This window comes from Zingiber officinale, chromosome 1A, assembly GCF_018446385.1.
Source record: "Zingiber officinale cultivar Zhangliang chromosome 1A, Zo_v1.1, whole genome shotgun sequence".
In the NCBI taxonomy this organism is placed as follows: Eukaryota; Viridiplantae; Streptophyta; class Magnoliopsida; order Zingiberales; family Zingiberaceae; genus Zingiber; species Zingiber officinale.
The window spans coordinates 2,769,646-2,913,824 of NC_055987.1; the positions used below are offsets into that span (position 1 = coordinate 2,769,646).

The 144,179-nt window shown below is 41.5% G+C and overlaps 5 protein-coding genes, 2 long non-coding RNA genes and 1 pseudogene across 9 annotated transcripts; 6 read left to right on the plus strand and 2 right to left on the minus strand.

Annotated features, from left to right (window-relative positions):
- Window positions 1–29,750: 29,750 nt before the first annotated feature.
- Window positions 29,751–30,506, plus strand: LOC122039063 (agamous-like MADS-box protein AGL80). The gene has a single exon (XM_042599076.1). It carries the CDS (start codon window positions 29,751–29,753, stop codon window positions 30,504–30,506), a length of 756 nt encoding a protein of 251 aa, XP_042455010.1.
- A 2,333-nt stretch (window positions 30,507–32,839) lies between these two features.
- LOC122015524 (mediator of RNA polymerase II transcription subunit 28-like) lies at window positions 32,840–34,824 on the plus strand. Its single transcript, XM_042572474.1, has 3 exons — window positions 32,840–33,205; window positions 34,316–34,428; window positions 34,525–34,824. The coding sequence occupies exons 1-3, from the start codon at window positions 32,941–32,943 to the stop codon at window positions 34,657–34,659; spliced, it is 513 nt and encodes a 170-aa protein (XP_042428408.1). The 5' UTR covers window positions 32,840–32,940; the 3' UTR covers window positions 34,660–34,824.
- A 3,597-nt stretch (window positions 34,825–38,421) lies between these two features.
- Window positions 38,422–41,584, plus strand: LOC122015534 (auxin transporter-like protein 1). Its single transcript, XM_042572485.1, has 7 exons — window positions 38,422–38,871; window positions 38,960–39,145; window positions 39,287–39,399; window positions 39,519–39,702; window positions 39,789–39,886; window positions 40,459–40,924; window positions 41,007–41,584. Exons 1-7 carry the CDS (start codon window positions 38,680–38,682, stop codon window positions 41,232–41,234), a joined length of 1,467 nt encoding a protein of 488 aa, XP_042428419.1. The 5' UTR covers window positions 38,422–38,679; the 3' UTR covers window positions 41,235–41,584.
- Window positions 39,426–39,701, minus strand: LOC122015539. The gene is made up of 2 exons (XR_006120916.1): window positions 39,568–39,701; window positions 39,426–39,470 (listed from the first exon to the last, which is right to left on the minus strand). It is a non-coding gene; the product is annotated as an uncharacterized LOC122015539 (long non-coding RNA).
- Window positions 41,585–67,054: 25,470 nt separating the features above from the next.
- Window positions 67,055–68,638, plus strand: LOC122015546 (pleckstrin homology domain-containing protein 1-like). Of its 2 annotated transcripts, none has more exons than XM_042572506.1 (2): window positions 67,055–67,685; window positions 68,327–68,638. In XM_042572506.1, exon 1 carries the CDS (start codon window positions 67,147–67,149, stop codon window positions 67,642–67,644), a length of 498 nt encoding a protein of 165 aa, XP_042428440.1. In that variant the 5' UTR covers window positions 67,055–67,146; the 3' UTR covers window positions 67,645–67,685; window positions 68,327–68,638. The 2 variants fall into 2 exon arrangements, with proteins under 2 accessions (XP_042428440.1, XP_042428448.1); XM_042572514.1 differs by having other exon boundaries at window positions 67,055–67,656.
- Window positions 68,639–69,064: 426 nt separating this feature from the next.
- Window positions 69,065–72,286, plus strand: LOC122015557. 2 transcript variants are annotated; one of them, XR_006120924.1, is made up of 5 exons: window positions 69,065–69,406; window positions 69,837–69,875; window positions 71,706–71,855; window positions 72,003–72,146; window positions 72,232–72,286. It is a non-coding gene; the product is annotated as an uncharacterized LOC122015557 (long non-coding RNA). The 2 variants fall into 2 exon arrangements; XR_006120919.1 differs by having other exon boundaries at window positions 69,067–69,406; window positions 72,003–72,286.
- Window positions 72,287–72,402: 116 nt separating this feature from the next.
- Window positions 72,403–91,349, plus strand: LOC122039064 (annotated as a pseudogene).
- Window positions 91,350–91,460: 111 nt separating this feature from the next.
- LOC122039065 (putative receptor-like protein kinase At3g47110) lies at window positions 91,461–102,524 on the minus strand. The gene is made up of 7 exons (XM_042599077.1): window positions 102,394–102,524; window positions 99,095–99,116; window positions 98,257–99,024; window positions 97,710–98,143; window positions 96,790–97,086; window positions 91,686–91,909; window positions 91,461–91,591 (listed from the first exon to the last, which is right to left on the minus strand). The coding sequence occupies exons 1-7, from the start codon at window positions 102,522–102,524 to the stop codon at window positions 91,461–91,463; spliced, it is 2,007 nt and encodes a 668-aa protein (XP_042455011.1).
- Window positions 102,525–144,179: the final 41,655 nt, after the last annotated feature.

Consider the following 144,179-nt stretch of genomic DNA (forward strand, 5'->3'; position numbering starts at 1 on the left):
TAGGATATTTTCCATCCTTTTTAGGGTCTTCTCTATTTTATCAAGTCTTGACCTCAAGACTTGATTTTCTTCCCATAAATCCCTAGATTTTGGTTTTCTATTTAATCCTTGAGCGTTTTTATTTTTAGGCGTATAGTTATTGATCTTAGTGTTCTTGCCTAGATTTTTATCTACATTCCTAGCCCTAGGTTGAGAGGTTTTAGCATGAAAAGCTACATGATTTTCCTTAACTTTATCATGCTTTCTATTTTCATGGTAAATAACATTAAAATGATATAAGTTAGAACTAGCATGTTTTTTACCATAATTTAAAGGGGTAGGCTCAATAAAAGTTACCTTTCTTTTTACCTTGGAGGCTCCCCCTTGAATTGAGTTTCCTCCTTGAGCCTTGACCACCTTCTTCCCCTTAGGGCATTGACTTCGGTAATGCCCTCTTTGTTGGCACAAGAAGCACACAATGTGCTCCTTGCTCTTCTTTGTTGTGGAGATGGTCTCCTTGGGCTTCTCCTTGCTCTTGGGTGCCACTTGGCCCTTCTTCTTGGCCAAGTTAGGACACTTGCTCTTGTAGTGCCCGTTCTCCCTACACTCAAAACATATAATATGATTTTTATTATTAATTTAAATGTTTATACCTTCATGTGTAGGGATGACATCTTCTCTTTTTGATCCGGAGGTAGAAACTTCCTCTTGATCCGAACTTGATACTCCTCTAATAGATTTGTCTTGACTTGTGGAGGTGGAAGCTTCTCCATCCTCTTCTCTTCTTGACCCGGATGTGGAAACTTCTCTTTTTTCTTGATCAGGTGTCTCCAAAAATTGTTCCCCCTCAATCCTGGAGGTGGAGGCTTCATCATCTTGTACATGGAACAAGGAGTATGCTCCCTCCTTGTTCCCTTCATTGCATTCCCTCGAAGATAAAGCTTCTTCTTGGACTTCTTCTTCGGAAGTTCAGCATCTCTCAACTTCGGAGTCCTCCTCTTGGTCTTGCTCCAATGAGTCGCCCTCTTTGGATTCCTCTTGATTCGGTACAGTGGAGGGTTCTTCATGGAGCTTAGCCAACTTGCTCCAAAACTCTTTGGCATCTTCATATTGTCCAACTTTGCATAGAATTGTGCTAGGCAATAAATTAACCAATAATTTGGTTACCTTATCATTTGCTTCGCACCTTTGGACTTGCTCCAGGCTCCATTTGCTCCTCTTGAGAACTTTGCCCTTTGAATTCGTTGGAGCTTTGAAGCCTTCCATAAGAGCAAACCATTGCTCTATCTCCACCATTAAGAAGTTTTCGATCCTTGATTTCCAAATATCGAAGCTTGTAGGTGTGTACGGTGGAGCCACCCTTGTGTCAAATCCAAGTCCATCTTGGAATTGCATCTTGAAGTTGAGCTTCTTGAATTCTTTGACTTTGGTAATTTTGCTCCAACTTCTTCACCCTCTAGCTCTTCTTGTTATGTTTGTCCCTTCCGGCGATGATTCCGGTGAAGAGAGACCTCGCTCTGATACCACTTGTTGGGACCGAAATGCAGCTAGAGGGGAGGGGGTGAATAGCTCGTCGCGTGCTCGTGGTCGGCGTTGCTTGTTTCTTCAAAGATATGCAGCGGAAATATACAAAAAACAACACACACAACGCTAACAAGTAGATTTACTTAGTATCCACCTCCAAAGGAGGTGACTAGTCCAAGGATCCACACACTCACACACACCTCCACTAATAAACACTCCTTTTTGGTAACTACTGAAGGCGGAGAAGCCTTACAAGTTCACACTACAAGAAGAAAGGGAAAGGATACACAAATACAAGCAAAAGCTTACAATGAGTATAGAAAACCCTAACCCTAACTTTCTTCCTCTTTCTGTAGATCCACCTCTTGACTTGGAAAAACCTCTAAGAGCTTCAAGAACTGGCGGTGAGAACCCTGTGGAGAAGCTCTGTGATTGCTGGTGAAGATCGAGAGAAGTGGCCGAGAGTTCTACCGAAGGAATCGCACGCCTGCAGCCTTTATCTGCGCCAACGGTCGGATCCCGGTCGATTGGATTGCTCCCAATAGATCAGGGAGGCTTTGGATCGATCAGTCGATCGATCCAGAGCGCCTCTGTGCTCTGCGGGAAATGCCTGGATCGATCGGCCGATCGATCCAGCCTTTATCGCGTAAAAACGCGCCACCCCAATCGATCCACTGATCGATTGGGGTCTCTGGATCGATCGGTCGATCGATCCAGAGACATTCTGTGCGTTCTGCGACTTGCCCACTCGAGGCTTGTCGCGGGGACCTTCCCAATCGATTGGGCATCAGTCAATCGATCAGCTGATCGATCCAGACATTGGTTTTTTCCCAAAACCAAGTCCCAAGCCCCCAAACCAACATCCGGTCAATCCATGACCTGTTGGTTCATCATGTCTAGCATCCGGTCACCCTTGACCTGCTAGGACTCCCTCGCCAAGTGTCCGGTCAATCCCTTTGATCCACTTGGACTTTTCCTCATCATGCCAAGTATCCGGTCACTCCCTTGACCTACTTGGATTTTTCTCCTCGTGCCAAGTATCCGGTCAATCCCTTGACCTACTTGGATTTTCACCAGATGTCTGGTCAACCTTGACCCATCTGGATTTTCCCCGTGCCTGGCTTCACTCACCAGGACTTCTCATCTGCCTAGCTTCACTCACTAGGACTTTCACCTGGCTTCACGCACCAGGATTTTCTCACTGCCTAACTTCACTCACTAGGACTTCCACCTGGCTTCACTCACCAGGATTTTCTCACTGCCTAGCTTCACTAACTAGGACTTTTCATCTGCCTGGCTTCACTCACCAGGACTTCCAACTGCCTAGCTTCACTCACTAGGACTTTCACCTGGCTTCACTCACCAAGATTTTTTCTCTGCCTAGCTTCACTCACTAGGTCTTTCACCTGGCTTCACTCACCAGGATTTCCTTCTGCCTAGCTTCACTCACTAGGACTTTCCATCTGCCTAACTTCACTCACTAGGTCTTTCACCTGGCTTCACTCACCAGGATTTCCTTCTGCCTAGCTTCACTCACTAGGACTTTCCTTTCTGCCTAACATCCCAGTTAGGGCTTCCCAGTCAAGTATCCGGTCAACCTTGACCTACTTGACTCTTCTTCAACCAACCTGATCAGACCCTGATCAGAGGAAAATTGCACCAAACAATCTCCCCAAATGAACAACTGCGCCTGCACTTGTCCACATCATCGAAGTCTTGTATTGTCAAACATTGAAACCCAAACCAAGACTCAAGGTTGGTCAACCAGGTCAACCTTGACATGAGGGATATTGCACCAACAATACTCACCCTATTGGGCATCTGGGTATGGCTGTCGACGAGTGTCCCCGGAGGCATGACCGCCACACAAGCCCTAGCGTCAGCTCATATCTAGGTGAGCGTGTTGGAATGTATACTGAAAGCCTAAGCTTTGTAAACATTTATTATGAATAAAGAATCACATTTGGTCTAATTGTCTACATTTTTTTGTAGTTGTTCATTTAATTTATATTGTAGATAACATAGTATGTGGTGTCACATACAGAAGATGATATTATCAGTACCTTATAAATTATAAACAGTAGCTCACGACCAAAATGGAAAAGGAACAAACCATTAGAAGGTCGTAGTGTAATTAGATGATAGTTTATCTTGACTATATAATTACACTAGTACACTCAGAGTGTATTGAGTAGGACCATTTGAGGTCGTTTCTTTTATACTGACTTTATAAAGGAACAAAGACCTCAGTTATTATGGAAGTGTGTGCTCTTAATCCTAATATAATAACAAGCACATATATTTGATATTTATTTCTTTAATTTATCAATGGGTGAGATTTAGTTCGTTGAATCAATAAACCCGATAAGTTGGGAAATGGTATTACTTATAGTGTGTGTTGTTGATTATAGAAGGAAACTGTGTCCTAGAGATACTAGGTTGATAATGTCCTCGAGATACTAGGTTGATAATGTCCTCAAGAGGAGCTCATAAAGATTTTCATGTTAAACCCTGCAGGTGGACTTAGTCCGACATGACAATAAGGTTGAGTGGTACTACTCTTGGACTTAGATATTAATTAAATGAGTTGTCAGTAACTCACTTAATTAGTGGACATTCGATATCTTAAACACAGGGAGACTAACACACTCATAATAAGAAGGAGCCCAAAAATGTAATTTGGGATTGGTGCGGTAGTTCAATGATAGTTCTCTAGTTGAATGAATTATCATTGATAAAATTAAGATAAAATTAAGTTGTGTGTTCGGGGCGAACACGGGATGCTTAATTTTATCGGGAGACCAAAACCAATTCCTCCTCTCGGTCCCTATCGTAGCCTCTTATTTATAGAGTTCTATACCCACCTATACCCACCTTCTATACCCACCAATAAGGGGCCGGCCAAGCTAGCTTGGGAACCAAGCTAGGGCCGGCCTAGGTATATTATTGGGTGGCCGGCCCTAGCTTGAACCCAAGCTAGTAGGGCCGGCCAAATAAAATTAAAAAGAAATTTAATTTTAATTTTTATTATTATGTGGAAGATATATTTTAAAGAGAATTAAAATTAAAATATCTCTCTTGTAAAAGATCTACAAAAGATTAAAGAAAGAGATTAGATCTCTTTCCTTATTTGTAGATTGGAGAGATGTTTTATTTTTTCTTTAAAAATTATTCACATGTTGATAAAATTAAAATTATAGAAATTTTTTATCAACCATGAAGAGATTTTAAAGAGAAATTTTATTTTTTTAAAATTTCCGGAAACAAATTAGGAAGTTTTAATTGTTGATTAAAACTTGTCCTCTTTTGTTTCCAATGATGTGGCCGGCCATCTCAAGTTAATTGGGAAATTTTGTTTTATTTTTCTCAATTAATTCATGTCAAGAAAAATTAAGGAAATTTTATTGTAATTAAATTTCCTAATTTGCCTAGGCCAAGGAATATAAAAGAAGGGGTAGGGGTGCCTTCAAGAGACACAACCTCTATTGTTTTCTCTCCCTTTTTCCTTGGTGTTGTGGCCGGCCATTACCCTCTCCCTCTCTTCCTCTTGTGGTGGCCGAATACTCCATCTCTTTTGGAGTTCTTGTGGTGGCCGGATACTACTTGGAGAAGAAGAAGAAGAAGGAGAGAAAGCTAGCATCTCTTGGAGCTTGGTTAGTATTTTGATTTTCTTCTTTGGTGAAGTTCTTCCTTTGTGGCCGAACCTTGCTTGGAGGAGAAGAAGGTGGTTGGTGGTTTCTCATCTCGGTAGATCGTTGCCCACACAACGTCCGAGGTTAGAAGAGGAATACGGTAGAAGATCAAGAGGTTTTTCTACAAGGTATAACTAGTAATTTTTATTTCCGCATCATGCTAGTTATTTATGGAAATAATACCAAATACAAGAGGCTTACGTTCTAGAATTTCGAATATGTTTTTCGAAGTTGTGTTCTTTTATTTTTCTTTTCCTTGTGATTTGATTGTTCTCTTTGGTTAACCTAAAGTTATTTTAGGAAATTAAATATTAGCTTTCTATTAAAGGTTTTGTCTAGTCGGTGGTGGTTGCTCCCATATCCAAGAAGGCCATGTGCCTCGCCACGTCAGTACTGGGAACCTTTTATGGAAATTAATATTTAATGAAATTAATAACTTAAGGAGACTTGGGTTGAACGTGTTAAGTTCCGCAGGAGATCCAAGTCAAAACCTAAAAGAACAAATAGATTAAGTTTTGGATCAAACGTGTTAAGTTCCGCAGGCGATCCAAAATTTAATTTAAAAGAACACATGGTAGCTAGGAAAAGGTTCAGACCTTTGTACAAAATTTTTGTACAGTGGAACCTATAGGTTTTCCGAGTAGCAACCAACAATTGGTATCAGAGCTAGGGTTTTGCCTCTGCGTATTTGGTATTTAGTTTAATTATGCACATGTCATACATAATTTAGGCAGGATAATAGTAGGATGTGCTAACTTTGTGGATGCAGGATCCAACTATTATGGCTTTTAGTTATTATGTGTGTGATTGGACCCTTGGACATGTCAAGGGCATTTAATGTGTGTGCATGATTGTATTAAAATACAGCAGGAGCTGTATTTAGTTTTATTAGGATTTTATTTTTGATCTAGATACATGTACATTCCTTTTATGGAATATAGGATCAAAAATGTAAAATTCTATTTATGTCGCGGATCGAATCTTGCAAAGCGTGGAACCTTCTAAGGACCAGAGGCGCAGCGGAACTAGGAGCAAGATGGATGCGACAGCTAGACCCGGTGGCGGTGGCCAAATATGGCAGCAGCTTGGGATTACAACATACGGAGGACAATTAGAGATAAAAGCCATAATAGTTGAAAATTAAATTTTCTATTTATTGCTTTTATATTGTGATGTGTGTGCATGTTAGTTTACAAGTTTAAGTAGGCTAGCATAGTTAAAATTCCTCATTTATAAATAACTAAGTGGGAGAGAGATTTTTAAATAAATCCCATGGTCTCCATTACTGGTTTGTAAGTGATGCAAACAAGCTTGCGCGTTGGCTCTGAGTGTCTTCCTCCATAACGGATGAGCTTGTTTGCGAATCACTAGAACAGACTTCTATTTTTGGATGACTATAGGAAGTTAATTAAGAGCGTGTGATCTTCCCCAACGGAAGGGGCATAATCTTATTAATGGACTTAGTGTCAAGTAATGGTATACACTTAGACACATCTAATAGTATCCTCCCCAACGGAGTCACTGCTATTATTTGTGTGACCAAATGATACCAACTATTATTTTTATTTGTCAAAAAGTTAGGTTGACAAGATAATAAAATTAATGGGTTAAAACCCTCCTTTTACAAATGTTGAATTTGTATACGTCCACACTAACGTGGCATACAAAATTCACGGTGTTATGAGGTGTTGGTTAATTTAAAATAGTATTGTTTGAGGAATCAATATTATTCTAAATTTAGAGTTCTGACCAAAAGTTATTTGTGATTCTTAGGATGTCTTTCAACCCACTGTCCATCATACTTCAACAGAATAGACTTACTGGACCAAACTACATAGATTGGAAAAGAAACCTAGACATTGTTCTTACTGCTGAAAGCTATAAATATGTACTGACTGAGCAGTGCTGCACCCATGGTGAATCTACCCAAGAGGAGATTGAATATCATAGGAAATGGGTAAAAGCGGATGAGATGGCGCGGTGTTACATTTGGCTTCAATGTCAAATGTATTGCAACATCAGATATACCAACAGCCTATGATATTATGAACAATCTCAAGGAACTCTTTGGTCATCGGGATAGGGCTTCTAGGCAAGAAGCCATGAGAAAGATAATGACCACCATGCAAGAGGGTACTCTGTAAGGGATCATATCCTAAAGATGATGGCTTATCCGAACGAGATACGGATCCTTGGAGGAGAAATTGATGGGAAACCCAGATCGATATGATCCTCCAAACGCTACCTTGAGCAGTTCCTTTGAACTATAATATGAATAAGAGGGTTTATTCATTAGCGGAACTACTTCAAGCAGCAGAAGGATTATTTCGTCACAATGCTCAAATTCACTATGAAAATGATTCTACTTCTAAACCGAAAGGAAGAAGAAGAAGAAACAGTTCAACAAAGAAAGTGAATAAATCTCGAATACGGATTTAAAGTCGGAATGAAGAAGTCAAGGGCAAGTGCTTCATCCTGGCGGGACATTGGAAGGCGGACTGTCCTCGTAGGAACCAAAACAAAGGTATATCTCATACTCTAGTTGTTGAAACATGTTTAGCGGTGTTATCCACCAGCACCTGGTGTGTAGATACGGGAGCCACTGATCATGTCTGCAATTCCTTGCAGGGGTTCCAGGAAACCCGACGACTATCTGAAGGAGAAATTACCGTCTACATGGGCAATGCTACTAAGGTGGCAGCTGTTGCAGTGGGAGACGTATCTTTTAGTAGAAATAGGAATTTGGTTTTAAGAAATTGTCTTTATGTACCCAGTTTTAGAAAAAATTTAATTTCAGTTTCTAAACTGTTTTTAGATGGATATTCAGTTTCCTTTAGTAACGATAGTTATTAAAAGAAATAAAGTGATTATCTGTTCTGGTGCATTAGTTGGCAATTTGTATACTTTAAATCCAATTTCTTCCACAAAGCAAAACATGGAAATTTATAACTCATCTTCTAATTCTAATAAGAGAAAAGAACCTTTAGAAATGAACCAAGCATATCTTTGGCATCTAAGACTTGGTCATATTAATTTAAGTAGGATTCAGAGGCTTATAGCCGATGGACTTTTGAGTTCATTAGAGTTGGAAAATTTTCCAACTTGTGAATCTTGCTTAGAAGGTAAAATGACCAAGAGGCCGTTCAAGGCCAAGGGGTATAGAGCCAAAGAAGTGTTAGAGTTGGTTCACTCTGATTTGTGTGGTCCTATGTCTGTCCAGGCAAGAGGAGGTTTTGAATATTTTGTCTCTTTCATAGACGATTATTCAAGATATGGATACATTTACCTAATGCGCCGCAAGTCCGAGTGCTTTGACAAGTTCAAAGAATACAAGGCGATGTGGAGAAACGATTAGGTAAAGTATCAAGACACTACGATCTGATCGTGGTGGCGAATACCTCTTAGGAGAGTTTAGGAATTACTTATCGAGGTCGGATTCAATCCCAATTGTCTGCACCGAACACCCCAACAGAATGGTGTAGCAGAACGAAGGAATAGGACTCTTATGGAGATGGTTAGATCGATGATGAGTTATTCAGAATTACCAAATTCGTTTTGGGGATATGCTCTGGAACAGCAGTATACGTTCTGAACTTAGTACCTTCTAAATCAGTTTCTTCTACTCCCATAGAATTGTGGAATGGGCGAAAACCCAGTCTAAGACATATTCGGTTTTGGGGTAACTAGATGCTGATAAGTTAGAATCTCGTCAGAAGTTCGCGTGTTTGTAGGATATCCCAAAGGAACGAAAGGTGGTTTATTTTATAGTCCTAAAGACGGTAAGGTCATTGTTAGCACCAATGCCCGCTTTTAGAAGAAGACTATATAATGGATCACAAGCCGAGTAAAGTTGTTTTAGAAGAACTTAGAGGACATGTCTACTTCAGCAACAATGCAAGATGAAGTACCACAAGAGACGCAACACGTGTCACACATGATACACAACCACGGACAGTCTCGTCGAGTGGGAGGGTTGTGAGGACCTGAAGATTCATGTTTTGGGAGAGTCTTGGACTTGATCCCTGTAAACATGATCCCCGGACATATGATGAAGCACTCCAAGATATAGATGCAGTATCTTGGCAAAAGGCAATGAATTCTGAAATAGAGTCTATGTACTCTAATAAGGTCTGGGAGCTTGTAAAACCACCTGATGGTGTAAAAGCCATTGGATGCAAGTGGATCTACAAAAGGAAAAGAGGGACAGACGGAAAGGTAGAAACCTTCAAAGTAAGGCTTGTTGCGAAAGGGTACACTTAGAATGAGGGAATCGATTATGAGGAGACTTTTCGTCGGTAGCTATGCTTAAGTCTATCTGGATACTCTTATCCGTTACCGCTCATATGGATTATGAGATTTGGCAAATGGATGTCAAGACAGCTTTCCTTAACGGAAGTCTTGAAGAAAACATCCATATGAAGCAACCAGAAGAGTTCATTGAAAAAGGCAAAGAGCATCTAGTGTGTAAGCTCAATCGGTCCATTTATGGACTGAAGCAAGCTTCAAGGTCTTGGAACATCTAGTTTAACGAAGTAATCCAGTCATATGGATTTATTCAGTGTCCAGATGAGTCTTGTGTATACAAGAAGTGTAACGGAAGCGTGGTGGTATTTCTTGTACTATACGTAGATGATATTTTGTTAATTGGCAACAATGTCAAGGTATTATCAGACGTAAGAGTATGGTTGTCCAAACAATTTGATATGAAGGACTTAGGAGAATGTGCACACATTCTTGGGATCAAAGTTATAAGGGATCGTAAGAAAAGAATGTTGTGTCTATCCCAAGCTTCATATATAGATACAATCCTTGCTCGTTTTAGCATGCAGGATTCCAAGAAAGGTTTCTTACCTTTTAGACATGGAGTAGCTCTATCTAAAGAGATGTCTCCAAAGACATCAAAAGAGATAGAGGACATGAAAGCAGTTCCTTATGCTTCGACGGAGGAAGCCTAATGTATGCAATGCTATGTACGAGACACGATATCTTTTGCTGTGGCATGGTCACAGATATCGAGTAACTCGACAAGGACATTGGATCATGCGGTAAAGCATATATTGAAGTACCGAGAATGACTAGAGATTATATGCTAGTTTACCAAGCACACCTCCCTGTGGGTTACACAGATTCTGATTTCCAATCAGATAGGGATAACAGTAAGTCTACATCAGGCTATGTGTTTACTTTAGGAGGTGGAGTCATTTCATGGAGGAGTGTTAAGCAGAAATGCGTTTCGGACTCAACCGTGGAAGCTGAATATGTAGCAGCCTCTGAGGCAGCTAAAGAAGCAGTATGGCTCAGGAGCTTTCTAATGGACTTAGATGTGATTCCTGGTTTGCCCAAAATCATCACAATTTATTGTGATAATAGTGGTGCAGTTGCAAACTCGAAGGAACCACGAGCTCATAAGGCAAGTAAACATATAGAGCGCAAGTACCACCTGATACGAGATATTGTGAAGCGAGGAGAAGTTGTCATCGCCAAGATTGCATAAGCGGATAACCTGGCAGATCCTTTCACTAAGGCCCTTTCGGCGAAAGCTTTCGATCGGCATGTGGAGGGAATGGGAATCAGATGTATGGTAGAAGATATGACAGCTTAGTCATTAGTATAAGTGGGAGATTGTTGAATGTATTGAAAGCCTAAGCTTTGTAAACATTTATTATGAATAAAGAATCACATTTGGTCTAATTGTCTACATTTGTTTCAGAAGTTGTTCATTTAATTTATATTGTAGATAACATAGTATGTGGTGTCACATATGTTAGATCGTTCCTTATAAATTATAAATGTAGCTCACCACCAAAATGGAAAAGGAACAAACCATTAGAAGGTCGAGTGTAATTAGATGATAGTTTATCTTGACTATAATTACACTAGTACACCTGAGTGTATTGAGTAGGGTCATTTGAGGTCGCTTTTATACCGACTTTATAAAGGAACAAAGACCTCATTATTATGGAAGTGTGTGCTCTTAATCCTAATATAATAACAAGCACATATATTTGATATTTATTTCTTTAATTTATCAATGGGTGAGATTTAGTTCGTTGAATCAATAAACCCGATAAGTTGGGAAATGATATTACTTATAGTGTGTGTTGTTGATTATAGAAGGAAACTGTGTCCTAGAGATACTAGGTTGATAATGTCCTCAAGAGGAGCTCATAAAGATTGTCATGTTAAACCCTGCAGGTGGACTTAGTCCGACATGACAATAAGGTTGAGTGGTACTACTCTTGGACTTAGATATTAATTAAATGAGTTGTCAGTAACTCACTTAATTAGTGGACATTCGATATCTTAAACACAGGGAGACTAACACACTCATAATAAGAAGGAGCCCAAAATGTAATTTGGGATTGGTGCGGTAGTTCAATGATAGTTCTCTAGTGGAATGAATTATCATTGATAAAATTAAGTTGTGTGTTCGGGGCGAACACGGGATGCTTAATTTTATCGGGAGACCAAAACCAATTCCTCCTCTCGGTCCCTATCGTAGCCTCTTATTTATAGAGTTCTATACCCACCTATACCCACCTTCTATACCCACCAATAGGGGTCGGCCAAGCTAGCTTGGGAACCAAGCTAGGGCCGCCTAGGTATATTATTGGGTGGCCGACCCTAGCTTGAACCCAAATAAAATTAAAAGAAATTTAATTTTAATTTTTATTATTATGTGGAAGATATATTTTAAAGAGAATTAAAATTAAAATATCTCTCTTGTAAAAGATCTATAAAAGATTAAAGAAAGAGATTAGATCTCTTTCCTTATTTGTAGATTGGAGAGATGTTTTATTTTTTCTTTAAAAATTATTCACATGTTGATAAAATTAAAATTATAGAAATTTCCTTTTATCAACCATGAAGAGATTTTAAAGAGAAATTTTATTTTTTAAAATTTCCGGAAACAAATTAGGAAGTTTTAATTGTTGATTAAAACTTGTCCTCTTTTGTTTCCAATGATGTGGCCGGCCATCTCAAGTTAATTGGGAAATTTTGTTTTATTTTTCTCAATTAATTCATGTCAAGAAAAATTAAGGAAATTTTATTGTAATTAAATTTCCTAATTTGCCTAGGCCAAGGAATATAAAAGAAGGGGTAGGGGTGCCTTCAAGAGACACAACCTCTATTGTTTTCTCTCCCTTTTTCCTTGGTGTTGTGGCCGGCCATTACCCTCTCCCTCTCTTCCTCTTGTGGTGGCCAAATACTCCATCTCTTTTGGAGTTCTTGTGGTGGCCGGATACTACTTGGAGAAGAAGAAGAAGAAGGAGAGAAATCTAGCATCTCTTGGAGCTTGGTTAGTATTTTGATTTTCTTCTTTGGTGAAGTTCTTCCTTTGTGGCCGAACCTTGCTTGGAGGAGAAGAAGGTGGTTGGTGGTTTCTCATCTCGGTAGATCGTTGCCCACACAACGTCCGAGGTTAGAAGAGGAATACGGTAGAAGATCAAGAGGTTTTTCTACAAGGTATAACTAGTAATTTCTATTTCCGCATCATGCTAGTTATTTATGGAAATAATATCAAATACAAGAGGCTTACGTTCTAGAATTTCGAATATGTTTTTTCGAAGTTGTGTTCTTTTGTTTTTTCTTTTCCTTGTGATTTGATTGTTCTCTTTGGTTAACCTAAAGTTATTTTAGGAAATTAAATATTAGCTTTCTATTAAAGGTTTTGTCTAGTCGGTGGTGGTTGCTCCCATATCCAAGAAGGTCATGTGCCTCGCCACGTCAGTACTGGGAACCTTTTATGGAAATTAATATTTAATGAAATTAATAACTTAAGGAGACTTGGGTTGTACGTGTTAAGTTCCGCAGGAGATCCAAGTCAAAACCTAAAAGAACAAATAGATTAAGTTTTGGATCAAACGTGTTAAGTTCCGCAGGCGATCCAAAATTTAATTTAAAAGAACACATGGTAGCTAGGAAAAGGTTCAGACCTTTGTACAAAATTTTTGTACAGTGGAACCTATAGGTTTTCCGAGTAGCAACCAACAGAGCGGCCCCTAGATAATTATCTGGTTCTCAGGGGCTCGAGATACGACGTTGTTCGAGGCACGCCACTTATCTGTAGGCAGATGAATGACTATCGTGATGTGGCATCGGCCGCTCAGAGCGGATGGGGCTGACGTTGCTTTTCTAACCGAATGAGGCGATGACGTCGTTCAAACAAGGGTCACTTGTACCACCGGCAAAGGGGGTGGCATGAAGGCGACCGACGGTGCATCTATTAATCCCTCAAGCAGACCGGATAGCGACGGTGTCCGATTGGAAGATATATAACCTGGGAGCATAGTGACTCCCTGATCGAGAGCAGGCACGGAGGTTTCGCTTACCTCGGAAGGGGGACAAGAGACGATCGGTGCTGGAGTCTACAAAGCGAAAGTCACAGATCGAGAGAAACCCCCTTCTGCTCGGCGCCTCTTGCGGTGTTGCAGGGGCTCGTCGGAAGGCGTCGACTCCGAAGTGATCGCTATCAGGACCATAGATGACTGTTCTGTTGGTTAGTCCTAGGAAAATCGTACCGGTTCCACTGTACAAAAATTTTGTACAAGTGTCGAACCTTTCCTTAAATAACTTATTGTGTTCTTTAGAAGTTAAATTAGGAATCACAAACGGAACTTAACATTGTTGATTCCAAATTTAATTTATCTGTTCTTAATGGTTTAGACTTGGATCGCAAGCGGAACTTAACACTATTGATCCAAACCCACTTACGTTATAAATTCAATTAAATATTAATTTCTAAAATTGACTTCCAGGACTGCATGGCGAGGCACATGGCCTTCTTGGGTATGGGAGCATCCACCACTGCTTAGACAAAACCTTTTAAGGAAAGCTAATATTTAATTTCCTTATATAACTCTAGGTTTAACCAAAAAGAACAATCGAATCACAAATTCAAAAAATAAAGAAAAACACAAACATGAATTACTAATTCGAAAACTAGATCTAATGCCTCTTATGTTTGGAATTCTTACAAAGAAAAATAACTAGTATGATGTGGAAGAAAAATACTAGTTATACCTTCTCTTTGTATGCTAATGACCTCGAGATCTTCTACCGTATTTCTCGCATCACCTTGGACGTCATGCGAGCGACTATCCTCCAAGATGAACACCACCCAAAGCCTTCTTCTCCTTCTTCTAATTTTCGGCCACCACCACCACAAAAGAAAAGAGAGCAAAGAGAAAGGGAGAAACGAGAGGGCCGACCACACCAAGAGAGTCTCCACCAAGAGAATAAGAATTGATGTCTCATGAGGCCTCCTCACCCCTTCTTTTATATTACTTGCTCAACGTAAATAAGGGAAGAATTTTTACAAAAATTAAAATCTTCCTCTAGTTTTCCCTTTTCCCTTTTATTTTTCCTTTTCTTTCCTCTTGATTGAATCAATCACCAAATCATTGGATGATGATTTTATTTTTATTTTTTATTTGGCTGGACACCTTGCTTGGGCACCAAGCAAGGGTGGCCAGCCCCCTTAAAGAGGAAGAAAATATTTTTTATAAAATTTTATAAAAGAAGAAAACCTCTTATAAAATTTTACAAGCTCTCTTGCTAAAAGTGGATGTTAAAAAAGGAAAGTTTTAAAAATTAAAACCATGTTTTAAAATTTAAAACTTCTCTTCAAAATTTTCTTTTTTAACATGAATAGAAAATTTTAATTTTTAAAACTTCTCTTCCTTTTTTCTAAAACCATGAGGATGGTTAAAAAAGGAAAGTTTTAAAACTTTTAAAACTCTCTATTAAACCATGTGACCTAATTCAAATAAAGAAAGTTTTTAAAATTAAAATCTCTCTTTTAAAACTTATAGTTTTCTACAAAGAGAAGATTTTAAAAATTCAAAACACCCCTCCTATTTGAATTTATTATGGTCGACCCCTACTTGCTTGATCATCAAGCAAGTGGGTCGACCCTCTTAAGGAGATGGTGGTCGGCCATTGCTTGGTCACCAAGTAATGGTCCGGCCTCCTTTCTTGGACACTAAGAAGGGCTTTTAATGAGTGATTTATAAGGCACTAATGAGGCTACGATAGGGACCTAGAGAAGAAATTGGTTTTGGCCTTCCGATGAGCTTGAGTATCCCGTGTTCACCCCGAACACACAACTCAAGTTCATCAACAATAACTCATTCCACTAGAGAGTTATTGTTGCACTACTGCACCAATCCCAAATTACATTTATGGGCTCCTTCTTATCATGAGTGTGTTAGTCTCCCTGTGTTTAAGATAACGAATGTCCACTAATTAAGTAAGTTACTGACAACTCACTTAATTAATATCTAGTTCCAAGAGTAGTACCACTCAACTTCATTATCATGTCGGACTAAGTCCACCTGCAGGGTTTAATATGACAATCCTTATGAGCTCCTCTTGGGGTCATTCTCAACCTAGATTACTAGGACACAGGTTCCTTCTATAATCAACAACACACACTATAAGTAATATCATTTCCCAACTTATCGGGTCTATTGATTTATCAAGCTAAATCTCACCCTTTGATAAGTTAAAGAAATAGATACTAAATATAAATGCTTGTTATTATATTAGGATTAAGAGTACACACTTTCATAATAACTAAGGTCTAGTTCTTTTATTAAGTCAGTATAAAAAGAACTTACCTAAAATGGTCCTACTCAATACACTTAGAGTGTACTAGTGTAATTTATTAGTCAAAATAAACTAATACCTAATTACACTACGACTATGCCAATGGTTTGTTCCTTTCCATCTTAGTCGTGAGCAACTGTTAATAATTTATAAAGAGCTGATAACATGATCTTCTGTGTGCGACACCACACACCATGTTATCTACTTTATAAATTAATTGAACAATTATATTCAACAAATAAATATAGACATTTGACCAATGTGATTCTTTTATTTCAAAAATAAATGTTTACAAAAGCTAGACTTTTAATATACACTCTAACACGTTCAAACAATAGATCCGCTGTTGCAGCCGTCGTATCGCTCACGACTTGCCGACTTCCTCCAACACCGCTCCCTAATGTTGGAACCCCATAGTAGTTTTGATATGATCAACCAACTTAAAGTTAGGTCATGTTGTGTTTGAACGTTGTGTCTAAGTGTGCAGGAGTTTAGAAACACAAGAAGACAAGCGGAAGACACATCTAGCGAGAAGGGTGGAATGGGAAAGGTGTTGTTATTCTTTTTCAGGGAATTAACCTCCTCTTGCCAGCTCCCCTATGCTAACAAGTGGTATCAGAGCTAGGATGTCCCAGAAGGACTAACCGCCGACTAAAGAACGAGACGATGGCTAGTGTAAGCATTCACCCACCAAAATTCGAGGGAGACTTCGCGCAATGGAAATATCAGATAGAGGAATTATTTAAAATTGACTTTGAAATTCTGTTAGTTATGAAATATGGGTTTGTAGCTCCAAAAAACAAAGAAGAATATTAGTGGATAAAAAAGGAGCAAGATGACTTTGTGGTGAATGGTAAAGCGGTGTTTCATCTGTTGAGCGTTCTTCCGCCCTAGGAAGTCAATCAAATCGGCAGCTACGACTCCGTCAAAGAGATCTGGGAGAAGTTCCTAGAACTCCATGAAGGCACTTCAGAAATGAAGTTAGCAAGGCGAGACATCATCTGGGCCCAGCTAACAAACTTGTAGATAAACAATGGAGAAAAGGTAGCGCAACTCCAAGCATGGATCAAAGAACTTATCACTCAACTCAACAATCTCGGAGAATCGATAACGAACCGAGATGCAATCCGGTATGCGCGTAACGCCTTCCCGAGAACTCTAGAATGGTCATCTTAGTAGATGTATATTATATCTTTTAAGGATTTCAAGGTAACTACACTAGAGAATTTATTTTCTACTTTTGAACTTCACGAAACTCGATGTGCAGATTCTAAAGAAATAAAAAAGTCGAACAATAATTTTGCCTTGAAAGCCAAGAATGAAGATTCTGACCTCGAAACATCCATCAACGAAAATGAAGCAGCACTATGGGTAAGGAAGTTTAATAAGTTTATTCAATCTAATAAATTTAAGTCGCAGACAAAAAGGGATTATCGAAACAAAAGGAAGATCCAATGCTACAACTGCAACGATGAAGTGCACATTAAGGATGAATGCCCTAAACTAAAGAAAAAGGAGAAGGACAAGGGGAAAACACCAACAAGATCCAAGCACAAGAATTTAAAGGCCACATGTAGGGGTGTCAATTCGGGTGGGTCGAGTCAGGTTGGGTTGGGTCGAGTTGAGTTTTTTTTTTTAACCCAACCCGAACCCGAACCCGAACCCGAACCCGACCAACCCGATCAACCCAAACCCGACCCATATAACCCGAAAATCTCATTCAAAACAACTTTTTTGGGCTATTTTCCCTATAATTCTTCACTTTTATCTCAATACTCCATCATTATCATACAAACATGATATTAATATACATAAAAACATCTAAATTTTTAAAATAAAATTTGATTTAACCCCAAAAAAACCCACAAAACCCTATATTTAAGTTAACCCGGGTCAACCCAGGTCAACCCGAACCCGACCCAACCCAACCCAAAACATTTTTACTCTCCAACCCTCCAACCTGAACCTGAAAATGCCCAACCTGAACCTGATTTTTTTCAGGTCGACTCGGGTTGGGTCGTCAGGTCGGGTTCATTTTTGACACCCCTAGCCACATGAGATGAATCATCGTTCTCTAAGTCTGAGATCGAAGAATACGCTGGACTAGCCTTACTGGCTGGTCACCGAGAAAAAGATGAAAGCAACTCAGTAATGAGAATCGATGAAGGAGGAGGATCATCAGAGGAAAGCTGCAATGAAGGAGGAGCATCAGATCACGAGATAAGTGAGTTACGTGCATTATCTCCCGAGCAGTCTTTTAATTTTATCAAAATACTTTCTAAAAATTTGTACAATTTATAAAAAGAAAGCATTATTTTAAAAAAGCAATTAGCTAAATCATGTCCCTTAGAAATGTATGATAATTTAAAATTAGAAAATGATAAATTAAAAATAAAAATTGAAAAGTTGAAAAATAACCATGTATGTTTGAGTTTGAGCAAATAAAAAAAATTAGAAAGTATGATAGACTAAACTGGTACATTAGAAAACACCAAGGACAACTTAGAAAATCCCCAGAAGTTATGTACCCTCCAAATTTTTAGTTAACCCAGTAGAAAAGAACTTATATTAGGTTCCAAAAATATATTTGAATTGAATTATTTTTTTGGGCATTCAGAAAGGAAATTAAATGTTTAATTTCTTTAAGAAACTTTGTCTAGAAAGTGGTTGTTGCTCTAATAACAAAAAAAGTCTAGTGCCTCACCACAACCTAGAAGTCAATTATTAAAATAAATATTTAGTTGACTAATTGATAATTGTTATAAACTTTTAACAAGTTAAAGTTTTTTTAATTAGTTAAAGTATGTCTTTATGGAATTTTTTTTATGTTTGATTTTTTTTTAACTACCCCCAAAAAATTAATTTCAAAATTTTCTATTACTTTTCCCTATTTTTTGGTGTGATCAAAAGGGGAGGAATAGGTATAAGTTTAGGGGGAATAAGGGACACTTTTTTAAAATTGCATTTTATTGCCTAAATTAGTTTTGCAACTTAATGCATGTTAATGCTTAACTTAATCTTGCAATTTCTTTATGGAATTTGTTTATTTTTTTCCCTAACTTGAACTTGGGTTGATGCACATCGAAAAAGGAGAGATTGTTGAAACTCCTTGGTAGTTTTGATGTGATCAACCAAGTTTAAGTTAGGTCATGTTGTGTTTGAACCTTGTGTCTAAGTGTGCAGAGCTTAGGAACACAAGAAGACGAGCAGAAGACACAGCTAGCAAGAAGGGTGGAACGGGAAAGGTGTTGTTATTCTTTTTCAGGGAATTCACCTCCTCTTGCCGGCCCCGTTGTACCAACACCTAGCACTTGAGTTCCCTCCTCGCCGAGTGGATCCTCGTTGGGACCGATCTGCTGCAGACCGTGGCTCTCTAGTTCGGCCATGGGCGCAGCGTGATGTCTTTGTTTGCAAGCTTACACTTGTTGGTCAGACGCGCTCGCAACATGATTCGAGCTGCATAAAAGGGAGAAAAATCGGTTAGATTCAAAGGTTGGGGAAAAGAAAGAGCATACCTAGGCTGGATGGAAGACTTGTGCGAATCAGGCTTAGGCCGAACACGTAGAGGACACCCTCTAACAGTAACTTGTGGATATAGTATTTCTGACCGGCCAAGCTGGAAGCTGCATAGAGGTAGTCCGAGCGGCTCTTGTATTTCTTGAGCTCAGGAGGATTCAACACCTCTAATTGCCACCTAGTCAGAAAGTTCGGCCGCTCTAGAAAGTGAACAAAGAAGTAGTAGTCCTTCCAGTGCTTGTTGTAGGATGACATATTATCGAATAAAACTAGGCTCACTCGGGCCTGGAAGAGAAAAGTGTCCGGTTCGGGCAATTTAGGATAATAAAAATAGTAGAAGAGCCGAGGAGTAAGAGAAATGTCGTGCATGTGGAATAGAACGACAACTTCACACAACAGCCGAAAGGAGTTCGGCAATAGTTGATGGAGAGAAATATGAAAATATTTACAAACGGCAAAGAAGAAAGGGTGGATCAGGAACCGCAGACCGACGGTAAATTGGTCCCTAAAGAAGCATACAAAGCTCGGAGGCTGCTTGTTTGGGTGGTCAAAAGCCAAAGGGAGATCAATTTGATAATCGGAGGGAATTTCAAAGACAGTTCTCAAACTCTCAGCATCGCGTCCGTTGAACCTGGACTCGATGGACGTGTACCAGAGCCCAGGGATGGAGGCAGGAGGTTGAGAGGAGCTTGCCATTGGAAATAAACATTAACAAGAAACAACAAAGACGCTCGATTGAAAGAAAGGACGCTAAGAACAACGAACAGATTCGGTTGAAGGGTAAAGAAAGCTTACTAAAGAGATTGCTACAATCGTCGGAAAGGAAGAAGAACGCAGTGTCGTTGGAAGCTTCGAAGACGAAGACGTAGAGTGAGGAAGATGACGACACACGTGAGGATTATGAACCTTGCGACCGATCAACCTCATTCATCTGATCCAAGGCTACGGAAACCTAGAAGCAGATCCATCATTGGTTTTGAAAAGGTACATGCCTCGTTGCAAGAGGATATCCTCTTGTCACATCGAGCGTGTGGCAGCAATGAGGAGCACGTGTCCTTCGGTCACAGGATAACATTAATGAGCTTAATTAAAAATGTATGGTCGTGTGCTCGGCCATAATTATCAGGCATTTACATGGTCTTCAAGAAATTTCAATGATGGCAGCCAAGACCAAGCTCGCCCAAGGACGCCTAAAGAAAAGAAAAAATATGTGTCAATTGTCGTTGCTCATCATCCTGGTCAGTGAAAAGAATGGGTCACAGGGCTAAACCCGGCAACAACAAAATGAAGCTAAGTCGTGTTGGCTTATAGGCTGATTAGCGATTAAAGACCAAGTACAGTCCGATCGACCACTGAAACATATGGGTCAAACGGACCTTAAAGTCATCAAAGACACATCTGCTTGTCTAGTCAGTCGGACTTGTAGCTTCCTTCGACTAGACTTGAAAGGGAGGTTTGTGATGCAGCAGTAAGGAGGAGCCCACCTGGTAGGGGTTAATAACCACGGTGGAGGTAAAAGTCAAAACGGTCAATGTCAGAGCTTAGATGCTCGACCGCGTCACCCGAGCGAGAGGGGGCTACATAGGTCGATCAGAGGAACCAACGTCCGATCGGTCGTCTGAATGAAACAACGTCTGGTCAGCCCAATCAGCAAGAGAACGGGTCGAGCGGGCCACCCATCCAGCTCAGAGTATGTCATTGATAGTGTAATGAACCGATATAATAAAAGAGGAAAAGATTGACACTTAATAAGGGGAAGAGAAAACAAAATAAAACACTCTATCTATCCTTGAATGCGGAAGAAGCCAAGACAAAGATATCTTCTGTCTACAATTAATATCATTAAACGGGGGCATATGAAGGGTCACTAAAACAGATAGAAAAGAGTATGGTAAGTATGAAGAAAGGGGAAGGATTATCTCAGTTCCTAGTACTTTCACTTTCTCTTCTTTTGTTTCTAGCTTGAGCATCGGAGAGCCAATGTTAGGGATCCTCTCCCTTGTTTGGTTTTATTTTGCAGAGAGGAACGAGGTCTTCATCCGGTCAACAGAATGACCACCTCCTCAGATTTCCAACTTCACGCTTTCAGACAAGAACAATCTCCTTCTCAATCTCCATGAATTTCACTCATCTCTCACTTCATATCCATTGAGCATCAGTATTTACTTATAATGGAAATTGAATAACTTGAAGATAGAGTGATGAATGACAGTTGTTTATGTGAGTTAATTACTCCTCCAACTTAGGAGCAAAGAATGAGCTCAACCAACTATACTACGGATTGTAAGAGGAAGAATAGGGAGAGAGGAAGGAATAAGATGAGAATAATAAAATCTATTGTTCATTGATATTTGTCCTAAGGACAATACAACATATAATGTTCAAAAGTACTTGGTCAAATAACTAATTAATAAATAACAGAATTATTCTAAGAATAATTCTGAGAATAATTATAACAGAATTATTAGAATAATCCAAATACTAATATGATTTGATTTGGTAATTTGATCCGGTTAATTTGGATAATTCTGTTATATCTCTTTTACCCCCCGACAAACTCAGCGGGAGATCTCTGACGTTGAGTTTGTTTGCTAACTTGTTGAAACGTTGTCTGGATAGTGGCTTAGTAAAGATGTCAGCGATTTGATCTTCAGCAGAAATATAAGAGACGGATAACTGCTGAGTTGTCACACGTTCACGAACAAAATGAAAATCAATTTTCACATGTTTTGTACGAGCATGAAAGATTGGATTTGCTGTAAGATATGTTGCTCCAATATTGTCGCACCAAATTTTTGGTGCAATATTTGATGCAAGATGAAGTTCAGAGAGAAGTGATTGAAGCCAAATAATTTCTGATGTTGTATTTGCTATAGCTTTATATTCTGCCTCAGTGCTTGAACGAGATACCGTAGGTTGCTTTTTCGAATTCCATGAGATAAGATTTCGTCCAAGAAATATTGCATATCCACTAGTAGAGCGTCTATCTTCAGGAGAACTTGCCCAATCCGCATCACTATATGCATGTAAATCTCGAGATGATTGGCGATATAAAAGAAGACCATGTAGAATAGTGCCTTTGAGATAGCGAAGTATTCTTTTTACATTATCCCAATTTTGTTCGGTTGGAGCATGCATGAATTGGCAAGCACGATTTATCGCAAAAGTAATATCAGGACGCGTGATAGTGACATATTGTAAGGCCCCAACAATACTTCGATAAATTTGTGGATCAGATAGAGCAGGAGAGGATGAAGTTGGAGAGTTGTTTATAGTAATTGGCGTAGAGACCGGACGTGCTCCATCCATTTTGACTTTTTGAAGAAGTCCAGTAATGTATTTGCTCTGAGAGAGAAGATAGCCATCCTCATGTGGAATAAGCTCAATACCAAGAAAAAAACGAGCAATACCCAAATCTCTAGTAGGAAATTCTTGATTGAGAAGACTTAATAAAGTTGTGATACCCTTGTGATCATTGCCTGTTATCAGAATGTCATCCACATAAATAAGAAAAAATATCATATTTTCATCATTATATTTGTGAAATAGAGACGAGTCAATCCTTGAGCTTGTAACCAATTAGATAGTCGATGAAACCATGCACGAGGAGCTTGTCGAAGACCATATAAGGATTTCTTGAGTTGGCAAATATGAGATGGAAATTGTGGATGAATGAAACCAGGTGGTTGCTCCATAAATATAGTTTCCTCAAGATGACCATGGAGAAATGCATTTGAAATATCCAATTGTCGTACAAGCCAATTAGAACTAACAACTATTGATAATAATAGTCTGACAGATGTAATTTTGATGACAGGCCTGAAAGCGTCATTAAAGTCAATACCTGGCTGTTGACTAAATCCTTTAGCTACAAGTCGAGCTTTGTATCTTTCAAGAGAACCATCAGCTCGATGCTTAAGACGGAATACCCATTTAGAGCCCACAACATTCATTGAGGGAGTGCGCGGAACTAGAGTCCATGTTCCATTGCGAAGAAGTGCATCAAATTCTGTAGCCATTGCACTACGCCAGTTTGGATCCTTGTTTGCTTGTGTAAAACAGGTTGGTTCAATAGATTTAGAAGAAACCACTAGAGCTCGTGGAAGGGGATATCGAGTTGCATTTGGTGGGCAACGCTCATAAATATCACTAATGGGAAGCATGCGACGAGGAGCATTATCATCTGAATCACTTGATGATGACGACGAGGAAGTAGGCTGACATGGTGATGTAGATGACGAACTTGCATTATCCGAGGAACCAGAGAGCATATTATCTTCGATCGGCGAGATTTCTAAGATTGGAGCAGCAACCGGAGGTGATTCTGATGGTATAGGAGAGTTATTAGAGAGCTCCGAAGCAGGACCTAGAATTCCATCACTTCTGATAATATTATGTGGCATTAAGAAGGTGTCACTTGTATCTGGAGGAGAGATTGAAGAAGCTACCGAAAAAGGGAATAAAGACTCATCAAAAGTAACATGTCGTGAAATATAAATTCGTCCTGTTGGTATATGCAAGCAACGATAACCATGGTACAAATTGCTATAACCAAGAAAAACACATTGTAGTGAACGAGAGTCAAGTTTGTGTTTAGAATAGGGGCGTAACCATGGATAACATGCGCAACCAAAAATTCGAAGGAAAGTGTAATCAGGGGTTTGATTATAAAGTGTTTCAAGAGGACATTTATGATTGAGCAATGGTGTAGGAAGTCGATTTATGAGATATATTGCAGTGCTAACAGCTTCATCCCAAAATTTGCGCGGAACTGATGCATGATGAAGAAGAGCTAAGGCAGTTTCAATTATATGTCTATGTTTTCTCTCAGCAGAGCCATTTTGTTCTGGAGTGTGAGGACAAGAAACTCGATGAACAATTCCACAAGAGACAAAATGACGATGGAGAGCTTGATATTCGCCTCCCCAATCAGAATGAAAAGAGAGTATTTTACGATTAAAAGATCGTTCAACTTGAATTTGAAAATTACAAAATATATCAAATAAATCAGATTTCCTTCTCATAGGATAAAGTCAAGTATAATTACTAAAATGATCAATGAATGTAACATAATATTGGAAACCTTGATTAGACAAAATAGGTGCAGGGCCCCAAACATCAGAATGGATTATTTCAAGTGGAAAATTAGAAACATGATCAGATAAAGAGAAAGGTAGCTTATGACTTTTAGATTCCATGCAGGCCCTACATGAATAAGATGGAGAGGAGGTAATAAAAGTAGGTAAACCATACCTATTGATGATTGACTGAACAATACGAAGGGAAGGATGACCAAGTCGAGCATGCCAAGCTGGTTTATTTGTGCGTTCACCAACAAAAGCTTTGATTGAAGAACTCTGAAGACAATAGAGGCCATTTTTTATTCTCCCATAAAACACAATAGCATTTGTTCCTCTATCCTTTATAAGATAATGATTATGATGAAATTCAAAAATGACATTGTTATCAAGACAAAACTGGCGTGTAGAAAGTAAATTTTTAGTGATAGATGGAACATGAAAGACATTGCGCATGTGAAAAGTTCGATTAGATAAATGAACATATGTGTTTCCAAGATTAGCAATTTGCAAACCTGAACCATCGCCTACTTGCACCGTATCTGAGCCATAATATGGCATTACGTCTGTAAGGATATTACAATCTGATGTGACATAATGAGTTGCTCCAATGTCAATATACCAATCAGTAGATGAGAACTCTGGGTTTTTACCACAAGTAGGCACAGACGAAAGAACTTTAGGATATACTTGTGAAATAGATGGTTGTCTTGAGGTTGTAGGACCACCAATGAAATTTGAATCAAATGGACTAGGACATTGAATACCAAAATGTCCAATTCCAAGACAAATTTGACATTTTACCCTAGACCAATCAAGTCTTTTAGGGCATATATTTCCAGTATGACCAACGATGTGACAAATTTGACATCGGTCTGGACTTTGTTTTTGTCCTCTTTGATGTCGTCGAGTATTTGACATCTAAAGTAAAAAATAACTTGTCCAGTGGTAGTGGAAAAAAAAATAGAGATTAAGGAAGAGGAAAGAGAAGCAAAGGGGTTGGCAGCGGAAGAAAATAAGTATTTTTCATTTGTTCTGAAAAATAGAGAAGAATAAGAAAATTAAAACACGTAGGAGAAAATAAGAGGCTTGAGGGAAAAATTTAAAATTCGCCGTTTATATGATCTCCGCCTCATGAAATTGAGGGAAGATAAAAAAGAGAGAGAGAGAGAGATGACTCTGATACCATGTAAGAGGAAGAATAGGGAGAGAGGAAGGAATAAGATGAGAATAATAAAATCTATTGTTCATTGATATTTGTCCTAAGGACAATACAATATATAATGTTCAAAAGTACTTGGTCAAATAACTAATTAATAAATAACAGAATTATTCTAAGAATAATTCTGAGAATAATTATAACAGAATTATTAGAATAATCCAAATACTAATATGATTTGATTTGGTAATTTGATCCGGTTAATTTGGATAATTCTGTTATATCTCTTTTACGGATGATATGGTATGTTATGAGCGGATCCAGAAATTATATAGCAAGTGATGTAGTAGTCAAAGTTAAAGTGAGGTTGTGGTCAAAGTTAGAGTTAGATGACAGTCAAAGTCATAATATATGTAGTTGAATGAGTCATTCTCACCAGGACTCAGTTCCTTATTCATTGGCGTCATGGACTCTAGTATAAAGTCAGTCGGCCAAGAGTTGGTCAGGCTTAAGGTATTTAATGCTCCACTTCAGTATCAAGGTACCCAATATATAGCTGGTCGACCTTAGAGTCGGTCAGATTTAAAGGACCCAGCTTCCCATTCTTTGAGCACAAGTTTTTGAGCTTACGGTCGGTCGACCGCAGAGCCGGTCAAACCTAGGAGATCTATCGCTCCATTCAGTGCCAAGATATACAGAATAACTCAATCAACCCTAGTGTCGGGCAGGCATATAGGGCTTAACTTCCCATCCTTCAGAGGTATTCTCTCAACACACAGCAAAGGCAATCTCCCAACACATATCAAAGGTCGTCTCCCAATATCCAGCCGGACAGACTAAGATTCGGTCGGACTTATAAGGCTAAGTCACGCATCATATGGTCAACCGGACATGGTGTCGGTTGGACCTTCGGGACTTAGTTCCCTACTTCTTATATGCTAGTCTCTCATCATACACCTGGTCGGATATAAGTCCGGTCGGACTGCCTCCAAGGGCAGTATTGTTAGTGAATCACTATAACCTGTCAGAGAATAACAACTACTTGTTAGAGAATATTCTGCTACCATAATATAGGCATGTAATGGAACCTTCCGATGAGCGTGACTATACATCTGCTAGTATCTGACATCAGACATTCCCAACCACTTCAATTATTGTGGAAGTTATAAAAGACTGTTTATATGCATGTAACAAAAGATTCCTCGGAGGATGACTGTGCATCTTCTAGACTATACATCTTCTATTACCTGATATATTCAGACACCAGATATTCCTTGTTACCTCATTATTATTGAGGTTATGAGAGATGACATAAAAAAGGAGTCCTCTTTGTTGGCGAGGTACGCTTTTGCATACGCACACACTTTTTATTATGCTTTACATCGTACGCACGCATCCGACTGTTCATCTTCTCTACTTTCGCTCGACCACCGTACTAACTTGAGCGTCAGAGTGCTTGTGTCAGGTACTCCTCCCTGGTTCTTGTTCTAACATTTTGTTTGCTCTCTTTGGTGTGCGCAGAAAGGAGTGTCAGGTTTTCATCCCTTTCTCTAGCTTGAAGTTTTCTCCCAATCAACGACAAAGCCACCTGTCCAGCGCATCATCTCTACCGCCTCCGGATAGGACCAACAGATTTGCTACATCATTAATAAGAAACAACCAAAACATAAAAGATTATAATTTAATAAGACTCATAATATGTCATTTTACATTTAAATACTGATAAGAAAACACCCCTATTAGATGACAAATTAAGTCATAGTAAATTGCTACATCTAGCTTGATTCAAAGTGACTTCTCCTAGACAAAAGAAAACTAGATTATATGCTCTGATTACATAAAAGTGCAATCAGAGCAGATCTGGTCTATATAATTAAGATGCATAAAATCCCCAACTATGAAGTGCATTTTGTTAATTTCTTTGCTTTTTTGGTTAAGTATTTGGCTATCTTAGTTTAGTAAATGATCTCTTGTTATAAGATGACTACCTTGTGGGAACCTCTAGCCATTATCTTCTCCGCCATGCTGAAGAAAAAGTCAGTTAGCTCATCGTTGTAGATGACAATATCAACCAAGAGGACCGTAGCACTTTCAATCTCGCCGATCTCCTCAGAGCTCCGAAGGTATCTTTGATTCGGGGACCTAGAGTAGTCAACAGAATGTCTAATTGCGGCAAGGTATTGAAGAATAGCAACTAAAACTTTTGATGAATAATCTTAATTTCAGCAAGACAGAGAGAATGAACTCACTCCTTAATTTTTAGCCATAGTTGTTTTATCATTTTTTTATTATAACAAGGAGTAAGTACTAGAAAAAAATAATTATTGTATATGATGTTTCCGTCTTGTTTCTTAGAGTAACGAGTTATAGAACAACCTTTCAGATAATTACCATCCTCAAATAAGGTGCTTAGGCAATTATGATTTTTTACATCTTACTATTATTTATCCTCCAAACAAATTAGGTGAAACATATTAAATTCATCACGTTTACTTGCTTGTATATGTTCAAAATTCACCGGGCAATTATCACACTACATATTGCTTCAAGATGATAACTTTAGACAAAGAATGATAATTCTTCTAGTCAAATATTGTAGATGGCCAAGCCATCAATTAACAAACTTGTTGGCGTGTACTCACTCTTAGGATCATTGGTGAAGGGGATGAGGAGACCTGAGATGCATTCAAAGAGAGGGTTAATTTGACTGGCCGTGGGATGAATCCTGGGGTCACTCCAATGCTCATGTTAAGGTTGTTTGAGGTGATATGCAGAATAGAAATGGTGATGGAGAAGAAGAGTAGAACCTCGTGGAGTTGAAGAGAATTCAGAATCCCCTCTTATTATCTTCGTGAGTGTCTATATAGTTGTCCGGAAAACATCTCCACATCAACTAAAATATCATCATCGCGGGAACCGATGAGGGGACCAGATATGGCAACCATTGGTTGTCTCTCCATCCATCCAACACCATGTGTCAGTAGGGATATGAGACCAGATCTGATAACCTTATAACCGTTCATCCATTCTCAGGATGCCACATGTCCTAGAATATTCGCAGTAATGATTAGTAAGCCTGTATAGGGCGTAGATCTATCTTAAAGATGAAAAATGTGGCATTGATGTGGAATGACCTTAGGAATATACGAAGTCAGGATCTGAGACGGCGACAATGTTAGGATCTACCTTTGAGGAAGAGTGCCAGCGACTAAAGCCAAGACAGAGATGAAGCGAGTGATCATAGCAGGGACCGAGAGGGAGTTTATTGCTGAGACTGATCGGGACTAAGAAAAAGTTTAAGACTGAGACTGAGAGGGAGTCTGAGATAGAGGAAGTCTATTGCTGAGACTGTGAATGAGAAGAAGTTTGAGAGGGATCTAAGACTGAGAGTGAGTTTGAGACTGAGATGTACTAGAGTCAGGAGTTGAGACTGAGATATGATTGATGATTTGTCATTTAATCAGACATGCATGGCGGGGATGAGCGCCCTGAGTTGGTTAAATCAGGTCTAAGTCACATCTAAGCGGAATTAACCTTCTCTTCGATCACGTTTGATCCATCTTAATTTTGATTGATAGATCAACATGACTCTTGACCCACGGGACATGTAGAAACTGAAGGAGACCATTGTGGGCGGCATCAATAATAATACAACAAAATTTTTTTATTTTGTCTAAATTATATGGCCAATGATATTGTCGATCGATTGATTTGGTAAAGTAAAATTCTGATAAAAACGATCATGTCGGTTTGAACACTACCTATTGATTGATAAAATAATTTTTTTATCTAATTATGCGAATTATTTTTTTTATCCCAATAGTGTTTTACATCGTTATATTATTTCCTATTATCGTTGCACTGGCTTATTTAATTAATTAATTAATATCTTTGTCCTAATCCAAAACCAATTTTGTGTTGATTTTTTTTAAAAAAAAAAAAGATTTGAAATTTAAAATTATGATCTCTTATTCAGGAAGGAAATAGTTAACATATATATAAGATGGGAAGAAATAATACAATTTGAAATTATGAAAGGAAACATGTTGGTCTTCCATTAATTGACGGGATTCGTTGTGATTCATTTCCAAATTCAACAATAATTTCGACTCCGAATGAAAATCTACCAGTAATTTGTATAAATTGATGGAGAGCGATTAATAAAGATAAGCAGTTGATTAAAAGATCGCCATGGCGAGGAAGAAGGTGAAGCTCGCATGGATCCCCAACGACGCCACGAGACGCGCCACCTTCAAGAAGCGGAAGAAGGGCTTGATGAAGAAGGTGAGCGAGCTCGCCACGCTCTGCGGCGTCGAGGCGTGCCTGGTCGTCTACGGGCCTCATGATGCGGCGGATGCGGAGCCGGAGGTGTGGCCGTCGCCGGAGGAGGCGGCCCGCGTGGCCACGCGCTTAAGGAGCATGCCGGACATGGACCAGTGGCGCAAGATGATCAACCAGGAGGGCTTCCTCCGTTTGCGCGCCGCCAAGCTGCAGGACCAGCTCCGCCGCCAGGAGCGCGAGAACAGGGAGCTCGAAGTGAACCTCTTCGCCCACGAGATTATGGCCGGCGGCCGGAGCCTGGACGACATCGGCCTAAACGACGCGGTGGTACTGGCGCAGATGATAGACATGAAGCTGAAGCTGGTGCAGAACAGGCTAGGAAAGGAGACGGTGAGGATGCTGCCGTTTCCGGCGGCCGAGCCCGTGCCGTTGGAGATTCTGCCGAGGAAAAACTGGTTCGTTGAGGAAGATATCAAACCGCTGACTTCTGGTGGGAGCAGCATCAATCCATGGATGGTCGGGGAAGAGGTGATGCCATTGTCCTACGTGGAGACGATCAAACAGCCATGGCTGGAACTGGAACCAGAAGGGATCGCGCCATTGTCGTACGTTGAGCCCAACTTCAATCCATGGATGATGGATCCTAATGGTCTTTTCATGAACTGAAGACGATGACTCACTTTGCTGAATTATTCTGCTCTAGTTTTCCAGGAAGAACTTTAAATTTATCTTAAAACTTTCTTTAATCTTCTCTAAAGTTGAATTCTAAGCTTTTGTTGGTTTAGCCTTTTCATTTCCCCTCTTTATGTTCTTGGACTACTGTCGACATAATAGAATAGTTTGTTTCCATGATAATTGTTTTTGGCGTTTAATTAGTATTGCTCCTTTAATGAATTATATAATATATGACGATGATTATAGCATTAATATAATGTGCTATAGATTAATCTCTGAGATTTGCCCAACATAATGGGTCAGATTAAACAGCTAATTGACAAGCTTAAACTTGTTTGCTTTGTAGATTCTTAAATTATTAGTCATCGCACACATGTATTTCTTTGTTTAAGAGAATTAAGATCGAGAAAAAGATAAATTTATGATAATATCTCACCTAAACAATTAGTAATCATCTTTCGAAATATAATTTACCACTTTAGAGAGAGAAATGAGAAAGAGAACCCGATGGAAAGACAAGGTAAATAAGCTAATTAAATATGCATTAATGGGATAAATCAAAAAAAAAATTCTCTCTCTTCTCTCTTACCCTTGGGGCAAAAAGAGAAAATGACCTTTTAGAAAAAAATTTTACTAACAATATATTTCATTTAAAGTATGGTAAATTTCATACAAAATTTATTTCTCAAGATTCTTAAAAAAATACAACATCATACAAAATATGTTTCCTAAGTTTCTACAAAAAAAAAAAAAATATAATACCTACAAATGAAAAAAAAATAAATATGAAATAATCATTGAAAAAAATATATATTTTCTAGATTTTGAGAAGCAAAATCATCAACAAGGTTTTCAAAATCAAATTTTTCTAACACCTCATTTCGATATTCTTCCTGCTTTACATGATTATGATCATCATTTTCTCTTAATTCTTTCTCCTCGTTGATTACATGATTATTTAATTTTTCTTGATTACTCGATTGCTGCTTATTTGTTACATGATCATTTAGTTCTTCTTGACTTTCTTCTTGCAATTTATCAACTAAATTTTCATTAAAGAGCTACCTTTAAAAAACTTACGAAGAACACCTTTGTGAGTTTTAATAATATGTTCCACTCTTTTTCTTTTGTTTCTTTTCTAACTCTAAGATTGATATTTTTTTAGAAATACAAATTTCAAATGTAAAAAAAAAACACACAAAACCAGCAACAAAGCTAACAATGTAATAAATACAAACCGTGAAAATAATAGTCAAAGAATAATAAAGCTTAATTTGTGCTTGAAGTAATCGATATAACTTATTCTATGATGATTAAAATTGGGATGATTTATTTAAACTCTTCCAAATCTATAAGAAAAATTATAAAATATTAACTTCAATACAATATTAAAAATCAATATTGAATATTGATAATAAGAAAAAAATATAGATAAGTAGGTAACTTATGTTGTAAGTTTATATATTGATGAATGATGATGTTGATGAAATTAAAATTAATAAACTTTTCTAATTTAATTAGAAGAGATTTAAAGGAGAAAAAGGAGGAAATTAGCATTCAAGATTCATTTTTTACTTTTTTGGGTCTTATGACCTTTGTAAATAAAATAATGAAGAAAAAATTGTAAAAGATATAAAATCTTGGAAAGAGAGAAAAAAAGATCATTTACCTTTTTTTTTCCTTTTTTTTTCTTTCTTTTCTTTTTTAGATTTTTTCTTAAATTTTAATAGGAAATATATTCTTTTAGACCTTTATTAAAACAATTCAATAATATATATATATATATATATATATATATATATATATATATATATATATATATGGACTTTTATTAAAATAATCCAATCAAATATATTTTTTAGGTTTTTATTAAAACAATATAAGTATATATAATATATATTATATATGCATGTCAAATTTGGGGTCCCTAAAAATCGAGGGCCCTTGACCATCATCTCCGATGACATATCTCAGAGCCGGCCCTGCAACTAAGGGAGCTATCCGTGATTTATATTTGGATTTATATGTGTCGTTCATACTTGATGTTTATGTGTCTTGGAAATTCTTTAGTTTATAATTTAAATATATGATAATTTTAGAATATATGATTCGGTAAATTGGCAAAAAAATTTGAAGTTGTAGGTTTACAAATTTCAAAAAAAAAATAAATTAATTAAATGTCATTAAAAAAATTTAATAAATGTCAAAGAAGAGTTACAATAAAATTTTTTATTTTATTTTTACAAATGCCATCAAATGTTTATAAGAGGGGATTCGATACGAGTTGTTGATTAATATCAATGGTTTAAATGGATCCAAGCTCTTATCGGACGGATAGAAGGAGGTTTCACGAAATCGAGTTTCCAACTTTGTGAGCCCTAAAACTTGCCTTTCGTTCGACGAGAACGATCGGACGGTGACTGTAATGGCGGACCAGCCGCAGCAGCAGCAATCCACTTCGTCGGAGCCTGAGAAAGGTGAGCTCCCAGGTATCCGTTCTAGGGTTTCGTCTAGGTCTCCCATGTCCGTGGAGGCGCTACCCGCTCAAATGGAATCTCCCTCCGCCTCGTCGCCGTCTCAGAGGGACGAAATGATGGCCTGCGTGGTGGCTCTGGAGGCGGCGCTACTTCCTTGCCTCCCTGCTCGTGAGCTCCAGGCTGTTGATCGTTCCGTCCACTCCTCTCACCAAAGTCGGTCCCTTTCTCTTCTTCCTTTGCTAATTTCCGTTATTTCATCGTAGTATTAGTAGCCCTAGATCAAATTGGGATCTTACAAATATGTTAACCTTTAGATTAGATACTCAGCTGTTTCTCGTGTGGCAGTTAACAGCGTAATATGACACATTTGGATTAGCACTTCCGCTATCTCTTTGAATGTTTCTAGTCCACAGGGACAAGTGTACAGATAGAACGATGTTCTTTATTTTCTTAGATAAAGATCTAAATTCCGTCCTTTAATTGCCTTTAATTGTGTTTCGCACAGTTATTTTGCTCGAAGACAATTTTCTTAGCCATTTCATCTCGTTGCTAGCTTCTGGATATGACAAATTGGAATTAGAGGTTGATTGCTTTGTTCTAAAGATTGAATCCTCTAACAACTTTCTCAGTTTTAATTTGTTCATCGATAGATTGCTGCAATTGATCCTTATTTTTTAAATTAAGTGCCTAAATTTGTTAGGGAAAATGTATTTTCATGTTTCTGAACTAAAATTCTTAAATAAAAACACATTGCACTAGTTCGTTATAACTTTATCAGACTTAAATGATAGTTTGGATGTTAACATTTTGTAGGTTTGGTATTATTCTTAGGTTTTTAAAGAATATAACTTCCAGTAGGTTTGTTATAGTAATTCAGAGAACTGACTTGTTGTTGCACCAAACAGCATTAGAGCTCCAAATGCTTTGGTTAGTATGATTCTTTCTCATTCTTAATTGCTGTGATATTCATTGTAGTATCTTTCTGATTGCCTTCTTTACCCGCATCAATGGGTATTATTTCTGCCTGAGTCTGGACATGCAATGTGTTTTTCCTAGATTTTGCTATTTTACAATGACTAACAATGGTGATTGTATTACCCGAGGCAGTACATAGCAAGAATGTATGTCGAACTGTGCCTTAATTTTTGTTCCTTTGGACGCTGAGGAAACTACAGTCTGTTGTTATCTTACGAAAAATAGTTACCAAATTTAGTGCACAATTTCATGGCTTCTGAACAGATGTATAAATGAACTAAGAATCATCAATTGCATTGTGAATCTCTGATTATGACACATTAGTGACCTTTGATTGATTGTTTATAGTTGATGTTGAGCGACACGCAAGAGAATTCATGGAGGCAGCTAAAAAGCTCCAGTTGTACTTTATTAGCCTACAGCGTGAAGATCAACCTACAAGGGAGAAAATGCTTCGCAAGGTAAATCTTTAGCCTTGTGAATGGTTTCACATGTTAGTAAATGCTATTTTCCAGAATGGAGCTGTCTGTTTTGCATTCATCGAATCATTGTTGCAGGAGATTTCCGCAATGGAGGAAGAGTTGAAATCAAAGTCTGATTTGATCAAGCAGCAGGAGAAATTGGTTGAGGAGTGGAGAAAAGAATTGAAAGAACAACTTCAAAGGCATATAACGGAGTTAGAGAGGGTGTAGAATGGTTTAAATTAAGAATTGTAGTTAACAATGGCATCCAAGAAATGCTATTGTTTGGGTGATTTGGTTAGTTTCTTAATCCATTGGATTGTTTGGATTGAACATTGTGATTCTGTTAAGTTTTTTATTCTGCTTGCTTAATGAGATTAGAAATATATTTTTGCATATAGTTCATCCACAAGAATTCATGTGGATAATGTCAAATAGTTATGACTAACACTGTATTAATTTAAGACAACAAATACTGTATTTTGTTAGTCTCATCTGTGAGGATGAAAGCATTTTTCTTATGGGATTTTTGGTTTCCATAAACAAGTTCATGTGACCGGCTCAAGGTATAGCCGTATAGGCCATTAAAATCTATGCCTAGGGTCCTTATTATATTGGGATCCATAAATTTTACGTATATATATCTATATAAATTAAATATGAATTAATATATATGAATATTAATTTAAAAACATATGAATTTGGATATTAAATATTTAAAATTATGGTTAAAATAAATTTTAGTAGAGATTTGTTTTTACCAATTAGTTTTAATTTTTTACTAATTAAATTATATTTGATAAAAAAATTTAAATTTTTTATAGATTAAACTTGGAATTTTTTTTATTTGTGTTAGAGTTAATTGATAATTTTAATTTTTTACTATTAAAATTAGATTTGTGTGGTAACTTTTTTATTTTTTTTTATTAAAATTTAATTAGTAAATTTAAATTTTTTACTGATAAAACTTTAATTTATTAATCAAAATTGAATTTTGTTAATAAATTAAAAATATTTATTGACTATACTTAATTAATATTTTTTATAAAAATACTTTTAAAAGTTAAAAGCATATTTGATATTGTAGTATTATTTTTTTCTTAAATTTTATTTTTCTTTTATTTTTTTAATAACTCATCATCGATATCTTTTAGGTAAATATTTTTAGTTAAATAAATTTTATTAATAATTTATCAAAGTTAAAATTAATAAAAAGACAATTTAATTCATGAAGCTACGATTCTAAGGAAGAGTTTATTATACATAGTGACTATATCTAGTATATGAACATATTTTTTCTTTAGGTCACACAATAATTTTATCACTGTGTCGAGACTTTTTTCCTCGAAGTTAAAAATGATTGATAATTTTTTAAAAAAAATATAATTAAAATATATATTAAAAGTATTACAATAATTTATTTCTTGATTCTAAATTAGTTAATATAAAATATTTTTTATTTTTAAAATTTTACTAATAATAAAAAAGTGAGATTTGATATAAAATAAAGTTATTGTTGTTACTGCTTCTAATGGTATAAAAAATTAACAATATATGAAATTATCTTTTTAAATTTTACTAATAAAATTAAATGTAGTCCCCGGAACATGATTGAGTTGGCTAATACGGGGTAGATATTATTACAATGGGCAAGGTATCGAATCTCGATAAAGTTAAGAAAAATACTCTCCCCGTAATGACCAACTGTAGCTTGGTTGTAGCCGGCCCGGCTCAAGGCATAGGCCATTAAGGTCTATGCCTAGGGCCCGATCTTATTGGGTCCATTGATTAAATAATTAAATAAAGATATTTAAAAAAAGTAAATTGAGTCATTAATATTAATTAATTATAAGATACACATTAATAAATATCATGCTAACACATTAATGACATCTTATTAATTAATTCATTATTCCTATTTAAACATTACACGTATCCTTATTTCCTCATAGTTACAATTAGTCAAAATTTTATTTTTTTTAATCTCATTTCCTCATAATTGCACTTAGCCCAAGATTTTATTCCATTTAATTATATATCTTATAAAAACAATAAACACTTTCCTTCTCAATATCTCTAAAAAAACCCTAATTGTTCTTTCACCAATATTTCGTGGCTATTTCTTTTCTCCTCATTAATTTTGTATATTTATATTCTCTTGTCGATATCTTTTTTTCTTTTCTCGTCAATAATTCTATACGTTTATATTCTCTCACACCGGTAATACTCTTAGAGAACATCCTCCACCTCTCTCGCTGATAATATTTCTTCCGCACTCTTTCTTTTTTTTCCTCGATAATAATATGAATCAGAGATTTTTTTTATCCATACAATGTAAAGTAAAATGTTTCATAAAAAATTAAAATTAAAATTAATAAAGTTTTATTTACGTTTAATGTGTCAAAAAGATTAAATAATTTAACATTGTTAAATAAATTATCTAAATATTAGCGAGAAAACTAAATTTATATAAAAATAATATTTATTTTTAAAAATAAATTATATATTTTTAAAACCGATCCTTAACTTGAATTTTTTTAAAAAATATATTAAACGATATTTTTAATTTATTTTTACCTAAGACCTCCAGAAATCTTGAGATGACCTTATTGGATCAGTAATGTTAGGTTGCAGGAGACAAATTCTATCTTTTACTATAATTCTTATTTTCTACTAGGGCCTTAAGATTTATTTGAAAAATAGTAATTTTTTTTTTTTTTTCTAGAGCCTCAAGGATAATTGAGACGGTCTGTGTCATTACAATATAAAAAGAGGAAAACTAACAAACTAGATTGTATTGATCACTTCAATTTTTTTTTTAAAAAAATACCAAGTAAAAGAAACAAATTTACACTTAAGATACACTTACGTAATCAAATTCAAAAATAAAAGTCAATAATAAAAACAGAGAAACATAAATTATCAAATTGCATTAAACATATGATCGTCTGACTTTGCTTGACCATTAATTTAGCTAAGACTGACACAAGAAAATAAATTATAAAAAATAAGTTGCGAGGCCAAAGAAATAGAAGACTGTTTGACTTTTGTGATCTCGCGATCGCAGCCTTAGGGAGTCGTGATGCATAAACATGATAAATCTTAAATCGAGAAATATTAATATTTATTAAATCGTCAAATTTTGATCTGCTCGATCGACTCAGATATGATTAGGATGATCAATATTGGGACAAGTGTTGCAGTGAATTTGGACTTTAGAGTGAACCCTCGTAACTTTAGGTTAATGTTTTTTTAAATTCTTATTGATGGAAACAAATATGAAAGGAGGAATTTAACGATATATTTTTTTAATTTAAATAAAAATTACTTTACATTTCCTGAGTTCTGTGACATAACATGGCAACGGCCTAATTGGCTTCGATTTTCCGGTTCAATTTAATTCGGCTGTTCATCCTCGAACCAGCCGATACATAGAATCAGGCTCGTGGTAACCTGAGTCGTGACTCGAATCTCGCCCCTCCTTGTGTCACGCTGCGTGTTCGCATTCGCGTGGATGACGCGATAGGGCTTGGAGTGCCACGACGAGCACCACGACTCGAGAAGCAACTTTATATGATTATGTAGGGGCGGATAAAGTGAATGGACCCGAACACTAGAGAGAAGATTATGTAGTGATTTAATGAATAGCTAACCATGATTAATTTCCTAATATCATCATCATAATGACGATTATAATGTCTCAATAATAAAAGCAGGGCTGGCGAAGGAATCCGGTAAAGTATCCTTTTCATCATTATATATATATTTTTTCATTTATTCTTATGTTGGAGACTAATTCCATCTTAAAATTGCACTCCGAACATTGTCTCATCATAATTGTAGAGTTCGACTTGTTTGAAAGGCAAACCTAGTCTATGATTAGATCGATTTAAGAAATTGAGTTATTCCCATGACAAGACTGTTTAGTATTCAAAAGAATCAAAGTTCAAATTAATGGAAAGCTTATTTTGTTTTTACGAGTAAAAATAAAACCATTGCGTTCATCCTCCATGAAAATGGAACACAATCTAATAATTGATCCATAGGCCATAGCAGAGTCTCAATTAAGCAACCCTAGATACTCAGATTAATTATTATAGTTATATAATTATTAACGGTGCATCACTGCATGGCCTGCACACTGCACACACCAGATTTTAAATGGGCGACGGTGTTTGGATCTGAGCCTTCCTCCAGTTAATGTCCTGCAACAACTCATTGTAGCAGAAGAAGAAGAAGAGGAAGAAGAAGATGCAGCAGAAGCAGGCAGAGGAGGCGATAGTGTCGCGGAGCAACAGCACCTTGAAGGAGGAGCTGGAGCAGGACATCGACGTCGGGGAGGGAGAAGAAGAGGCCGCCGGCGCGCATGGATTCAGCATGAAGAACTTCCTCTGGCACGGCGGCTCCGCCTGGGACGCCTGGTTCAGCTGCGCGTCCAATCAAGTACCTAACTCTCTTCGGTAGCTTATCTCTGTTTTGCTCGGAAACGGTCGATCATGTCCAAAGATGGCTCCTTTTGCATCGAACGCAGGTGGCGCAGGTGCTGCTGACGCTGCCGTACTCGTTCTCGCAGCTGGGGATGGCGTCGGGGGTGATCTTTCAGCTCTTCTACGGCTTCATGGGAAGCTGGACCGCCTACCTCATCAGCGTCCTCTACATCGAGTACCGCTCTAGGAAGGAGAAGGAGAACGTTAATTTTAAGAATCATGTCATCCAGGTACCCATCACAGCCTCTGTTTTTCCCTATTTTGCGATTCAAGAAAAAACAGATCTTTAGCTCTTGCTCTGTTTCTTCCGGTTTTGAGATTGAAAAAAAATAAAAATCAGATCTTTAACTCTTGTTCATTCTCCTCAACAGTGGTTCGAGGTGTTGGATGGGCTGCTGGGACCGTACTGGAAGGCCATTGGACTCGCCTTTAACTGCACCTTCCTCCTCTTCGGCTCCGTCATCCAACTCATCGCTTGTGCCAGGTATTTCATCTTCTTCCTCTCCTCTCCTCTCCTTATCAGTTATCTCTGTATTTTACAGAGAGTAGTGATATCTGTAAAAAAAAAAAATTGATTAAATTGGTGGTTTTGGGAGGATGCAGTAACATTTACTACATCAATGATCGGCTGGACAAGAGGACATGGACCTACATATTTGGCGCCTGCTGCGCCACCACCGTCTTCATCCCTTCCTTCCACAACTACAGGATCTGGTCCTTCCTCGGCCTCGGCATGACCACCTACACCGCTTGGTACCTCGCCATCGCCGCCATCGTCCACGGACAGGTAATTAACTAATTCATTAGCCGATTTAATTAGCTTGTTGATCCTATTAATTGTTGTTGACAAAACTGGGGGTTTGGATAATGTAGGCCGACGGCGTGACGCACTCCGGTCCAACCAAACTGATGCTCTACTTCACCGGCGCCACCAACATCCTCTACACCTTCGGCGGCCACGCCGTCACCGTGTGAGTGTCCTTTTGTTGTTAAAGTAAGCAGCCGCTTAAGTGATCGCCTTCCTCAGTCAATTCCCATTTGATCCTGGGCTAGAGGTTTCCAAACTCGACTTTAGAGGTGCCGTCCCTTCCACCGGCAGCTTTTGCCGGGTGGTGGTGGGAGCGGATGGCCTGGATTTGGAAATCATTCCCCATTCTCTGTTGTCGCCACTTCTTCACTTTTTACTGCTGCTCCATATGATGTGGAGTAGCTTCGCGTTGCCATTTGATAATGTGAAAGTGATCGCAAGCTGGATATTTGTCCAATAAAGAGCCTTTTTGTTTAAAAAAAACCAAGGAGATGATCATGGAAGAATCATTTAGTGGCGACGCAAAGTCTCAAGGCTGAAGTGGTAGCAATGATGAAGGCATAAAACGAGCCTTTGTTGTTTTGCTAGATGTAAAAGAACAAGATGGGGACCAAGATTATCTAGATTTGATCTAGTCTTCTTAGGATTAATGGCGAACAGTGAAGCATGACACTGCCACTGTCTTGAATAAATTTTATTAATTTGAATTTGAAAAGATTGTCATTGTTGTGGCAGGGAGATCATGCACGCGATGTGGAAACCACAAAAGTTCAAGTATATTTACTTGCTGGCGACGCTGTACGTGTTCACGCTGACGCTGCCGTCGGCGGCGGCCGTGTACTGGGCGTTCGGCGACGAGCTGCTGAACCACTCCAACGCGTTCTCGCTGCTCCCCAAGTCGCGGTGGCGGGACGCGGCGGTGATCCTGATGCTGATCCACCAGTTCATCACCTTCGGCTTCGCCTGCACGCCGCTGTACTTCGTGTGGGAGAAGGTGATCGGGATGCACGACGCCAACAGCATCTGCGTCCGCGCCGTCGCCCGCCTCCCCGTCGTCGTTCCCATCTGGTTCCTCGCCATCATCTTCCCCTTCTTCGGCCCCATCAACTCCGCTGTCGGCGCCCTACTCGTCAGCTTCACGGTCTACATCATCCCCGCCATGGCCCACATCCTCACTTACCGCACCTCCGCCGCGCGCCAGGTTCGTATATACACACCATCACCGTTCTGTTTCTGCTGGGCATTCCGCCGAACATGTGGTGAACTCTCCTGCTTATTTGCAGAACGCGGCGGAGAAGCCGCCCTTCTTCCTCCCGAGCTGGACGGCGATGTTCGTCGCCAACGCCTTCGTCGTGGGGTGGGTTCTGGTCGTCGGATTCGGGCTGGGCGGGTGGGCGAGTGTGACCAACTTCGTGAAGCAAGTGGACACCTTCGGCCTCTTCGCCAAGTGCTACCAGTGCCCCAAACCGCAACCACTGCCTGCTGCCGGACCGCAGCAGCCGCTTCACTGATCATGCATGTTTCATTATGACATATTGGCTTCTGCTTTTGCTTCTTGTTTGCCGCCTGTAAAATAGGAACGGGGGAAGAAGGGTTGTGTGGGTTCGGGAGAAGGGTTGTGTGGGTTCGGGCTTCAGCTTTAATTGTTCAAATTAATGTCCTACCAAATTGTGTCCCGGCGTCGCTGCTCGAAGCCTCGAATTGGTTAGCCGGAGCGCAGAACCTTTGCTGTGTGACCGTGCAAGGCCTGTGCATGTGAGGGAGTTGCATGGGTCAGTCATTATGACGAGCACATGGCGTGCGTCTTTTATAATTAAATCAAAGTCATTTTTTAAGCTAAATAAATAAATAATTGTACGCTCGACTTATTTGAAGCTCACATGGTTTGGCACGTTGCTGTCGAGCCATTTCATCAGCTGCACTGCTGACTCACATGTTTTGGTAGGGATTCAAAACGCTTTATCATAATGTGTGAACAATACTGTCAATTTGTGGCACTAAAATCATGGTCGGTTTGACTCAAGATCTTGTCGGAACTAGAGGAATACGTAGAAACCAGTTGAATATATAGTTGCTATGTGATCGTTTTCATTAGTCAATAACGTTGATGCTGGTAGAGGGAGGCATGTGAAACTATAGATTTTAAGTGGTTAGACACTCGAATTCTGTATTACAGATTAATCACCTACATAAAAGTTAAAAAGTATTTAGAATAAATAAATACATGCGTACATTTTGAATTGAGAATTCCAGGTAAAGTCTGTAGAAGTTCCACCGAAAGCTTGTCTTCTATTGTCGTTAAAAAGAAAAGAGTACCATGCAAGTTCTGCAATGGTTGCATGATCAGACAAGTTTCAGTAATAACCACGATCGATGTTCCCCTGTTGCTTCCTGGCTCTTCATAGGCTTCAAAGGCGCTAAGTAGGATGGGGCTTCAAAGGCGCTAACATCTTTACCATGATTAGTATGATTAGCCTTCGCACATGTAAAATTAAACTAGGATACTTGATGACAGTTGTTGACTATATGATTTGTGGATTTTACTTTGCCCCTATTAGTTTTATGTTTTTGACCAGAGTTGGGTTTTTGCTTCAATTTGGCTCCAAGTCAATTTATTTATTAATTTATTATTATTATTATTATAATAATAAGAAATAAGGATCAAAATGAAGTAGACTAATTGAGTAATAAAGATGAAGAAATTGTTGGTGATGCGGTAATAAGGGGGCCATCAAGTGCGGGTTAAGGGTGAAGATAGCAGTCGACGTGGATGTCAAAGTTAAGATGGTCAATGCAGAGAACCAATGGGCTCATCAAAAGTGAGCTGAGCGGAGGTCGACTTCAACTGTCGATCGAGCTTGATGGGTCTTGATCCTATCCAAACGCTGAATCAACGGACGCTGGGCACGTGGCGCTCTCCGCACGGATGACGTAGATCTCCGGCCGGTCATACAGAGCTCCGGCGAACCTACAAAGAAGTTGGGTCGGGAAGGGGTTCCCGGCGACGACCCTCCGACGCTCAAGTCAGGCAAGTGGACAACAAAGGGGTGGCTTTTTAGATCGTAGAATGCGTACCTCCGGCGAAGTATAAGGCTCCTTATATAGAGCTGTGAAGGAGCTCATGCACACCTACCGAGGCAAATACGTGTCCTTAGCCCATACCTCGGTATGTGTTTGTCAGACAAGCTTACCTGACACCATACTGCTACAGTCCGAGCACGTCTATGATGTGACAAGGGAACCCGCTGTCATAAGATCCTGTGTATGGTCCAATCGTCGAACATGTTCGCTGTCAGAATATGCTTCTCTGTCCTTTTGTATCTTCTGTTCCTACGCCAAGCGTCCTACCGGTCGACAGTCATGGGCATCGTCCGACCGGTCACTCGTGCTGGTCCACTTAGGAGATTCCCGGTAATGTGCTCTGTGGGCTGTTCGCAGTATTGCTACCTTATGCCTTCGGTCGAGTGGGCTACCCGCTCGGTCGTACAATCCTGTTCAACGAGCGTCGGAACCCTGACTTTAACCTCTCGCCGGGTGCCTTTGACTTCGACGAGACCCCGTTCGGTCGGCCGATCTCCCCTTTCTCCGGTCGGCCGTTCGGCCCTCTGACTCCACGTGGCGTTGACTTCCCTCAGAGGGGGGTCCCTGTTCTTGCCGCCGGATCAGGTCTGATCGGCCAGGGGCCCAGGAAGCTCATCGAAACAGATCGCTTGCCCGGATAGGGTCATATAGAAAGAACATAAGATGACGCATAACTGACCGAGCAAGTGCGGGCCAACTGGAGCTCGTGCCCGGTCAGGCAATAAACAATCTACCGAACTGAGGTACTACGAAGTAAGCAGCTGAAATCGACCGGGAGGGGGGTCTCAGCCAAGCTGCTACTCCGCTCGGCCACACAGTGGACCCCTCCCATATCTCTTGATATCCTTCTGAAAGGTAATGCCGCTGACAACAGGGTATGGTTAATAGGTAAATTGTACGATGGAAGCTTCTACTGTCATGTCAAGGATTGACATGTTCTATTAAGGTATGTTGTAAGAGACACTTTTATGATATTTCTTTTCATAGTACGGTTTGAGGAGCATGTCCACGCCTTGAGAAGCGTGCACATTTGCCCACTATAGCACTATAGCACTATATAAAGGGGGCATGCCTCGACGAAGGTATGTAACATCTATTATTTGCGCTTGTGCTTTCACTGTTGCTTTGCCATCTTTCTATTATTCCGGCAACTGGCTTGAGCGTCGGAGGATCAATGTAGAGGATCCCTTCTCTGGCCCGACATCGACATTCTATGTGTTGTAGATCAGAGCGGAGTCTTCACGAGATTAGAGTGGAGTTGTCACGAGATCAATAGAGGAGCCACATCCCTAGCTATCCTTTTTCATCGTTTTCGGACAGGATCAGTTGGATATATGTAAATGGAAAAGAGGTGAAGAAAAAAGAGAGTTCATTATAAATGAGATTTTAGTCCTACGTTGGAAGTTTCAAGGCATATTGGTTAATTTATATTGCAGATTCACAAGTATTGTAATTGTGAATAAATGTATGGGGAGAAACTCTTTCTCACGTATGGATGCGTAAGGGGTACAAATACATGCCTAGATTTACACTGAATTTAGTTGATTTGTGTGTGAGCATGACCTAAGTGCGTTGAATGCTGGACTGGGCAGGACAAAATTTATTCAAGTGAAAGAACTAATGTTTTGCTACTCGAATATTTTTGCTTGTTGCTCAAATATAACAGATGCATTAATCGATGATTAATGAGGAATCTGTAACTTCTAGATGTTTGAGTTGGTTGGGTTAATGGGCAGTAAATGCTTTGATTTAGTCATTGAATACTGCAAGGGTCTAAGCTCTTATATAAGGAGGTTATGACCAAAAGCAAAAGGATGAGCTAATAACAAAAATATTCCTCTACTATTGTTCCCCTAAATCTTTTCTCCACCATGCATTTTTTTAGTGGTTTTCTTATGATAACAATTGGGTATTTTCTTAGTTTGCCATGAACAATCCGTATTTGGTTGAGTATATGGTTCTTCCATTATATCCTAAAAACAGACGGCCATCATAACCTCAAAGCATGACCGGAGGAGGACGAATCTGTTTTAAGGAAACTGTGTGTTGGATCGCGACGACCGGCTAGAAGGGGGTTTGAATAGCCTGCAAAAAATAAAAACACAAAACCCTTCTCAACTTTTCTTAAACTAACACTTGCATAAAATAAATAAGCAGAAAGTAAAAGAAGAGGGGGATAAAACTTTATCTGCAACGGATCGCGCTTGACGCGATCTGGTCAAAAACCCAACTCCGGGCGCCCGGAATGGTTCTGGGCGCCCAGACGGTCCGAGAGCTCGGAATGGATCCGGGCGCCTGGACCACTAAGTGAATTAAGTTGACTTTCTGCTCCGGGCCTTCTGCTCTGGTTCTACTCGCCTTGGTTCGGGTCTTCCGCTCCGACTCTGCTTGCTTGGGTGATTTCTGCCATCCGGAATAGGGCTCACCCCGAACCCAACTTCCGGTCTTCTCGAGTAGGCTTCCGCTCCGGATTCTCGTTCCTCGGAATCGTCACGAGCTTCCTTCTCGTCCGCCAGCGTACTCATCCGTAGTCTTCGTCCCTAGGTCGCACCCCGTGCTAACCTTCTCGCTAGCTGCGTCTCTTGCTCCTCGAGCAGTCTTTCGCTCCGACTTCTCGTCCCTTGGAACCATCGCACGCTTCCTTCTCATCCGTCGGTGTACTCTTCCGCAGTGCCTCGTTCCTCGGACGCACCGCGTGCCATCCTTCACACTAGCTACGTCTTCTGCTCGACTCCCTGTGCTCCTAAGCTCCTGCACACTTAGATACAAGGTTAAAAACCGACAGTGTTGGAGCAATCCCAATGGTCCGTGGGACCATGTGTTTTGGTGTTTGGGCAAAGGGTTTAAGTTAGGTTTACCCTCGTTATTTGATATGTGTACTTGAGTTGTGCAGGACTGCAGGTGACACATGTGACTTAGGTTGATGGCTTCGGGTCCAGTGAAGGATGGAGCATCCGAGGGACCGTGGACAAGGCAGCAAGGACAAGGGCTGAGGGAAGCGACTTCGAGGCATACGCGAAGGATGTCATTGGGGATGAGCCGCGGGCTTGGACGCATCCGAGGGACGAGAGTCAAAGGAAGTAGGCTTGAAGGCAAGAGGTCAAGGCTGCAAAGAAGAGTCAAATGAGTCGTGAGGGTACGAGTGCATGAGAGATTGTACTCGGAGTAAAATCTTAGTTTTAGGGTTTTACTGTAGCGGCACTGTAGCAGTTACTGTAGCGTACTGTAGCAGTCGATTGGTGTATGGACCAGTCGACTGATGCACTGTAGCAGAGAGCCGTTGAGAGAGCCGTTGGGCTGACACCAGTCAACTGGTGCATGGACCAGTCGACTGGTAACGGGCAAATCAGGTTCTGATTTGTTCCAAGCTCTATAAGAAGGAGCTTGGTATGGCCGGCCAAGGTGACGAAATTAGACTTGGTTAAAGCCTAATTAGTAGTCACCAAAGTGCTCAAGGTTCCCTTGTGTCCAAGTGTTGTTGGTGAGTGTTGTGGTGAGGTTTCTCCACCCACAAGGAGGTTGAGCTAGCCGGAGTTTCCGGGGACTAATCCACCGACGGATTGAGGGATCGTCCACCTTACGGACAACCATGGAGTAGGAGCATCATCTCCGAACCACGTTACATCGAACGTGTTAGCGGTTTGGTTTGCATTTCCTTTCTTTGTCTTGTATTTAGTTTAGCTTGTTTGTTTTTATTTGTATTCCGCTGCGCAAGCTAACAATAGTGTAGGAAGCTAACGATTTGGGGGTGCCGTCTATCCAACCCCCCTTCAAGCCGACCGCAAGATCCTCCAACAAGTGGTATCAGAGCGAGGGCGCTCTCCGTTGGACTAACTGCCAAAGAAGCACAAGATGACCGGCTTGATAGAACCGCCAAAGTTCGAATTAAGGAGGAAGCTTATGGGACATCACCTTTTGGATGGTGAAGATGAAGAACTTCCTCGACACGGATTGGAACACAATGATGGTCGTCGAAGAGCCATTCAAAGTCCCAAAGGACAAGAAAGGAAAGAAGCTCCGAACATGACATTGGACGGAGGAGCAAACCTCATGATCGGAGGCAAACTCAAAGGTAATAGCAATTTTAATTGATTTATTGCCTCCTAATGTAATAAGTGGTGTAGGTAAATATGAGAACGTCCATGAATTATGGAGCAAAGTGAAGAAATTTCCATGGGAGGAATTTTTGCCTACACAAGAAGAAGAAGAAAAATCCGAAGAAAGTGATGGAGTGGTCCAAGAGGAGAAGAAGGACCAATCGGATGTGGAGCCCAAGGAGATGGTTTTAGTAGCTCAAGAAGAGGAGGTGGAGCAAACGGAAGTTGAGTCATGCTCAACATCCTCAAGGGTTGAAGAAGAATCCAAGACGGATGAAGAAGAGGTCTTGGAGGTCAACCTAGTGAGCACCTTCACCGAAGCTAAGTCAAAGGACCACATTGTATGCTTCGGGTGCAATGAGAAGGGACACTACAAGAGTAGGTGTCCATTGGGTAAGAAGAAGGTAACTCCTAAACCCAATCAAGTTATTTTGAATACTAACATGGGTTGTAGGAATGAAGAAGCCCAAAGGAGGAGAATGTGCATTACATGCTTCACGTGTGGGGAGAAGGGACACTACCACACCAAATGCCCCAAGAAAAGGGAAATCAAGAAGCTTACATATTTAAAGAAATGGGAGAAGAAGAAGAAGAGCTCAAGCCAAGGGGGAGCTTCAAGGGTAAGGGAGGTATACCCTAATTTGAAGTGTAATTCAAATTCAAATTCTTATGTTCCCATGCATGCTAGGAGAAATAATGATTATCATTATGTAGCAATGAAAAATTTTGGATTTAGATATCATGATAGGAGTAGGGTAAATGTGGATCATAACCCTAGGAAATCTATGCATGATAAATTTAGAAATGATAGACCTAAGGAGACCCAAGACATTAATCCCAAGAAGGGGAGACATATGCCTAGAAAGGGTAGGTCTAGGAATGTCCATGGTGGACATGTTGACTCTAGGTTTAGGAACCTAGAAAGGGAAAATCAAGCTTTGAAGACAAAGCTTGATGGTTTAGAGAAATTCCTTAAGAGATTCACTATTAGATCTAAGGGATTAAGTATGGTCTTGGGGAGTCAAAAACCCAACAATGATAGATCGGGTTTGGGATACCGATCTAGTGTCTCCAAGGTTAAAAGAAGACCATGTGCTAGGGTGGCACATGATAAGGGCAAGGGAGAGTCATCCAAGGCCAAAAATAAATATGCTAGGGTTGCATATGATTATGGTAAGGATGATGTGCCCAAGGTCAAGAAGATAAGGAGATCTTCTAAGGGACATCATTGTGGTTTGGTCACAATAGATGAGTCACCTAGGGAGGTGACTAAGGTAAAGAGTTCTAAGGGGAGCTCAAAGAGTCAATTTGGGACCCATGGTCAATGGATCTCAGGTGGGTTCTACTTGGGAGTCTAGAGGAGCCATGAAGTGTGCCAAATGGTTTGGAGACGGACTTCAGTCTCAAACCTAGGGATTTGGCGCACATGGTTTGTGTTTCATGCAAGAAATATGACATTTGGGGGTCATATAACATGAAAATTGGTTTTGGATGTATAGATGTCATATAAACCAATGCTAGGGATGCATTATGGGTTGGTATGGGCAAATACATCAAGAGAAAACCAAAACTATGACTTTAGGTCAAAGTTCAATTGAACCATTTAGCTAGTTTTGAATTTTGTGTCAATCTTGGGATTGGTGATAGATATATTTTTTAATATATTTTTCCCAGGTAGACAAGGGTACAATAGACCTCTCCACAAAATTTGGGAATTTTTGGAGGTCTAGGGAATTTCTGGTGCATTTCTGAAGTTGATCTGAAAAAGTTGATTTTTTCAGAAATAGGGTACCAGTCGACTGGTACAGATACCAGTCGACTGGTAACAGTGTTTTTGAGTACAGAATGTCTCAGTAAGCTCATTTTATCGATACCAGTCGACTGGTGATGATACCAGTCGACTGGTAATAGTAGAAATGCTTCTGTAAGGTTGTGTCGAAGGAGGCAGTCGACTGGCACTTAGGGCAGTCGACTGATACTAGTCTGAAATTGTTTTCAGCATTGGTTTGTGACCATGTCAACTCGCTTAGATGTATAGGATCCAAGGGGGATTAATACATGAGTTTAGGGTCAGTTTGGATGATAAGTTTTCAACAATTGGGATATTGTTGGAGAACTTTTTGGATGTTAGGCAAAGGGGGAGAAGTAAGGTTTAGTTGGGAAAACCTTAGTCCTTTTGCGTAGGGGGGAGCCTTGGGATAGGTTCTTAAAAGACCCCTTGTAAAAATCCTAGCTCATTGGGGAGCATAGGTATAGGGGGAGCCTTGGGATAGGTTCCAATACATGATACATCCATTCGGCGGTGTAAGTCCAAGTGTGTAGCCTTGGCAACGTAAGTCAATTCGGCGGTTGCCAAGTGTGTAGCCTTGGCAACGTAAGTCCATTCAGCGGTGTAAGTCCAAGTGTTTAGCCTTGGTAACGTAAGTCCATTTGTTATTAGCATTATTTATTTGCTATTTGTTTTCCCTAACTTAAACGTATTGCCAAACACCAAAAAGGGGGAGATTGTTGGAGCAATCCCAATGGTCCGTGGGACCATGTGTTTTGGTATTTGGGCAAAGGGTTTAAGTTAGGTTTACCCTCGTTATTTGATAGGTGTACTTGAGTTGTGCAGGACTGCAGGTGACACATGTGACTTAGGTTGACGGCTTCGGGTCCGGTGAAGGATGGAGCATCCGAGGGACCGTGGACAAGGCAGCAAGGACAAGGGCTGAGGGAAGCGACTTCGAGGCATACGCGAAGGATGACATTGGGGATGAGCCGCGGGCTTGGACGCATCCGAGGGACAGCCGCCGTTTGAAATGGACGGTTGGATGATGACCTCGTTATCGACGACCTGGATCGGACGGTGGAGGTTGCTCCCGGGCGGCGATATAAAGCTCGCGACTCCGTTTCCGCCGCCTTGTTGCTTCATCCTCCTCCGGCGCTTCTCTGCTCATTTTTTTTTCTCCGGCGACCTCGCCCCTCCACTCTTCGGCAAACCTCAGGCCCTCGTCGATCATCTTTCTTGCTCGTAAGATCCTCTTTCTTGTTTCCCAACGTTTTCTGCTCTTTGTTACTCGTTTCCTTCAGTCGGTTTTCCTCCATTCCTTGCTTGAACCTTCTCTTTTGGTCCCGTATTCTCGTCTTTCGCCTATGACTAGCACCTCGCAGTCGACCGGCGGCGCTCCGGGTCTATGGTACACGACCATGGAGAGCCGCTTTGATGAGGAAGACGCATTGCGTCTCGTTCGGACTTACGACCTGCCGACCGACCACCAAATAGTGTTAGCCACACCGGCCGATCGGCCTCATGAACCGCCGCCCCGCTCCGTTCTTTTCTTCCGAGATCAATTTCTAGCCGGACTGCGTTTTCCACCCCACAAGTTTTTCTTAGAAGTTTGCAATTATTTTCGCATTCCGCTCGGCCAGGTAGTTCCCAACTCTATTAGGCTGCTGAGCGGAGTGATAGTTTTGTTCAAACTGAACGACATCCCCTTAGACCCAAAAATTTTTCACTACTTCTACTATCCCAAGCAGGCCGAGTGGGGTACTTTTGTTTTTCAATCTAGGATAGGTTTCGTCCTCTTCAATAGCATGCCGAGCTCCAACAAACATTGAAAGGAGCATTTTTTCTATATACGTTTTCCCGAGCGGCCAACTTTTCGCACCAAGTGGCAGACGACTATGCCAGCGCAACCGGAGCTCGGCAAGTTTAGAGGCGACGCGGCCTACCTTCATGCAGCCGAACGGCTGGTTGGTCAGCGTTATCATATCGACAAGCTGCTCCTTCCGGGAGTAATGCACATATTCGGCTTGTCTTCTACCACAGCCGATTTGCCCTGCAGCATGAGTAAGTTCCCTTATCTTCCCGTTTGTTTTGTTCTAACTGATTTATTTTTTACTTCTGCAGCTGAAGTCATGTGGCGCGCCAAGGCTACCGAGAAGCTCAAATTGAAGGCCGCTCAGATCAAGGCGGTGACGAACAAGGAGGCCGCCGAACGGGGCCTTTCTCCAGCTGATCCGGCCGGCGAAGAAGGGGAGGGGACACCAACTATCCCCGAAGCCTCAGACGCCCCTGCCTCTCACGATGAGGCCGCGGGCGACATAGAACCTCCTACCGAAGCCGAGGTGGAGGGTCGTTCGGCCGATGACGTGCCGCTACGCACTCGGAAGCGCCGACGACCGGAATCCGCATCTGCCTCAACTACACTTGATGAGTCACAGCCCGAGCGGGGCGCGGATGCACCGGCGCTGTCCGGGACGGTTTCCCTCGAGAGTACTCCGACCCCTCGTGGTTCTCCGAGGGCCAGCTCTGAGGTGCCGCCATCCAGCCCTTCTAGAACTCTGCGCCAGATCGCGCTTGGCGAAGCTTCCTCCTCGCCCACCGGTGGGCGTCCAGGCCGACGCCCAAGAGCGAGCCGAGCGCCGAATTTAATTAAAATGCTCGCGCCTTCCTTCGAGGCGCATATGGTCGCCGATCGACCTGGTCCTCGAGCGCAGACACTTGACAGCCCTCCGCCCAAGCTTGGGTGGACGCCGGCCGAATAACCAGTCGACTCCCGGCAATTACGACAAGAATCTACAACGAGCCACCGGTATGCTCTGCTTTGTTTCATGATTTAAATTATGTTTTTAACCTGTCCACAAGAACTGGGTGGAGCAGATCGCCATTAGCGATCGATTGGCCGAACTGGAGGACGAGTTGAAAAAACAAAAAGCTGCGGGGGGTACCGAGCAGTCGACGGCCGCTCTGGAGAAGGTCAAAAAACTACTGGATGCCGAACGGAAAAGGGCTAACGATTTGGCGAGCAAGGTCGTTCGGCTTGAAACGATGATCAAGCAACGAGACAAGGAGATCAAAACGGCGACCACTCGGAAGCAACAGGCCATCAATGATATGGACCGCATGAAGGTGGAGATCAGGGGGCTGGAACAACGCATCAAAGATTTGGACGCCCTGCTTGTCACCGAGAAAGAGAGCCGCTCGGCCGATCTCCAAAGATTCGATGGAGATTTGAAGGATCTTCAGGCCGCCAGCGACGCTGCCCACGCCGCGCTCAAAGAATATCAAGAGGGGGAGTCGGCTCGCTCCGAAGAAGGGAGGAAGGCGTTCCTCCGCTCGGAAGACTTCGGAGAGAAGTTTACCGACAAGATATCCCTTACTTTCGAGGAGGCGATCAAGGCGGCGGTGGGCTATCTGAAGACCAAAGGCCACTTGCCTGCCGAGCTGACCATCCCCCCCGAGGACCTCGCGAGCGTGATGGACTCCATGCCCGATGCTCTTTTTGATTTTGATGTGTGAGGAGCGTTTTCATGAACTTTTTTGTATTCCCGCCGTTCGGCCCAACTTATCTCTGTAATGACTTGTTTGATTTACCTAATGAGTCATAGATGACCTTCTGCTCCTTTCACTTCTGTTTTAGCAAGGCATTTTTTCCTTCGGCACGCCAAAGTGTTCTTTATATCCTTTCCGCTCGGCACAATGGTTCTGTCCGGCTCAATTCGATCGTCTTAATGACATCTATCATGCGACCGTGCAGCCGCTAGGCTTTCGAACGTAACCGCTCGGCATTTACATGCTAATATCCCTAACTTTCACTGACCAACTTTTTCTTTGTGCCTTACCCCAAAGGGGTTTTCCGTACATTTTTGATGAGCGAGCCGCTCAGCTGTATAACCAGACTATCATTGATTGTATCATGTGACTGGCTATCCGCTCGGACGTTTATAGACACCGGCTCGTCTCTCGATATTTGACGTCGGAGCTCGACGGCCTTCCGCTCGGACGTTTATAGACGCCGGCTCGTCTCTCGATATTTAACGTCGGAGCTCGACGGCCTTCCGCTCGGACGTTTATAGACGCCGGCTCGTCTCTCGATATTTAACGTCGGAGCTCGACGGCCCTGACGCTTATTAGACCGGCCTCGCCTCTTGATATTCGCCTCGAGCCCGCGGCTTCCACGGGCGCGTATAGACGCTCGTCTCTCAATATTTAACGTCGGAGCTCGACGGTCTTCCGCTCGGACGTTTATAGACGCCGGCTCGTCTCTCGATATTTAACGTCGGAGCTCGACGATCTTCCGCTCGGACGTTTATAGACGCCGGCTCGTCTCTCGATATTTAACGTCGGATCTCGACGGCCTTCCGCTCGGACGTTTATAGACGCCGGCTCGTCTCTCGATATTTAACGTCGGAGCTCGACGGCCTTCCGCTCGGACGTTTATAGACGCCGGCTCGTACAATATACCTCCGGCCTAACGGTCCGGGGCCTTCGATATCGAGCGTGCGGCTCGGATATTTATATGCCCCTGCCGAACGGCACGGGGTCTTCACGCAGTAAGCCGTTCGGCGGAGAATGCTCAATGTGTTTTCATCTTTTTGCTTCCTGCATTACAAGTACATAGGCGACTAGCATATACACAAAAATGAATTACATTCGTGCACCTTTCATCCAGCTCGATAAGGCTGGAGATGATTTGCACTCCACGGTCGATCCAGCTGCCGCCCGGCTTCATCCTCCAAATAATATGTGCCCAAGCGGAGCTTTTCAATAACTTTGAAGGGGCCAGCCCACGGTGCCTCCAGTTTGCCGACGTCGCCGACCGGCTTGACTTTCTTCCAGACGAGATCACCGACCTGGAATGATCTGGGGATTACGCGGTGGTTGTAGTTTTGCTTCATCCACTGCCGGTACGCCATCAGCCGAACGGATGCCTTAGCTCGCTCCTCGTCAACCAAATCCAGCTCCATATTCCTCCATTCGGCGTTGCCATCATCATAGCTCATCCTCCGGATGGACTCAACACCGATTTCAACCGGAATGACCGCCTCGCCGCCATAGACCAAATGGAACGGTGTGACGCCCGTCCCTTCCTTCGGAGTTGTTCGGATGGTCCATAAAACGCCCGGCACTTCATCCGACCAACTTCCTCCCAAATGGTCGAGCCGAGCGCGCAAAATACGAAGAATTTCCCGATTGGCCACTTAGGCTTGACCGTTGCTTTGGGGATAAGCCACGGACGTGAAGTGTTGCTCGATGCCGTAGCTTTTGCACCAATCCTCTAGCATCTTCCCTGTGAATTGCCGCCCATTATCTGAGACCAATCGACGAGGGATGCCGAACCGACAGATGATGTGTTGCCAAATAAATTTTTTGACCATCTGTTCGGTGATCTTGGCTAGCGGCTCGGCCTCCACCCACTTGGAAAAATAATCAACCGCCACTAGCAAAAATTTCCGCTGCCCGGTCGCCATCGGGAATGGACCAACAATATCCATTCCCCATTGATCGAACGGACATGAAACTGTGGATGCCTTCATTTCTTCTGTCGGTCGGTGGTTGAAGTAATGGTACTTTTGGCATGAAAGACACGTTGACACTGTCCGAGCGGCATCTGCTTGTAAAGTCGGCCAGAAGTATCCAGCTAGCAGGATCTTCTTAGCTAGTGCTCGTCCGCCCGGATGTCCTCCGCACGATCCTTGATGTACTTCTTCGAGGATGTAAGCCGAGTCCTCCGAGCTCACGCATTTCAACAACGGGCGTGAGAAAGCCTTTTTATAAAGCTGATCGCCGATGAGTGTGAACCGACCGGCTCTCCTCCTTAGCCGCTGGGCTTCGTACTCCTTGGATGGAGTGGCGCCCGAGCGGAGGAACTCTATGATGGGCGTCCGCCAGTCACTTGGAAATGTGAGGCCTTCCATCCGGTCGACGTGCGCCACCAACAGTACTTTTTCAATTGGCTGTTGAATGGCGACCGACGTTATTGAGCTCGCGAGCTTGGCTAACTCATCAGCTGCTTGATTTTCTGCTCTGGGTATCTTCTGGACAATAACTTCTCTAAAATCGGCTTTCAGCTTCTCGAAGGCTTCAGCGTAGAGCATTGATTTCGAAGGTACCAGAGAGCTGCTGAGCGGCCAACTGCGAGTCCGAGTGGAGTGTTACCCTACCGGCTCCCACATGCCGGGCAGCCTGCAAGCCAGCTATGAGGGCCTCATACTCCGCCTCATTGTTGGTAGCTTTATAATCCAGGCGGACGGATATGTGCATCTTTTCTTCTTGTGGGGAGAGCAGCAATATTCCAATCCCGCTTCCGAGCCGAGTGGACGACCCATCCACATATATTCTCCACATAGCTTCCGGCTCCGGGTTTTGCACCTCAATCACAAAATCGGCCAAGGATTGTGTTTTGATCGCCGAGCGGGGCTAGTATTGGATGTCAAATTCACTTAGCTCTGTCGTCCATTTGATGAGCTGTCCGGATGCTTCTGGATTTAGTAGAACACGTCCGAGCGGGCTATTGGTTTTGACAATAATGGTATGTGCCAGGAAATATGGACGAAGGCGCCGAGCGGCGAGGACCAGAGCGAAGGCTAGCTTTTTCAACATCTTTTAAAATGTGACTAAGGAAATACACAGGCTCCTCTCCGCTCGCCCTCACCAATGCTGAGCCGATTGCCTGCTCGGTCGAGGATAGATAAATACAAAGTGGCTCACCAATAGTCGGCTTGGCTAATACCGGGAGCGAATTTAGATATGCCTTCAAATCTTCGAACGCCCGGTCGCATTCTTCGTCCCAGTAAAATTTTGTAGCTTTGCGTAAGATCTTGAAAAAAGGAAGGCTCCGGTCGGCGGTTTTGGAGATGAATCTGGATAGAGCGGTTATCCGACCGGTCAAACGCTGCACCTCCCTTGTATTTCTTGGGGGCGGCATGTCTTGTAGGGCTTTCACCTTGCTGGGATTTGCTTCGATTCCCCGCTCGGTCACTATGTACCCCAGAAAACGCCCCCCTTTTGCTCCGAACAGGCACTTCTGGGGATTTAGCTTGACTCCATATTTGCGCAGCGTTCGGAAGGTTTCCTCCAAGTCTTTGAAGAGATCTGCCGCTCGGACGGATTTGACGAGAATGTCGTCCACATAAACTTCTAGGTTCCGCCCGATTTGCTCTCTGAATACTTTATTCATTAAGCGCTGATAGGTGGCTCCCGCATTCTTCAATCCGAACGGCATCACATTATAGCAATAAGTGTCGTCAGTGACCTTTTCTTGATCTTCACGGGCGAGCGGCACTTGGTGATAGCCCTGGTAGGCGTCGAGCATACAGATTAATTCGCAGCCGGCCGTAGAGTCCACCAGCTGGTCTATCCGGGGCAGAGGATAAAAATCTTTCGGGCAAGCTTTGTTGAGATCCCGAAAATCTATGCACACTCTCCATTTGTTGCCCGGTTTGGAGACTAATACTACGTTCGCCAGCCAGCTCGAGAACTGAACCTCGCGTATATGGCCGGCTTCCAGAAGCTTCTCCACCTCCGCCCGGATGATGACGTTCTGCTCGACACTGAAATCTCTTTTTCTCTGCTTTACCGGCCGAGCGTCCGGTCGGACATGTAACTCGTGCTGCGCTATGCTCGGCGAAATTCCGGGCAGCTCATGTGTCGACCAGACGAAGACATCATGATTTCTTCGGAGGCATTGGATCAACTCTTCTTTCTGTTTCTCCTCCAGATCGGACGCAATAAAGGTTGTGGCCTCCGATCAGGATGGGTGAATCTGCACTTCCTCCTTTTCTTCATAAATTAAAGAGGGTGACTTTTCGGTGATGGCGTTTACCTCGATCCGGGGCGCCTTCCGAGCGGAATTGGCTTCTGCTCGGACCATCTCGATGTAGCATCGCCGAGCTGCTAACTGATCTCCTCATACTTCTCCCACTTTGTCCTCCACGGGGAACTTGATCTTCTGATGGAAGGTTGAGACGACTGCTCGGAATTCGCTGAGCGCCGGTCGTCCCAGAATGACGTTGTAGGACGAGGGAGAGTCGACCACCACAAAGTTTGTTGTCCTTGTCCTCCTGAGCGGCTCTTCTCCCAACGAGGTAGCCAGCCGGATCTGTCCGACCGGCTGAACTTCGTTACCCGTAAACCCGTAGAGCGGAGTTGTCATGGGTAACAGCTCGGCTCGATCAATTTGCAGCTGATCGAACGCCTTTTTGAATAAGATGTTGACTGAGCTCCCTGTGTCAACAAATACGCGGTGAATAGTGTAATTGGCTATTACCGCTTTGATGAGCAAAGCATCGTCGTGGGGTACTTCAACTCCTTCCAAGTCCTCGGGCCCGAAACTAATTTCGGGCCCTGCCGCTCGTTCTTGGCTACAGCCGACCGCATGAATCTGGAGCTGTCGGACGCTCGCCTTTCTAGCTCGGTTGGAGTCTCCTCCGGTCGGCCCGCCAGCAATAACGCTGATCTCGCCTCGGGAAGTATTGCTTCTATTTTCCTCTTCCCGAGCGGACGGTCGAGACCGTTCTCTGGACGCTCGGCGATTCTCCTGGTAGCTTATTGTTGACTTATATTTTTATTTTTGAAGTTTAGTGGGTTGGCGGATCTAACCCGTTATGGATCCGTCGAATTCTGAGCTAGATTGGGATGGTACGGGTTGAAAAATTAGATGAGACGGGTCCGAAATCGGGTCCATTTCTTTTTGGCTTGACGGATTCTGAGATTGGCCAAGTTGAACCCGAAAGCGCCCGGTTCCTTCCCTATGAGTGGCCTCTCACTCTCCGGAAGCCCTTCTTTTTTCCTAGCCGCTTGTGCCTCTTCCACGTTGATGTATTCGTTCGCCCGGTGTAACATGTGATCATAGTCTCGTGGCGGCTTACAGATGAGCGATCGAAAGAAATCCCCATCCACCAGGCCTTGTGTGAAGGCATTCATCATGGTTTCTGAGGTGGCCGTTGGAATGTCCATCGCCACTTGGTTGAACCGCTGGATGTAAGCTCGAAGCGATTCACGGGCTTCTTGCTTGATGGCGAACAGGCTCACGCTCGTTTTCTGGTAGCGTCGACTGCTCGCAAAATGGTGGAGGAAGGCCGTTCGGAAATCTTTGAAGCTCGTGATGGATCCGTCCGGCAACCTCCGGAACCACCGTTGAGCCGATCCCGAGAGTGTGGTAAGAAAAACTCGGCACTTTACTCCATCCGTGTATTGATGGAGAGTGGCTGTGTTATCGAACTTACCCAGATGATCATCCGGGTCGGTTGTCCCATTGTACTCGCCGATCGTCGGAGGCACGTAGTGCTTGGACAGAGGATCTTGTAGAATGGCCTCCGAAAATTGGCGGTTGATCCGCTCGGGAGAGGCGTCCGCTCGGGGGGCTTTCCCTTTTCTGTTGTCTCGTCTTGGTATTTCATCCGAAGATGATCCCCGCTCTCGATTAGTTGCTACAGCTTCAAGAGTGCGGAAGAGAGCCCGATGGAATGGTATTGTCGCTGGTGGTGCTTCCGCTAGGCCACCAGACGCTGATGTTGCTCCGGCCGCTCGGCTGTGGCTTTCTGTTTTTGCTCCACGAGCTTGGCGGCCCTCATCTCGATCAGAACGTCGAGTTCCTCGTTCGAAAGCGTCATCATGTGTTGTCGTCCAGCCTCGTCCATTGTTCCCGTTCGGATGCAGGAGCGTTCCCACAGATGGCGCCAAATTGATCTTGTCCGAATCGCCGAACCAAAGGGCGCTGGGCACGTGGCGCTCTCCTAGTCGATGACGCAAGCCTCCGAAGCTCCGACGATCCTGCACAGAAGTCGGGCCGGGCAGGGGTTCCTGGCGGCGACCCTCCGACGCTCAAGTAAGGTAAGTGGTGGAAAAAGGAGCTCCCAAGCTGGCAGAATGCGTACCTCCGGCGAAATCTACGGCTCTTTATATAGGGCGGTGAAAAAGCTCCTACACGCCTATCGAGGCGCGTGCGAGTCCGCAGCCCATGCCTCGGTGTGTACCTGTCAGAGAGCTTACCTGACGCCATACTGCGACAGTCCCCTTGCGCCTTCGATGGGACAACAGGACACCCCGTTGTCAGACTAGGAGTATGGCCTAGCCGTATGATTCGACGGCTGTCAGAAGATGTTCCCCCCTCTTTATTGCTCATAATCCGGGGTGTCCGACCGGCTGGACAGGGAGTCCGTCCGACCGACCCTTCCTCCTTTTACGCGCTGGCCGGACGGTACTCACCTCGCGTCCGACCCGCCGTTGACATTGGTGTGCTGGGAAAATTTCCAGTAGGCGCTATGTAGACACTGTTAGCAGTGTCATTTTTCCCTGGTTCTTCCGCTAGGCTCTTAACTACTGTTTCGACAGAGCGTCGGAACCCCGACCCGGTCATGGCGCCTTTTGCTGTTGGGTTCTTCGGGCCGCGAAAACCGCTTTTTCGCGTCGCGGAAACCCCGAAGGACCCAAAGCCGTAGATCCGTGCAAAGATTCGTATACAAAATTCGAAAAACTATTTCTTGTACGAGTTCACGAACTGATCTACTACTTAGATCTACGAGGAAAAATGTTTACCCTTGTAGCGTGCCTTTCGCAATCCCGCAAGGTCCAAAATCGTCGGAACTCAAGATTGTCAACGTAGACAATCCTCTCTCGGTATCCACACGAACAAGGAGGGTTCTCTAACTCTCAAGGATGGAAGAGAGAGCACCACAAGTGTGCTAGCACTCTCTAGATGCTCTCGGATGGGATTGGAAAGAAGAGAAAAGAAGAGAAAACAAGAAGAATCTCACCACTCCTCTAGTAGTCTTCTCCTTTGTGACCTTCACACTCTCTTATTGTCTTGGACTTAACTCACACCTCTCCTCCCAATGAAGTGCACGGCAACCATCAGCCATGGAGAGACAAAGCAAGAAGGAAGATGATACAATAAAACCACATCAATGCACACAAATTGAAAAACTCCACACCATTAAGTGTGGCCGGCCACATAACTCCTCTCATTAATGTGGCCGGCCACATTAAAGAAAGGAGAGTGTAACCTCCAATGAGGTGGCACACCTCATGAGGTGGAGGTGATGTTTCAACTATGTGTCATGCCATGTAGGATGAGTCAACCTACATGATGTGGCAATGCATCAAGTCAAACTTGATGTTTCAACTTCCAATTTGGTCAAGTCAAACTTGACCCAATCTCTTCCTTGTTGAGTTAAATCCAAGCTTTGATTCAAGTCAATTTTAATTTAATGAATCTCAATTCATTAATATAAATTGACTCAATGAATCAAATGTAAATTAGACTCATTCAACAATTGAATCTAATTGAGTCTAACTCAATAAGTCTAATTCGAATCCAATCTTTGGTTCATCATATGAACCTAATCCTATTGGTTCATCATATGAACCTAATCTCCATCCACATGTTCTTTGTGTGTGACCTAATAGGTTCTTGTAACGTTGGCAATGTTTCTAAACTCTTTTAGAAACATAAGCAATGAGCGGCATCTAGCAATACATCATTGCTACCCAAGTTACAAGAAATGTTGAGATCCAACATCACCTTGTGATTACTAATTGTGACTCCTCACAATATGTGACATTGTCCTTCTATCCTTGACATCTAGATTGATCAATGTGAGGCATAGACCGTGTCATCCTCTAATCAATCTAAATCTTGAACTCCAAGTAGACGCACTCGATCAAATGAGCTCAACATCTAATATTGACTCATTTGGGCATGGCCATGCATTTAGTGGTCTCACTCTATCAAGAATAGCGATGTCGCTCCCGTCATATAGGAGGGATAGATCCCATCTACATCACTCACATCGCTCTGCATAATTCGTTATATACCCAGTAATCGCCTTTATAGTTCACCCAGTTACGGGTGACGTTTGACGAAACCAAAGTACATAACTCCTTATGTAGGGATCCATGGTGACTTCAGGTCTAAGAACTAATAGTCATACTAATAGCCACATGAGAAAGTATATGACACTCATATAACGATCCATGATACTTTCTCATGGCTGGTCATTCAGTATACATTCTCCAATATATACCCATGTGTCAACTTGATATCTCCATATCCATGACTTGTGAGATCAAGTCATTGAGTTGACCTACATGCTAGTCTTATTGCATTAACATCGTCCTTGAATGTTAATACTCGACTAGGAATGATTAAGAGTAGTGTTCCCTATATCATCTCACTATCGATTCAACCAATCGATTGATATAGGTAAGAACGATCTACTCAAGGACGTTACTATACTTAGTTTATTTGGCACTAAAACAAATAAGCATAATAACCAAACTATTGCCTTTATTAATATAAGAATATGATATACATGAGTCCATACAATCATCAAATGATTGGCTCTAGGGCTCTAACTAACATTTGCTACCGAATGTCCCTTGGTCGGCCGATCGGCCTTGTCCATTTTTTCCAAGTCCGGTCGGCTCACCCTTCTTCGGCGAGCTGCTTGGCCATTTGACCTCTACGTGGCGTTGACCCCTCGTTAGGGGGTCCCGGGCTCTTACCACCGGATCACTTCTATTGGGCAAGATTTAGCTAATATTATTTTTAAATTTTTAATTTCCTTTTCTAACTTACAACAGTCTTTAGTTAACAATTTAACAAACTTAATGACTTAGCTTGTCGATCTCGTTTTCCGTGTCTCCCCCTGAACTGCTGCTTTCTTCTGATGTAGCTCCCCCTTCATCGATGCTCTCGATGCTCATTTCGGAAGAGCTTGAATCATAGTCGTCGTCTTAATGACTCGCCATTAATGCAAGTCCAGTGAAAGCTTCGACTTGCGATTCGGACGATGTGTCATCCCACGTTGCTTTTATTGCCTTGCGCTTTTGGACAGACTTCTTGCTTTTATCCTTGTCCTTGTTCTTTAGCTTAGGGCAGTTGTCCTTGACGTGCCCTTCTTCGTCGCAGTGGTAGCAACGGATGGTCCTTTTCTTTTTACCCTGCGGATGATTAGTTTTTCTAGACTTATAAAAATTCTGGAATCGTCTTACCATCATTACCATTTCCTCGTCGTCGAGAAAGACTCCGACTTAGATTCGTCTCTCGATGCTTTGAGGGCGATGTTGTTCTTGGGTTCCTTCGTACCTACACATCTTGATTCATGCACTTCAAGTGTGGAAAAGAATTCTTCTAATATAATTTTTTCTAAGTTTTTTGAAATATAAAAGACATTTACTAGTGACGCCCATTTTGAATTTCTGGGACAGGAATTTAGTGCGTACCTTAGCGAATCTCGGTTACTTACCGTCTCTCCGAGATTCGAAAGTCCGATGATGATTTCTTAATTCTCGAGTGTAGATGCGCAACTGTCTCGTCTTCCCCAAGTCGTAGGCTGGTGAACTAGTTCCGGAGTAAATCTCGTTTTGCAAGCTTAGCTTCGGATGTTCCTTTATGCAACTCAAGAAACTTCTCCCAAAGTTCCTTCGCAGAGTCGTAGTTGCCGATCCGGTTGACTTCTTGCGGCGGAAGAATGGTTAGTAGATGGTACTCTGCTTTGCCATTTGCCATGTAGTCGGCTTGCTCCTTTTTCTTCCAGTGGTATTTCTCCTTACCTTCCGGTGCTGTGAAACCGAATTTTATAATTAACATTAAATCAAAATCAGTTTTAAAGAATACCTGCATTCGCTTTTTCCAGCTAGCGAATTCCCCTTCGAATTTCGACGGGTAGATGCTTGGTCCGACCATTATTTTGTTGCTTCGTTCGGCGGTTAGTCCTCCTGAAGCGCCTTGGCTCTGATACCACTTGTTGGATCGCGACGGCCAGCTAGAAGGGGGTTTGAATAGCCTGCAAAAAATAAAAACACAAAACCCTTCTCGACTTTTCTTAAACTAACACTTGCATAAAATAAATAAGCAGAAAGTAAAAGAAGATGCTCACAAAGATTTGACTTGGTTACAACCTGGGAGGTTGTTAATCCAAGGAAAATATCGCACTAGTACTCCTTCAGGCGGAGAAACCTCTTACAACAATAACACACAGAAAAATATAAGTTAAACTACAACTGGAAGCGCACAAGTGTTGGAATACACAAGTTCTGAGTTGTTGAAAAGCTTCTGGACCAAGGCTGTATTTATAGCCTTGGTCGGGGTGCCCCGAAGGGGTTCTGAGCGCCCTGGGGGGATAAAACTTTATCCCCAACGTAACGGATCGAGCTTGACGCGATCTAGTCAAAAGCCCAACTCCGGGCGCCTGGAATGGTTCTGGGCGCCTGGACCACTAAGTCAACCAAGTTGACTTTTTGGTCCGGGCATTCTGCTCCGGTTCTGCTCGCCTCGGTCTGGGTCTTCCGCTCCGTCTCCGCTTGCTTGGGTGATTTTTGTCATTCGGAATAGGGCTCACCCGAATCCAACTTCCGGTCTTCTCGAGCAGGCTTCCGCTCCGGCTTCTCGTTCCTCGGGAATCGTCGTGTGCTTCCTTCTCGTCCGCCAGCGTACTCATCCGCAGTCTTCATCCCTCGATCGCACCCCCGTGCTGACTTTCTCACTAGCTGCGTCTCTTGCTCCCCGAGCAGTCTTCCGCTCCGGCTTCTCGTCCCTCGGAACCATCGCACACTTCCTTTTCGTCCGCCGGAGTACTCTTCCGCAGTGCCTCGTCCCTCGGACGCACCGCGTGCCATCCTTCACACTAGCTACGTCTTCTGCTCGACTCCCTGTGCTCCTAAGCTCCTGCACACTTAGACACAAGGTTAAAAATCGACAGGACCTAACTTAACTTGTTGATCACACCAAAACAATCTTGGAGTTCCAACACTGTGTTCATCGCAGGTCTCAAAATCTCTTCGCAGTTGGGAGTCGACATTCAGATTAAAAGTCGGTAGTCGGGAGTTGACACTCGGATTCGGCAGTCGACAGTCAACACTCAGCAGTGCAGTCAACATTCAACAATCGATAGTTGACACTCAGAGTCAACACTCGGATTCGGTAGTCGAGAGTCGGCATTCGAATTTAACAGTCGATAGTCGGGAGTCAACACTCGAATTCAACAGTCAACATTCGACTGTGCAGTTGACGGTCAACACTCGACAGTGCATTTGACAATCAATAGTTGATGGTTGGTAGTCGACACTCAACAGTTGACCATACAAAATAGTCTAGTTTTAAGCTCGCTCAGTTATCTTTAGCAACTCCTTTTTTTCTACATGGTCTGAAATTATCAATTCAAATCAAATAAGTCTGAATTTAATTATTTTTTAATAAAAGTTACGAGTTCAAATCCTAGAAACAACCTTATGTAAAAAGTAGGATAAGATTGTGTACAATAGATCATTCTCCGAGATCCCGCATGATGAGAGTTTCGTGCACCGGACTATTTTTTTTATATATATAAATTCAAAACACTTGCCTTCCATCTCTAGCAAAATTGTCCAACAGGAATCACTTCTAATTCATGCGTGTGATTGTGTAGCCTTTTTCTAAACCTTCACATCAATAGAACCAGGATTATATATTTTTTTTTCTTCTTTTTCTCCAATGTTTTTTGTGTTGGTTTCCATCTTGTGTTTTTTTTCTTAGTTCTATCTTCCTCTTTCTTGTAATTCAGTTTTCTTCTAACCTTCCAAAGATATCTATCCCTCAAAGGTCAATGTTTACATTTTAATCACAGTTTGTTCTAGACAATTCAAGAACATATATTGAGAAATGAGAAACATCTTTGAACCTTCTGCAATTTGCTTAATCTCGATCAAGTGTGCTCAACCAAGCCAGTATTTCTAAGAGATGGTTAGGTCGTAGTAGTGATTCACGAATGACAGTCCTTTAATCTTATCTGTTCTTATAGATGATTAATCTTGATTGATGTGGTGGGAATCTACCCCGTCCATGTGTCTTGTGTGGCCAAGAATTATGTTGAGTTAAAGTCAAGACGAATCAGACGTGACCTAAAATGAATCAAACTCAGCCTAGAGTCGGATTTAATCCAACCTATTTAGTATACTCATCCTGAGCATCTCCAACTCGACATTAGACGCCGACCTCATCTAAGACTCAGCCAAGACATCTCGTCATTGACAACTTGGCCAAAGACATCTCGACCTCATCCTTAGATCTCAACATTCTTTCTATTTTGGCCTCAGATCCCAACATCATTCATGCCTCAATATCGGCCTTAGTTGTCTACTTTGCCTATCCTCAGGGTCAATCCACATCGACGTCATTTCCTTATTTGTTCTCGAATCAGATGTACACTAAACCCTCATTAATGATGCTCTTTTGCCCAGATGGCACCAGATGGATGAAGAAGCGGTTACGTGGTTGTCAGATCTAGTCTTCTAGATGGCCTACTTCAAACACATAACGCTTAGTGAATGGAGAGGTAGCTAATTGTTAGTGCAGTTGACACCAATAATCAAATTTAAGTTTTTATAAATGATAAATGGATTAAAGTTAGATGTTGTGTAATCTAACTTTTCTATCAAGTGTGCAGGACTTGACGGGTCTAACACTGACTGAAATCCAGCTAGGTCTGGAGGATCTGATAGCTGGTGTAGAACTCTAGATAGGTCAAGGAGTGACCCGATATCTAGCGGGAAATCAAGCTAGGTCTGTGAGACTTGACAGTTGGTCGAAGTCTAGTTGGGTCTATGAACCTGACAACTGGCAAGAAGACCTGGTGGACCAAAGTAGAGTCAAACAATTCTGCATGGTAAGTAAGGTAAGTACTAGAGGAGAGTGTTCCAATGAGGATGAGTCTCAATTAGGAACTTTAGGCACTTGTCTAGTTTATGTTCATTTTGGTAAACTAGACTGAGACTGTGACTAAATTTTAGTCTTGGGAAGATATGATTTAATTAATAATCCTTTATAAAAATTATGCTAACTTTATTTTGCAGGTTAAATATTTTTCTGTTAGTTTAACATGTTTTTGCAGGAGCAAAACCCAACTTAAGCCTCGGATGAACAGTGTCTGAGGTATCTCAAAGGATCTTGGAGGCACTTTGGAGTGGCGCAGCGGCGTCCTGGATCCAACAAAAGCACCCTCGTACAGATAGACTTTGAGGATAAAGTTTCGCTGCTGGGAGGTACCTTGGAGAGTGCTAGAGATGCCTTAGAGTGCTTCAGAGTCACCTCAAAGAACATGGAAGGCACCCTCGAGTGGATATATGCCAAAGACAATGATGTTTATCATGATCAAAGTATATGGGAGTAAACTTCGTATTGGAGGTGCCTCCTTTGAGCTTGGAGGCGCCCTCAACACTCTTTAAAAGAGCGGTTTGAGCAGCCTTCAAGAATCAATTCAATTACGAGCTTCATCGACTCTTTTGCTGCTTGACTTCACTCTACCAGTGCGCTACTACTCCAAGGACATCCGATTGCTGCCAGCAAACTGACTTCGACACACTAGCTTGTTCAGATTCTACATCCTTAAAGTGTTGTTAACAATTTAATATTCTTGTATTTTTTCATGCTTGCAAAAAGGGAAGTGTAGCCTGTTACACATTCCCGTTTTTCGTACTTATATTCGATTATCTCTTCCGGATCCACTCATTGACCCATACAAGGATAATTGCAACGGCTGGCGTGGATATGTTCTTCTAACGGCTATATAAACCTTAGAAAAGATAAAAGACAAGGGATCCCTAATTCTAAACTCTACGTAATCCTCTTCTCCTTCTTCACTTTCTTATTCCTACATATCACCTCAAACAAATCCTAATTCAAGCATTAGAATGGTCTGTCAGGATCTCCCCGATGTTAGTCTAACTCTTTGTTGAAGTGTGTTTCAAAGTCTATTTATCATCCGCACCAACAATCTCCGAAGAACACGTGAGTTAGATCGTTCGTTGACCGATGACAGATCATCTATGGTATTTAGACGAAACATTGATCAAGTGCTTAACTAAACCAATATTTATAACAACAATTATTTGATGGTGATAGCTGAGTGAGTAGCTATCGTTTAAGCCTATCTATTCTCTTGTTGTTCAATTTGGTTCCAATTCAATGCAAGTAGATGATTCATGCTCATTTTGCATAACCTTTCTTCGTAGTTTATAAGTGAGTCTAGAGAAGCATTCAAAATTTTCTTATTTACCAAATAACTTTTATAATTTAGTAACAATGTTTTGAAGTATTTTTTTAATAATTTAGTAAAGCATATGAATGATAAAAAAAAAAAAAATCCGTACATCTCGCTAACCAAACATATTCAAAAAAATATAGCAATTATTAAAAACATCTGAAACTAACTTTGAAAATTAAACCAGACCTTTTAAACCGACTCTATTTCCTAATTAAGATTTTAAATTGCCAGATCAACGGTGGAATAGGACTTGCATTGATTGCGCCTTCGCGGCTTGAGGGCAGACCGGGTCAAAAAAGTCTTTCCGACCGAACCGGCCGGTTCGGCTAGCTCCTAAAGTGGCAATCTACCCGCTGGTCCTCTCAGCCACCTTCCTGTCCCATGAGATCCTGCAACCCACGGCGTCTCCTCTTCAGCCCCGATCGATCGAACAACTGAGATACCGTAGCTTATTCCCATGGCCGTCAGCCTGTGGCGATCTGTGTTCGGATCCGCTGCCTTAGCCGCGCCGGGGGAGGACGGCGGCGTCGCGTTCTGGTCCAACCCTGAGCGCAATGGGTGGCTGACCAAGCAGGGCGAGTACATCAAGACGTGGCGCCGCCGCTGGTTCGTCCTCAAGCAGGGAAAGCTCTTCTGGTTCAAGGATTCCCAGGTCACCCGCGCCTCCGTGCCCCGCGGCGTCATTCCCGTCGCCGCCTGCCTCACCGTCAAGGGCGCCGAGGATGTCATCAACCGCGCTTTCGCCTTCGAGCTCTCCACCCGATCCGAGACCATGTACTTCATCGCCGACTCCGAGAAGGAGAAGGAGGAGTGGATCAACTCCATCGGCCGATCCATCGTCCAGCACTCACGGTCGTTGGCCGATGCCGAGGTCGTGGACTACGACAGCGCCAAGCGTACTGCCACGACCTCGTCCTCGACTGATGCGAAGCCCTCCAACGCCGATCAAGAATAGCCGATCCATGATGTACAAATTCGCCTCTCTCAAAATCTAGGGTTTGTAATTTCTCACTATGTTTTCAATAATTTTAACAATGTGATTTCTTCTTGGTGATTGGAGATATGAGTGTGATCTCCATGTTTCGTATGCTACTAATTGCGTCTTTTCTTTCCTCCATTGAATAACTTCATCGGCTTGCTAAATATCCTTTCATTTTTTGCCAATCATCTCAGGCATCATATTCCTATGCCCTTTTCTTGCTATTAGTCTCTGTCACATCTGAAATTTCTGCCTCATAAGCACCATTCTCGATTGTTCATAAAGATCACTCAGCATCAAAAGATTACATTTTTATTGAAGAATCAATTGATCATATAGGATAGCCTTGTCCCCTTTTCCAAAAACCTTAGCTTGCGTCTTACTAGTTCTTAGACTTGTTCGAGAGCCATGTACTGAGAATGGCTTAGAAAGAAACCGTCTACCAAGGTCAGTTAGAATCCATGGAAATAGCAAGGAGAAGAAAGCAAAATAAATAAATCATCATCATTTAATTGTATCTTCATCATTTGGGGTTGGCTATTAGTAAGCTTAAGTAATTTATTTATTTATTATTGCATTGGATTGATATTTTGTTTAGTCTCTTTATCCTTTTGCACTGCTCTAATACAACCAACTTTTGTTCTTTTTACTATCCCAGAGTTATGTTGATAATATGCCATCCCAAGGGCAGCATTATGTTGATAATTTGCCATCCCAAAGTTGCTGTGATGGCGTGTAGTGAATGTTAGACGGCTTGTGTTACCAGCCTGAGTAATGCATAATATTGCATATTATTTGTAGCATCAAACTAAGCCTGAGAATTCTCAGTTATGCATATCGCATGCAACTTCTCCTTTAAGCGTATTTATTTATATTGGCAATGACTGTCTTGACATAAATTCAAGTTGGGAACGGACATAGCATTCGTTTGCACGAGATTGAACAGGAACTTAAATTTATTATTTGATCCTGAATCCGATAATCAGGTTTTAAATTTGTACGAGATGTTGCTAAGAGCGCCTTATCATAACTCGTCATCAGATGTAATTTTCATCATAATATTATATAATTTCTCTAAAAAAAATGTGATAAACTGATTTGTTAGTTAATTTAATCAATTGATTTAATTTTGAAATATTCTAAATTGATCATTTTAAATTATGCTTTGTAAGAAAATATACCTTGTAGAAGTGCATTCTGATAAAGATCAATTAAGAAGGATAATTGTTTAAAGCAAAATGCTCGATCGATAAAACACATTTAAATAAGAAACTGATACACTGGAATGATATTTAAAAAATAATTTAACAAAAAAAAAAAAGAAGTTAATTCGGGTCGGTTACTGGACCAGTCGGATCGTCCGGTTCGCTGACGATCGAACTGGTACCGTCGTTGGCTTAATTACCGAAGCACGTCGTCCTCCGAGGGCAACTGGGAAAGCCTCTCGACTCAGTCACCTTCGCCTGCCTGCCTCAACCAAATCCCACTCTCCTGCCGCAATCACATTTTCCATCCTCGCCCAATTCTCCATTCTCCTCTGCTGATAAAACTCTTGCCCCCGATCGGCGAGGAGGAGGAATGGGTGACGGAGCGAGCAGCAGCTGAGGCATTCGAGGAGGTGGAAAGGAGATATCGAAAGAAAGAGGAGCGACAGGCGAGACGGTGCTGATCGATGATGGCTGGAGACGGAACTCCTGCGGATACTGCAGATCCACATTCGCTTCTAGCGTCTCCCACGGTATGAACCGGAACCCTCCTTTATCATACCCTCGCGATATTCATGATCTTGAGCGGGTGCCTGTGTTGACTAGGAAACTAAAGATCGCAATTTCGGTTACTTGCGTTCCTCTATGAAACTCTTCTCGTTGCAGTTGCGCGGTTGGAATACTAAGTGCCATGCCTCTATGTGAAAAAACACTTTGATAAGTTGTGTGTTTGTAGATTGCGCTCTCTCAGTAGAAATAAATTGCGTCAAAGGATCTGGAGCTGTATAGCATGCTAATTTCGACTTCAGAATTTGTTATTTGTTCCCGCATCAATTTTTTTACTTTCATTTTGTCGTAGGCTTGAGGGTTCAAAAGCTGCTTTCGCTTTTCCTTGAACAATATGCTTATTTATGCTCTAGCTTTTAAATGACATTGCATTTAATTTCTAGTGTACCTGTACAGGTTTATGGGCAAAGAGTTTGACGGCGGAGGACTACCAAGGTTAGAACCTTTATCGATTCTATACTGCGATACTAGGAAATGTAAGCATGTGAATGATAAATCAAAAAGTTAGTACAATATGTGAATTCAGCCTGAACTAGTAATGATATTTCCTTTGCTTATAAAATTAAGTCAACAAGTGTTCTAGTTCAAATACCCTTTTATATTAATGTAAAGTTCGATCAATCACAATTAAGAACATTCAATGCATCAAAATCACAATAATCAAGCAGTGTGACTCCCCACTATCTGGGGTCAAATACATTGATCTTATCGCCTCCATTGTACTCCATACGAGGCCTACAACATGTAGCTCCAAAATTCACTAAACATGAAGATTTGCAAATACAAGAATAAACAACAATATTAACATATTTGTGTAGAATGAAAGGTCGCTGCTCATCATCATCAGTTGATTATGAATATCCTAAACAAATGCCTTAGTTTCTCATCCAATTTACTTGAGGTTTATATGATGTTCAAGAAAAACATTTACAACCAAAGACCTTAAACTAACAAATTTTGTACATTCTTCTATTTTACTTCTTATAAGGTGTCTTGTTGAAAATAAATGTAAATAATATCCTATTTAAATATAACAAACTATATTTATGGCTTGTACGTGAAAATGCTAGGAAGATACTCTCACAGAATAGCCATCTCTTGAACATGGATAAGTATGATTAATTCCTAATTAAATTTTCACATTCTATAAACAATTCTTTTTGAGATTCAGTTCATGTTACTTAACTTTTAAAACCACTCATGTAGAATGAATGGATGTTTTTTTCACGAATCTTTTGAAAGCATTAAAGGTTTCAGTTTCTTGGTTAGAAAAATAAGTAATAAGTAAATCTAGAAAAATCATCAACAATTGCAAAACTTTTGAATTTATCTTCTAAACTAGACATATTAAATTAACCAATATGAATTGTAGAGGTCTTGTGGTAGATACTTTATTGATATACCGAAATAATGATTGTACTTCAGTAACCTTTGGCAAACATGACAATCATGCTTTGAATAGTTAATCTTGGGGAGACCTTCCACAATGGTTTTCATTGTAGGTTTTAAAATAAGATCCTTGTTAACATGCTCCAATCTCTATGCCATAGAACTTTAAACTAACTAGACACTGCATGCAAAGTCAACAAGTATATTTTATTCCTCTGGAATTAATTATAATTAAATTAGTTGAAGTATTATATTTGATGAAACATTTAGATGATTCAATTCATATGTATAGAATGCATAAGTTTAGTTCCACAAGAAGTATTTAGTCACTAGTTATTATCTTGGAGTCATGAAATATGCATATGAGTGCAATTGTCCGTCATCATTTGAATATAGTTTTATGCCTTCAATTGCACCAAGCCTATGATATATATATATATATAGGTGCTTGACTTGGATAATGATTCAGGAAAACATATCTTCTATGTTAATTTGTTACATTTTGATATTTAAGCTTTCTTTTATACATTTTTGTAAACAAAAGTTATAGTATCATGAGTTCTACAACTGTGTTTGTTATTGTTGAACATCTCTTATAATTACATCAAGAAATTAAAACATCTTAGTACCCTGAAAAATACTAGATTTACTTGTGATCGAGAAAGTAACTTGGTTTGCTTTTATTTATCTTATCAAATTGAAACACTTTTTAGTGAATAAAATTGAATAAATGGAAAAATCTTATTCGTCACTGAATTCTATTTATGATTGTTTCTTTAGTCATCATGTAAATATCTCCATCCAATATTTTATCTTTTTTACACAACTTTGTGGTATTCTGAAATCTACATCTTTCTATTGTTAATATGACTTCAGAGCTCTTGACCATGGTTGGAGGAGATCTGGCTGTTTTCTTTACAAACCTGAGATGGATAGGACATGTTGCCCATCTTATACTATTCGTCTGAAAGCCAATACCTTCTATCCCTCCAAAGACCAAGATCGTGTATGCAAAAGAATTCAAAGGTATTTCTGCTTGCCTAAGCAGATGATTCTTTTTGGGTTTTTTATATGATATAATTTACTATTTTAGAGGTCTTTGTCCTCTTGGCTAGTATTTAAACACAAATCCATATTAATTTGATTTTAAGAATAAACAATTGCAATATGCAGGTTCTTAGTTAGATGGTGCCACATCAATAGATAAATCTGATAATTCAAAACAGAAGGCTAACCCTTGTAAGGGCTCACTCAAGCTGGTCAGCAAAGAATCTACACCAGAATTCACATCAATACCAACAAATGAATCTTCATCTAGTATGTGTGAAAAGCTGTCCAGTGAATCTGCTATTCTTCATTCTTTGTCGGACATTGTTGATAAAGCCATGAACATACTTTTTAGGGAGTATATCTCTTCCTGTTGCTCAGCTTCCGAAAGCTAATGTGAAGAAGTTACAGCCCAAGCCAAAAAGAAGCTGATGGATATATTGGAAGATTCGACATACACTAGCAATATTCCATTTCAAATAGCTGCAACCATTAGACGTTCTCGAGCTTCAGTTGGAATAAATAAATTCCAGGAGAATTACCAGATATCAACCCGAAGGTTATTGCTGAAAAGATTTCGGGTTTAGTTTTGCAGCAAGAGGCGCCTTCTGATCTTTTAACAAAAGCTTGCAATGGCCACCTAAATTTCTATTCAACCACCAAACAGAGTCTGGAATCTAGTCTGAAACAAAAGGTGCAAGAACCTAGACGCAATCAAGGTAATGCAAAAAGGCTAGCTACCTCTGACAATTGCATAATTGTGCCCCAGAAAAGAAGAAAGCTTGAAATCCATTTGAAAATATCTAGTTTTGATCAGGAAGAATATGCCCTATACAGAAAATATCAGATTAAAGTACATGGTGATAGCCAGAAAAAGTTACAGTAAGTTCATACAAAAGCTGTCTGGTGGACACTCCTATCATATATATATATATATATATATTGATGAAAGACACTCCTATCATATTTACTCCACCAGTTAGTGGTTACAATACAATTGCATCTTCTGGATTTGGATCTTTCCATCAACAATATTTGATTGACGAGGAGCTTGTTGCAGTTGGTGTAATGGACATTCTTCCCTGTTGTTTGTCAAGCAAGTATTTGTTTTGGGATCTTGATTTTGCCTTTTTATTCCTCGGAAAATTTTTAGCTTTGCAGGAAATAAATTGGGTTAAGGTGACTCCAAACCATTGCCCTAGCTTCTAGTATTATTATCTTAGATATTACATTCACTTCCGCAGAAAAATGTGTAGCGTATCATCCATCTGAACTACTCTGTCCTCTTCACTGCCAGTAAGCTTCTCTTCAAATTTTAGATCACGTTATTAAAAAAACATGCTTAAAGAATTTTGGATTTAGGGTTGACTTGTATCAAGTGCATATGTATTGCAGATTAGAATTAAGGTGACGTTTGGTTCTCTCTTAGGAATCGGAATGATCAGTATCATAGTATAGTGGAATAAGAATGGGTATGAGCTTGGGTATCATTCTTAAAACTAATGTTTGGTTAGTTGAATATTTTCAATCGGAATGAACCTAAATTTTCTTTTTTACCCTTAGAGGAAAATAAAAGAAAAAATTAAATGGAAGAGAAAGTTGAATGTGAGAGAAACATATGATGAGAGAGAAAGTGTGATGAGAGAGAAAGTATGATGAGAAAAAAAAGAAGAGAGAGTGTGATGAGAGAAAATGAGGAGAGAGAGCGTGATAGGAGAGATTGAGAAAAGAAAAAAATGATGAGAGAGAAAGTGTGCTGAGAGAGAAAGAGTGATAGGAAAAAATGAAGAGAGAGAAAGTGAGAGATTGAGGAGAGAAAGTATGATGAGAAAATGTAATGAGAGAGAAAGTGTGATGGGAAAAAATGAAGAGAGGGAAAGTGTGATGAGAGAAAATGAGGAGAGAGAGTGTGATGCAAGAGAATGAAGAGAGAAAGTGTGATGAGAGAAAATATGGAGAGAGAGTATGGTAAGGGAGATTGAGGAGAGAGAAAGTATGATGAAAAAATAAGGATAGAATGAAGAGAGAGAAAATAATGAGAGAGTGTATGATGAGAGAGAATACAAAGAGAAAATAGTAGAGAATCTATGATGAGAGAGAATGAGGAGAGAGAGTGTGATGGAAGAGAATGAAGAGAGAGAAAGTGCGATGAGAAAAAATATGAAGAAAGTATGGTAAGAGAGATTGAGGAGAGAGAAAGTATGATGAAAAAATGAGGAGAGAATGAAGAGAGAGAAAATAATGAGAGAGTGTGTGTGATACAACAACAACAACAACCAAGCCTTTTCCCACTAGGTGGGGTCGGCTGTATGAATCCTTTTACGCCATTGAGCTCTATCTCCTATTATATTATCATCTATATTTAAATAAATTTTATCGTGTTTTATTGTTGCTAACCAAGTCTTTTTTTTATTTTCCTCTTCCTCGTTTGATATGCATATTTATCATAGTTTCACATTGCCTACTGAAACATTTATTGGTCGTCTAAGCACATGTCTGTACCATCTTAAACGTATCTCTCGGAGTTGTTCCTCAATAGATGCAACTTCTACTTTGTCTCTAATGCTCTCATTTCTTATTTTGTCCATCTTCGTATGTCCACACATCCACCTTAACATCCTCATCTTTGCAACTCTCATCTTCTGCTCATGTGCTCGAGTCATAGCCCAATATTCAGCTCCATATAATATAGCAAATCTAACTGCGGTTTTATAGAACTTACCTTTAAGTTTAAGAGGTACTTTACGATCACATAAAACACTCGACGCTCCCCTCCATTTCACTCATCCTGTTTGTATTCTATGTAAGACATCTCTCTTAATCCCTCCATCATTTTGTAAAAATGATCCTAAATATTTAAATCTCTCGGTTCCGGGCAACTCGTCCTCTCCTATCTTAACAATTGTTTCATTACTTCTAATATTGCTAAACTTAAATTCCATATATTCTGTCTTTAATCTACTAAGCTTAAAATATTTCCCTTTTAGTGTTTCCCTCAAGATTCTAGCTTAGCATTTACTCCTTCACGTGTCTCATCTATCAAAATAATATCATTTGCAAACAACATGCACCACGATACTGTGTCTTGAATGTGCGCAGTGAGTTTGTCCATAATTAGTGTAAAAAGATAGGGACTTAGAGCTGATCCTTGATGTAACCCTATCTTTATTGGAAATGCTTCAGTTACTCCGCTTGAAGTCTTTACTCTGGTCGTTACATCCTCATACATATCCTTAATTAATTTAATATATGTTAAGCTAACACCTCTCTTTTCTAAAATTCTCCATATAATTTCTCTTGGGACTCTATCATAAACTTTTTCTAAGTCAATGAATACCATGTGTAGATCTTGTTTTTGCTCCTGATATTTTTCAATTAATTGTCTAAGAAGATGTATAGCTTCTATTGTCGACCTTCTAGGTATGAACTCAAATTGATTTTCTGTCACTGTGGTCTCCTTCCTTAATCTTTTTTCTATTACTTTTTCCCAAAGTTTCATAGTATGACATATTAGTTTAATACTTCTATAGTTTACACAATTTTGTATGTCTTCCTTGTTCTTATATAAGGGAACTAGAGTACTTATGCTCGATCATGCATTTTTTTTCGTTTTCAATATCATATTAAATAATTTTGTAAGTCATTCAATACTTTGTTTCCCTAAGCACTTCCATACCTCTATCGGAATATCGTCTGGTCCAACGACTTTTCCATTGTGCATCTCATTTAAAGTTTGTTTTACTTCTGAAGTTTAAATTCTACGATAAAAATTAAAATTTCTATGCTCATTTGACCTAATTAAATTACCTAAGTTAAGTTGATCAACTAAACCTTCATTAAAAAGTTGATGAAAATATCTCTTCCACTGCTCTTTTATTTCTCCATCGTTTACTAATACCCTATTACATTCATCTTTAATATATTTTATTTGGCTAAGATCTCTTGTTTTTCTTTCTCTCACTTTAGCTATTCTATAAATGTCTCTTTTCCCTTCTTTTGTATCCAATTTTTGATATAACCGTTCAAAAGTTTCATTTTTTGCTTCACTCACTACTTTCTTAGCTTCTTTCTTGGTTTGTGTTTTTTTTTCAAGTTTTCCTCGTTCTTGCAAATATATAATTCCTTATAAGCTATTCGTTTTTTCCTTCACTTTCTCTTGTACTTTTTCATTCCACCACCAAGATTCTTTACTTAGTGGTACATGTCCCTTTGACTCACCGAGTACACTCTTAATTACTATTTTCAACTTTTATATCATCTTATCCCATGTTGTATTAGAGTCATCGTATATTTCACCTAATGCTTGTACTTTTACCTTCAACTTAAATATATGTTGCTTCCCATCCTTTAACTTCCACCACTTAATTCTAGGAATTATATATATTTTCTTTTTATTGATAATATGTTTGAGGTGTATATCCAACACTACTACCCTATTTTGGGTAGTTAAGCTTTCTCCAGGGATGACTTTGTAATCTTTACAAATCTTTCTATCCTTCTTCCTAACCATAAGAAAGTCAATTTGCGATTTATTATTTCCACTTTTGAATGTGACTAAGTGTTCTTCTCTTTTCTTAAAAAACGTATTAGCTAATATAAGGTCATATGCTATCGCAAAATCTAATATAGTTTTCTCTTCCTCATTCCTCGTTCCAAATCCATAACTCCTATGTACTCTCTCATATTCCTCATTTCTCACTCCGACATGCCCATTTAGATCACCTCCTCCTATTAAAATCATTTCGGCGGAATATTTTGTAATATTTCATTTAAGTCCTCCCAAAACCTTGATTTGGTAGCTTCATCTAATCCTACTTGTGGTGCATATACGCTAATTATGTTCATAGTTTTTTTCGCCACTATTATCTTAAGGGCTATAATTCTATCCCCTTTTCTAACTGCTCCTACAACTTCATCCTTTAACAAATTATCTACAATAATACCCACTCCATTTATTGCTTTACTCTTTCCAGTGTATCATAACTTAAAACCTGAGTTCTCTATCATCTTTGCCTTCTCACCTGTCCATTTTGTCTCTTGTACATACAAAATATTAATTTTTCTCCTAATCATCATATCTACTACCTTCATTGATTTACCAGTGAGAGTTCCTATGTTCCATGTTCCAAATATTAGATTATTAATTTTCCTATCATATTTGTTCTTATCTAACTTATGGTGTGAGAACTCTTGCCTATTTAACACTACACCCAAGTTCTCATGGAGATATAGCGGTCCTTGCTGAGACATTACAGTCGGACCCTGTAACGCAAACTCTTGCATATTTATCACTACACATGAGTTCTGGAGATGTAGCGGTCCTTACCGAGACGTTACAGTCGGACCCTGCAACGCGTTCCTTCCGGGGAACAACCTAGCATTAGCACAATAATTTAATAGATTTATTCATTGAATATTTGCCATGGTTTCACGCTGGCTGGCAACCTAACGCAACCCTCCTCCATTATCCGGGCTTGGGACCGACCATGACCGATCATCATGGGCGGAGTTAAAATAAGGAGAGAGTGTGTGCGATGAGAGAGAATATAGAGAGAAAATGATAGAGAATGTGTGATGAGAGAGAATAAGGAGAGAGAAAGTATGTTGAGAGAGAAAATGTGATGATAGAATGAGGAGAGAGAAAGTATGATGAGAGAGAACAAGGAGAGAGAGTGAAATGAAAGAAAAATTGAACAAAGATCCTGTCCGAATCGCCGAACCAAAGGACGCTGGGCACGTGGCGCGCTTTTAGTCGATGACGTAGGCCTCCGTCGGGTCACGCGAAGCTCCGGCGGACCTGCACAGAAGTCGGGCCGGGAAAGGTTCCCGGCGGCGACCCTCCGACGCTCAAGTTAGGCAAGCAAACAGTGTAAAAGGGTGGCTCCAGAGATGTTTCTTGCGCGTACCTGCGGCGAAGTAAGAGACTCTATTTATAGAGCGAGGAGAGAACTAATGCACGTTCACCGAGGTGTAGACGTGTCAGCAACCCATACTTCGGTATGCACTTGTCAGAGAGCTTATCTGACACCACACCGCTGAGCATGTTTGATGGGACAACAGACACCCGTTACGGACTAGGGTATGACGTAGTCATGCGACTTGACTTGTCGAGGGTGTTCCCTTCCTTACCCACCGCCCGGACGCCCGTCCGGCCGATCGGCGAAGAACGGCCGGCCTTAATTCCTCGCGTCGGCCAAGACGCCCCTCCGCCGGTCATTATGTATCTTTTCATTGAGCGTAACCTCGGTCCCTACCAGGTGCCTTTACTACCAGATATCCTTTTCTTCCAAATCCGGTCGGCTCGTCCTTCTCCGGCGGGCCACTGGGCCCTTTGACCTCCCCGTGGCGTTGACCCCTCGTTATGGGGTTCCGGATTCTTACCACCGGATTACTTGCCTCCCCCTCGAGTCTAGTCGAAGGAGGCGAAGTTCGACTGACTGGACTGCCGATCTGACTGAGCCATGACCCTTGCATTAGTCCGCTCGGCCGGGCACAAGGATGCTCATCCGTTCGGCAGTGTCTTGTCCGTGCCTTGTGCTTCTCTCGGAATCCATGTCCAATGCTCCCCCCCCACTATTTATCACGTGCACTGCGCACGATAAGGGGAGCTCATTAAATGCGGCCAATATCCCGTTGACACGTGGCGATCGTGTGCTTGTCAGCGTATGGCGGTGGCGTCACTTTCGATGGGACAACCGCCGTTCGAAATGAACGGCTGGATGATGATCTGGGTATCCGTGACCTGGATCGGACGGTGGACAATAATGGCGGCCGTCCATATAAAGCTCCCGACCCATGTTCCTCGCCGCATTTCATCCTCCTCATTTCCAGACACCCTGCTGCTCCTTCTTTCGCCGGCAACCTTGTGCTCAGACTTTCCGGCTACCATACGGCTTCTTCTGACCATCTCCCTCGCTTGTAAGACCCTTTTTCTTGCTCTCGACGTTTTCTTCTTTCTGTTATTCGTCCCCTTCAGTTGGTTTCCCTCCATTCTCTGCTTGAACCCTCCTTTTTTATCCCGCATTCTTGTTTTTCGATCATGACCAGCACCTCGCAGTCGGCCGGCGGCGCTCCGGGTCTGTGGTATACGACCATGGAGAGCCGTTTTGACGAGGAAGACGCATTGCGTCTCGTTCGGACTTACGACCTGCCGACCGACCATCAAATAGTGCTAGCCACGCCGGCCGATCGGCCTCATGAACCGTCGTCCGACACTGTTCTTTTCTTCCGAGACCAATTCCTGGCCGGATTGCGTTTTCCACCCCCTAAGTTTTTCTTAGAAGTTTGCAACTATTTTCGCATTCCGCTCGTCCAAGTGGTTCCTAACTCTATTAGGCTGCTGAGTGGAGTGATAGTTTTGTTCAAACTGAACGGCATCCCCTTAACCCCAAAAATTTTCCACTACTTCTACTACCCCAAGCAAGCCGAGTGGGGTACCTTTGTTTTCCAGTCTAGGATAGGTTTAGTCCTTTTTGATCATATGCCGAGCTCCAACAAACACTGGAAGGAGCATTTTTTCTATATACGTTTTCCCGAGCGGCCAACTTTCCGCACCAAGTGGCAGACGGCTATGCCCGCGCAACCGGAGCTCGGCAAGTTTAGAGGCGACGCGGACTATCTCTATGCAGCCGAATGGCTAGTCGGTGAGCGCTATCATATTGACAAGATGCTCCTTCCGGGAGTAATGCATATATTCGGCTTGTCTTCTACCCCAGCCGATCTGCCCTGTAGCATGAGTAAGTTCCCTTATCTCCCCCTTTATTATGTTCTAACTGATTTATTTTCTGCTTCTGCAGCTGAAGTCATGTGGCGCGCCAAAGCTACCGAGAGGCTCAAATTGAAGGCCGCTCAGATTGAGGCGGTGACGAGCAAGGAGGCCGCCGAACGGGGCCTTGCTCCGGCTGATCCGGCCGGCGAAGAAGGTGCGGGGACACCAACTGTCCCTGAAGCTTCAGACGTCCCCGCTCCTCCTGATGAGGCCGCGGGCGGCATAGAACCTCCTACCGAAGCTGTGGTGGAGGACCGCTCGGCCGATGATGTGCCGCTACGCACTCGGAAACGTCGACGACCGGATTCCGCACCTGCCTCTACCTTTGACGAGCCACAACCCGAGCGAGGCGCGGATGTACCGGTGTTGTCCGGTACGGTTTCCCTCGAGAGTACCCCGACCCCTCAGGGTTCTCCGAGGGCCAGCTTGGAGGTGCCGCCCTCCAGCCCTTCAAGAACTTTGCGCCGTATCAGGCGTTTGGGCGAGCTTCCTTCCTCGTCCACCGGCAAGGCCGGTGCTTCCCAGAGCGAGCCGAGCGGCTCGAATTTAATAAAGACCGTTCTGCGCCTCCCCTCAGAGGCGTACATGGCTGCTGCTGATCGGCCAGTGGTCCCCGAGCAGCAGATTACTCTGACGGGCCCTCTTGCACAAGCTTGGATAGATGCTCGACGTCGAATAGCCAAGATGACTCCCGGGCAGCTCGGTGACAGCAACCTACAACAGGCCACAGGGGTATGTTCTCTTTTTCTTGGTTGGCATATTCGAATTATGTTTTCAACCTGCGCACATTTGCTGGCAGAACTGGGTGGAGTAGATCGCTATTAGCGATCGATTGGCCGAACTGGAGGACGAGTTGAAAAAAGCTGCGGGGGGCAACGGGCAGTTGACGGCCGCTCTGGAGAAGGCCAAAAAACTACTGGACGCCGAACGGAAAAGGGCTAACGATTTGGCGAGCAAGGTCGTCCGGCTTGAAGCGATGATCAAGCAACGAGATAAAGATATCAAGACGGCGACCACCCGGAAGCTCCAGGCCATCGATGATATGGACCGGATGAAGGTGGAGATCAGGGGGCTGGAGCAACGCATCAAAGACTTAGACGCCTTGCTGACCACCGAGAAGGAGAGCCGCTCGGCGGATCTCCAAAGATTCGATGGAGACTTGAAAGAGCTCCAAGCCGCCAGTGACGCCGCTCACGCCACGCTCAAGGAATACAAAGAGGGGGAGTCGACCCGCTCGGACGAAGTGAGGAAGGCGTTCCTCCGCTCGGAAGACTTCGGAGAGAAGTTCACCGACAAAATATCCCTCACGTTCGAGGAGGCGATCAAGGCGGCGGTGGGCTATCTGAAGACCAAAGGTCACCTGCCTGCCGAGCTGACCATCCCCCCCGAGGATCTAGCGAGCGTGATGGACACCATCCCCGACGCTCTTTTTGATTTTAATGTGTGAAGAGCGTTTTTATAAACTTTTTTGTATTCCCGCTGTTCGGCCCGGCTCATCTCTGTAATGACTATTTTGGCTTGCATAATAGATAATCTTCTGTTCCTTTCACTTTTTATTTTAGCGAGAAATTTTTCCCCCATCACGACTATGTGTTCTTTAAAACTCTTCCGCTCGGAACCTCGCTATGCCAGACATGACCTATCTTTAATGTCTTTCATCATGCGACTGAGCAGCCGCTCAGCGCGCAGACGTCGCTTGTTTGCCTTCTCCATTCCGATTAACCATCTTTTGCTTCGCGCCTCACCTCAAAAAGGTTTTCGCTGGATTTTCGCATGTGAGCCGCTCGGACGTTTATAGACGCCGGCTCGTCTCTCGATATTTAACGTCGGAGCTCGACGGCGCGGATATTTATAGCCGGTCGGCGCGGCTCTCGATCTTTAACGACGGGACTCGTCGGCCTTCCGCTCGGACGTTTATAGGCGCCTCGCCTCTCGATATTTAACGCCGGAGCTCGACGCTATTATTCATCGGCGCGGCTCTCGATTTTAACGACGGACTCGTCGGCGCGGACGTTTATAGACGGCCGGTCTCTCGATATTTAACGTCCGAGCTCGATGGCGAGGATATTTATAGCCCGGGCGGGCTCTCGATCTTTAACGACGGACTCGTCGGCGCGGACGTTTATAGACGCCGCTCGCCTCGATATTTAACGTCGGAGCTCGACGCGCGGATATTTATAGCCGGTCGGCGGCTCTCGATCTTTAATGACGGGACTCGTCGGCCTTCCGCGGACGTTTATAGACGCCGCTCGTCTCGATATTTAACGTCGGAGCTCGACGCGGATATTTATAGCCGGTCGGCGCGGCTCGATCTTTAACGACGGACTCGTCGGCCTTCCGCCGGACATTTATAGACGCCGCTCGTCTCGATATTTAACGCCGAGCACGGCGCGCGAATATTTATAGCCGGTCGGCGTCTCGATCTTTAACGACGGACTCGTCGGCCTGCGGATCGTTTATAGACGCCGGCTCTCTCTCGATATTTAACGCCGGAGCTCGACGGCGCGGATATTTATAGCCGGCGGCTCTCGATCTTTAACGATGGGACTCGTCGGCCTTCCGCTCCGGACGTTTATAGACGCCGGCTCGTCTCGATATTTAACGCCGGAGCTCGGCGGGATATTTATAGCCGCGGCTCTCGATTTTAACGACGGAGCTCGTCGGTCTTCCGCTCGGACGTTTATAGACGCCGGCTCGTCTCTCGATATTTAACGTCGGAGCTCGACTGCGCGGATATTTATAGCCGGTCAGCGCGGCTCTCGATCTTTAACGTCGGAGCTCGACGGCCTTTTAAGGCTAACTCCTTACCAGGCCGAGCGACCTTAGCCTTCGTATCATATCCCGCGCTCGAACAATATTTATGCCCGGCCGAACAGCACGGGTCATTCGCTTACAAGTTTAAATATATAACCCTCCCGGCCGATCGGCTCGGGGGCCTCGCTATTCGAGCGCTTGGCTCGGATAAGTTATATGCCCAGGCCGAACGGCAAGGGGTCTTCACGCAGTAATCCGTTCGGCAGAGAATGCTCAATGTGTTCTCATCTTTTTGCTTCCTGTATTACAAGTACATAGGCGACTAGCATATACACCAGAATAAATTACAATTGTGCACCTTTCATCCAGCTCGATAGGGCTGGAGATGATTTGCACTCCACGGTCGATCCAGCTGCCGCCCGTCCTCATCCTCCAAGTAGTAAGCGCCCGAGCGGAGTTTTTCAATAACCTTGAAGGGACCCGCCCAGGGAGCTTCAAGCTTGCCGACGTCGCCGACAGGCTTGACTTTCTTCCAGACGAGATCGCCGACCTGGAATGATCTGGGGATTACTCGGCGGTTGTAGTTCTGCTTCATCTGTTGCCGGTATGCCATCAGTCACACGGACGCCCTAGCTCGCTCCTCTTCGACCAAATCCAGCTCTATGTTCCTCCGCTCGGCGTTCCCATCATCATAGCTCTGGATCCGGACGGACTCAACGCCGACTTCAACCGGAATGACTGCCTCGCCGCCATACACCAAATGGAACGGTGTGGCGCCCGTCCCTTCCTTCGGCGTCGTTCGGATGGCCCACAAGACGCCCGACACCTCATCCGGCCAACTCCCTCCAAAATGGTCGAGCCGAGCGCGCAGAATACGAAGAATTTCCCGATTGGCTACTTCGGCTTGACCATTGCTCTGGGGATAGGCCACGGACGTGAAATGTTGCTCGATGCCGTAACTTTTGCACCAGTTCTCTAGCACCTTGCCTGTGAATTGCCGCCCATTGTCAGAAACCAATCGGCGAGGGATGCCGAACCGACAGATGATGTGTTGTCAGATGAATTTTTTGACCATCTGCTCGGTGATCTTCGCCAGCGGTTCGGCTTCCACCCACTTGGAAAAATAGTCGACCGCCACTAGCAAAAATTTCCTCTGCTCGGTCGCCATCGGAAATGGACCGACAATATCCATTCCCCATTGATCGAACGGGCATGAAATGGTGGATGCCTTCATTTCTTCGGCCGGTCGGTGGGAGAAGTTGTGATATTTCTGGCACGAAAGGCATGTAGATACTGTCCGAGCGGCGTCTGCTTGCAAAGTTGGCCAAAAATACCCGGCCAAGAGGATCTTCTTGGCTAACGAGCGTCCGCCCGGATGCCCCCCGCATGATCCTTGATGCACTTCCTAGAGGATGTAAGCCGAGTCCTCCGAGCTCACGCATTTCAACAACGGGCGCGAGAAAGCTTTCTTGTAAAGCTGATCGCCGATAAGTGTGAACCGACCGGCCCTCCTTCTTAGCAACCAGGCTTCATACGCATTGGATGGTGCGGCGCCTGAGCGGAGGAATTCTATGATGGGTTTCCGCCAATCGCTTGGAAATGTAAGGCCCTCCATTCGGTCGATGTGCGCTACCAACAGTACTTTTTCAATTGGCTGCTGAATGGTGACTGGCGTTATTGAGCTCGCGAGCTTGGCCAGTTCATCGGCTGCTTGATTTTCTGCTCTGGGTATCTTATGGACAACAACTTCTTTAAAATCAGTTTTGAGCTTCTCAAAGGCTTCAGCGTAGAGCTTGAGCCGAGCGCTATTGATTTCGAAGGTGCCGGAGAGCTGCTGAGCAGCCAATTGTGAATCCGAGTGGAGGATTACCCGACCGGCTCCCACATGCCGGGCAGCCTGCAAGCCAGCTATGAGGGCCTCATACTCTGCCTCATTATTGGTAGCTTTGTAATCCAACCGGACGGATAAGTGCATCTTTTCTTCTTGAGGAGAGAGCAGCAATATTCCGATCCCACTTCCAAGCCGAGTGGATGATCCATCTACATATATTCTCCACATAGCTTCCGGCTCTGGCCTCTGCACCTCAGTCACAAAATCGGCCAAGGATTGAGCTTTGATAGCCGAGCGGGGCTGATATTGGATGTCAAATTCACTCAGCTCTGTCGTCCATTTGATGAGCCGTCCGGATGCCTCTGGATTCAGTAGCACACGTCCGAGCGGGCTATTGGTTTTGACAACGATTGTGTGCGCCAGGAAGTATGGGCGAGCGGCGAGGACCAGAGCAAATGCTAGCTTTTCGAGCCTAGTGTAGCGAGATTCAGCGTCTTTTAAAATGTGACTAAGAAAATATACAGGCTCTTCTCCGCTCGACCTTACTAAAGCTGAGCCGATCGCATGCTCGGTTGAAGACAAATACATATAAAGTGGCTCACCCGCCGTCGGTTTGGCTAATACCGGAAGAGAGTTCAGATACATCTTCAAGTCTTCGAACGCCCGATCGCATTCTTCATCCCATTGAAACTTAGTGGCCTTGCGCAAAATTTTGAAGAAAGGGAGGCTCCGGTCGGCGGTTTTGGAGATGAATCTGGACAGAGCGGTTATCCGACCGGTCAAACGCTGCACTTCCCCTGTATTTCTTGGCGGTGGCATATCTTGTAGAGCTTTCACCTTGCTGGGATTGGCTTCGATGCCCCGCTCAGTCACTATGTATCCCAAGAAACGTCCTCCTTTCGCTCCGAACAGGCACTTCTGAGGATTCAGCTTGACTCCATACCTGCGCAGCGTTCGGAAGGTTTCTTCCATGTCCTTGAAGAGGTCGGCCGCCCGGACGGACTTAATTAGAATGTCGTCCACATAAACTTCTAGGTTCCGCCCGATCTGCTCTCTGAATACCTTATTCATCAAGCGCTGATATGTGGCTCCAGCATTCTTCAATCCGAACGGCATCACATTATAGCAATAAGTGCCGTCGGCCGTCACGAAGCTGACCTTTTCTTGATCTTCACTGGCGAGCGGCACTTGGTGATAGCCCTGGTAGGCGTCGAGCATACAGATCAATTCGTAGCCGGCCGTAGAGTCCACCAGCTGATCTATCCGGGGCAGAGGATAAAAATCTTTCAGGCAAGCCTTGTTAAGATCCCGAAAATCTATGCACACTCTCCATTTGTTGCCCGGCTTGGAGACTAATACTACGTTCGCCAGCCAGCTCGGGAACTGCACCTCGCGTATATGACCGGCTTCCAGAAGCTTTTCCACCTCCGCCCGGATGATGGCATTCTGCTCGGTGCTGAAATCTCTTTTTCTTTGCTTGACCGGCCGAGCGTCTGGTCGGACATGTAATTCGTGCTGCACGATGCTTGGAGAAATTCCGGGCAACTCATGTGTCGACCAGACGAAGACATTATGATTTCTTCTGAGGCATTGGATCAGCTCCTCTTTCTGCTTCTCCCCCAGATCGGACGCAATAAAGGTTGTGGCCTCCAACCCGGTTGGATGAATCTGCACTTCCTCTTTTTCCTCATAAATTAAAGTGGGTGGCTTTTCGGTGATGGCGTTTACCTCGACTCGGGGCGTTTTCCGAGCAGAATTGGCCTCTGCTCGGACCATCTCGATGTAACATCGCCGAGCTGCTAGCTGGTCTCCTCGTGCTTCTCCCACTTGGTCCTCCATGAGGAACTTGATCTTCTGATGAAAAGTTGAGACAACCGCCCGGAATTCGCTAAGCGCCGGTCGCCCCAAAATGACGTTGTAGGACGAGGGAGAGTCAACCACCACGAAGTTTATTGTTCTCGTCCTCCTGAGCGGCTCTTCTCCCAGCGAGGTAGCAAGCCGGATCTGGCCGACCGGCTGGACTTCGTTACCCGTGAACCCGTAGAGCGGAGTCATCATAGGTAGCAGCTCGGCTCGATCAATTTGCAGCTGATCGAACGCCCTCTTGAATATGATGTTGACTGAGCTCCCCGTGTCAACAAATACGCGATGAATAGTGTAATTTTCTATTACCGCTTTGACGAGCAGAGCATCGTCGTGGGGTACTTCAACTCCTTCCAAGTCCCCGGGCCTGAAACTAATTTCGGGTCCTTCCACTCGTTCTCGGCTACAGCCGACTGCATGAATCTGGAGCTGCCGGGCGCTTGCCTTTCTAGCTCGGTTGGAGTCTCCTCCGGTCGGCCCGCCAGCAATAACGTTGATCTCGCCTCGGGAAGTATTGCTTCTATTTTCTTCCTCCCAAACGGACGGTCGAGACCGTTCTCTGGACGCTCGGCGATTCTCTTGCCTTGGAGAACGATGCCGATCGGGATATTGTTGCCGTGGCCTGTCAGCTTGCGTCCGATCGGCTTCCTGAGTTCTCTGTCGCCTGTCGACTGAGGGAGACCGCCGTCCAGCATTCCGAGGTACAGGCTGAGCCACGAAGGGAAGACTTCGACAATCCCTTGTGTTGTGCGTATCTGTGCGGTGGAAGGAGCAGAACATTGGGGTCCATCTCTTTTTTGGCTTGGGCCGAGCAGCGGCTACCTCTTGCACATGTGACCTGACATGGGGGGATCGGGTTGCTTCAGCCCTTGGCCCTCTGGGCAGCTGCTGAGCGGTATGTTGTTTCCGTTCGGACTGAGGAGGCCGCTCGGCTGGAGTTTCTTTTTTTCTGGCCGCCTGTGCTTCTTCCACGTTGATGTACTCGTTAGCCCGATGTAGCATGTGATCATAATCCCGGGGCGACTTTCGGATGAGCGATCGGAAGAAATCTCCATCCACTAGGCCTTGTGTGAAGGCGTTCATCATGGTTTCCGAGGCGGCCGTTGGAATGTCCATCGCTACTTGGTTGAATCGCTGGATGTAAGCTCGAAGCGATTCCCGGGCCTCTTGCTTGATGGCGAACAGGCTCACGCTCATTTTTTGATAGCGCCGACTGCTGGCGAAGTGGTGGAGGAAGGCCGTCCAGAAGTCCTTGAAGCTGGTGATGGATCCGTCCGGCAACCTCCGGAACCATCGTTGAGCCGATCCCGAGAGAGTGGTGAGAAAAACTCGGCACTTTACTCCATCTGTGTATTGATGGAGGGTTGTCGTATTATCAAACTTACCCAGGTGATCATCTGGGTCGGTTGTCCCATTATACTCGCCGATCGTTGGGGGCATGTAGTGCTTGGGCAAAGGGTCTCGTAGAATAGCCTCTGAAAATTGGCGATTGATCCGCTCGGGCGAGGCGTCCGCTCGGGGGGCTTTCCCCTTCCTGTCATCTCGTCTAGGTATTTCATCCGAAGAAGACCCCCTATCTCTGTGAGCTGGTACGGCTTCAAGGGTGCGGAACAGGGCCCGATGAAATGCGACGGTGGCAGGTGGTGCTTCCGCTCGGCCACCAGATACTGATGTTGCTTGCTGCTCCGGCCGCTCGGATGCTGCTTTCTGTTTTTGCTCTACGAGCTTGGCGGCCCTTGTCTCGATCAGAGCGTCGAGTTCCTCGTTTGAAAGCGTCACCATGTGTTGTCGTCCAGCTTCGTCCATTGTTTCCGATCGGATGCAGGAGCGTTCCCACAGGCGGCGCCAAATTGATCCTGTCCGAATCGCCGAACCAAAGGACGCTGGGCACGTGGCGCGCTTCTAGTCGATGACGTAGGCCTCCGTCGGGTCACGCGAAGCTCCGGCGGACCTGCACAGAAGTCGGGCCGGGAAAGGTTCCCGGCGGCGACCCTCCGACGCTCAAGTCAGGCAAGCAAACAGTGTAAAAGGGTGGCTCCAGAGATGTTTCTTGCGCGTACCTGCAGCGAAGTAAGAGGCTCTATTTATAGAGCGAGGAGAGAACTAATGCACGTTCACCGAGGTGTAGACGTGTCAGCAACCCATACTTCGGTATGCACTTGTCAGAGAGCTTACCTGACACCATACTACTACAGTCCGAGCATGTCTTTGATGGGACAACAGGACACCCCGTTACCAGACTAGGAGTATGACGTAGCCATGCGACTTAACGGCTGTCAGAGGGTGTTCCCTTCCTTTACCCACCGCTCGGCCGGGACGCCCATCCGGCCGACCGGGATGCCCGTCCGGCCGACCGGGCGAAGAACGACGTCCGGACGGCCTTAATTCCCTGCGTCGGCCGGGCGGCACGTCCCTCCGCTCGGTCATTATGTACTGTTTCATTGAGCGTCGGAACCCTGGTCCCTACCAGGGTGCCTTTTACTACCAGATGTCCTTTTCTTCCAAATCCGGTCGGCTCGTCCTTCTCCGGCGGGCCACTGGGCCCTTTGACCTCCCCGTGGCGTTGACCCCTCGTTATGGGGTTCCGGATTCTTACCACCGGATCATATACTAAGGGTATTTTTGTACAAACTTAATTCTTATTCCCATTCCATCAAAACCCAAGGGAGGGGGTGGTTCATCCATACCCAAATTTTTGAGATTCATTCCAAAATCTTGATTCTATTCCCATCAACCAAATACAAGATTTGGGAATGAATCCATTCCCTCATTCCCAAACCTCTAAACCAAATTCCACCTAAAGCTCTATATATATGCAACATGTATTTCATGATCCATATCTTGTATATGTGCATGTGTATGCGCTCTTACTGTGGGAATTATCTTGTAGTTACTCATGTGGAAAAAGGCTATTCGCTTGCCCCCAGCGCCCCCGTCAATCCGTCCCTAGGCTAACACAGAGGAGGTAAATCACGGGTGACTATTAGCCATTAGTGCAAGTGGCAAGACATGGGGGAAGGTATGCTCGGACACGCCGAGTTTCGACCCCGAAATCTCATATGGTAATACCCTATGTCTTAACCACCACACCGCCCTGAGGGGACATCTTGTAGTTACTAATGCATATATATCATATGCATCATGTTTACTTAATAAATGCATTATTTATTGATAGGTTAGATTCTATACATTTCATATGTTACTATCTATTCTTCCGTGGTTTGTGCAACACATTTATATATTCTTTTTCTAATGCGGTGAGCTTACAAATTGGAGGTGTTTGCAACATTTGCTAATTGATATGCAAAAGCTTTATACTAACAAAGAACTCGTCTCAACTTTTTTTCTTGTATCCCAAGTCCCAACCTGTGGGTACCCTAGTTAAATCTGTTGTAAGTGGCTATTAGGTCCATGCTTAGGGATTTAGTCAAACTTGAAGGCAATATATGTAAATTGCTGTATGAACCAAGTTTTGTTATTAAGTACCTGTAGGAAATTAAGTTAGTTGATTAGGTACATAAACCCTACAAAATAGAGACAGGTTATGCTAATCATAAAAATGTAACTGATTTTGATATAAGGAAATGTTGTGGGCATGGAACTTCTAGCCTTATTGCTGTTGGCAACATTAAGATCCTCATCAATTTCAAGAAATTAGTTCGATAATTTTATTTATTTATTTTAGTCATTTCAAATTGTGTCTATTGCCAAATTACAAACATATAGTTAACACAAAGTTCTTCCCATTATCCAAGGTTCGGACACAAATTTTCTCACTTCTTATTTTGTCACATCAGATGCTTTCATTATCTAAGGTTTTGACAGAATGCCACGATATTATAAAACATAACTACTGTTATTTAGATGGGTTCCATTTGAAATTGCAAGACCGCTACTTGAAAGAAATCCTTATGTTGTCCTATCACATTATCTGGTCGAGCAACAATTTGCAATGGTATCCAAGCACACTAGGACTGTTGAAAGATTTGACACTGATACACCTGGTTGTGCCCCTAGTGAAGATTCATCTGATGAAGACATTGATGAAGTTAACTTCTGCTATGAAGATACAGATAAGGGTGTAGAGGATGAGCCAAGTTTCCTAGCTGGTAGTGCACCAGTAGCTGATGACTCTCAAGACTATGATGTTGGTAACATTGTGCTCGATGTAAAGGGTTTGTGTGTGAAGTTCAAGGTATGTCCAATTTCTTTTGAGCTTTTCTTAAATCTAGCTATTATATGAACGAACCTATTAAGTTATCTGCAATTTTGGCTTTAGCCCCTCCCGTAATTCTGCCTTTGATATCAATTCTGAAGTCATATTTCCATAGCATAAATGAGTAACACATGTTGGTTCTAGCAGACTGAAGAATTACCATTCTTAAATCCCTATGACAGCGTTGACAAAACTTACATGCAAATTTGGCTGAGCCCCTCTTTTGATATGAATTCTGAATTCTAATAACTTCCATAAGTATCTGTAAGTTTTATTGAGCGACTCTCCTAATTCTACCTTTGATATCAACTCAACTTCCATAACAAAAGTGATTTACACGTGTTGGTTCTAGTAGACTGAAGAATTAGCATTCTGAAATCCTTACATGACTCTCTTGACATTTTTTCATTAGTTTGATACTTTTCCTGTCGTTTAATATTCTCTCTGAATTAATCATCTTACAAATAAGGGTGAGAATCTCTGGTGACTTGCTTTTCAATGTGAAATGAAACATGTAAATGACATAGTTGTGATACATATCGATGCATAAATATAAGGATGGTCTGATGTAGCATTCCCTGTCAAACACTTCCAATACTGTTCCATTCGCTTGACCTGATTTATTATCTTGTTTTTGAGCATCGAACCTTGAGAAAGTTCTCGGCCGTGTTGACAAGAGGGACATTCCAAGACTTGAAATCTACTGATAAGTAAAAGTTGTCGGAACAGAGCTTGCTGGCCGCATGGCATATTGCCTCAGTTAAATTTATTTTTTGTAACCAATGTCAGACATCGTTGTTACAAGTATTTGATCGAGGAACCTGAAATCACGAATCATATTTATTTGATGCTAGGACTCGTGAATTTTGTCATTTCATGATGCTTGACATTGCCTTTGGATATGTTTAATCTCACTCTTAATATGCATGTTCATTACACAACAACCGACTGTTTCAGGTGGTCTCCGTCAGCTTTCACTTGAAGCCCTTGAGCCTGAACAAATATGTTGCATCGCCAATTTATTCGTCAGGTAACATTTAGCAAGCTTCCCATTTATTTTGTCATATATTATTGCTAAGCTAAAAGCATCTATGTTGTAAATATATAATACATGATTTTGCAATAACTACTCTTCTCTTTGTTTTATCATTCTTATTTCTGCAGTGTAAAGCCGTCCTTGAACTCCTCGTCCGTCGGCCGCCTCCCGGTGAACAACTCCAGCAGTAGTATCCCGTAGCTGTATACATCTGTCTGCGTTGATACCAGCCCGCCCATCCCATACTCTGTAAATGCCACAAAGAAAAAAAAAAATCCTAAGTTTAACATTTCGGGGAAATTTGATCTGCCAAATTGTATACTCTCTGGAGCATATATCACCTGGAGCCATGTAGCCGATGGAACCTTTAATGGCGGCGGAAGAAGATTGGTAAACGCTGGAGCTTCTCGTGAGGAACCTGGCGATGCCGAACTCCCCCACGCGAGCGGTCATATTGGCGTCGAGCAGCACGTTGCTGGGCTTCAAGTTGCAATGGATAATCGGCGTGTCGCATTGGTCGTGGAGATAGTTCAAGGCCGCGCCAACTTCGATCGCGACGTTGAGCCTGTGAGCAAATAATCCGGATAAATTCAAATAAATCGGACATGATAAGTTTTAGTTATAACGTTTCGTTTAATATTTTTGATAACTTAGCCTTTCCTATTTTATAGTTTACGTGGCATTATTTCTATGGTTTAAGTGATGTAAGATCTTATCACTTGTGGTGTATATATACAACACAAATGTGAATGGAAACAGCAGCACAGCAAGATTAATTTTTCCCAAGCTACTACGTTTCTTTTTGTTTTGTTTTTTATCTTCTTTATTGTTTTTGTGTGTATTGTCGGGGTGCTGCTCATAGATTCTGAACCAACAATTGGTATCAGAGCCTTGGTAGTATAAGACACCCAAGAATCTACAATTCCACAAAAATGTCTGGCATCCCACAAGTTGCTGCAAGGGAGAACGGCGGAGTGCCATTTCCCTATCCGATGCTAAGCCCACACAATTACACTGTGTGGGCAATCAAGACAGAGGCGATTCTTGATGCCCAGGGAGTCTGGGAGGCGGTGGAGCCAGCGGAAGGAGCCCAGGTGGATGCAAAGAAGGATAAAAAGGCACGTGCATACATCCTGCAGTGTGTCCCCGAAGACATCCTTCTCCAGATCGCAACAAAGAAGACGGCGAAGGAAGTCTGGGACAGCCTCAAGACGAGGTACCTTGGTAGTGATCGGGTAAAGAAGGCACGTGTACAAACATTGAATAGTGAGTTTGACGCTATCCGGATGAAAGAGACCGAAACGATTGATGAGTTTGCTGGCAAACTCAGCGCCCTAAGCAGCAAGTTCTCCACCCTTGATGCCACGCTTGAAGATTCCTCATTGGTAAAAAAATTGCTCGATTCTGTCCCTGATAAATTCTTTCCTATTGTTGCTGGTATTGAGCAATTCTACGACCTTGAGTCTATACCATTTGAGGAGGCTATAGGGCGACTAAAGGCGTACGAAGAACGAACGCTACGACTACGCAGCAACACCAACGGCACTGAAGGTGAGCTCCTATTAACTCATGCCGAATGGCAAATGCGACAGAAGGGGAGCAACGTGGACACCTCGTCAGGAGGAAAGGGGCGTGGGTTCAGCAGCCCCAGTCGTGGCAAATGGCGTGGACGTGGGCGAGGGCGCGGTCGTGGTCGTGGTACGCAACGCCAAGGCAGTGCAGGAGGGACTAGCGGCAACAACAGTGGCACTCGAGACAAGAGACATATAAAATGTTTCAATTGCGAGAAAATGGGGCATTATGCGTCCGAATGCTACAACAAGCGGCGTGATGATGAGGCTCACCTCACTTGTGCCACTGATGAAGAGCCGACACTGATGATGACCGTGTCCCACGAGGAGTCTGACGCTAGGCGTGAGCGGCAGGATACCATTCTACTCAGTGAAGAGAGGTTGCTACCGGAGATGTACCGAGGCATTAAGAAAGAAGATAAGGACGTCTGGTACCTTGACAATGGTGCCAGCAACCACATGACTGGCCATCGTGAGAAATTTCAAAAGCTGGATGAAACCATCACCGGGAGGGTGAGGTTTGGCGATGGATCAACCATTGAGATCATGGGCAAGGGAACGGTTGTGTTCGAATGCAAGAACGACGATCAGAAGGCTCTCCACGAGGTATACTACATTCCGAGACTTTGTAGTAATATCATAAGTCTTGGTCAATTGACAGAAACTGGGAACGAGGTGCACATGGAAGGAGATGCCATGAAGATAATTGATAGAAGCGGGAAGCTCTTGATGCTGGTAAAGCGAACGCAAAATCGCTTGTACAAGATAACCTTGAAGACATTCAAGCAAATCTGTCTCCTAGCAAGCCTAGAAGATCCGACCTGGTTATGGCATGCAAGGCTTGGACATGTCAATTTCCATGACTTGAAGCTGTTGGGGGAGAAGAAGTTGGCGGTTGATGTGCCACTATTGCCTCAGCCGAACAAGCTTTGCGAGGTATGTGTGGTCGCTAAACATGGAAGGTCGCCATTCCCGCACCAAGCTAACTTTAGAGCGACGAAGCCGTTGGAACTTCTCCATGCTGATATTTGCAGGCCAATTTCACCAAGTACACTGGTTGGTAACAAATATTTCTTGTTGATTGTTGATGATTGTACAAGATGGATGTAGGTATTTGTATTGGCAGCAAAGAAAGATGCATTCCAAGCATTCAAGAAATTCAAATCCGTGACGGAGAACACGACTGAGTACAAGATCAAAACACTCCGGACAGACCGTGGTGGTGAATTTCTATCCACAGAGTTCACTCGATTCTGTGAAAATGAAGGAATCGAGCGGCACCTTACGGCTCCCTACACACCCCAACAGAATGACGTTGTGGAGCGCCGTAACCGCACTGTGATGGCCATGGCAAGATCTCTCCTCAAGGGTACACATATGCCGGCAAGGTTCTGGGGAGAGGCAGTTAGGCATGCTGTCTATTTGCTAAATCGTCTCCCAACTAAGGCACTAGGAGACCGTACCCCATTTGAAGCCTGGATGGGGAGAAAGCCATATCTCGCCCACTTGAGAGTGTTCGGTTGTGTTGCATACGTGAAAAATACAACCCCTCACCTGAAGAAACTTGACGACAGGAGTTACCCATGGTATACTTGGGTGTCGAGGAAGGCTGCAAAGCTCATCGTCTATTTGATCCAAGGCATGGCAAGCTACAAGTAAGTAGAGATGTAGTATTTCAAGAAAATAGTGAATGGACATGGACTGCAGGTGCTAATCATGAAGAAAACTTACCGGAGTTTATGGTGGAGGATGTACTCGACACCGACGAGGTGATTGTTGTAGCAGACATTGAGGCAGGAACAGAAGACGTCACAACATCGCCAGCAGCGTCAAGTCCATCTACACTTTCATCGAACACCCGTACAACTTCCTCGCCTTCGAAAACAAACTCACCTGAGTCTTATGAAGGACCGGTCCATTTTAGATCCATTGCTGATATCTATGCCAACACTGAGGAAGTGGTTGGTATTGATGAAGAAGAGGGCGAGGTGATGTTGATATCTGAAGAGCCGACATGTTATCAAGAAGCTGCAACCGAGGCTTGCTGGTACGAAGCAATGGAGGAAGAACTGGAAACTATTAAAATGAACAAGACCTGGACCCTAACTGAGCTCCCATTAGGCCACAAACCTATTGGCCTAAAGTGGGTGTACAAACTGAAGAAAGATTCAGCTGGGAAAGTTGTTAAGTATAAAGCAAGATTAGTTGCTAAAGGCTATGTACAGAGACAAGGCATCGATTTTGAAGAGGTATTTGCACCGGTCGCTAGACTTGATACTATTCGAGTCATTCTTGCACTTGCAGGGAATCGAAGCTGGGAGGTACACCATCTAGATGTGAAGTCAGCATTCCTTAACGGAGAGTTAGAAGAAGAAATATACGTCTCTCAACCGGAACGGTTTGAGGTACAAAATCAGAAACATAAGGTGTACAGGTTATTCAAGGCCCTCTATGGACTGCGGCAGGCTCCACGAGCTTGGAACATGCGGCTGAACAGGAGTCTGGTAGAGCTCGGCTTCAAAAGATGTATTCAAGAACATGCAGTATATACAAGAGGTGAAGGAGAAGCAAGTATACTTGTTGGAGTGTATGTCGATGATCTCATCGTGACAGGAGGTAGCACAGAGAAAATCAACAAGTTCAAACAACAAATGATCACAGAATTTGAGATGAGTGATTTGGGTCTTCTCTCCTATTACTTAGGGATTGAAGTGGAGCAACAGAAGAGCCGAATTTCACTTAGACAATCAGCTTATGCCAAGAAAATTCTATCTCAATTCAAGATGGCAGACTGCAATGCCACAAAGCATCCAATGGAACCCAAGACACAGTTGCATAAGGATCTGGAAGGGACTCCAGTTGACGCCACGGAGTACAGGCGCATTGTTGGTTGTCTGAGATATTTGCTTCACACACGGCCGGACCTGTCATATTCTATTGGAATGGCGAGCAGATACATGGAGAGGCCTACAATCATGCATCACAGGGTGGTCAAACAAATTCTCAGGTATTTAAAAGGTACAATTTATTTTGGGCTTGTTTACATAAAGGGACCCCAGGAAATTGGTATATTCGGCTACTCGGACAGTGATTTAGCCGGCGATCTAGATGGAAGGAAAAGCACAAGTGGAATGACTTTCTATTTTAATGAAAGTTTGGTGTCCTGGAACTCACAGAAGCAGAAGACAGTGACACTTTCATCTTGTGAGGCAGAATTCATGGCAGCCACAACTGCAGCCTGCCATGCTTTGTGGTTGAGGAGCCTTGCCAGTGAATTGACAGGTGTAAAGCCAAAACCGGTAACTTTGTTTGTTGACAACAAATCCGCCATAGCTCTCATGAAGAATCCGGTATTCCATGGTCGAAGCAAGCATATAGATACAAGGTTTCATTTTATCAGAGAATGCATTGAGAAGGGACAGATTGTGGTGGAGTTCGTTAATACCGGAGAACAGCGAGCCGATGCGTTAACTAAAGCATTGCCAGGAGTGAAGTTAGCTGCCATGCGACAACTACTCGGCGTCCGCGATCTACAATCATGTCCGGATTAGTGGGAGTAATGTGAGCAAATAATCCGGATAAATTCAAATAAATCGGACATGATAAGTTTTAGTTATAACGTTTCGTTTAATATTTTTGATAACTTAGCCTTTCCTATTTTATAGCTTACGTGGCATTATTTCTATGGTTTAAGTGATGTAAGATCTTATCACTTGTGGTGTATATATACAACACAAATGTGAATGGAAACAGTAGCACGGCAAGATTAATTTTTCCCAAGCTACTACGTTTCTTTTTGTTTTGTTTTTTATCTTCTTTATTATTTTTGTGTGTATTGTCGGGATGCTGCTCATAGATTCTGAACCAACAGAGCCTCTGCACTAGCCCCAACCTCTTGGTACTGTGGAACTTCTTGTCCCTCGTCTCGGGGTGTAACCAGTTCTCCAAGCTCCTGTTCGGCATAAACTCAAACAGAATGGCTGTGAATTCGTTGCCCATGGAGTCGATGCTGACGCAGGTGGCGAGGATCTTGATGAGGTTCGGATGGCAGATTTTGCGCAGCGCTTCGCACTCCGCGAGGAAGGCCTTGAAGGCGCCGCAGTGCTCGAGGTCAAGCACCTTGACCGCGATTTGCTCATCGCCGAGGAAGTCTCTGTACACCGAGCCATACCTTCCGACGCCAAGTTCTCAGGGGAGAAGTCGTCAGTGGTTTCTGTGTGGTTTACCACGTTTCTTTATTTACGGAAAAAAAAAACACTTTAATTTTAAAACTACAAAGAGTATAAAAAAAAAATTATTTCTTTCCCACCTTTCCCATCAACCGCTTAAATTCCACGTTATGAATCTGATATATTTTATCAGTCCCATCTTGACATTGGACTACATCAGATCTTACATAGACGTGATGTTAGATGTAAATTTGATGTTGGATCATATTAGATTTAACATATATGAAAAAATATTAAATCTAAGACGGGTCTAATATGGAAAATATTAGGTTTACGATGGATTTGATTTTAAACCATATTAGACCATGCTGAGCCTAATATTAGATCATATCAAATTTAAAGTAGATTTGATATGAAAAAATATCAAATTTATTATAGGTCTAATATAGGATCATATCATTCTAATGTTGGACTTATATGAGAACATATTAGATATTTTTTAATTCTGATGATAATATTTTATGAGCTAGCCATGAGATCTTAAGACGATTGTATTTTTAAGGAATTTAGAAGATGGGCGAGAGTAGGTTTAAAATTAAGATGTTCTTTCGGATAAATAAGAAACGTGACTATTTGATCACTTGTCTGATCACCACGAAACATGGAAGTTTCGTTACTCTGCGGCAGCTGTCGTCCCACCACGTAGAACGCAGTAAAGAGGGCAATACACAAGAACAGAGTAGACACCGGCAGTGCTATTGCGAGCACGAGCCGCCAATAATTCTTGGATTTGTGTGTTGGGCAAGAAGGCAGATGCAAACCCGCGGTGCCGCCGCAGATTCCTCTATTTCCCTCGACGTCAAACTCGCTAGAATTAAGGAATAATCCTTGACTTGGCATTTCCCCGGAGAAAGAATTGTAGGAAAGGTTGAGATTCTCCATGTCCTGGTAATTTCCTAGGAACTTTGGAATTGGACCGGACAGGTTATTGTGCGAGAGGTCCAAGCCTTTGAGGCCCTTCAAGTCGGCGAGCGAGGAATGGTCCCTTCGAAGAAGTTCCTGCTTAAATTGAGAAATTCCAGAACTTGGCATTCTCCAATTGTGCTCGGAATGCGACCGGAGAAGCTGCTGTTGTAGAAGGACAAGTACTGAAGGTTGCGCAACATGCCAACCTCCTGCGGTAGCGGCCCGATCAGGTAGTTGTTGGACATGTCGACGAAGTTAGACAATGCTTCGATGCTTAGAACCTCAAGTGGAATTGAGCTGGTGAGCTGGTTGTTAGATAGGTCCAAAATGTGTAGATTCTGGCACTTCCCGAGCTTGGCCGGTGTCGTGCCAGTCAAGAAATTGCCGTCGAGGAAGAGCTCACTGAGCCGAGTCAAGTTGCCGAGCGTCGTCGGAATGGTGCCGGTAAACTTGTTGTCGTACCAGATCAATGATTCCAATTCGATGAGCTCACCAAGGACGTCCGGGATGGGGCCAGTGAACTGGTTCTTGTTCAAACCCAGTGTCACCAGGTTAGTGAACCTCCTGATAGTGGCCGGAAAGTTTCCAGATATGCCGTTCCTGCCGAGGGTGAGACTATTGAGCCTCCGGGAGAGATTGGCAAAGGAGTCTGGGAGCTCGCCAGCGAGTTGGTTCTCGATGAGGTTGAGGTCCTCCAGCTGCCTGCAGCTCGCCATGGAGGCAATGAAATCCCAATCATCAGGGTCGGCTGCCACGAGTTGGTTTTTACCGAGGGATAGCTGCTTCAAATTAGGCAGTTTGCTTCCCAGATTTCGCGGTATCTGCCCGCTGAAATTATTGCTGTTGATGTCGAGTTCCTCGAGAAGCACGGCTTTATCCAGCGACGCCGGAATCGGGCCCTCGAATTGGTTGTAGGCCAAACCGAGCGCCCGCAGGTATGGCAAAGTGTCGCCGATGTCATCGGGTAGCGCCCCCTTTAAATTGTTGAAGGCATGCTCAAAGTTTCCAAGTTACTGATTCTGAAGACGGACAGGGGAATGTTACCGCTGAGGTTATTGCTCGACACCTGCAAGAAATAGAGCATCTTGAGATTGATACAATGGCGAGAAAAAAAAAGGCAAAAAATGTATTAGAAATGGAGAAGCTCGGCTCATTGATGAAAAAATAGAGTCTATAAATAGGCTTTACATAAGTGATGCGGTGATAAGAATAAGTGATGTGGTGATAAAAAAGGATTCATCCTGTAGAGAATAGTGGTCATGATAGAGGTCAAAGTCAAGACAGTCAGTGTTCAACCATCATATGAGACGATAGGCATATTGGTCGGTCGGGTGATTAGGTCGCCCGACCAGGAGGAAAGGGTACCCGATCCGACATCACCTCTGACTTGGGTGATGCGTTGAACAACCGACGCTCAATGAGGAAGCAGACGCAAAGATATGTAGAATCCGTGTCGAGCGATTGCCCCGCTCGACTTTGCGATAGGACTCGGGACAGGCACAGCGGAGTTTCGGTCGAGTGGATGAGACACTGGTGTGGTGGAGTGCCAGCCGAGCGGATGGGGTACAGTAGCCGCTAAATGCCGGCTGAGCGGCTAGCCCGCTCGGCCTAGCAATGGATCCGCAGTGTTCCCTCGATATCATTTTGAGAGTTAGTGCCGCTGACATGCGGAATGGTCAACCAGAAGACGGAAACTTCCACTGTCACATCAGAGATATACTTGGCTTGTTAAAGTATTGTGTCAGGAACACTTTGCTGACAAGTCTTTTTAAGAAAATTTTGGAAAGCGTGCTCATCTTGGGAAGCGTGCACGCACGCTACAGGAGCTCTATATAAAGGAGGTCCATCGACGGAGGTACACGATACACTATTTGAGGTATAGTTCATTCTTGTTGCTTCGCTTTCTACATCATCATCGGTGACTGACTTGAGCGTCAGAAGGACAACGTCGGGGACCCTTTCCCTAGCTCGGTACTGACGTCATATGTCTTACAGGGTGGAGTGGAGTCTATAGGCAATCAGCGGGAGCGCCACATCCCCAGCTTTCCATCTCATCGACTTTCGGACAGGATTATATTTGACGCCGTCTATGGGAATTTGACCTGCATCCGAATCGAGAAGATGGAGGACGCTGGACACTCACTATCGTGACACTCACCCAGGAGGAGCTCGAGATGCTTGTGTAAGCCCGAGCTACAAAGATGATCAAGCAACAGCAACAACAGGCGTTAGCCGATCGACAAGCACCACAGCTTGCGACGTCGACAGTCGGAAGACGAGAGGGATTTGAAGAGATCGGAGCAGGCTTCCATATGGGGCCAGAATAGGGGGTCGACTGGCACGCCTGGGAAAGCGCCACACGCGTCGATCCCCACGCCCTGTTCCAAATTCAATCCGAGCTAACTCAGGCGAACCAGGAAAGGGGATCATCTTCAGATGAGGCGCCCGTTCAGGACGTACGAAAGGGCAAGGCACCTAGAAGCCATGCTTCGCCCGAACGGATCAATCGCCAATTCGCTGAGGAGATCTTGTAGGACCCTCTGCCAAGGTAGTATACTCTGTTGGCGATCGGAGAATACAATGGAGCGATTGACCCAGACGACTATTTAGATAAATTTGACAATGCGGCTACATTCCATCAGTACACAGATTGGGTGAAATGCCGAGTCTTCCTCATCACTTTCTCCGGATCGGCGCAACATTGGTTTAGATGACTACCGGACGGATCTATACGCAACTTCAATGACTTCTGAGCTGCTTTCTTACACCATTTTGCCAACAGTTGACGCTATCAGAAGACGAGCGTCAGCCTCTTCTCCCTGAAGCAAGGATCGAAGGAAACACTCCGAGCCTACATCCAGCGCTTCAATCAGGTGGCTATGGACATCCCAGCGGTCTCATCCGAGACGATGATGAACGCCTTCACTCAAGGGCTTGTCGAAGGAGAGTTCTTTCAATCGCTCATCAGAAAGCCGCCCAGGGACTTCAACCACCTGCACAAGAAGTCCAATGAATATATAAATGTGGAAGAAGCCCAAGCGACAAGGAAAAAGAAAATGTCGATCGAACCACCGACGACATCCGAGTGGCGCCCGTCGAACAACCACCAGTCGCCCAAAGGACCAAGGGCAGAGGGAGTGTGTCCACACCAGGAGACCAAGACATATGTCGTACAACATGTGGCTTCCGGTCGGCAGAAGGTGACAAAGGGCAAGGTATGGACGCCAATGCTCTGCTCTTTTCATCAATCGGCGATGCACAATTCGCATGACTGCTATGATCTAACACTGATCGTTAGTCGACCAACTTCGAGAGGATACTGCCGCCGATCTCCATCTCTCGATCGACGACATAGGCCTCGATCTACTGAGCGCCGAGAGGATGAAGAAGGGTGCCCGAGCGACAACATCAGCACCATCGGAGGGATATCACTGATCCCTCTTGAGTCCTGGCTGAACAAAACAGATCCTCCGCTCGGAAAGAATAAAACAGAAGCAATACTACTCGTGGAGAAATAGGCATGATTGCCGGAGGGCCGACCAACGGTGACTCCAACAGAGCCAGGAAGTCATATGCTCGGCGACTAGAAATCCATGCCGTAGGATGTAGCAGGGAGAAGGAGGAAGGGTCCGAGATCAGCTTTGACCCTAGAGACTTGGAGGGAGTGGAGGTCCCTCACGATGATGCGCTGATCATCCGAGCGGTAATTGCTAATTACACTATTCATCAAACTTTTGTTAATACAGGAAATTCAGTGAACATTATCTTCAAGAAGGAGTTAAATTAATTGCAAATCGATCGAAATGAATTGCTACCTATGACAATCCCGCTCTACGGATTCACAGGTAACGAAGTATTGCCGCTTGGACAGCCCGATTGGCCGTCTCGCTCAGGGAAGAACCATTGAGGAGGACCAGGACCACAAACTTCATAGTGATGGATGCACCGTCGTCCTACAACGTCATATTAGGCCGACCGACCCTCAACAAATTTCGGGCAGTGGTGTCTACATACTGCCAAAAGATCAAATTTCGGTGGGCGACCGGGTGGGCGAAGTCAAAGGCGATCAGCTAGCCGCTCGGCGATGCTACGTCAAGATGGTCAAGTCCGAAGCGAGAAACGCTCGGAAGAACCTGCGCTTGGAGGTAAACGCAATCACTGAAAAGCCTCCTACATTGGTATACGAAAAAAAGGAGGAGGTTCAAATCCACCCCAGCCGAACGGAGGCAACTACATTTAATACCGCTGACTTGGAGGTGGAGAAGAAGGCACAGTTGGTCGCTGCCTCAGACAAAATCATGATGTGTTCGCATGGTCGACACATGAGCTTTCTGGAATCTCACCGAGTGTCGTTTAACATGAGCTTCATGTCTGACCGGACGCTCAGCCGGTGAAACAAAGAAAGAGGGACTTCAACGTAGAACAAAATCTGATCATCCGGGTGGAGATGGAAAAGTTGCTGGAGGCTGGCCATATCAGGGAAGTCCAATTCTCGAGTTGGTTCGCTAACGTCGTGCTAGTCTCTAAGTCGAGCAATAAATGGAGGGTTTGCATCGACTTCCGCGACTTGAACAGGGTGTGTCCAAAGGACTTCTATCCATTACCTAGGATAGACCAGATGGTGGACTCAATGGCGGGTTGCGAGTTGATCTACATATTTGACGCATACCAAGGGTATCATCAAGTGTCGTTCGTCCGAGAATACCAGGAGAAGGTCAGCTTCATTACGACCGATGGAACATACTACTACAATGCTATGCTGTTTAGACTCAAGAACCCCGACACCACTTACCAGAGGCTGATGAACAAGGTGTTCCGACGACAGATCGACCTTAACATAGAGGTATACGTCGACGACATATTAATAAAATATCTTTGAGCTGCTAACCTGTGTGCAGATATCGAGGAGACTGCCAAACTCTGAGATCCTATGGAATAAAGCTAAACCCGAGTAAGTGTCTGTTCGACATGAAGAGTGACCGCTTCCTGGGTTACATCATCACCGAGCGGGGCATTGAAGCTAATCCAAGCAAGGTGAAAGCGCTACAAGACATGCCGCCGTCTCGAAACTTGAAGGAAGCTCAACGGTTGACTGATCGGATTACGATGCTGTCCAGATTCATATCCAAGTCATCCGACCGGAGGTTGCCATTCTTCAAAGTGCTTCGCTGAGCTACAAAATTCTAGCGGGATGCTGAGTGTGACCAGGCGTTGGAGGAACTTAAGGAATATCTTAACTCTTTACCTGTATTAGTCAAGCCAATCGTTGGAGAGCCGCTCTGGATCTATCTATCATTCAATGAACATGCAGTCAGATCGGCTTTGGTAAGGCAGAACAGCCAAGAACGATAACCTGTATACTTTTTAAGCCATATATTGAAAGATTCAGAGTCTAACTACACCGGTCTGAAAAAATTAGCCTATGCATTAATACTCGCTGCTCGGAGGCTTCGTCCATATTTTTCTGGCGCACTCAATCATCGTGCTGACTAACAGCGCCTTGGGACAGGTCCTTCTCAACCCTGAGGCATCAGGAAGGCTGATCAAATGGACGACTGAGCTGAGTAAATTCGACATACATTATCAACCCCGAACAGCAATCAAGGACCAGACCTTGGCGGATTTCGTCATAGAAGTCCAAAATATCGAGCCAGAGGCAACATGGAAGATATATGTTGATGGTTCATCCACTCGACAAGGTAGCGGGATAGACATCTTGCTCATTTCACCATGAGAAGACCGGATGCAGTTTTCTTTTCGGCTTGACTATCGCGCCACCAACAATGAAGTTGAATATGAAGCCCTGATAGCCGACTTACAAGCCTAGGGCACGTGGAAGCCGCTAAAGTACTCATTCACTCACACTCTCAGTTGACCGCTCAATAGTTATCAGGGACGTTTGAGATAAGAAATGACCGACTTAGGCTCTATGCGGAAGCCTTTGAGAAGCTGAAGACCAATTTTCAGGAGTTCATTATACAAAAGATCCCCTGATGCCGTAGTACACAAGATTATGGGCGCTACCTATTGCATAACACGATTCGAAATATGCTGAGTCTCTCGACTCACAGATTATCACTTTATTTTTTTTTCAGGAAATGAGATGAATGAGGTAGGAGGTAATGACCAGTGAGCCAGCTCGGGACCATGGCAGTACAACCCGAATACCTACTTTAGTTTACCTTTCTGCATAGTCTAGTAGCTGTTTGTTTGCAAATAAATACAGGAACTCATGTTAAGAATTTAGTATTTTCTTTCACGTCGCCGGTGTTGATTTAAATTTATAGATATATATGTTTGGTTCCCCCCAAAATAAAAAAAAAAAAAATCAGGGACGTTACATTTTAAATGGGTCTAAACGATTTTGGACATGATGAATCATATTTATAGGTAAGCATTAAACTGGTTTTGAAGTTTTTTTAGATTGTTTTTAAAATAATAATTTCTTTTAGTCTTTGATTAATTTCATACAAATCAAAGATAAATTATATATATATATATATATATATATATATATATATATATATATATATATATATATATATATATATATATATACCCACGTTATTTGACAAATAGAAGACATAGTTGAAATAATTTGTTTCTTTATTTTTGACAATTTTAATAAATAAATTGATTCCGATTTGTTGTCTGAAACGGAAAATTTGGATAAATACAATATTAATTGCAGTTTGATAAATTCTATTTTATCAAAAAAAAAATCTATAAAATCACACACAGGTGATTTGGAATTTGAGAAGAAAAAAGAAACAGATCATTAAGAAAATTTTGGAAATAAATCCTTGAGGCAACCCTACAACAAGACTATTAAATCAGGAAGAAGCTGTCGCCGCCACATCTATTAAATCAGGTACTTTTCCCCAAAAGAATTGTGCACGAAAGAAAAAAGAATTGTAGAAGACAAGTACGAATGTACATGTACTTGCTCAAGGGAGAGGACCTCCTTTTTATATAACAATATATACCTCTGGAGCCTGACCGATGACAGAGAATGTCGGGTGTCAGGGGCTATCGGGGGATGGAGAAGACGTGGTGCTCTCTTATTGGTTAAAAAAGGTTCCATTCGCAGATGATAGCAGACCATTTGAATATTCCCTGACGTATAACATTTATGTTGGTCCTTTTGGAGGTCGGCAAGAGGGGAGAGGTGAATTGCCCTGAAAAAATAAATTAACCCTTTCTCGACTTATAGCTAAATTAAGAATACTTGTAATTAAAAAATAATGAGACTAATTAAACAGGAAGTAGACATAAAAGAGTTACTTGATTTGCAATCAGAAAATTGCTAATCTAAGAAGAATAAAGCGCACTATCTGAAGATCTCCTTCGGGCATCACACAAAGAGAAATAAAGCAAACAGAAATGGATTACAAGTTGTTGTTTAGCTTCTTGGATCAAGACTATATTTATAGCCTTGGTCGGAGCTCCTGGAAGGGTTTTAGGCGTCTGGGAGGGGATAGCATTTTATCCCTTCTCACATAGATCGTGTTGACCGTGATCTGGATAATCATCCAGGTACAGGCGCCCGGACCAAGAAAGTCAACAGAGTTGACATTTTCGGTCCGGGACCTCTGCTTCGGTTCAGTTTGCCTTGATCCAGGTCTTCCGCTTCGGCTCCGCTTGCTTGGGTGATCTCGGCCATCCGAAAAAGGGCTCATCCGAACCCAAGTTCCGGCCTTCTCCTCGAGCAGCCTTCCTTCCCGATTTCTCGTCCCTCGAATGTCACACACGTTCTTCTCGTCCACCAATGTACTCTTCCGCGGCACCTCGTCCCTCGGATGCACCGAGCCCGTCGGCTCTCTCCCCGTGCCGTCCTTCTCACTAGCCACGTCTTCCGCTCGACTTCCTGTGTTCCTAAGCTCTTGCACACTTAGACACAAGGGTTAAACCAAACAGGACCTAACTTAACTTGTTTGATCTCATTAAAACACATTGGGGGTTCAAACAATCTTCCCTTTTTTGATGTGAGCAACCCAAGTTAAGATAGGGTAAACTAATGCAATGTAAAAATAATTAATTTTGCAAATAAGTGCAAAATGATTGATCAATTTAAAAATTAGATTATACCATACTTCCCCCTAGACTTAATATATATCCTTCTCCCCCTTTGATCACAAAAAAATGAGGTTTCTTAACAAGTCTAAGGTTAACTTTAACACTTAAAAAAATTGCAAAAAATTAAAAAAATTTAAGTGTTAAAAAAAATTTAAGTAAGAAAATTTTCAGGCAGAAAAAATTTTTAATTAAAAAAATTTCTAAGTAAGAACAATTTAATTTTCTAAGTTAAAAATAAAATTTTTGTACAACGAAATAAATAACTTAAAAAATATTTTTAACAGAAATAATTTAAATAATGAATTTTTCTAAGTGAAATCTTTTGAAGAAATTTCAATAAGTGTTAAACCATTGACAAATATTGAAAGCAATTTACTATTTTACACTTATCAGTTTGTCAATTAAATATTTAATTCAGAAATTGGCCTCTAGGCTGTGGCGAGACACTAGACTTTCTTGGTTATTTGATCATCAACCACTTCTAGACAAAGTCTTTTAATGAATTCAAATATTCAATTTTCTACCTGAAAGCCCTAAGTCTTACTTATTCTTTTAATTTAAACACGTTTTTGGAATCCAATAGAGATTCCTTCCTACAGGGTTAATCAGGTATTTTCTAGGTATATAAGTCTTTGGTATTTTTCTGATATGACTTTTGTGAAACCTATAGTACCAGTTTAATCCTCTATAGTTTCTAAAAGCAGAAATATTTGAATAATCAGAATTTTTTAAGTTCTCTATTTCTTCTTTTAATTTATCATTTTTAAGTTTTACTTTATCCAAATCTTCTATCAGACATGATTTTGCTAAAATTCTTTTTATTTCTAAATTTTTATTTTTTAATTTATTATTTTTACTTTTTAATTTGTACATAGACTTTGCCATAGATTTAATACCTAATAAAGTTGATTAGGAGGTAAGAGGCATACCTCACTTGCCATATCAGACTTGAAGCCTGACTCTCCCCCTGCTTCGTTGTATTCATTTGAAGTCGCTCCCCCTTCATCGATGTTGGCTTCTGATGTACTTTGTCCTTCATAGCTCGCCATCAGTGCTAGTCCAGCATATTCTTGTATTTCGGACTTAGATGATGAACTGTCATCCCAAGTAGCTTTCAGATTCTTGTGCTTCTTGGGTATCTTGATTTTATCCTTCTTGAGTTCTGGGCAACTCTCTTTTAAGTGTCTTTCCTTTTGACACTGGTAATAACGAACATTTCTTCTATTTCTTGTATTTTTTTATTCTACATTTCTTTAAATTTATTAGATCTAGATAATTTTTTGAAATTTCTTACCATATAAGCTTCTTGATCTTCTTCTGAGTCTGACTTAGGTTCATCCTTCTTGGTTGCAGTTAGCGCCATAATCTGGCTTAAGTCTTTTGATGCCCTTGCACATATGATTTCATGTAATTCAAGAGTAGAAAAAAGTTCCTCTAGGGTACTTACCTTCAGGTCTTTCGAGATGTAGTAGGCGTCGATTATTGAGGTCCAATCTGGAGTCCTGGGAAAGACATTGAGTGCGTAGAGTATCGTGTCCTGGTTGGTTACCGTTTCTCCGAGGTTTTCGAGTTCGGTGATTAGTTCTTTTATCTTTGCATGTAGATCGACTACCTTCTCACCGTTTTCTAGACGGATATTTATCAGTTTGTTTTGAAGTATATCTCTCCTTGCAAGTTTGGCTTCAGATGTGCCTTCATGGAGTTCCAGGAATTTTTTCCAGAGTTCTTTGGTCGACGAGTAACTTCTGATGTGGTTGACTTCTTGAGGCGACAACACGCTCAGCAAGTGATATTCCGCCCGATTGTTTGCTACGGAATCGTTTTGTTCTTTCTTCGTCCGAAGACTTTCTTCTTTTTCCTCTCCATTTTAATTCGTAGGAGCTACAAAATCATATTTTATTATTAAATAAATTTCAAAATATGTTTTCAGAAATACCTCCATACGACGTTTCCAGTGTGTGAAGTCTCCCTCGAATTTTGGTGGAACAATGCTTGGTCCGACCATTAGTTGCTTTGCTTCGGTCGACGGTTAATCTTTCTGAAGTGTCCTTGCTCTGATACTACTTGTTGGTCCCTTTAGAGGCCGACAAGAGGGGAGGGGTAAATTGTCCTGAAAAAATAAATTAATCCTTTCTCGACTTATAGCTAAATTAAGAATACTTGTAATTAAAAAATAACGAGACTAATTAAACTGGAAATAGACATAAAGGAGTTACTTGGTTTGCAATCAGAAGATTGCTAATCCAAGGAGAATGAAGCGCATTATCTGAAGATCTCCTTCGGACGGAGTAGCCTCTTACAGCGTTAACAACACACAAAGAGAAATAGAGCAAACAGAAATGGATTATAAGTTTCAGCTTCTTGGACCAAGGCTATATTTATAGCCTTGGTCGGGCTTCCAGGCGCCTGAGAGGGGATAAAATTTTATCCCTTCTCGCATAGATCGCGTTGACCGTGATCTGGATAATCATCTAGGTCCAGGCACCTAGAAGGGTTCCGGACGCCTAGACCAAGAAAGTCAATAGAGTTGACTTTTTCGATCTGGGACCTCTGCTCCAATTCAGCTCGTCTCGATTCAGGTCTTCCACTTCGGCTCCACTTGCTTGGGTGATCTCGACCATCCGAAAAAGGGTTCACCCGAACCCAAGTTCAGGCCTTCTCCTCGAGCAACATTCCTTCCCAATTTCTTGTTCCTCGAATGTCGCATACGTTCTTCTCGTCCATCGGTGTACTCTTCCGCGGCACCTCGTCCCTTGGACGCACCGAGCCCGTCGTCTCTCTCCCCGTACCGTCCTTCTCGCTAGCCACGTCTTTCGCTTGACTTCCTGTGCTCCTAAGCTCTTACACACTTAGACACAATGGTTAAACCAAACAAGACCTAACTTAACTTGTTTGATCACATCAAAATACCTTGGGGTTCCAACAAGTTATTCCCTGATAGGAGGTTATGATTCCCTGACATTGTCTTCGCCTAGTGCTTTCTGTCCCGCTCGGGTTGATCTAAGGATAGCTCAGGATGACCGTTCGGGTGTGCCACATGGATAAAATCTTGATGAGGGAGGCGAGCTGTGGCGAGAGCCCCATCTTTCACGCTTGGATCACTAAAGGGCCGACCTGGAGCTGTCTTACTGAAAGTACCAGGCTTGACTATACGGTCCGAGTTGAGGAAACTCGACCAATCCGGATAGGTCAGGCATTACTCTAGGCTGCATCTTGTGTCTCAGATTTAAGAACCTAATCTGTCTATATCTGATCAGGAATTATGTGGTCGATGACGTCAGACGGTCTAACTCCTTCTTCCTCCTAACTGCTGATTGCCACTTTCATTTGACTTCTGACAGCCACGTCCCCTTGACCTTGGACTATCTTTGATTGCCACATACCCTTGACTTCTGACTGCCAAGTCCCCTTGACCTTGGATTGTCTGGCCTATCGGACCTCACCTTTATGCACCGTATCACAAGCCTCCCCTCCAAGTCTAGTCGAAGGAGGCTCAAGTCCGAATGACTAGATCCTAACTCAAGTATCATTTACTTCGCCATTATGACTATAAATGTTGTTTCTTTTTCTAAACCATCAGTATTGTAACCTCTTTAATTGCTCAATCAACCTTGGGGGAAGGACCGCTTTAATCTCTATAGAAGTTGACTTCCCCCCTCTTCCTCTTTAAAAGGGGCTGACCTCCACCCACAGAGATTCCTTTAACTGATGCCCCTTAATCATGGATTTGGACTCCGAGTTGGATGAACTGCAACACCTTCGCCAACAATTGACTCATATGCCCCAATTGATTGCCTAGAAGGATACGACCTTAGCCGAGCTAATACAAGAGAGGGATCTTCAGTCTTCCCTTCATAGGGAAATTGAAGAACTCTAGCTAGCTGCTAAATCTCAGACCCGTGCTGAGGTAGCGCTGAAACAGAAAGCATATTTAGACCTGGAGAGCCAAGCTCAATTGATGATCTATTTGAAAGAGAAATACACCTCTTTCATGTCCCTTCTGCAGGTAGAAGCGAAGATTAAAGATGAAACCATCACTCAACAACTGCGCACTCTTCAGTTGACTCAGGATGAGTTAGAACAAGCTCGAATCCATCTTGGACAAGCAGGTCAAGCAGAACGCTATTGCCCAAGGTGTTGACTTACGACTGACACTAGAAAAGAGCTCTGAGCACTTAGATGATCAAGAAATTAAACATTTAATTTTTTTTCTATAAATTTTAACCTAAAAAGAAAATTAATTTATTCTAAGTAGGATTTTGGAACTCAATATATGTTTCTTCTTATTGGATTGATTAAGTATCTTTTAGGAACATATGTTGGTGATAACTTTCTAATTTGGCCCTTATGGTATCTAATATACCAATTTAGTCCTTGATAATATCTAGAATATGAGCATGCAGAATTTTTTTTATTTTTTTATTTGTTCCTTTAAATTAGCATTTTTCAATTTTTAACTTATCTAGATCCTCTATTAAGTATGATTTTGCTAAGGTCCTTTTTATCTCTAAATTTTCATTTTTTAATTTGTCATTTTTAGTTTTCAATTTGCACATTGATTTTTCCATTGATTTAATGCCAAAATATAGTTGATAAGGTGATAAGAGGTATACCTCACTTATCTTATCTGATCTGAAGCTTGATTCTCTCCCTGCTTCACTACATTCGTCTGTAGTCGCTCCCCTTTCATCGATGGTAACTTCTGAGATGCTTCGTTCTTCATGGTTAGCCATCAGTGCTAGACCAGCATATGCTTCTATTTATGACTTGGATGATAAGTTTTCATCTCGAGTGGCCTTGATATTCTTGTGCTTATTTTGCTTGGGCCTCTTGTTTTTTTTGGTTTCAGGCAGTCCTCCCTTATGTGTCCTTTCTTTTGACACTGGTAGCATCAAACCATTCTTCTATTTCTTAGTTTTTTTCTATTCTGCATTTCTTTAAATTTGTTAGATCTAAAAATTTTCCTAAATTTCCTTACCATGTAAGCTTCTTGGTCTCTTTCCGGATCTGAGTCTGATTCAAGTTTGTCCTTCTTTGTAGCTCTGAGTGCCAAGTTCTAGCTTAACTCTCTAATTGATCTGGCACATCTGGATTCATGTAATTCGAAAGTCAAAAATAATTCTTCTATTGTACTTATCTCTAATTCCTTTGATATGTAGTTGGTGTAAATTATTAAAGTCCATTCTGGAGTCCTGGAAAAAAGTCCTAGTTTGTTACCATTTCATCGAGGTTGACCAGTCTAGTGATTAGCACCTTGATCTTCGTGTGTAGCTGGGCTACCTTCTCACCTTTTTCCAGACGTACGTTTATTAGTTGATTTCAAAGAAGGTATCGTCGTGCGAGGTTCGCTTCGGATGTGCCTTGGTGGAGTTCTAGAAATTTCTCCAAGAGGTCTTTAGCTGACAAGTAGCTTTCGATGCGGTTGACTTCTTGAGGCAGCAACACACTTAGTAGGTGATATTCTGCTCTGCTGTTAGCGATGAAATCACTTTGTTCCTTCTTTGTCCAGACGTACTCTTCTTTCCCTACGCCTTTGATCTTTTGGAACTAGAAAATCATATTTAATAATTAAAAGAATTTCAAAGTCGATTTTTAGGAATGCCTCCATTCGATATTTCCATTGTGTGACCTCCCCCTCGAACTTTGCGGAATAAGGCTTGGTCTGGCCATTGATTTCTTGGCTTCGGTCGGTGGTTAGTCCTTCTAAAGTGTCCTAGATCTGATACCAATTGTTGATTCCCTGGAGGCTGGCTAGATCGGGTGAAGAGCCCTGAAAGATACAAAAACCTTTCTCAACATATAGATTATTAGAGCAAACACTTGTATAAAAAGAATAAAAAATCATACAAATAAAAGACAGAGGCACAAAAAGAATTACTTGGTAGCAATCAGAGGATTGCTAATCCAAGGCAAGTGAATCACACTATGCAGATCTCCCTTGGGTGGAGTAGTCTCTTACAAAGTTAATGGCTCACAAATAGTAGAAGAACAAAAAGAGAATGATTTACAAGTGTTGTTCTAGCTAGGTTACTAGATCAGGGATGTATTTATAGCCCTGATTGAGGCGCCTGGAAGGGTTCCAAGCGCCTAGACGTGGATAGAATTTTATCCTCATTGCATCAGATCGAGCCACAGTGTGTTTTGATATAATTTCTGGTCCGGGTGCTCGAAAGGGTTCTGGGTGCCCGGACTGTTAGGCACCTAGTTGATCTGGGCGCCTGGACCAAGTCAACTAGTAGGTTGAGTTTTCGGTCTGGGTTCTCGCTCCAACTCAGCTCGTTTGGGTGATTTCGGCCATCCAAAATAGGGCTCACTCAAACTTATTTCTCGGCCTTCTTGAGTAGTTTTCTGCTCTGACTTCTCGTCCTTCAGAAATGCCACGCGCCTCCTTCTCATCCGCTAGCATACTCTTTCGTAGTACCACATCCCTCGAACACACCGAGCTCGTTAGATCTCTCCCATGTTGTCCTTCTCACTAACTACACCTTTCACTCAACCTCTTATGCTCCTAAGTTCCTATACACTTAGACACAAGACATCAAACAATAACAAGACCTAACTTGACTTGATTGATCACATCAAAATCATCACGGGGTACTTACAGATATTTCATCTATATTGGAATGATCAACTGCATTCATCGCATCGTGAATCATTGATTATATTGCATTCTCATTAGACGATGATTCTGTTAGATCAGTTATGTCAAATGAAGAAGCAATGACAAATAAGACTCTTTGTGATAGTACCAGTTGTAGTAATTTGGAATAAAACTATGTGTGTGTGTGTATTTTAATGGTATCCTCATTACGAAAAGCTTTATTTCTACATTCGTAATGATTACACGGATAATATAAATTAACACCATTCATATATTTTGAATGATTCTTAATAAAGTTCACAAACTCTTTAACTTTAGAAAAATATTCATTTCGAATAAATCTATTTTTTAATTTATTGTACATCCAAGTTTTGTTCATGTATATCGTAATTTAATCAGAATAAAATTTCTAACATTACCGACATAAGTACACAATTTAGTAATTTTGTAATAATTTCTGTAACAATTATCATAAATGATCATGACCTAACTTATCTAATGTATCATCTATAAGAATTATCTAATAATTTCTATAACTTGAGGACAAAAATATCATATCAACATATCAAATAAATAATAAGAATAATCTCAAATGATAAATGACCAAGATAAGCATATTCTTAAGCATTAATTCATCAATATACGAGAGGTACTACAAATATGCATCCATATTTTAACTAAGCATGCCATGAACAGACAAAGAATAAGTACACAAGAAGTTGTTTAATCAAAAGAATCAAAAAATTCTAAATTGCCTTCGTCGAGTTAGAATTTCGACTATAAAACCTACTGTAAGTATATCATGGTAGTTTTTGTTGGGACCATGACGTCCACTAGAGGGGGGTGAATAGCGTCTCACCCAAATCGTTCGCTCCCTATAATGTTAGTGCACAGTGGAATACAAAATAAACTAACAAATAGAAAGCTAAATTAAAACAAGAAGAATGAAGACAAGAAAACCACATAGACACGCACGTTTACGTGGTTCGGAAATAAAACTCCAACTCCATGGTCATCCGTCAGGTGGATGATCCCGATCCATCTGTGGATGATTCCCCGGATAACTTCAGGCTAGCTCATGTAGCTCCTTGTGGGTGAGAAACCTCAACACAACTCGTACAAGACTACACTAGATCACTTGAGTACTTGGAGACTCTAATTAGGGTTAACCACCACTAATTTTGTCAACCATGCCTAAGCATCCCGAGCTCTATTAAATAGAGCTCGGGAAGAAAATACCAAGCTATTTTCTCGCCATCAGTCACTGGTAAAAACACCAGTCGACTGGTCCTAAGTGGAATTCGACCGTTACAGGCCAATGACTCGATACCAGTCAACTAATGAAAACACCAGTCGACTGATCCACAGGGGTTTAACGAACAAAGACATTCTATTCGCTACCAGTCAACTATTACAGTAACTGCAACAGTAATTGTTAAAGTACCACAACAATAAAATCGCAGACATAGGATTTTTCCCTGAGTACAATCTCTCACATACTCGTCCTTCCTTGCATAACCTAAACCTAGCCTTCTAGCCTCTTCCATCGACCTTACGTCCCTCGGATGCCTTCATATCCTTTAGACTTTGCCTTTTGGAGCTTCCATCGACCTTGTCATTGTTGTTGGGTCTTTCTTTGCTAAGAGGTCGCACCTCTGGGACTTTATCCATGGCCAAGTCACACTAGGACTTAATTTGCCAATACTACATGCTTGGACTTACATCGCCAATACTCACCCTTGGACTTTCTTCCTTTGCCAAGATGACACTTGGAATTTCCTTGTTGTACCTGTATCCTGCATACTTACAATGCATATCAAATACAACAATGTAACTTAAACCTTTGCCCAAATATCAAAACTTAGGGCACCTAGATTGCTCCAACAATCTTCTCCTTTTTGATATTTGGTAACCTGTTTAAGTTAGGGAAATAATGTAGCAATATATATGAAAATAAATATGCAAATCAACTCATGCATAAACATGGAACATAACCCTTGGCTCCCCGGCCCCTTCACCTAAGCTTCCCCTTAAGCTAGGATTTCTTGCAAAAGTGTGTAGGTTTCCCACTTAAATTCAACACTTCTCCCCCTTTGTCATACATCAAAAAGAGCTACAATAATATCCCAATTATATGACTCTTTAACCTATAATGACCATAAACATCATATATTAATCCCCCATAAGATTGCATACATGTTCAACACTCTTTTGGTCATTTTTTAATGTTGAAAAATATTTTCAAACTGTATAAGTCGACTACCACAAGTCCCAGTTGATTGCCATCATTAAAATGAGCTTACAGAGACATTCTGTTCTCATGATAAGTGTTACCAATCGACTGGTATAGTTACCAGTCGATTGGTACACTATTTCAGCCAAAAATAATATTTCTAACTCAACTTTAGAAATGCACTAAAAATTTCACAGACCTCCAAATTTTTTTAAATTTTATGGATCGGTCTATTTTATCAATGTCTATTTGAAAAAAAATATATACAAAAATATATTTATCACAGATCCTAACATTGATATAAAAGTCTAAACTAGCTAAATGGTTTAATTTAACATTGACCTAAAGTTCTAGTTTTGACTTCCTCTTGAAGTTTCTGCCCATACTAAACCATAATACATCTCTAGCATTAGTTTATATGACATCTATACATAAAAAACTAATTTTCATGCAATATGAACCCAATTCATATTTCCATGCATGATATCATCCCAATTGTACCAATCAACTAGGTTAGAGACTTTAGTCCGTCTCCTAACCACTTGGTACTATACATTTGATGGTCCATCTACCATGGGTCCCAAAGGCTCTTTGAGCTCCTAACCTTAGGGCTCTTAATCTTAGACACCTCCCTAGATGACTCATCCAATATGACTATATTCACATGGTGCATCATAGGTGTCTTCTTCTTCTTGACCTTGGACACCTTGTCCTTAGTTAACTTCTTCTTGTCTTTAATCTTGGACACCTCATCCTTGCCATAAATATATGCAACTCTAGCATATTTCTTCTTATTATCCTTGGATGATTCTACCTTCTCCTTGGTCTCTCCTTCCATACTAATGTTATGTACCACCTTAGCACTTGACCTCCTTTTGATTTTAGAGGGACCCAATTTGACATTTTTGGGTCTTTAACCACCCAAACACATGTCAAGTCCTCTAGGTCCAATAATGAACATATCTAAGACTTTCTCTAACCTATCAAGCTTTTCCCTTAACGCTTGATTTTCCAATTCTAGGTTTTTAACCCTGGAATCAACATGTCCATCATGGACATTCCTAGACCTACCCTTCCTAGCCATATGTCTCCTCTTCTTGGGATTAATACCTAGGTTATCAACCACCTTCCTCCCCTTAGGCAAGGTAGATTGTTTCTTGTTAGGTCTAACCTTACATGATTTTCTTGAGTTATCTACCATGATAAACCTATTCCTATCATTTTATCTAAATCCATAATTATGCATGGGTACATAATTTTTAATATTCCAAACAAGCATGAAGGAATTTGAACTCGGATTAAACTTCAAAATAGGGATTACCTTCCCTTTTACCTTTGAAACTCCTAGTTGACTTGAGCTTCTTTTCTTTTCCCATTTCTTTAAGTGCGTCAATTTCTTGAGTTCTCCTCTCCTTGGGTACTTCTTGTAGTAGTGCCCCCACTCACCATATGTGAAACACCTAATTTGCTTCTTCTCCTTGACTGCATCCCTACAACCCACGTTAGTTCTTAAAGCAACTTTATCGGGTTTAGGGATTCCTCCTTTACCTTTTTGAGTGAAGGACATCTACTCTTGTAGTGCCCCATCTTACCACACTCAAAAGAATTTGATGTGGTCCTTTATTCTCTTCTCGGTAGTTGAGGTAGAGGGTTGAGCTTCTAAGATCTCCTCTTCCTTAGATTGCTCTTCTTCCTCTTCACTTGAAGATGTAGACGGTTCCACTTCTTCCTCCCTTGAAGATGTGGATGATACCTCCTCATTTTCTTTCTCCTCGAATGTTGAGCATGTGTCAACATCCGATTGGTCCTTCCCTTGGACCAATGAACCCTTCTCCTTGGGTTTGTGTAGTATCTTTATGGAACATAATTACCTTGCTATAAAGCTCATGAGCACTCTTGTACTCTCCTACATTCAATACTACATTAGGAGATAATAAATTAATTAAAATTCTAGTTACCTCATTGTCTGCCTATGATCTTTGCTCCTCAGTCCAATACCAATCCCGAAGGCATTTTCCCTTCTTATCGATTAGAGTCTTGAATGCCTCTTCTAGTACCATTCAATGGTTCCACTCCATTTGGAACCATGTCTCCAAGAACGACGCCCAATAGTCGAAGTCTTCACTCATATAAGGAAGTGGGATCCGGATGTCCCATCCTAGCGGACCTTCTGACTCCATCTTCTTCTTCCTCTAACGGCTCTCTTGGTGATTAGTCTAGCAAGAGCTAATCTAACTCTGATACTACTTGTAGGGACCTTGACATCCACTAGAGTGGGTGAATAATGTCTCACCCAAATCGTTCGCTTCCTATAATGTTAGTGCACAGTGGAATACAAAACAAACTAACAAATAGAAAGCTAAACTAAAACAAGAAGAATGAAGACAAGCAAACCACAAAGACATGCTCGATTACGTGGTTTAGAGACACGGTTGTCCGTAAGGTGGACGATCTCGATCCATTAGTAGATGATTCCCCAGAAAACTTCCTGATAGCTCGCATAGCTCCTTGTGGGTGGAGAAACCTCACCACAACTGGCACAAGACCACACTAGGAGATAATAAATTAATTAAAATTCTAGTTACCTCATTGTCTGCCTATGATCTTTGCTCCTCAGTCCAATACCAATCCCGAAGGCATTTTCCCTTCTTATCGATTAGAGTCTTGAATGCCTCTTCTAGTACCATTCAATGGTTCCACTCCATTTGGAACCATGTCTCCAAGAACGACGCCCAATAGTCGAAGTCTTCACTCATATAAGGAAGTGGGATCCGGATGTCCCATCCTAGCGGACCTTCTGACTCCATCTTCTTCTTCCTCTAACGGCTCTCTTGGTGATTAGTCTAGCAAGAGCTAATCTAACTCTGATACTACTTGTAGGGACCTTGACATCCACTAGAGTGGGTGAATAATGTCTCACCCAAATCGTTCGCTTCCTATAATGTTAGTGCACAGTGGAATACAAAACAAACTAACAAATAGAAAGCTAAACTAAAACAAGAAGAATGAAGACAAGCAAACCACAAAGACATGCTCGATTACGTGGTTTAGAGACACGGTTGTCCGTAAGGTGGACGATCTCGATCCATTAGTAGATGATTCCCCAGAAAACTTCCTGATAGCTCGCATAGCTCCTTGTGGGTGGAGAAACCTCACCACAACTGGCACAAGACCACACTAGATCAGTTGAGTACTTGGAGACTCTAATTAGGGTTAACCACCACTAATTTTGTCAACCATGTCCAAGCACCCTGAGTTCTATTAAATAGAGTTCGGAGGAAAACACCAAGTTATTTCCTGCCACTAGTCGACTGGTAACTATTACAGGCAACGACTTGATATCAGTCGACTAATGAAAACACCAGTCAAATAATCCACATGGGTTGAGCAAACAGAGACATTCTGTTCGCTATTGGTTGACCGATAAAAATACCAATTATTCGCTATTGGACGTAGCAGAGGAGAATGATGGTACGAGAAGTAAGTCGACAGGCTGAGTATATCCAAGAGACGAGAAGCTGGATCTTTTTCGCTCCATGTTCAATTCTAGGAGAGTAATGGACCAAATTGATAGCGTAAGGTTACTCATTTCGATTCTTGAGGAATGTGTCAATCATTTGTTATCGTCCATTTGCCACGATACTGAAACCTAAGTGGACAGTTATAAAGATACATGATCAATTAAGTGGATGACAATAACATATCGATTAATTCAGCCGTTAACAATCTCATCCCTTCAATTACATATATGAAGGAATTTAACTGACGACATTTATTTTATTAATGACAATGAAAGTACGTGACCGAACATTCAATTATTATTATAAATTATAATTAAGAAGCTAGACGAGTTAGCATTTTTAAAACTTATTTAAAAATATTTTAAAAACTTATTTAAAATGTTTTAAAAACTTATTTAAAATGTTTTAAAAATTTATTTAAAAACTTATTTAAAATGTTTTTAAAAAACTTATTTAAAAATGTTTTAAAAACATACTTAAAAATGTTTTAAAAACTTATTTAAAAATGTTTTTAAAACTTATTTAAAAACTTATTTAAAAATGTTTTAAAAACTTATTTTAAAATGTTTTTAAAAAAACTTATTTAAAAATGTTTTAAAAAACTTATTTAAAAATGTTTTAAAAACTTATTTAAAATATTTAAAAAAACAAAAATTTTAAATAATCTAAAAACAGCGAACGAAGGCGCCTCTGCTATTGCAGAGGCGCCCTCCAAGGTCAGCAGGAAAATTCTCGCCGAAAGCAACTAAGGCGCCTTGGACCGGGTCTGAGGCGCCCTAAACACCTTCAATAACAAAATATGCAGCAAACAGAGAGTTCACTGCACGTTTTCATCTCGCGAAAAACTTCGATCCAAGGCGCCTTAAACCCGGATTTCCTCCCTTCAACTCCTTCAAATACCCTACAATGCCTCCTAGGTATACTCTAAACTATTTGAAATCATCTTTTACATAGTTTTAGTGATTGTTTTGCAAATCTTTATGTATATGGTTGAAATTAGGAAACGACGCAATGTTGCGTCCACCTCAAGTACGACCCCGTCCACTGACGTTAGATTCCCTATTGAGCAGCATAGGATTAGTTTTTCTCAGCATTCATACTCTGTCATTAAGTGTAGATACCTAAATAGACCATGTTTCATGAGTTATTGTCCATCTATTATAGAGATGATTGCCCATTAGCAGTTGGACAGGCTAGTTTACTGCAGTCATGCAGTAAACCAAGATCTATGTGCTCAGTTTTTTAACAACCTTGAGAAGGATGATGATTTGGTATATTCCACCCGAGTTGGTGGAAAGGACATCCAGTTTACACCTACCTTATTACGCACTAGCTTAGAGCTTAGACAGTCAGCATCTTCTTTCCTGTGTTACCCTAGTAGTGATCTGCCCTTTGGCGACCCCTACTCACACATTACTCTAGATACACTCTATGAGTACTTTTTTGGTGGAGAGAGACCACTTGGAGTCTCTGACTTCAGGTCGATGTCTCTCAGAGTGCAGGACTATGTCATGTATAGAGTCCTCACTGCATGCATACTACCCATCACATCTCGGGACGTCCTGAAGATGCGATCGTCCCATTCCTTCTTTTTGTACGCATTATGTCATCATTTAGAGATAGACATAGCATTACATATGTTCTCAAACATAGTTCATGCAGCTAGTCTTGTCACATCCAAAGTAGTTCATATGCCCTACTACCATATACTGACATCCATATTTTCGACGATTGAGGGCATAGATGTGACACGGGGGACGGTCATTCCCCTTACCCATTATGATGAGTATGGATTGGGTTCTCTTAGGATAGCGCATATAGATGTCACTGCTGAGGGGGTCCTAGCATGGGTGGGCAGGCCTCTGCCAGCCGACCCAGCCGAGGATGAGCCAGTTGCTCCGAGAGGGCCTGAGGCAGACGCCGAGTTCTTTGCCTTCTTTGCCTTCTTTGCTCCAGCCGAGGGAGAGGACATGTTAGAGTTCACAGCCGAGGATTTTCATGGACAACCCTCCAGTTCGGCAGGGCCCTCGACCTCGACTCGACGATCCACCTCCTTATCTGAAGAGGACGGACTCACACGTCTCGAGGCTTAATCCGCTCAGACACGATGACTTATGCTGGATGAGTTCTGCATGCTTCGCACAGACATAGCTTCTAGCTTTGCCTCTCTTCGTCAGGGGCAGCCTGCTCCTGAGCAGCCTCTTGCACCACCTCCAGCTGACGACCCTCCAGCTGATGATCTTACTTATTGATACTATCTTTTCATGCATTGTACTTTAGACTTTGGATACAGACACTTTCATCTGCTACTATTATCTAGTTAAACTTTTGTCGATTAGAGTTTAGTTACACAACTTAACTTTCTGCTTACTAGTTTTTATTAGTTACTTAGTTCTGCACATCTAGTTAAACTCTTGCTCAGTTTCTTTTATAAAACTTCTAGGGAAAATGTTGATTTCAAAATTCCAACTTTATTAGATTTTCAAAATTGGACTTAGCCTAGGCACTTACCTTCAGATATCATGTTCCCCTAGATTTTAGCCAGAGCATCTCACAAGCACACTAGGCATAACCTATTTGTGTTTGTAAAACTTAGAACGACGTGAGATGCATAGGGTACAACCTAGACTTCAGAATGCTTATTTTTGTGCATCGCAGGAAGTTTGGGCGTTAAATACCAAAAATACAATAATCAAGTTAAGTGATCCTGACTTAGTCAAATCTAACTGGATTGTCAACTTAACTTGACTAGCCAAGTAAAAGCTATTACCTTTTAGGTAAACAGTTAGTAGCTAATGATTAGACATTTGACCGAGGAAATTAAATAAATACTCATGCTTGGACTTTAGGGCTACCTGAATTTAGATGAACAACCTTAATTCAAACTTTTACAAGTTAAGCTCCTCCCTCTATGGAGCTAAATTTAACTAAGTATTTTTTTTTCAAAGTATTCTGATTAGCTAAGTTATTTCTCAAAGTTGAAATAATTTATGATATAACTAAAAGTCTTACAAGAACATTTCTTCTAAAAAGCTAAGTATTTTTTCAAGATATACCTAAACACTTTTTCAAAATACTTTTCAGATATACCTAAGTTCTATATTTTTCCTCTCCTTATTTTGATATATGGCAAAGGGGGAGAGTAGCATAAAATTCAAAATTCAAAATTTAAGCTCTAATTAAGGAGGAGCCTTACACTTTAAAGTGTTAGTTTAAGCCTTGATTGCGTCCAAAATTGTGTTCTTATGCTGATTACACTAAAACTTTAAAAAATTATTGTTACTTATACATCTGTTTAATTATGCCTGTGTTTACTTAACTTTGAATTTGAGTTGTCATAATCAAAAAGACGGAGATTGTTGGTGCTGAAAGCATCTGACGATCGAACTCGTGTTTTAATAATGGTAAATGATTCAAAGTTAAGTTGGTTTGTGATCTAACAGTTTGAATAAGCTTGCAGGAAAGTTCTAAGTGTACTTAGGCAAAAGTCCTAGTTGCGGTTAGGCAGGTGGAAAATCCTAGGGGGTGGTAACTCTAGGTCATAGGGGGTGATAACCCTATGCAGAAAGTCTTGGCGGGTCGAGAGCTTCAGGCAAAAGTCCTAGGGGATGGCAACCCTAGGTGAAAAGTCCTAGTGTCGTGAACCAGGTGGAAGACTGGATGGGTCGGGGAGCGGGCGTCCAACAAAAAGTCCGGAAACATCGAGCGCCAAGCAAAAGTCTAGTCGATCTAGAGGATCGTGCTGGCATCAGGTAAATCTCCTGAGTGGAGTAGGTGAGGACGCATTCCCCGCAAAGGGAACAGTAGGCGTCGGATCGACCTAGGGTTTCTGGTTGAAAATTCGAAGTCAGACCCGGACAGTGCGAAGACTGTCAATATCTCATTTACTATGACTATTATGTGCTAACTTTGTTTTGCAGGATATGTGTTTGGGACTAACACATTTTGCAGGAACAAAGGAACAAATCACACCTCGGATGAACAGTGTCTGAGGCGCCTCCATGAAGCTTAGAGGGGCCTCAGGTGCAGAGGGTAAACTGGCTACGCAGCAGGCTTGGAGGCGCCTCAGACTGAGCTAGAGGCGCCTTGGACCAGAGCTTGGAGGTGCCTTGGAGTTGCTTGGAGGCGCCTTCGAGTAGATAAGAGGTGAACTTTTCAGCAATGATCCACGCGGCTGACTCGACGTGTTGGAGGCACCCTGGATGGTGTTGGAGGCGCCTCCAGCAGTGCATAAAAGGGGGTCTCGAGGCAGACAACAATTCCTAAGTGCTTCTACTACAACGTGCTGCTCTAAAAGACGCCCTGAAGTGCTGTTACAAGCCCCCGACGACCCGGAGCTCCGAGATTTTGATTCTGTCATCGGTATAATAGTTCTTTATTGCACTTATTGTAATACAAACTTGTATTCTTTTTCCATGCTTATAGTTGTTGCCCACCGGAAGCGATCAACAATCGCAGGCCTTGGAGTAGGAGTCGTCATAAGCTCCGAACCAAGTAAATCCCTAGTGCCTTTCTGTGTTTGTTGTCTTTTACTTTATTCCACTGCTTTAACTCGATAGTTTTGCGAATCTGAAATGCGAAATAGTCACGAACGCTATTCACCCCCCCCCTCTAGCGCTTCTCGATCCAACAACCTCCCTAGATGACTCATCCAATATGGCTATACCCACATGGTGCATCATAGGTGTCTTCTTCTTCTTAACCTTGGACACCTTGTCCTTAGTAAACTTCTTCTTGTCTTTAATCTTGGACACCTCATCCTTGCCATAAATATATGCAACCCTAGCATATTTATTCTTATTGGCCTTGGATGATTCTCTCTTCTCCTTGGTCACTCCTCCCTTACCAATATCATGTGTCACCTTAGCACTTGACCTCCTTTTGGTTTTAGAGGGACTCAATTTGACATTTTTGGGTCTTAACCACCCAAACACAAGTCAAGTCCTCTAAGTCCAATAACGAACCTATCTAAGACTTTCTCTAACCTATCAAGCTTTTCCCTTAAAGTTTGATTTTCCAATTCTAGGTTTTTAATCCTAGAATCAACATGTCCATCATGGACATTCCTAGACCTACCCTTCCTAGGCATATGTCTCCCCTTCTTGGGATTAATACCTAGGTTATCAACCACCTTCCTCCCCTTAGGCAAGGTAGATTATTTTTTTTTAGGTTTAACCTTACATGATTTTCTTGAGTTATCTACCATGATAACTCTATTCCTATCATCATGCCTAAATCCATAATTATGCATGGGTACATATTTTTCAATATTCCTAACAAGCATGAAGGAATTTGAACTTGGATTAAACTTCAAAATAGGGATTACCTTCCCTTTTACCTTAGAAACTCCTACTTGACTTGAGCTCCTTTTCTTTTCCCATTTCTTTAAGTGTGCTAATTTCTTGAGTTCTCCTCTCCTTGGGTACTTCATGTGGTAGTGTCCCCACTCACGATATGCGAAACACCTAATGTGCTTCTTCTCCTTGACTCCATCCCTACAACCCACGTTAGTTCTTAAAGCAACTTTATCGGGTTTAGGGATTCCTCCTTTATCTTTTTGAGTGAAAGACACTTACTCTTGTAGTGCCCCATCTTACCATACTCAAAAGAATTTGATGTGGCCCTTTATTCTCTTCTTGGTAGTTGAGGTAGAGGGTTGAGCTTCTAAGATCTCCTCTTCCGTAGATTGCTCTTCTTCCTCTTCATTTGAAGATGTAGACGGTTCCACTTCTTCCTCCCTTGAAGATGTGGATGATACCTCCTCATTTTCTTTCTCCTCCTCGAATGTTGAGCACGTGTCAACATCCGATCGGTCCTTCCCTTGGACCATTGAACCCTTCTCCTTGGGTTCCTCCACTCTTTGGAGTTGTGTAGTATCTTTATGGAGCGCAATCACCTTGCTATAAAGCTCATGAGCACTCTTGTACTCACCTACATTCAATACTATATTAGGAGATAATAAATTAATTAAAATTCTAGTTACATCCTTGTTTAGCTCTGATCTTTGCTCCTCGGTCCAATACCAATCCCGAAGGCATTTTCCCTTCTTATCGATTAGAGTCTTGAATGCCTCTTCTAGTACCATTCAATGGTTCCACTCCATTTGGAACCATGTCTCCAAGAACGACGCCCAATAGCTGAAGTCTTCACTCATATAAGGAGGTGAGATCCGGATGTCCCATCCTAGCGGACCTTCTGACTCCATCTTCTTCTTCCTCTAACGGCTCTCTTGGTGATTAGTCTAGCAAGAGCTAATCTAACTATGATACTACTTGTAGGGACCTTGACATCCACTAGAGGGGGGGGGGGGGGGGGAATAATGTCTCACCCAAATCGTTCGCTTCCTATAATGTTAGTGCACAGTGAAATACAAAACAAACTAACAAATAGAAAGCTAAACTAAAACAAGAAGAATGAAGACAAGCAAACCACAAAGACACGCTCATTTACGTGGTTCAGAAATAAAGCTCCGACTCCATGGTTGTCCGTCAGGTGGACGATCCCAATCCATCTGTGGATGATTCCATGGATAACTTCAGGCTAGCTCATGTAGCTCCTTGTGGGTGGAGAAACCTCACCACAACTCATACAAGACCACACTAGATCACTTGAGTACTTGGAGATTCTAATTAGGGTTAACCACCACTAATTTTATCAATCATGCCTAAGTACCCCGAGCTCTATTAAATAGAGCTCAGGAGGAAAATACCAAGCTATTTTCTCGCCACTAGTCACTGGTAAAAACACCAGTCGACTAGTCCTAAGTGTAATTCGACCATTATAGGCCAATGACTTGATACCAGTCAACTAATGAAAACACTAGTCGACTGATCCACATGGGTTTAACGAATAGAGACATTCTATTCGCTACCAGTCAACTGATAAAAATAACAGTCAACTACTACAGTAACTACAACAGTAATTGTTAAAGTACTGCTACAATAAAATCCTAGACCTAGGATTTTACCCTGAGTACAATCTCTCACACACTCATCCTTACTTGCATAACCTAAACCTAGCCTTCTAGCCTCTTCCATCAGCCTTACGTCCCTCGGATGTCTTTCTATCCTTCACACCTTGCCTTTTGGAGCTTCCATCGACCTTGTCATTATTGTCGGGTCTTCCTTTGCCAAGAGGTCACGCTTATGGGACTTTGTCCATGGTCAAGTCACATTGGGACTTACTTTACCAAAACTACAATCTTGGACTTACATCGCCAAGATTCACCCTTGGACTTTCCTCCTTTGTCAAGATCACACTTGAACTTTTCTTGTTGTACCTGTATCATACATACTTACAATGCATATCAAATACAACAATCTAACTAACTTAAACCTTTGCCCAAATATCAAAACTTAGGGCACCTAGATTGCTCCAACAATCTTCCCCTTTTTGATATTTGGTAACTTGTTTAAGTTAGGGAAATAATGTAGCAATACATATGAAAATAAATATGCAAATCAACTCATGCATAAATATGGAACATAACCCTAGGCTCCCCCTTCACCTAAGCTTCCCCTTAAGTTAGGATTTCTTACAAAGGTGTGTAGGTTTCCCACTTAAATCCAACACTTCTCCCCCTTTATCATACATCAAAAAGAGCTACAATAATATCCTAATTATTGGACTCTGTAACCTATAATGACCATAAACATCATGTATTAATCCCCCATAAGATTGCATACATGTTCAACACTATTTTAGTCATTTTTTAATGTTGAAAAATATTTTCAAACTGTATAAGTCGACTACCATAAGTCCCAGTTGATTACCATCATTAAAATGTGCTTACATAGATATTCTGTGCTCATGATCAATGTTACCAGTCGACTGGTATAGTTACCAGTCGATTAGTACATTGTTTCAGTCAAAAATAATATTTCTAACTCAACTTTAGAAATGCACCAATAATTCCACAGACCTCCAAAAATTTTAAAATTTTATGGATCGGTCTATTTTATCAATGTCTACTTGGAAAAAATATACACAAAAATATATTTATCACAAATCCTAAGATTGAAATAAAACTCTAAACTAGCAAAATGGTTCAATTTAACCTTGACCTAAAGTCCTAGTTTTGACTTCCTCTTGAAGTGTCTGCCCATACTAAACCATAATGCATCTCTAGCATTAGTTTATATGACATCTATACAGCAAAAACTAATTGTCATGCAATATGAACCGAATTCATATTTCCATGCATGATATCATCCCAATTGTACCAATGAACTAGGTTAAAGACTTTAGTCCGTCTCCTAACCACTTGACACTGTACATTTGATGGTCCACTTACCATGGGTCCCAAAGGCTCTTTGAGCTCAAAACTTTAGGGCTCTTAATCTTAGTCACCTCCCTAGATGACTCATCCAATATGGCTATACCCACATGGTGCATCATAGGTGTCTTCTTCTTCTTAACCTTGGACACCTTGTCCTTAGTTAACTTCTTCTTGTCTTTAATCTTGGACACCTCATCCTTTCCATAAATATATGCAACCATAGCATATTTCTTCTTAATGGCCTGGGATGATTCTCCCTTCTCCTTGGTCACTTCTCCCTTACCAATGTCATGTGCCACCTTAGCACTTGACCTTCTTTTGGTTTTAGAGGGACCCATTTTGACTTTTTTGGGTGTTTAACCACCCAAACACATGTCAAGTCCTCTAGGTCCAATAATGAACCTATCTAAGACTTTCTCTAACCTATCAAGCTTTTCCCTTAACGCTTGATTTTCCAATTCTAGGTTTTTAATCCTAGAATCAACATGCCCATCATGGACATTCCTAGACCTACCCTTCCTAGGCATATGTCTCCCCTTCTTGGGATTAATACCTAGGTTATCAACCACCTTCCTCCCCTTAGGCAAGGTAGATTATTTTTTTTAGGTTTAACCTTACATGATTTTCTTGAGTTATCTACCATGATAACTCTATTCCTATCATCATACCTAAATCCATAATTATGCATGGGTACATTATTTTCAATATCCTAACAAGCATGAAGGAATTTGAACTTGGATTAAACTTCAAAATAGGGATTACCTTCCCTTTTACTTTAGAAACTCCTACTTGACTTGAGCTCCTTTTCTTTTCCCATTTCTTTAAGTGTGCTAATTTCTTGAGTTCTCCTCTCCTTGGGTACTTCATGTGGTAGTGTCCCTACTCACCATATGCGAAACACCTAATGTGCTTCTTCTCCTTGACTCCATCCCTACAACCCACGTTAGTTCTTAAAGCAACTTTATCGGGTTTAGGGATTCCTCCTTTATCTTTTTGAGTGAAAGACACTTACTCTTGTAGTGCCCCATCTTACCATACTCAAAAGAATTTGATGTGGCCCTTTATTCTCTTCTTGGTAGTTGAGGTAGAGGGTTGAGCTTCTAAGATCTCCTCTTCCGTAGATTGCTCTTCTTCCTCTTCATTTGAAGATGTAGACGGTTCCACTTCTTCCTCCCTTGAAGATGTGGATGATACCTCCTCATTTTCTTTCTCCTCCTCGAATGTTGAGCACGTGTCAACATCCAATTGGTCCTTCCCTTGGACCAATGAACCCTTCTCCTTGGGTTTGTGTAGTATCTTTATGGAACGTAATCACCTTGCTATAAAGCTCATGAGCACTCTTGTACTCTCCTACATTCAATACTACATTAGGAGATAATAAATTAATTAAAATTCTAGTTACCTCCTTGTCTGCCTCTGATCTTTGCTCCTCGGTCCAATACCAAGGCCGAAGGCATTTTCCCTTCTTATCGATTAGAGTCTTGAATGGCTCTTCTAATACCATTCAATGGTTCCACTCCATTTGGAACCATGTCCCCAAGCACGACATCCAATAGCCGAAGTCTTCACTCTTATAAGGAGGTGGGATCCGGATGTCCCATCCTAGCGGACCTTCTGACTCCATCTTCTTCTTCCTCTAACGGCTCTCTTGGTGATTAGTTTAGCAAGAGCTAATCTAACTCTGATACTACTTGTTGGGACCTTGACATCCACTAGAGGAGGGTGAATAACGTCTCACCCAAATCATTCGCTTCCCATATGTTAGTGTACAGTGGAATACAAAACAAACTAACAAATAGAAAGCTAAAATAAAACAAGAAGAATGAAGACAAGCAAACCACAAAGACACGCTCATTTATGTGGTTTAGAGATAAAGCTCCCACTCCACGGCTGTCCATAACGTGGACGATCCCGATCCATTGGTGGATGATTCCCCGGAGAACTTCCTACTAGCTCGCATAGCTCCTTGTGGGTGGAAAAACCTTACAACAACTCGCACGAGATCACACTAGATCAGTTGAGCACTTGGAGACTCTAATTAGGGTTAACCACCACTAATTTTGTCAACCATATATGTCCAAGCACCCTGAGCTCTATTAAATAGAGTTCGGGAGGAAAACACCAAGTTGTTTCCTGCCACTAGTCGACTGGTCCTAGGTGGAATTCAACTATTATAGGCCAACGACTTGATACCAGTCGACTAATGAAAACACCCTTCGACTAATCCACATGGGTTGAGCAAACAGAGGCATTTTGTTCGCTATTGGTCGACTGATAAAAATACCAGTTGACTGCTACAGTAAGTGCTATAATACTACTATAGTAAAATTCTAATCCTAATGTTTTACCCTGAGTACAATCTCTCATGTACTCGTCCTTACCCACACAACCTAAACATAACCTTTTAGCCTCCTCCATCAGCCGTACGCCCCTCAGATGTCTTCCCATCCTTCACGCCTTACCTTCTGGAGCTTCCATCAGCTTTGTCATTATTGTCAGGTCTTCTTTTGCCAAGAGGTCACACCTCTGGAACTTCATCCATTGCCAAGTCACACTCAGACTTATGTTGCCAAGACTACATACTTTGACTTACACCGTCAAGACTCACCCTTGGACTTTCCTCCTTTGTCAAGATCACACTTGAACTTTTCTTATTGTACCTATATCATGCACACTTACAATGAATATCAAATACAACAATAAATCTAACTTAAATCTTTGCCCAAACATCAAAATCTAGGACACCTAGATTGCTCCAACAGTTTTGATGTTGTCAATTGAGTTAAGTTAGGTTATCTTTCTATATACATTTTTATACTTATCTAGCTTAATCTGTTTAAGTTTAAAAAATATTTTCAGGATTTTTTTAATAGAAAAGTAAATTTTAAATTATTTTAGTCAAAATAGAAGATTAATTAATAAAAAAAGGATATTTTTTAAAAATTTATTTCTAATAAATATTAACCTACTGGTAATTCTTATAATATTCCCCTAGAAACAAAATTTAAAATTTTCTAACTATTTATTTTATTTTTTTCCTAATTTTTTGATGTAATCAAAGTGGGAGAAATATGTATAAGTTAAGAGGAAGTTGGGATAATTAAAAATTTATTTTTCAGCACTAATTTGTAAAATAATTAGTATCATTTCAATTTTCTTCATTTATTTATTATATTATATTTTGTTTTAACCCTAACTTAGCTTAGAATGACGCACATCAAAAAGGAGGAGATTGTAAGTACCCTATGGTAATTTTGATGTGGTCAACCGAGTTAAGTTAGGTTTTGTTTATATTTGATGTCTAAGTATGCAGGAACTTATAGGAGCACAAGAAGTCTAGCAGAAGACGTAGCGGAGGAGAATGATTGTACGGGAAGCAAGTCGACAGTCTGAGTATATCCAAGAGACGAGAAGCTGGATCTTTTTCGCTCCATGTTCAATTCTAGGAGAGTAATGGAGCTAAATGATAGCGTAAGGTTACTCATTTCGATTCTTGAGGAATGTGTCAATCATTTGTTATCGTCCATTTTACCTCGATACCGAAACCTAAGTGGACAGTTATAAAGATACATGATCAATTAAGTGGATGACAATAACATATCGATTAATTCAGCTGTTTAAAATCTCATCCCTTCAATTACATATATGAAGGAATTTAACTGACGACATTTATTTTATTAATGGCAATGAAAGTACGTGACCGAACATTCAATTATTATTATAAATTATAATTAAGAAGCTAGACGAGTTAGCATTTTTGCGACAAGAAAGGGATGGCGTATGGTCCTCTGATGATGCCATCCGAAATGGCATGGTATGTCGCCTCCGTCGGGTGAAATCCCTCCCAAGAGGCATGGTTTAGTGGATTAGGACACACCGGTCCAGTCGCGTTGCACGGATACCCATTTCCTCCACAGCAAGCAGTAAATGGCACAGTGATACCTACACCAACGCCACAATATTACAAACACGATCATTCATTAAATTGATATTTTAAATTTACTTAAAAAGTAATTAAAATTCAAGGAATTAATTAACAAGTCTAATGCATAATGTGTGTGTATATATACCGAATTGGGCTTGGTTGGAGAACATCCTGATGCCAGAGTTGAGGTAATCTGCATAGGCGATGTTGACATTGGGAAATTGTCCTTTAAGTCTGTCTAGCTCGGTTTGCAAGTGGTTGTTATGGTACTCGGAGAAATTGTTCATCCATATAAGGCAGCCATTCCTGTCGTAGTCGCTTGGCTTGTCACTGCGATACTGCCCTAGCCATGCGGGGATGCAACCGATCGGTAGGTTACCAGGGACGACAAAGGTTTTCGCGCCTAGTCCAATCAAAGTCTATATATATATATATATATATGCAAGGAAGAAACAGTAATTAATTAATTAATAGAATGTAAGACGCAAGCAACGAATCAGTCTATATATATATATATACCATTTAATTAATTTGTGATGTGCATATGAACTTACAGTGATGGCAGAGCCTATGGCTTGAACAACTGAGGGCACAATTTGAATGAGTTGATTATAAGGCAGTCCCTTGCCGAGTCCCGCGTTGTAGTCGTTGCCACCGATCTCCCCCATCATGATCAGCGAATTGGCCAAGAAGTTGGGGTCTAACATTTATTTATGATTATCAAACAAAGATTAAGAATGGAAAATAATAATAATAATAATAATAATAATTAAAACTATAGCGATCATATTAATTAATATCCAGTGAGACGTAGAATCTTAATTAATATCCAAAGGGATTTATTAAATCCTCAAAGCACGAGTTTAATTAATTGATCACAGTTTATATATATACCTCTGAATAATGGATCTGTTTGGACAAATTTTTGGAACCATTGAATTTGATCGGGCAAAGTATTGTTCCAGTTCGGGTTACTTTTCACTGCGACCGCCCCTCCAAAGGCAAAGTTGGCTCCCTTGGAGAAGTCTCCTCCGACAAGGAAGGGCGGCACGAACGGCAACCCAAGACTTTCCGCTATAACGAAGAATATCAATAAATATTAATTAATTAATATATAAGATTCATGTGATCCAAATCGCGCGTTAATTAAACTGCATCATTCACCAACCGATGAAATCTAGGATGATTCTGCCGTCGCAGTAGCGACCTGTGGCCCTGTGGAAGTAGGTGGTTCCATACGGCGGATTGGAGAGGGCACTGTTGACGAACATGTGCGCGGCGTTGCCAGTGTCCTGCAGCGAGTCGCCGAAGCTAAATATGGCGGAGAAGCAGCTGCTTGCCTGGTGGGCTTCCAGCAACAAAAGAAGGGTGGTGGTTGCTGACAAGATCTGAAAATACGAGAACGAAGAAGAAGCCATTTTTATTTAATTTGTACGTATCTTGCTTAGCTTCCACTGAGAGAGAATGCACGTTCTTCAGCCCTTATATACATACTATACACTTAATTTCTTGTCATATAAATAAACACTAGTAATTTGGAAACAAAATCTAGCACTAAATTCAATATTGGGGAAAATATTCGATCTCTCCTTATAATTTTCTTTTGGAAAACTTTATAAATTTGGGACACGAATCACTATTTTACATTTTAGTTGTGGTTTGTAATCGGGATTATAATGTCATTAGGATTATATTATAAAATTAAACCTATAAGCTAATGTAATTTAGATTATAAAAAATAATAAATTTTTATAATTTAAATTACAAGACTAATGGTATGTAATCTGGATTATATTATAACCCTAAGATTCAATCAATCGGTCACTGCTGCTACTGATCGTTGCTGCCACCACTGTCGCAGCAAAAAATTATATTCTTTATCAAAAAATTAATATACAAGAATATAATCACTCCTGTAATCAAGATTATATGCATAATATATAATTCTTTTATTTAATGTAATACTAATTATATTACATTATAAATTTTATTATATTACAAATTTAATTACATTACCCATAACTAAATCAGCGGTGTGTTTATCATTTTCCATAATATTTTTAATGATTTTGTGATAATTAATTTTTTTTAAAAAGGAAAGACTGCGTTATAAGTAAATTAATAAAGATACCCATTATAACTTTAAAATTAGGATATAAAATCCAAAACCATTATAAGGAGAGGGTGTTTAATAATGGAACCTTTTCCTTCTTAAAATACCGTTTAGTTTGATCCAAATTTAATGGATGCCAAAATAGAGTCTTTTTTTTAAAAAGCTAGATTAGCTTTTGATATATCTTACTATTATTTAAAACTCTTGATAATTTTCTAAATTTATATAAAATGTTTTAATGCTCAAGTGGCTGAAAAATCAACTACAAACTCTTCTAAAATGGTAATATGAGTGAAATGTTTATATTTCTATATACCGTTGATTTTTTTTTTAATCATCGAACCCTATTTTAGTTCTAAAACTTATTGGAGTGCTGAAAATATGAATTATTAAATTATCTATTTTACTAACTCATTTTTAATATGAGATCTTGATGTATGTTCTTGTATGTAGTCGATAAAGACGGATATCTGATGAGATAACTCATCTGTTGACCGTAAGAAGATCTCGGGAGGGAGTTCAAAGCTGCAAGCAAGTTTGCCACATCAAAGAGAACAAAGGAAGAGGAAAACATCGGTAGACAGGCCAGGGAGGGGTCCTTGGTGCAGTCACTCCAAGTCAAATGGGGAGTCTCGACACTGGTATTATAGGAGCAGTGATGAAAAATAGTGGGGAGCAATGGGAGAGCTTACCCATGTGGGAGGAATGAATCCCATAAATATATAATGTTGTCTCTCTCAGCATGAATAATGAGATATATTTCTAAAATAAAGTCAACCCTAATAACAATATATTATCTTTTTTCAATTGTACCAACTAATTCTATGTATGGATCTAGGGAAGCCTCCACTTTGTTGAGGATTTGTGGCCGGCTAGAAGGAAAGTTGAATAGCGAGTCACCCCAAATTGAACTTTCTTTCTATAAGATGATTAGTGCGTAGTGGAAATACAAATACTAAAAAGCTAAGAAAGGAAATACAAACTCTACACATCAATCTACGTGGTTCGAAGATATATAACTTGCTCTTTCTCTACGCCATGTCCTTGAGGTGGACGATCCCTCAATCCACCGGTAGATTAGTCCCTGGCAATCTCTAGCTAGAGCTTACTCTTCGGTGGAGTACAACCTCTCACAAAAGCTCTCTTCCTCTTTACAAGATGAAACTTAGATTTCGGAGGAAGAGAAAAACTTGGAAGCTTGAGGGATAACTTAGGAGTTTTTCAACATGTATCAGTAAACTCCTTCATCCTCAAAGCTCCTTTAAATAGAGTCGAAAGAGTTTATCCTGAATTAACTCATTTCCTACACCAGTCGACTATTCCATACATCATTTGGCTGGTGTAACCATTAGACATAGCCAACGACACTCCGTAAAATTTGAGATTCTGTCAATGGCTTTTTATCAGTCGACTGGTGTCATTACTTGTCGAATGGTCTTCACAACCGTTGGGCACAGAATCATTCTATGCTCTCGTGAATTTGGACCAATTGACTGGCCTCAATATCAATCGACTGATACCTTACATTCACTCACACTGATCTTATAAAGACCCAAATTTCCTTATTCTGAGTCCTAATAGCACTTAAAAATATTTAGAAATGCTTTAGAAATATTTTTAGAAATTTTTAGAGTATTTTTATGTAATTTTTGGAGTTCGTTTGGTATTTTTATCAAAAGAAACAAGTTGTAAAAAAATAAAGAAATTAAGCCGAGGTTCGAACCGGAGACCTCTGATCAAGCAAAGCCTTAAGTTGTCTCGGCTGACCAAGTGCCCAAGCGGGTCGTGCTGATTAAAGAAGGAGCGAAATTTATTTAAGCAGTAATAGAAAACAGAAAATATTTAGGTATAAAAGAGATTCGGTCGAGTTTCGAATCCGCGACCTCCGACTCGGTTCAAGACTTAAGCGAACCACGCTAGCCAAACGTTCACCAGGTGTTTTGTGAACAAATTAATAACGAATTGGTCTTAAACCATAACAGAATCGGAAAATACCGAAGTTATAAAAGGGATAAGAGTTGTAATGTTTCCGTGACCTAGCCTAATTTCCTCTCCTCTTCCCTCTCGCTCGCGACGGCGTTTCTGTTGGGCGGAAATCAAAGAGAGGTTAGGGCTTCTCTCCGGTGACGGGTGAAGGGTGATCTCCGAGGGGTTTCTCCACCACTGCAATCGCCTTGTCGAGGAGAGCAAGTGGGTGTGAAGAAGTTGCTGAGAGCTTAAGTTTTCCCGAAGCCCTAGTTGCCTTTCATTCGGTTGTAGTCCAAGAAACCAAGGTAAGTTGCTTCTCACCTGCAGTAAGAGTAGTTTTGGAGTTTTGTTTCACTCCTTACCATCCACAACATGCTCTTTTGTTTTGGATCATGTTGTGCAGAATTTAGTGTGCTAGAGGGTTAAGAGTAGTTCCGAGATTTGATTGCTCCTTTGTGTTCTGTTGTAGCATGCTTAAAGAAGATTTGATTGCTCCTTTGTGTTCTGTTGTAGCATGCTTAAAGAGGATTTGATTGTTCCTTTTAGTTCTGTTGTAGCAAGATTTAAGATCCTGTTGCTCAATAAAAGTATAAGTATTGCAGTTTATTTTAGCATTGCAGATTTAGATTCTTTTGCAATTAATCGGATTTCATTTAGCCTTGTAGTTGTAAGTTTGTTACTAGGCAGTGAACAATGAGCATGAGGTGAGTTGAATTTTGAGCTTGGGTGCTGTTTTCGTGGATTACTGCTATTAACAGTATTGATCTATATGCATGTAACATCGTAGTATTGGTGTTTCATCTTGCTGCCATGTGTAAGAATGGGCTTTTAAATGAGTGCAATAAGGTTGTATGTGCCTATTAGACTTTTATTTAAAGGACTTATAGGAATGAATAATTCGGTTCTGTGAAGTTTAGTTTGGGATAGAGCTTGCTGTATAGTTCAGTGGTCTTGAAAATTTCTGTGAAGCTTAATTTGATTGAAGCATGCTGCCATTAGATCAGACATGTAATTTTTTTTTTCTACAGCCCTTATGATTAGCACTGCATTCGGTAGTCCTTATAATTAGCATCTCAGATTTGAAAGTTTCTTTGTGACCTTAAACGGATTTAGTTTTTGTGTCGAATTATTGAACATGAACAGAATAGAAGACCACAGTATTACCTTAAGCATTACAGTTTTGATGGTTTAGCATGGGAAGATCCAATTAGATCTCTAGTAGCTTAATTAGATTTACAGATTTTTGATTGTCAGCATAGCAGATTTTGAATTATAGCATTGAGGAAAGAGTTATTCATAACATTAAGGTTACAGAAGCTTTTAGGAGTGTAAGTATTGAAGTTATCACTATTACTTTTTGAACTGTTCAAAATATATGTACGATTTGGATAACTAAGGTATTCAAGAGAAGTTAACAATTTTCTTCCAACAATTGGAATAAGAGATTTTAGTATTTATTCATACTAATAAATTGGAATAAATATTCTTCTAATTATAAATGGATCATGTTGATGATGAAACAGAAAGTTTAGAAAGCAGTTGTTGATACTAGATGAGTGGGGAAACTAAAATAATTGAAATCAATTTGGAAGTTTTAATGTAGTTTAGATCTCCTTGTAGTGCAGAATTTTAGTGCAGTTTAGATCTCCTTGTAGTGCAGAATTTTAGTGCAGTTTCTTTAAGTAACTCGTGCTTTAGCATTAGTGCATATTTCTGTTAAGCTTGAGTGCAGATTTCTGTGTAGATTTCTGTTAAGCTTTAGTGCAGATTTTTGTTAAGCATTAGTGCAGATTTCTGTTAAGCATTAGTGCAGATTCCTGTTAAGCATCAGTGCAGATTTTTAATATGCATTGCAGATTTTTAATATGTATTGAAGTGCAGATTTTTCATTAAGCATTTCAGTTCCATATTTTGAGTTCTCTATCAGTATTTTGAGTTTTATAAGAAAGATAAAGGAAAGAAAGAAAAAGGTCAAGGCCTTAAGTAGATCCCAAAGTTAAGACTTTAGGGATTTTGACACACAAGGTGCTTGTTAAAATGCCAAGGCATTTAAAGAAGAAGTAATTAAGATATTTTACTTTGAAAGGCTAGTACCCGACTTCCGAGGTTGTCGTTAAACAAATCCAAGTGACCAATTCCTAGGTCTTGTCCCTGGTAAGACCGAGGTCTTTACCCTCGTAGGACTGGTGGGTCGCTACCCCAGTTTCTATTAGGGAGCGCGCTTTGGTACTAAGCCAAGAAGAGATTAATTATTATTTTGAAGTATTAAAGTATAAGTTTTTAAACGAGTAAAATAAGCTTCACATAAGTTTAAAATTGAGCAAGTTTAGTTTTCTTGTATGCTGACACGTTGTTTAGATTTGCTTACATGTTTAGTATTTCAGTATGCTATGTTTCTTTTGCTGATAGATGAGCATGAGTAGTATCTTCTTTTGAGCATTCAGTTTCTAGATTTCTTTCAGCATACATGCATACTCGAGTTTTTGTGAGTTAGATAGCGCTTACTAAGCAATTTTGCTTATAGATGTATTTCCTCTTATTGCAGATAAAGGAAAGGAAAAGCTATAGCAAAGGAAGGCGACAAGGAGGTGTGGATGGATGTGTGATGCCTGGACTATAGAAGCCTTGGGATTTAGCATAACAATTTATTAAGATTGTTTTGCACATTAGACCTATTATCTGAATTGTATAATGGTTGTATACATGTTCAGATTAATAACTATATTTCAGCATGATTAGATTGATGTATAATTTTAGTTGTGTTCACATGCTGTAGTAGAATGTAGAGATAAGTTGTTTATGTTTTCCGCTGCTATCAGTTGCATGTTTAGAGAGTTTAGGTATTGATAATTACATGTGTGCAATGTTAGTTAAGAAAAATTAGTAGTCGAGTAGCGCCCCATCCTCACAAACTAGTGGTGAGGAGGGTGGGGTGTTACAGACCCTTTGCTATGTAGTTAGATAACTACTTAGCGAACCGTCTGTTTCAGCCACTTTATGGTAGTGCATGTACTGGAGATTAGTACGGTTGTCACAGACCCAAGCCTCTCGGCCATACATGGGTCATGGTGTCTAGAAAGATGGCGGGGGTGGCCATATGACATGCATGCATATTTTTTTCATATGATTCGCGGTGCACATGTGGAGATTTATTTTTATACATGCTTAATAGATATTAATGGAATGTGATTGTATATATATATATATATATATATACAGGTGTTACAGTAGATCTGTTGCTGACCCGATGAGTTTACTGTAGGTGCAGCGGAGGCCGGCAAGAGGGAGGTGAATTGCCTGAAAAAATTAAGTATACCCTCTTCGGAATTTTCAACTCAAAATAAAAGCAACTATAATAAGAATAAAACAAACGAGTGTGTCTAAGGCTCCAGGGGCCTTTATATAGTCTCTGGAAAATCTATCTCGAAGGTCTAAGGCGCCTCCAATAGAGGTCCAAGGCGCCTCCAACGAGTGTGTGGATAAAACTTTATCCGAAAGCTAAACGACCAATTTGGCCAGGTCTGAGGTGCCTTCAACTGGCATTGAAGGCGCCTTCAATGCCTAATGAAGGCGCCTCCATCAGTGCAGTGACTCCAGATGCTCTTTTGCTTCCGAAGCTCCGTTCTTTTGGGTGATTCCGATCAACCGGAATAGGGCTCACCCGAACCCAATTCCCGGTCTTCTCCTCGAGCAGGCTTCCGTCCCGGCTTAACGTCTCTCGAACGCCGCGCACGTTCTTCTGGCCCACCGGTGTACTCTTCCGCAGCTCTCTCATCCTTCGGACGCACTGAGCCCGTCGGCTCCCTTCCTGTGTCATCCTTCTCGCTAGCTGCGTCTTCCGCTCGACTTCCTGCGCTCCTAAGCTTCTGCACACTCAGACACAGGGATCAAACACAAAGCAGGACCTAACCAACTTGGTTGATCACATCAAAACAACCACGGGGTCCAACAATCTCCCCCTTTTTGATGTGCATCAACCCAAGTTCAAATTAGGGTAAAAATAAATAAATAGTAATTTTTAAAGAAAATTACTAAACTAACATGTTAAGCATTAATTTGCAATATATAAAATTGTAAGTATTTAATTAAGAGTTTAAACATAATTTTCAAAAATATTTTTTAAAATCAGAGTTTTGAAAAAAAAATTCAAAAATTCTCTCCCCCTAAACTTGTACCTTACTCTCCTTCTTTGATCACAGTAAAAATGGTGTAATAATAAGAGAATATGAAAAAAATGTTTAGTAAATTCTTAAGTTAGAAAGATTTCTGAGCAAAAATGAATTTTTAGTATTTTCCAAGTAAAATATATCTAACTAAAATAATTTTTTTTTGAAATTTTAAAAAAAAATCTAAGTTAAATGACTTTTTAGAATTTTGAAAAAAAAATAAAAAAAACCAAGTAAAATTTTTGAAGATTTTCAAATACAATATTTAAAAAACTTTCAAAACATTATTTAATTCTAGTTTTAATGTTTTTTCAGAAAGCTAATTAAACATTTTATTTCAATATTTCACCTTCCAGATCGTGGCGAGGTACTAGGCCTTCTTGGTTATTGGAGTAACAACAACTTCCTTAGACAAAGCGTCATAAGGAAATTTTAACGTTTAATTTTTCTTCTAAAATCCTTAATTTAAAAAGCTTTAATCTAGCAAAGATTTTGGAATCCAGTATAGATTCCTTCCTACTGGGGTATTCAAAAATTTAGGGGGTACATAATTTCTGGGAACTTTCTTAAGTTGTCCCTGATGTTTTCTAATATACCAATTTAATTTTCCATAAATTCTTAATTTTGATTTTGAAAATTTATTGAAGCATGCATCATTATTCTTCAATTTCTTAATTTCAACTTTTAATTTTTAATTTTCTAATTTTAAGTCGTCATATTCTGATTTCAATTTATCTAAGATTCTATTTAAGTCAGCATTCTCTTTTTCTAATTTAAATAAATCTTTAGAAAGAGACTTGATAAACTGAAACGACTGAGTAGGGGTTAGATTATATGTCTATATACCGTTGATTTTTTTTTTTAATCATTCAACCCTATTGTAGTTCTAAAACTTATTAGAGCGCTGAAAACATATGAATGATTAAATTATCTATTTTACTAACTCATTTTTAATATGAGATCTTGATGTATGTTCATGTATGTAGTCGATAAAGATGGATATCTGATGAGATAATTCATCTGTTGACCGTAAGAAGATCTCGAGAGGGAGTTCAAAGCTACGAGCGAGTTTGCCACATTAAAGAGAACAAAGGAAGAGGAAAACATCAGTAGGCAGGCCAGGGAGGGGTCCCTTGCGCAGTCACTCCAAGTCAAATGAGGAGTCTCGACAATGGTATTATAGGAACAGTGATGAAAAATAGTGGGGAGCAATGGGAGAGCTTACCCATGTGGGAAGAAGGAATGCCAAATATATATAATTTTGTCTCTCTCCGCACGAATAACGAGATATATTACTAAAATAAAGCCAACCCTAATAACAATATGTTGTCTTTTTCCAATTGTACCAACTAATTCTACGTATGGATCTATGGAAGCCTCCACTGTGTTGAGGATTTGTGGCCGGCTAGAAGGGGAGTTGAATAGCAAGTCACCCCAAATTGAACTTTCTTTTTACTGTTAGAGTGTATACTGAAAGCCTAAGCTTTTGTAAACATTTATTTTGAAAAAAAAAATAATCATATTTGGTCAAATTGTCTACATTTAGTTGTAGTTGTTCAATTAATTTATATTATAGATAGCATAGTATGTGGTGCCACATACAGAAGATGATGTTATCAATACCTTATAAATTATAAACAGTAGCTCACGACCAAAATGGAAAGGAACAAACCATTGGAAGGTCATAGTATAATTAGGAATTAGTTTATCTTGACTATATAATTACACTAGTACACTTAGAGTGTATTGAGTAGGATCATTTGAGGTCATTTCTTTTATACTGACTTTATAAAGGAACAAATACCTCAATTATTATGAAAGTGTTTGCTCTTAATCCTAATATAATAACAAGTATATATATTTGATATTTATTTCTTTAATTTATCAATGGGTGAGATTTAGTTCAATGAATCAATAAGCCCGATAAGTTGGGAAATGATATCACTTATAGTGTGTGTTGTTGATTATAGAAGGAAACTGTGTCCTAGTAATCTAGGTTGATAATGCCCCCAAGATGAGCTCATAAAGATTGTCATGCTAAACCCTGTAGGTGGACTTAGTCCGATATGACGATAAGGTTGAGTAGTACTATGCTTGGATTAAGATATTAATTAAATGAGTTGTCAGTAACTCACTTAATTAGTGGACATTCGACATCTTAAACACAGGGAGACTAACACACTCATAATTATAAGGAGCCCAAAAATGTAATTTGGGATTAGTGCGGTAGTTCAATAATAGTTCTCTAGTGGAATGAATTATTATTGATAAAATTAAGTTGTGTGTTCGGGGCGAACACGGGATGCTTAATTTTATCGGGAGACCAAAACCAATTCCTCCTCTGGGTCCCTATCGTAGCCTCTTATTTATAGAGTACTATACCCGCCTATACCCACCTTCGTACCCATGATGTAGGGGCCGGCCAAGCTAGCTTGTGGTTCAAGCTAGGGTCGGCCAAGCCTTGGTACATGGGTGGCCGGCCCTAGCTTGAACCCAAGCTTAGGTAGCCGACCCCCATTAAATTTAAAAGAATTTTAATTTTAATTTTTTCTTATGTGGAATATATAATTTATTGGAGAGAATAAAATTAAAATATCTCTTTTACAAAAGATTAAGAAAAGAGATTAAATCTCTTTCCTTATTTGTAGAGAGGAAAGATATTTTATTTTTTCTCTTTGTAAATTATTCACATGTTGAAAAATTAAAATTATAGAAATTTCTTTTTATCAACCATGAAGGGATTTTAAAGGGAAATTTTATTTTATTTTTTAAATTTCCGAAGACAAATAAGGAATTTTTAATTGTTGATTAAAAATTGTCTTGTTTGCTCTTCATGAGGTGGCCGGCCATTTACAATTGATTAGGAAATTTTATTTAATTTTTCTTAATTAATTGTTATCAAAGAAAGTTAAGGAAATTTTATTGTAATTACATTCCTTATTTACCAAAGCTAAGGAATATAAAAGAGAGGGTTGGGGTGCCTTCATGAGATACAACTTCTATTATTCTCTCCCTCTTTTCCTTGGTGTTGTGGCCGGCCATCCTCTCTCCCTCTCTTCCTCTTTGTGGTGGCCGAAACTCTACCTTGCTTGGAGCTTTTGTGGTAGCCGGATACTACTTGGAGAAAAAGAAGAAGAAGGAGAGAAAGCTTGCATCCCGTGGAGCTTAGTTGGTGGAAAAAGTTTTTCATCCTTGGATTTTGGTGCTTGACCGAAACTTGAAGGAAGAAGAAGAAGGTGCTAGGTGGTCCTCATCTTGGAAGATCGTTGCCCACACAACATCCGAGGTTAGAAGAGGAATACGGTAGAAGATCAAGAGGTCTTTCTAAAAGGTATAACTAGTATTTTTCCTTTCCGCATCATACTAGTTATTTTTGGAATTAATACCAAATACAAGATGCATACGATTCTAGTATTTCGAATTTGTTTTCGATGTTGTGTTCTTTTGTTTTTTCTTTTCCTTGTGATTTGATTGTTCTTTTCGGTTGACCTAAAGTTATTTAAGGAAATTAAATATTAACTTTCCTTAAAAGGCTTTGTCTAGTCGGTGGTGGTTGTTCCCATATCCAAGAAGGTCATGTGTCTCGCCACGTCAGTACTGGGAGTCAATTTTGGAAACTAATATTTAATGAAATTAATAACCTAGGTAATTTGGGTCGAACGTGTTAAGTTCCGCAGGAGATCCGAGTCTAAACCTAAAATAACAAATAGATTAAACTTTGGATCAAATGTGTTAAGTTCCGCAGGCGATCCAAGTTTAATTTAAAAGAACACATGGTAGCTAGGTAAAGGTTCAGACCTTTGTACAAAATTTTTGTACTGTGGAACTATTAGGTTTACCGAGTAGCAACCAACATCTACAAGATGATTAGTGCGTAGCGAAAATACAAACACTAAAAGGCTAAGAAAGGAAATACAAACTCTACATGTTGATCTACGTGGTTCGAAGATATATAACTTTCTCCTACTCTACGTCATGTCCTTGAGGTGGACGATCCCTCAATCCACCGATAAAATTAGTCCCTGGCAATCTCCAACTAGCTAGAGCTTACTCCTCGATGGAGTACAACCTCTCACAAAAGCTCTCTTCCTCTTTACAAGATGAAACTTAGGTTTTGGAGGAAGAGAAAGACATGGAAGCTTGTGGGATAACTTAGGAGTTTTTCAACATGTATCAGTAAACTCCTTCATCCTCAAAGCTCCTTTAAATAGAGTCAAATGATTGATCAACTCATTTCCTACACCAGTTGACTAGTCCATACATCAATCGACTGGTGTAGCTGTTAGACATAGCCAACGATATTCCACAAAATTTGAGATTCTACCAACGACTTTCTATTAGTCGACTGGTGGCATTACTAGTCGAATGGCCTTCACAACCATTGGGCATAGAATCATTCTATGCTCTCATGAATTTGGACCAATTAACTGGCCTCAGTACCAATCGACTAATACCTAACATTCACTCACACTGATCCTCTCTGGAGTCGCCCTTAAAACCCTCTTCCTCGGCTTTCGTCCCTTAGATGCACTTGAGTCTGTGGCTCCTCTCCGTGTCATCCTTCACATTGCCTTGAAGTCTGCTTCCCTCAGTCTACTCCTTTCTCTTTATCCGATGGTCCCTCGGATGCACCATCCTTGACCGATCTCAAGTACCCAATCCATAGGATTCACTTACCAAACTTGGTCGCACCAAGTTTCTAATGTGTGGTTCACCAATTTCTGCATGACTCAAGCACACATATCAAATCTATATAAAAATCTAACTTAAATTCTTTGACACATACATCAAAACCATGATCGTACCTTATCAAACCAAGGTCGATTGCACCCATACACTGTACAAGCTGCACAAAGTATATTCTAGTGATTTCCTAACAACAGTTACAACATGGTGTTAAAAGCGCTATTGGGTTGATGGGTTATTGACTATTATCCATGATAGGCTTTTCAAGGCTTCTAGGCCCTGATGGGCCCCAGTGATTTTTCTACAATGGTATTAATATTTAATGATATTTGACCGGACCTCTGTCCCGATTATATATATATATTTGATCGCTCAACTTCCTGCGCTTCACAAGAGTTGAGAAGCACACTCTCCTAGGGTTATGTATTCAGCTTCAGTAGTGGATAGAGCAACACAGTGTTGCTTTCTACTTGACCAACTTACTAGGCACTGACATAGAATTTGGCAGCTACCACTTGTGCTTTTTCTGTCTAGTTTACACCTGGCATAGTCTGAATCAGAA

What these genes read in the sequence shown, in the direction of transcription:
- LOC122039063 (XM_042599076.1), top strand. Translation starts at nt 29,751, where the DNA reads ATGGCGAGGAAGAAGGTGAAGCTCGCATGGATCCCCAACGACGCCACG.
- LOC122015524 (XM_042572474.1), top strand. Translation starts at nt 32,941, where the DNA reads ATGGCGGACCAGCCGCAGCAGCAGCAATCCACTTCGTCGGAGCCTGAG. An exon ending in CGTCCACTCCTCTCACCAAA is followed by an intron (nt 33,206 to 34,315) that starts GTCGGTCCCTTT and finishes GATTGTTTATAG; the next exon opens with TTGATGTTGAGCGACACGCA. An exon ending in GGGAGAAAATGCTTCGCAAG is followed by an intron (nt 34,429 to 34,524) that starts GTAAATCTTTAG and finishes TCATTGTTGCAG; the next exon opens with GAGATTTCCGCAATGGAGGA.
- LOC122015534 (XM_042572485.1), top strand. Translation starts at nt 38,680, where the DNA reads ATGCAGCAGAAGCAGGCAGAGGAGGCGATAGTGTCGCGGAGCAACAGC. An exon ending in TCAGCTGCGCGTCCAATCAA is followed by an intron (nt 38,872 to 38,959) that starts GTACCTAACTCT and finishes CATCGAACGCAG; the next exon opens with GTGGCGCAGGTGCTGCTGAC. An exon ending in CAACTCATCGCTTGTGCCAG is followed by an intron (nt 39,400 to 39,518) that starts GTATTTCATCTT and finishes GGGAGGATGCAG; the next exon opens with TAACATTTACTACATCAATG.
- LOC122015546 (XM_042572506.1), top strand. Translation starts at nt 67,147, where the DNA reads ATGGCCGTCAGCCTGTGGCGATCTGTGTTCGGATCCGCTGCCTTAGCC.
- LOC122039065 (XM_042599077.1), bottom strand. Translation starts at nt 102,524, where the DNA reads ATGGCCAGCCTCCAGCAACTTTTCCATCTCCACCCGGATGATCAGATT. An exon ending in CTCATGTTAAACGACACTCG is followed by an intron (nt 99,117 to 102,393) that starts GTGAGATTCCAG and finishes TATTTCTTGCAG; the next exon opens with GTGTCGAGCAATAACCTCAG. An exon ending in GTCGAGCAATAACCTCAGCG is followed by an intron (nt 99,025 to 99,094) that starts GTAACATTCCCC and finishes AACAATTTAAAG; the next exon opens with GGGGCGCTACCCGATGACAT.